The 144,179-nt window shown below is 34.9% G+C and overlaps 5 protein-coding genes, 6 long non-coding RNA genes and 1 pseudogene across 19 annotated transcripts in view; 4 read left to right on the top strand and 8 right to left on the bottom strand.

Annotated features, from left to right (window-relative positions):
- Positions 1-5,096, top strand: part of LOC132280179 (uncharacterized) — a 12,480-nt gene extending 7,384 nt beyond the window's left edge. For 2 of the 3 annotated variants that reach the window (XM_059782316.1, XM_059782315.1), the window contains exons 6-10: positions 352-437; positions 606-677; positions 752-1,323; positions 1,408-1,686; positions 4,779-5,096. In XM_059782316.1, coding sequence (XP_059638299.1) covers positions 352-437; positions 606-677; positions 752-1,323; positions 1,408-1,669 — 992 coding nt within the window. In that variant the 3' untranslated portion in view covers positions 1,670-1,686; positions 4,779-5,096. The remainder of the gene's footprint in view (positions 1-351; positions 438-605; positions 678-751; positions 1,324-1,407; positions 1,687-4,778) is intronic. The other variant, XM_059782317.1, reaches the window with a different exon arrangement.
- A 12,361-nt stretch (positions 5,097-17,457) lies between these two features.
- On the bottom strand, positions 17,458-19,514 carry LOC132278960 (transcription factor MYB36-like). Its single transcript, XM_059780869.1, has 3 exons — positions 19,161-19,514; positions 18,628-18,757; positions 17,458-18,405 (listed from the first exon to the last, which is right to left on the bottom strand). Exons 1-3 carry the CDS (start codon positions 19,294-19,296, stop codon positions 17,832-17,834), a joined length of 840 nt encoding a protein of 279 aa, XP_059636852.1. The 5' UTR covers positions 19,297-19,514; the 3' UTR covers positions 17,458-17,831.
- A 4,700-nt stretch (positions 19,515-24,214) lies between these two features.
- Positions 24,215-26,512, bottom strand: LOC132278984 (inositol oxygenase 4-like). Its single transcript, XM_059780899.1, has 11 exons — positions 26,402-26,512; positions 26,124-26,256; positions 25,936-26,017; positions 25,590-25,794; positions 25,432-25,491; positions 25,291-25,343; positions 25,069-25,191; positions 24,871-24,940; positions 24,704-24,782; positions 24,492-24,573; positions 24,215-24,415 (listed from the first exon to the last, which is right to left on the bottom strand). Exons 1-11 carry the CDS (start codon positions 26,430-26,432, stop codon positions 24,389-24,391), a joined length of 945 nt encoding a protein of 314 aa, XP_059636882.1. The 5' UTR covers positions 26,433-26,512; the 3' UTR covers positions 24,215-24,388.
- Positions 26,513-52,971: 26,459 nt separating this feature from the next.
- LOC132280176 (uncharacterized) lies at positions 52,972-73,188 on the top strand. 2 transcript variants are annotated; one of them, XM_059782310.1, is made up of 6 exons: positions 52,972-53,510; positions 62,917-63,046; positions 71,614-71,741; positions 71,831-72,420; positions 72,509-72,772; positions 72,917-73,188. In XM_059782310.1, the coding sequence occupies exons 1-6, from the start codon at positions 53,019-53,021 to the stop codon at positions 72,921-72,923; spliced, it is 1,611 nt and encodes a 536-aa protein (XP_059638293.1). In that variant the 5' UTR covers positions 52,972-53,018; the 3' UTR covers positions 72,924-73,188. The 2 variants fall into 2 exon arrangements, with proteins under 2 accessions (XP_059638293.1, XP_059638292.1); XM_059782309.1 differs by having other exon boundaries at positions 62,917-63,058.
- Positions 73,189-83,048: 9,860 nt separating this feature from the next.
- On the top strand, positions 83,049-94,734 carry LOC132280175 (origin of replication complex subunit 6-like). 6 transcript variants are annotated; one of them, XR_009471488.1, is made up of 12 exons: positions 83,049-84,769; positions 84,887-84,982; positions 85,075-85,107; positions 85,668-85,718; positions 85,833-85,956; positions 86,067-86,160; positions 92,611-92,670; positions 92,776-92,838; positions 92,938-93,025; positions 93,186-93,251; positions 94,217-94,316; positions 94,406-94,734. XR_009471488.1 is itself a non-coding variant. In XM_059782308.1 (5 exons), the coding sequence occupies exons 2-5, from the start codon at positions 92,638-92,640 to the stop codon at positions 93,275-93,277; spliced, it is 276 nt and encodes a 91-aa protein (XP_059638291.1). In that variant the 5' UTR covers positions 90,893-92,335; positions 92,611-92,637; the 3' UTR covers positions 93,278-94,210. The 6 variants fall into 6 exon arrangements, 1 of the variants encoding a protein (XP_059638291.1); XR_009471489.1 differs by lacking the exon at positions 93,186-93,251; XR_009471486.1 differs by lacking the exons at positions 94,217-94,316; positions 94,406-94,734 and having other exon boundaries at positions 83,050-84,760; positions 93,186-94,210.
- A 1,965-nt stretch (positions 94,735-96,699) lies between these two features.
- Positions 96,700-98,667, bottom strand: LOC132278124 (vacuolar protein sorting-associated protein 32 homolog 2-like; annotated as a pseudogene).
- Positions 98,668-100,499: 1,832 nt separating this feature from the next.
- Positions 100,500-101,865, top strand: LOC132279218 (uncharacterized). Its single transcript, XR_009471250.1, has 2 exons — positions 100,500-100,732; positions 101,655-101,865. It is a non-coding gene; the product is annotated as an uncharacterized LOC132279218 (long non-coding RNA).
- Positions 101,866-117,094: 15,229 nt separating this feature from the next.
- Positions 117,095-119,741, bottom strand: LOC132280173 (uncharacterized). Its single transcript, XR_009471484.1, has 3 exons — positions 119,523-119,741; positions 118,681-118,721; positions 117,095-117,158 (listed from the first exon to the last, which is right to left on the bottom strand). It is a non-coding gene; the product is annotated as an uncharacterized LOC132280173 (long non-coding RNA).
- Positions 119,742-119,762: 21 nt separating this feature from the next.
- On the bottom strand, positions 119,763-122,414 carry LOC132280172 (uncharacterized). The gene is made up of 3 exons (XR_009471483.1): positions 122,191-122,414; positions 121,349-121,389; positions 119,763-119,826 (listed from the first exon to the last, which is right to left on the bottom strand). It is a non-coding gene; the product is annotated as an uncharacterized LOC132280172 (long non-coding RNA).
- Positions 122,415-122,430: 16 nt separating this feature from the next.
- Positions 122,431-125,151, bottom strand: LOC132280171 (uncharacterized). The gene is made up of 3 exons (XR_009471482.1): positions 124,859-125,151; positions 124,017-124,057; positions 122,431-122,494 (listed from the first exon to the last, which is right to left on the bottom strand). It is a non-coding gene; the product is annotated as an uncharacterized LOC132280171 (long non-coding RNA).
- Positions 125,152-127,767: 2,616 nt separating this feature from the next.
- On the bottom strand, positions 127,768-133,076 carry LOC132280170 (uncharacterized). The gene is made up of 5 exons (XR_009471481.1): positions 132,858-133,076; positions 132,019-132,059; positions 130,194-130,497; positions 129,353-129,393; positions 127,768-127,831 (listed from the first exon to the last, which is right to left on the bottom strand). It is a non-coding gene; the product is annotated as an uncharacterized LOC132280170 (long non-coding RNA).
- Positions 133,077-133,091: 15 nt separating this feature from the next.
- On the bottom strand, positions 133,092-140,184 carry LOC132280169 (uncharacterized). The gene is made up of 6 exons (XR_009471480.1): positions 140,010-140,184; positions 138,187-138,490; positions 137,346-137,386; positions 135,523-135,826; positions 134,681-134,721; positions 133,092-133,161 (listed from the first exon to the last, which is right to left on the bottom strand). It is a non-coding gene; the product is annotated as an uncharacterized LOC132280169 (long non-coding RNA).
- Between the last annotated feature and the right edge of the window lie 3,995 nt (positions 140,185-144,179).

Below are 144,179 nucleotides of genomic sequence, written 5' to 3'. Positions count from 1 at the left end.
TCATAAAGCAGTTGAAGTATATGCTAATAATCTACCACAACTCATGGACTCTATACTAAACTAGACTAATTTGCAATGTGTTTCAGTACAGGGGGAGAGAGTTGAAATGCTATTAGTTTTTTGCAAAAAAAAATTTCCAATAAATTTTCTGGAGGGCTTTGAACCCGCCAAAGATCTCGTACTGGAAAACATCTATGAATTCTTTATTTTAATAGATTATATTGTGTCCTTTATTATTTGAGCTTCTGATGAAGGAAGGTCACTTGTAACTCTGATTTTTGTATATATCTAGTATTTTAACTTAATTTGTTGACATTCGATCCTGGGTTTTATGTGAATTCGTTTTCGCAGGATCTCAACCCCTGGGGCGTCGATTGAAAATTTTCAGTTGCTCCATTGCTGGAACTGAATGCGAGAACAAGGAATGGAAATTCAAGGTTAATTTGCAAAAGTCTTTTAGTATTTTATATTTTGCTTGTCATGTTTACTTCTTGTATCTTTTCATGTCAAACGTTTTTTGTGACATTACTATGTCCATCTTAATGTAGAAGTAGAACATATGTGATATTATACCGTTTGATATCGATCTGATTTTAAATATTTAGGTAAGTGGAGGATATTCTGTGAGCTCTCATTTCAATGGGCTAAGAGCATATTCAACTCTCCCTCCTCCTCGGGTATAAATCTTTTTTATTTTATAATTTTCAGGCCTTTTTTATATTGTTTTTGTGCTAATAAATTAATGTTACAGCTCGTAGACAATGATTTTGACTTGAATGATAACCATTCATTTCTCGTACGTTCGGGCACATTGATTTCAGCGGGTGAATTTGTGTCTAAGCTTGAGGGTTCTCCTAGAGTCGTCTACATGTCTCTTGCTGAATATGAAAATTGGTTGTCCAGTGGTTTCGATATGTTATATTTTAAAAGGAGGTTGATGGAGAATTCGATGTGTGTTGTTGAGACTGGTGTGGAATTAGTGGAGTCGGTTAGGTATTGTAAGAGAGAATTGAGGGATAGTTCATTTGTTTGTGCATATGTGGATGGTTCTTTTGATCCAAAAAGCCATGAAGCTAGCATAGGGGTGGTGTTTGTAGATGTTTCAGGAAAGTATCTATATCATATATCTGAACGAATAGGTCGTGTGACTCATGCTGAAGAAGCCGAGTTAAATGCTCTCACAGAAGCTGTTAGTTTTGCGAAGTGGATGAGGTGGAGCAACTTAGTTGTCTATTCAGACTGTCTGAATATGGTTAATGGTCTAAGGGAGCCGCCCAACGAACAGTATTCTAAAGCACGAAAGAAATTTCCCGAGACCTACGCGTGAGTACATTTTGTTTTATTCTTCAGTCCATTTATTTTTTTTTAATTTGTTTTTAATATATTGAATTTTTTTTTTATTATCAGAAAATTGTATGGTGCGGTGTATGGTGAAGACTGTGGTTTCACTAATTTCGTGATATCATTCGTTTTTAGAGAGAGGAATAAAGCTGCGGACTACTGTTCGTATGCTGCATTGAGGAACCACTCTTGTGACCAAAAGCGTATTGAGAAACTTGTCTTTCAGGATCACACTATGATGAGTTTAAGGTTTGTGCAGAAGAAACTCTCTATCAAAGAGTTTGCTGGAAAAAAAGTTGTGACTGCAGATGGAGTGGTTGTTTCTTGACCTTCCAGATGAACAAGGTATAATTCTTAATTTCCTACAATGTTTCTGTTTTTTATTATTCTGAGTTTATGATCTCGGGCCTCCCCCTTTCTGTTATGACTGTTCTAGCCCCGATCTTAATGCTTGAAAAGCAAATTGGATTCATATGCAAACATAAAAATGAAAACTTTCTGAAAAATTCCCTTTTTGTTTTTAGGACATTTGTTAAATCCTATCTTCCCACAGCCTCTAACAAAACCTGTCTTTTGCCTCTTGGTCTTAGTAGTATAAGAACTATGAGTGCTAATCTTGAGGATTGTTGGAATGTGGAGGTTTTTCAGTGTTTATTAGTTTTGTTAATTTTTTTAGTAGTTGCTGTATATTTCAAATTTAGGGAGTTTTCTTTCTGGTTTCAGAGAAGGACTGTGAACGTTTACATATTATTATAATAGAATAAATTATGAGAATTTGTTAATTTTGTTTTAGGGTTATAGAATGCTTATAGACAGGCTTAATTGGCTAAAAATAAGGGCAGCCTCCAAAAAATGATAAAATTCAGAATTAATTAGAGAATTTTTTTTCCCTAGTTGATACCCAAACCCATCCCCCTGGCTCCCCTTCTCTCTCTCAAGGAATTGTTTGCACTCGAGGAGTCGAACATTAGAGAAATTTAAATTCTGAAAAGATGTTAATGTATTTTTAGGGTTTATAATAAATTTTGAGAAGTTTTTGCTCTCGTCCTATGTTTTCGGTTACGTAAAATATGTTGTTCCCCCCGTGCCTTTGAAGAGAGATGAAGAGAGTCTGATTACATTGCTTGGGTTATACATTGGAATGCTAACTTCGTAAAATGCGTTGGTTATACATGGTCATTTAAGAGATGCTTATTAATTGTTTTAAGCATGTGCCTTGGTGCATCTTTTGGTAACCAATTGTATGTGTCTGTTTGGTGATTTGAGTATAAAATTTATCAAAACTTAGTTGTGCAGGATATTATGGGAAAAAATATATTTTGTTATAATCAAGAAATTCACATTGGTATTTCTTATGAACAATAAATAACAGGCCTTCAACAAACCTTTGTGAAGACTTTACAGCGGCATCTCTCTCTTTCTCTCTCTATGTTTGTATGTCATTTATGATGTTTTTAATTGACTCTGCAGCCGCTACCTTAATGAAAATTTGGCCTTACACACAAATTGTTTGTGGCTAGTATATATTATGTTTATATTAGCAAATGGAGATTTTAGAGGATTGCTTTTATTGTGGCATTTCATTTGACTACATTAGAGGTTTTGTTTACTTCCAAGTACTTGGTGGTTTAGAGCTCTTTTAGACAAGAATTTATCCCTTTCTTGGGTGTTACTAAATGGATATGCTTTATTCATTAAACATGAAAAAAAAAAGTACTTGGAAGGAAACCCAAAAAAAAAAAAAAAAAATTGGTTATGATTTTTTTGTTTTGTTTTCCATTACCTTGTGCACTCGTGGTATAAAACTATAGATTTTTATTATTCTTCAAATTTCATTTTATCGACTTCTAGTTTTCACTTTTCATTTGTAGTTCGATTATTACAAAGCTTCGCAACATCATCTCACAGATGCCTTGGAACCTTATTTATTCTGTTCTTTCTTTGTTGGAGTCATTGCCTTTTAAAATTAAATTTTTCTTATGTGTTTCTCCTTCAATTATTTATACCACCGTCCAACCACGGTGATCAGAGGCCTGTTACTGATCCTTCTACAGTGCCATTCAGCTCGCATAAAGTATGCAACAGCTATCCCTTATTGAGTGTTCTTTCTCGATCTCCATCTAGCCGCTTTCATATGATGCCCCTTCTTTTTGACTTCACATCCTAGTACTTAGAGATGCTTGATTTCATTCTTCAAGACCGGCCTTCTTTCACGGCTAAAAAGAAAAAGGGACTCAAGACATCACTATATACGATGGCTTTGTATGGTCAAAACTGATGTTCTGTGCTTGTTGGAAGGTTCTCATTAGGGTTCCTTACTGTGGGTGTACTGTGTTCCACAGACCTAAACTTAGTCAACCGAAACCTGTGAGCGTGATCCTAAAAGTGGAACTCAGATCCATAATTGTGTGAGTATTAAGTCCTCCTAATAACTTCTATGGATAAAAACCTTGCTTCAAATTCCTTTCTTTGGGCATATTCAAATATAGCTCCCCCCTAGTTTCTTAATGAAAGAAATAAAACTAGCAGAGCAGGCCAGGTGTAGGACAGCCTTACCTGTTATGTGAGCTAATCAGAAGTTTTTGTGTCTATTATTGGTTATCACCCCTAATGGAAGAAATCCCTTCTTGGCTGCAATCTCTCAAGAAAGAAATTGTTACTTGGAGATTGTCGAATTAGTGTTGGGATCTGCTGCCATCCTCTCTAGCAAAGGATTCACAACCTTGGCAGAAATGGACTGACATCTTGTCATTCAGGGCAGAATTCCTTAAACAGTTGCATGTAGTAGGCTGCTCTTTCTGTTCTATTGATCTTGGCGGGGAGGCTTCTTCCTCACCACCTTCGAGCTTTAGATTCATTGAGATTTGGTTAAGGGCATAGTTAAGAAGATCAATTTGTAGAATATGGCGGGCTGTAGCGGGCTTGACTATGAATACAGGGCTGGATACGATCAGTTTGACTTTAAGATGGTCCATACATTTCATAAAAGCCCCAATACCTTGCTATGTATCCTTAAACGTTTTGTTGTCTTCTAGTGACTTATTTTTCTATAATACCCCTAATCTATAAGGGGTCAACCAATTTTATGTTTTAATCTTGTTTGGCTGATCTTGGGTTGAAGGCTGTTGATATTTCCTTCCCAGCACCTTCTATATTCTTTATTTCTTGATTTCCTTCTTAGTTGGTTTTTGAACTTTTTATATTTTGCATGACTGATCATAATTTTAACCACGGCTGATCATAATTTTGTCTTCCCAGCACCTTCTATATTCTTTATTTCTTGATTTCCTTCTTAGTTGGTTTTTGAACTTTTTATATTTTGCATAACTGATCATAATTTTAACCACGGCTGATCATAATTTTGTCAAGTTTTATTTCAAAACTGAATTTGTGACCATTTGATTGTAATTGGATGCTTGTCCTCTTGTTTGCTGCAGGATGAGTTTTGGTGGTGCTCGAAATTTTGGTGTTGCTCGAAATTTTGGTGTTGCATATTCGTCTTCTGATACTGACTCTACTTTAGAATTTTCTAATGAGCCCATTTGAGTCTTGTGCAGCTCGGTGGTTAAATATTGTGGTTATAATAATCTTGAACATGGGTATATATCGGTTGTTTATTATATAGTTGAATATTTCTCTGATTGGGAAATTGTGGATGTCATATGGATGAATATGTCGTGGGAATATCATGGCGGTTTATTATATTTCTGGTGTCGGTTTATTATATAGTTGAATATATCTCTCTGATTGCGAAATTGTGGATGTCATATGTATGAATATGTCATGGGAATATCATGGTGGTTGTATTATATTTCTGGTGTCGGTTTATTATATGGTTGAATCTCTCTGTGATTGCGAAATTGTGGATGTCATATATATGAATATGTGAACGGTATATCTCGGTGTTTTATTATGTTTCGGGTGTCATACTCTTTATTCTTGAAATATTGATGAAATAATAATTATAATATCCTAAAACCCGCACTGTTTTATCTCTGGATGTCAGTATGTCTGTCACTTTAATTAAATAATTACTTGTGTCATTAGTTATAAACTTTAGCATTTCCTCATGACACCCAATGAGTAGAAAAAGAGCAGGCCAAATTAAACACTTCTCGCTGATCAAATGTTCTTCTCGGCATAATCTGAAATGCGATTTTCCAAATATCCTCCCACAATCTTTTTACGTTAAACCTGACAGTAATTGCAAGTTGGAGCCGTCAAGTAGAAATTTGGTCCATGTTAGTTTGTAACTAGTTTTGTGTTTGAGAGTATGGAATGCAATTTGATGTAAATTTGGTCCTGTTAGCAAAGCCCCAAATAAGTGTTTGGCCATGTCAAAACATGGTACTTCCTCTTTCTCATAAACAAGAAACTAAAAATTCTCCAAAAAAAAATTAGTGAGAGCAAGAGTGAGCAAACAAAAAAATAAATAAATAAAATTACAGAGCAGGGAAATTACTTGTTCCTGTAAATCTTTTTTAACTTTGACGTGGCTTAACAAAATCAGATTCGGGGAGTTTTGGTGTTGCCTATCATTACTCCATTGCATATAATCCCTTGTGTGAATACGGGCTGATTGTTAGTCGAGCGATTAAAAGACTAAAGTGGCCTTATGTATTTAGAAAAGAAAAAAAGTGGTGAAAAACAAAATAAATGTAAAATGTCCAAAATACCCTAACCAAAAGAGAGGAAAATGATATTTATATGTAAAATGGTGTAAGGGCTTTTTGGGAATACCAAAATGGTAGTTTAGGTAATTTTTTTGACTTAATATAGGTATGTGCAACGCATGTAACTACTTAAATATGATTTTTTGATCTATTATACGAATTAATCCCTTACTTGTCCTTTTTTTAAAACTGAACTAACTTATATACCAAAAATAAATGTTAGGGGGGTTATTTGACCAAATTTTAAACATTAAAAATGTTTTTCTCACTTAACCCTAAAAATATTCACTTAGTCGATCTGAGGACCAAGTACCTTGATCACATCAAAGGACATCTGATGGAAGGACCTAGAACCTTGATCCGACTCCACACCTGGACATTGAGCGACCTAGAGTCTCGATCGTATCAAGACTATTAAGTCGGTCGAAGGATCTAAAACCTAACTGTAATGACCCGAACCTAGGGGTCCGAATCACTATCCGGCAGGTTCAGGTAAGGACCCGGATAGCGATTCGAACCCCTGGGTTCGGGTCGTTACACCCACTAAGTTGATCGAAAGATCTAAAGACCCAATCCGACTCCCACACCTGGACATCGAGCGACCTAGAGCCTCAATCATACCAAGGCCGCTTAGTCGATTAAAGGGCCCAGAGGCTCGACTCGATTCCCACACTTGGACGTCGAGCGACCAAGAGCCTTGATTGTACCAAAATTGCTTAATCGATCGAAGGACCTCGAGCCTTGATTCGATTTCCATACTTGGACATCGAGCGACTCGGAGCCTCGATCATATCAAGGCCACTTTGTCTATTGATAGACCCAGAGCCTCGATCGGACTCCTACACCAAAACATTTATCTAACATCGATCAAACTCTGTCGAATATCTATGAGGTGCTTAAGGGATCTTGGACTGGAGGATGAGAGATCAGTTTAAAGTCATAGAAGGTGGACCCAATTAGGGAAGAGTGTAAGAAAAATACAAGACAAAAATGGTGACCCTTACAATCACTGTTAATTAAGATGAACTTTATTTAATGAGAACCAAACTTGCTTGTGGTAATCTTGACACACAAGTGAAAGAAATTATGATGACCTTGCATTATAAAAGTCTGCAATGGTTGTGGATAAGTGTAACAAGGGTCATTGTCCCACATTGGATCTGGATGGAAAAGTGATTGGGTATAAATGATTGGGTATGTAACACTACTCAACAGTTTGAATTTTTGAATAAATAGACAAGCGCCCAATTGTCACAATAAGTCATCATGTCCTATGAATAGGTATGAACTTTTATCCAACTACCCTTTTTTTTTTTTAAGTCTTTAACCATTGGATAACAAATTTGATACTAAAGGCTTTAAAACGTGGACGGAGGGAAGCATTGAAGGCAGAATTGGGAAGTTTTTATTTTTATTTTTATTTTTATTTTTATTTATTTTATAAATTGGTCTCTCCATTAAGGTCCTAGTTCGATTTTTCCCTACCCTCATTCACATTCCTTAAGTTGGATTATTCTCCTCTCCTTTATTTCACTCTTTTGTTTACTCGTCACATTTGTTTAGTGTCATACCTCATATTTTATCTAACGTTGACCTGACCGACTACCTTGGACTACAAATTCCTAAAATAATAAGGATTTGGTCTCTAGTTTAAAAAATAATATATTTCTCATAAAATCTTTGATGTCATGTCTTGAAAAATTTGGAAAATAATTTTTCTTTGAAAAACTAAAAAAGACATGAATGTATATATGTTGTAGGATATAATTGACATTTCACATCGTCAGTAAACCTACTGACAACACTATTGCGTCAGAGGTCATGCAAACCAACCATCGGAATTTAATTTGGTAAATAATGCCCAAGTAAAGAGGTAAGGATATCCTCCCATTAGGACTAGATAAATATTGTACAGCCGTACTGAAAAGTGCAATGACATTTTAATATATTCAAATTGTCCAAATGTTTTCTATTCAATCTATTCCCTTTTTCATTGAATCGCAAGAATTTCCTCAGAAGTTCCTATAGGCGGCGTATATAAAAAAGGATACTCATTAAATATCTGTGTAACAATTTCTATTATGGGGTTTACATATACCCATAATTATTGTTATAATTGAAATTGAGAAGGATTTTTTTTTTTTTTTCTTATTGAAAAAATTCAATACCGATTAGTTATGTATCATCTTCATCAATTGTTTTTCTGGATCAAAGCAACAAACATCTCCTTTTCATTATTCATATTCCCCTTTGCTCTTTATCTGGATTAGAGCAAACCCCATCATTCTTCACACCCTTGCCCTATTTTGAGAACTATCACCTTCTGTGACTTATCCCCAAAACTTATTCCTCACGAGCTTCATCTCTATCACCTTTGCCCATCTTGAAAACAAGCATCCTCTAACTTGTTCCAAGACTTGTTCCTCATGGGCTTCACACTATCACCTTCTTCATACCTTTGAGTTATCATCAACTCTGATTGAATCTCCATAGCACCTCACGATCATCTTCTGCTCTTACAAGCTTTACGCCAATTTTCTACACTGATCTTCAGGACCAATCACAGGCTCTGACCAACCATTGGCTCTGATACCAGTTGTTGGGGATAATTAACTCATTCCAACCCATTCAATGGTCGGCTGTAGTTGAGAGTTAAATCCCTCCTTCATCACACACAGCGGAAATATCATCACATCACATCAATACAAACATATATGGAGATAACAATTACACATATTCACGCACAACACAATATTTTACATGGTTCACCCAACTCAAGGGTTACATCAATGGGAGAGAGAGATTTCACTATTAAGAATCAAGGAAGAGAATATACAATCACATGTCAAAACCCCACTCACTCATTTATCATCTCTTTTGAGGCAACATGTATACACTCAGAAATTATAACACTCACCTTTAAATCTCTCACATCCATCTTTATTTATAGAATTTTCAAACCCAGTTTTTTGTTGGACAAGTATTCCCCAACTTGTCTACAAAGAGTTACCATAATGATCAAAACTCTAAAATAGAAACATAATGAGATATAATTTTCTCTACAAATTTCAACCTTCCAAAATCAAAAAAGAAAATTAATTTTCTGCGTATAAATTTTGAGTCACAGACCCAACAACTCATGCATCATCAATCAGGAAATCATTTTGCTTCTAGCCTTAACATGCCTTTGATTCTCAAACCCATTAACCAAATTGAAGGAATTAACACAATTTCTAATCAATTTCTTGCCATTTAAACAGTTTATATTCTTGCAACCAAGACCAGTCAAACTAAAAATCTTATCACTCGCATTTTTCCACAGTGAAATGGGAAAAGTATAAAGATCCACCTTAGGAATTGACTTTGCAAAACACCTTCTTCTCGGCAATGGCTCGCAAAATTAGCTTCTGGGCAAGGCCCCAGTCGTTTGGGCATGGTTCATTGACCTTGTAATTCATGCCCTGGGACAGTAAATCCATAGATTTCTCACAAGAATGACCCACAGAGGCCACAATTTCAGTGATCCCAGTTCTTGAATCCTTGCCCAGAGGAAGCTGGTGGTGGTGGAGGAAGAGTTTGAGCTCATTCGCGATGTTGGAGGATGGAAAAGACTCTGGCGATCGAGTCGTGGAGGTAGATGGCGTCGAGGGTCATGGCTATGTGGATGGTCGACGATAATTGGTTCAGGTTGAGGCGTGGACGAAAAAGAGGTAGAGAGAGAATGATTAAATGAAGAGGGAGCAGATATGGTTATTTTGGTCCTTCAAAATTGTTAGAGTAGCGGGTCAAATCTAAATAAATTGGATCATACCCAACATAATTTAAATTTTATTTTTGACACGTGTCTAATCCAGATTCATCCACATCACCAGATTGGATGAAATGTGTCCAATCCTTTTCTTTATTACAGAGCATCTCACATACCTTTATATACGCACAAGTATTATCCTTTTCTTTATTACATAGCATCTCACATACGTTTATATACATATGCATATATCTATGTATACGCACAACAAATAATCTCAGACGATTCTTTCCTTATTTGTTTTTTTGTTCTTCTTTTTTCAATTTCCTTTATTACTTAGCCCCTCACTATTCATATGCATTTATACACATGCATAACGACTCACAATGGATTCTTTCCTTTTTTTTTTTCTTTTTTTTTTTTTTATCAATTTCCACAAAAAAAAAAAAAACAAGAGGCTCGTTGTATATGATTGGGAAAAAAAAGAAATAATTATCTAAAACAAGGTTAGTTGTGTTGTGTGTGTGTGTATGTGTGTGTGTGTATATATATATATGAATAGTGGAGTGAGGGGGGAGAAGAAACGTCAATAAAATAGAAGGATAGTTTACTCTTAAAACATATGTGACAGCTGTTGTAAATGATTCACAGAGTGTTGATTGACTAGCAACCGTACTTGGTATTTCTCTTCCGCATAATAGTTTCATAATTTTTTTTTTTTTTAAATGTTTAAGAGTATTAACTTGACGATTTAAATTTGGAGTTGATAAAGTTTGAATTAAAATTTTCACAATTTTAACTGTAATTTAAGAAATCTAAATTTGTAGGAGATTCTTAAAATTTGCTCTGAAAACGACAAACCTTCTCGCTTACATTCACGCTTCATGTTTCAAATCATTAAAATCACGTGGAAGCGAATTTTTTTTTTTTTTTTTTTTCCATAATTCAGAAAATTATTATTAAAAATTAAGGAATTATTACATATAAATAGTGCTAATGACTCATATTTATCATTTGATGAAGTCAAAGTTCTATAGTTTCAAAAAATTAACACATGAAAAAATACTGTTTATCTTCATAAAGGTATCACATTTAAGTACATAAATACCAATTTTTGTGCATACAGGTACCATTTTTTGTCATCAGTACTCCTTTTTGTGTTGCACAAAAAAGTGGTTCCTCTATGCTAAAAACAAAAGTGGTACCTAATGCAAAAAAAATGGTACACGTGCGTACAAAAAGTGGTACTAATGAGCCTAAAAGTGATACGTGAATAGTATTAATTTCATGTCCACGTCAACATTTTGGTCAACTTCATTTTTTCGAAACTATGAGATTTTAACTTCATCAAATAATAATATGGGCCATTAACACAATTTATATGTAATAATCCCAAAATAATGCACCAAGTGTTGGCATCAAAATTATTAGGCTAATTTTAACTTTGTAACACCTATTTGAATGTGCTTTGAATTTCAATAATACCATGCCCCTTTACAAAGAATTCATATGTAAAAATTAATTATCTTTAATGGTTCATTAGGGAAGATAGTAGCTATATTTTGTCATTTTACTATCTTCACCCTGTTAATTAAATTTTTGCCAATTCTTATCTCAAGATATTAATTCTATGCAACTGAATATATTATAATTCTTTCTTAATTTTTTTTTCTTCTTAGTATTCAAATTGAAGGGCCATTCAAAAAAAAAAAAAAATTTAGTGAGTTCACAATCTATTGTGGCTCCTTTAAAAAATTGTGGTCGGATTGATATTTCCTATAATATATATATATACATATATATTGAAAATGGTAGCCTTAAATTTGTAAAGTGGCACAAATACATATTTATATAACAGAAGGAAGGTGGAGTTTATGATCACACAATTATATTGTGAATGCAGTTAATTTGTTTCAATGGTTGTACTCATTAGTGGTACCATTGATTAAATGGTACGTGATTTTGTTTTCTTTATACTTTTGTGATTAAATAAATGAAAATATGACTCACAGTTTAATAAAAGCTCAAAGAGCTTAATTAGAAGCATTGAAATTAAATACTCTCCACAAAGAGGAAATATATATATTATTTTATTAGAAAAATATTCTTACCTATTGGTGATCAAGATGCACCATGCCTTTCATCTCAACCTTAAATACCAAGACACTTTTGTACCCTTGTATTAAACTCAAAAGTGTTGCCAAAAGGAAAACCAGGAAACAAAAGAAGAAAAAGAAAAAAAAGTGGGATCACACCTTTAGGGGGACCATTTGACATGTCTGCAAACAAAGGATGAATTGTTAAAAAAAAAAAAAAAAAAAAAAAAAAAAAAAAAAAAAAATGGCCCAAAATCTAAGTTGGGGCCGAACAAAAGAAGCCCAGCCCAAAAGGCAAACAATTCAATGTGTGAACCCTGACATGGGAACTGAGATTGAGTTCAAGAGCAGGAGTGTGAGACTGACAAAATATAAATTACATATAATTGGGTTTGATTTTAAAGACAAAATTTTAAAAATGATCAACTTATCATTTTTTTGTGTTAAAATGCCTCAATAACTTTATATTTTGACATACAAACGCCATTGAAATAATGCAAAATATCAATTTTCAATCAAATTTATTATTATTATATTTTACAAAAATATATAAAACCTATATATCTTTATGTATTTGACATTTAATTAGGTTTCTTTCTAGAGTTTAATTAGTTTTATTTTTAAATAAAAAAAATTAGTAAGTTAATATAACGTTTACAATAAGGGGAAAAAAAGAATAATAGTGTTTTTGTTTTGACAAATTTTTTTTTTTATTAAATTAGATAAAGATATAAAATATATTTTATACTTTTAAACAGGTCAAAGTAATAAAAATTAAACAATTTATCCATACATAATTTGCTCGAATTTCAAAAAAAAAAATATAATAGTGTATTTTCATCCTTAAAAAAAAAAAAAAAAAAATGTTATGTAACTGTAATGACAATATGCTGCTTTAGTAAATACTCTGTATTATTAATTTGATGGATAAGTATTGATTATTGGGATCGAGGTTCAACCTTTGTCCCTTGGTGTGTATAAAACAATAATGGTTATACTCACACTGTTTGAGAGTTATCCCATTGACAGTCAGATGAAGATCTATTTTTAAACAATAACACTCCTCAAGTTTGGTAAAGTTAATAATGACATCCCTACTACATCTGACATAATGTAAATTGACGTTAATGGCCTTGGACTGGTCAATTGACCTATTTAAATCACAAATTTACTATTTTAACCTTTAGCAATCATCTTTACATATCAAACCCACCCAACACACTTCAATGACAGAGAGCAATCCATTTCCCAATTGTAAAAAATGCTCAAGTCCAATTTGAAGATGAACTCAAGCTGAAAGAACCAATTGATTACTTACAAGCTCTCACCAATAAACAACATCAACCACCCACCGTCTCAATATTTAGCCACAAAATTGATAAGTTTATATATGTGTGTGTGTGTTTGTGTTTTTATTCTGGTTTTGATTATGTGATATGTGTTGTAAGTGTATCAGTCACTGTGCAATGTGTATGGGATTAGAGGTAGGATGAAGAGGATGGCACTTTTGGGTCTAAACAGAGGAGGTAAGAGGAGAAGAAACCGAAGAAAGCCTCCATTAAGAACCACCACCGCCACAAGAATGGCAATGGCTATAACCGTAATTTAATGATGTAGGTATATGGGAGATATATATATATATATATATATATATATCATGAAAGGGATTGAAGCAAAAGAAACTTCCAACATCTAACCCTCTAAAACCCTCATCTCCTTCGACAATGAAGACCTCAAAATTGAAACATCCAGACCCAAAAAGGCCAACACCCTGCAGCAGTGGAAGAAGAAGCGGCGATTCAAATTCACCCAAATTACTTTCCCGTAACCCAATCTCCTCCGCCGACGAGTTGTTCATCGACAGTGTCCTCCTCCCCCTCCACCTTCTTCACCGCCCGAGCCACCTAGTCACCGCTTTTGCAAAAACTTTTCAAGTAATTTGATTACCAGTGATGTGTCTTTGGGCTCGTTGCCGTCGTTGAAGAAGAAGAGGGGTGGGTCTTCAGGCTCGTTGCCGTATGATCACAGCAATCATCGTTGTCATTCAAAAGGCTCCGAGAAATGGTTATAACAGTGGTCGGAATGGTGCGTTCGTTGTCACAGACGTTGAACTCTGTGATTTTCCCCAAAATACATTATATATATATATATATATATATATGCGTGTGTGTTAAGGTGTGAAAATTAGGGCTTGTGATTTGTCGAAATAGAGAGATAATATGGGCTCACTGGCCATTGTGGTGGAGAATAGAGAGAAATGGTGATTCTTGTGGAGATTGCAGTGGTGGTGTGGAGGATGAAGAAAGAGAATAGGAGATCGGGCATAAAGAAACTGGTGGTAATGGAGCTGGGGTCGTTGTGTAATATACCCTATTTTACACGGATGTTTTGGTCTTTTTAAAATGTATGATATTTTACAATTAAAATGAATTAAATATTGAAGGGCATTTTTGTTTTTTCTCATCCTTTTAAGGGCATGTTTGGATCAAATTTTTGACAAGGGTGTCTTTGTTAATATATGGACTAACTTTCATCTACCTGTCAATAAGACAAATCTTATGAATTATGAGTGTAATTAACCCAAACAATAATATTTCACTTCATTGCTTTTGTATTATTGGAAATTTTGTGAGGGATGCCCACATTAAACTATGAAGTTAATTGGACGTATGATTGATGGAATTGTAATAAACAAGGCTTTCATATGTTGACTTCAACTAGCATAATTGGAGTCACGAGAATATAAAAAGAGTGCTGGGTACTAACATTAACACGTGTACATGACCATAGCTCTAGCCTTATAGTTTATTCAAATAAAACTCTAAATCTAAATCATTGAATAATCTTTAATTAAGTAACAAGCCTCAACCACAAGACCGAACTGTATAATAGGATTGTATAACCATATCAGATAATAACTAGCTAATTAACCCACATTAAGTGGTCAACTTTTCATTTCGAAGCCTCACTCAAGGCCAAATTATAGAGCCAACAACACTTGATTAAATTAAGCACCTTTTAGCCATCAGTTCAATTATTCGCTCACACATGATATGCTTGAAATTAAAATAGAAAGCAATCCGTCTTTTTCCATACATATATAACAAACGTTCACAGACTAATTAAGCTAAACCTTAACGCAATTCAAAGCACGTGAATTCAAACCGTAGCTTCTATATTGGAGTATTCAATTTAAATAACCAAGTTTTGACTATGAATTTGTTAAGGGTAGCAATTTGTGTTCTTGGATCGTATTCGTATCGTGTCAATGTGAGGGTATTATATTAAATAGGTAAATTCAAACCTAATTCATTTAATAATCGTGCCAAGATCCTCAACATTAATCCAACCCGTTTATTAAACAGATAAACGTGTTAACCCGTTGAATGACCTCTTTATCAAAACGAGACATTTAATATTTAATTAAATATTAAATAATAATAAAAAAATTATCATAATTAATCCAAATATTCAAAATAAAAAGAAAAATTAGGTTGAAATGACTTAATTATTTATTATAATTGTGTTTAAACAGGTAACATATTACATAGGTTATATTCATGATTATAACATGTTGGATTGAATGGGTCATAAACGGGTTATACGGATTGAACCCCTCAATCCTAACCCAACACGGTTAAGTAAACGGGTTAATTATGTCAACCCTTTTATGACCAAACCCGTTTATGTCCAACCCAAACCCTTTTAACTCATGTCGTGTTGTAATTTGCCACCCCTATAATTTGCTACCACTGCAGCTTGGAAAAATGAAAATACAGAAGAAAAATACTTCAATGCTCTTAATACGGCGATAATATATATAAAATATTACAAAATTAAATATAATTTGTACGTAGGTTCCGTTTGTTTTGAAGTAAAATATTCTTTTTAGAATTTTTTTTTTTTTTTTATAGATAAAATATATTTTTATTTTTATTTTGTCGGTATTTGGCAAAGATCTACGTTAAAATTGAGGTTGAGTCCATAGCACAGGGTATGTAAAATAACTTGTTAAAAATTTATAAATAAATTATTTTTATTAAATTTTAATATTTTTTTCTTCTTAAATATTTTACAAGAAGCAGAACCGTAATGTGAAAAAATAGAACAAGGATATTCTGATAATTCAAACATACGTCACTTTATTTTTATTTTTTTAAATATGTTTTAAGCTATGTACACAAGTCATTTAAAAAGAAAGAAAAGATATATATCTCATTTAAAACATATTTAAATCTAGATAAATGTTGGACTAGTATTTTAGGTGCAACTTCGTGTGTGTGTTTTTTTTTTTTTTTTGGTCATTCAAAGGTACAGAGACCAAAAATCAAGATATATTTTAGGTGTAACCTACTGATCTAAATATTAATATCTTTTTCAAAAGATATATTAGTTGATGAATGCAGTGACAAGCGATGTAATTAATTTTTATTTATTTATTTATTTATTTATTTGAAAGGTAGATGTAATTTAGTTGAACAACAGCCGTGACAGGCTATCCACTAAAGTCTTTTTCGCCCACGAGGACTCTTCCATTCCACTAAAGAAATAGGTTTGAGAAAGAAAAAAAAAAAAATTAAAAAAAAAAGGTCTTAATCATAAATATCAGACCAACGAATAATATACAGTAGGTAGTCATGGATAGTAAATGTACTGGTACCAGTTTAACAGAGTAAATGACCCGGCACTACCTCCACACAAAGGGTCAATACAATGGATAAGCATGGGACCATAAACATTTTAATTTACACTAATTATATATATATAATATTTATATATTGGTCAATGATCACAACTCCATAATTCATGGTCCAATATATAAATACTATAAGACTTCAATTTCAAGGACGAGCGTTGATTTTCTTCTTACTTTGGTGAAAGTTTTTGACTAAATGCTTGTCTTTTGTATTATGGATCTACCCAAATTCTCCTCCCTTTAGCATATTTCATTAGGAAATTAATTTGCCATATATGAATAGGCAAAAAGGTGATTATATGGATTTTTTAACATATTAATAATATTTATCATCAAGACCACTATGACAAATCCTCCAATTAATCAAAAAGTTGTGTGGTACCCAAAAAAAAAAAAATTAAAAAAAAGAAAAGAAAAGAAGTTAATATATCATTGTCCCATTTTATTTATTTGTTTGTTGGTTTAGAGAACTGGATCAACATATTCTATGCAAGGGCTCGAGCCCATTTTCCTTTTTTTTTTATTTTTTTGAAATTTGAGAGGTTATACCGCTGAGCTAAAGTCCCTTTAATAAGCTAAGCTTCATATTGTAATAATGAAATAAATGAAAAAACATGTGTGTGTGTGTGTGTGTGAAATAAGCCATGCTTGCATCGAGGGGATAATAGAAGATATTCTAATGCTTATTCAAAGTGTAGTGGAGGGAAGTTTCTCAGAAGAAACGCACACATACGTGTATGTGTATGTGTGTGAAAGAGAGAGAGTCATGAGTCGTTATTGTCAGATGGGGACGTTTTAATTTCTTGAGCTTTGAATTGGCTGCCCCATGCAACTTTCGTGACCACTGACTAGTCATAAAGTAAGTAAACAAACTTTGCTGACTACACTACACTACTCACGTTCATGAACATTGCACCCAAAATATTTACACACAACTGAATGAACACGTATTGCGTTGAAAATTAAGGTATTCAAAACGTTGGATCAGGAAAAGTACATATCAAAAAAATAAAAAATAAAAAAACTTAATCTATATATATATATTAATAAACTCTCATAGATGCAGCTTCATTTCATACAACATAACATAAATCACTAGAATTTTAAAGCATAACTTTAATCACAATCACCTACTAAAATTAAGAACCATCTATCGACATAAGCTAGTCTTTTATTCGTCATTTTTTCGATATCTTTCAATTGATTTGCACCACCACCTTGATGGCAATGGCAAACTGGATTAGAGAAAGTTAATTAGCTAATTAAGTTAATATGGATTAGACTTCACCCATCTTCGCTTCAAAATTATCAATGCCCTTCAGAACATCAAAAGGGAATCCAGACCCCAAATCCATGAAGAACGACCCACCATCTTCACCACCTCCATGATCACCCGACCACAGGGTGCCGTGATGATCACTGTTTTCGAAAGAAAATGAAGTTGGAAGGCTTGAAACATCACGAGACATCGACGAAACAATATTGAAATTGTCATTTCCACTTGTGCCAACAAAATCCGAAGCATCCATGAGACCTGGAAGAGGGAACTGAATTGGGTGTGAAACCAAGTTTTGTTGTTGATCACAGTTGAGGTTCATCGGATCATAGTATGCCAGCTGCAAACTTGAATTGGTATTCGAAGAATCCGAATAATTCCCATAACAAGAGGTCTGGGATGCTGTTGAAGTGAAATTCATGGAATTGTTAATAGTGATCACATCACAATTAGTATTGTTAATATTGTTGTGAGTAGTCTTTTTTGCCGATAGCTTCTTCTTCAACTTGGTGTTCCAATAGTTCTTCACATCATTGTCAGTTCTTCCTTGCAGATGGGAAGCTATCACAGACCACCTAATTATTAATTAAACCATTAATAAGATACATAATTATTTTCCGTACAAATTAAGATAATATATAATTAAATGCATGCACAAACGAACAAAGTTAGAAACATTATAATTAAATTAAAATAAAGTTAGAAATATATAATTAAATGCGTGCACAAACGAACAAAGTTAGAAACATTATAATTAAATTAAAATAAAGTTAATTAGTATTTAAAGTAGTAATAACCTGCTTCCTATGTTACTGTAGAGAGTTAATATGATGTTATCTTCTTCTTCAGTAAAACCTCCATGCTTGATGTCTGGCCTAAGATAATTAAGCCATCTCAGCCGGCAACTCTTGCCGCATCGCTTCAAGCCTGACATGCATATATGTAAAACCTATCAATATATATTATTGAAGTAGAATATATATTAATTGTGAAATTAGTAAGATGAGATAGCTAGAACTAGAGCTAGAGCTCGATTTATCACGAAATTTAGTACTGGCATAATATTCTTGAATAATACGAACTTCCTTCACACACATATATAATCTTGAATAATTCCGTGTGCATGATAATATTGAGAATCTCCCATCTGATGTTATGTGGAGATTCTCTTAGATATGATATATATATATATATATATCTTGAATAATTTTTCGGACAAATTAAGTTGAGACTGAAGATGGGTTTCACAGATCTTCATTTAAAAAAAGAAAAAAGAAAAAGTATGAAGTGGGAATTTAACAAGTTATATGAAGAAGAGAGAGAGAGACACCTGCTTTATGAGGTAGAGCAATCCAATTGCCACCAGTGCCATATCTTTCAACATAGTTCTTGAGAGTGCTGTCCTCTTCAGGAGACCATGGTCCTCTCTTAACTTTGGCTTTGTCACAACAAGGAGCTCTTCCCATGGACACAAACGTACTGATCACTAAAAGTTTTAACTTTGGATTGCAAATTTTTGATGCAATGAACACTCCCTACCTACTCTTTTCTCTTTTTTTTTTTTTTTCTAAGAGAAAATCAGTGGGCTTGGCCTATGAGTTTTAAAGACACATATATATAGAGAATAGAGCGCTAGAGAGAGAGAGAGAGAGAGCGCTTGACTTTCATCATACTCTTTCTAATGTTTTCTTACTTTCCAATATTACTCTTTTTTCTTGTTGGAGTATAGAGAGAACTCAGTCAATGTGGGTTCATGAGGAGGCAGTCAAATGTGGATATGTCAGGTTTTGCTTTTCAATATCCGACTTAGGCCGACAACTTTGCTCTGGTCAAGGGCTATGCGCTAGTATTGTTACATGACCCTTGAATCTTTTAAATTTGGTCAAATATTAGATTAAAATATTTTTAAAAAATTACTATCAATTAAGTTTAATTTTACTTGTCTATTACTTACATCGTTAAAAATATACGAAAAAAAAAATAATTTTATCACTAATTTTTTTAATTCATTTTAATCCAAAATATCAATAAATTTAAAAAACAAAATTACCCCAATTATTTCTTTCTCTAAAATTCACACTCTCATCTTCTTTCATCTCCAAACCTTCTGCACACCCCTTTCCCTTCCAAGGTCTCAGTCCAACAGACCCACTAATCACTCACCTCTCTCCTCCACAAACCATTTATATATATATATATATATATACACAAACTTATACACACAATAAGAGATTGGTGATTTTGTGAATGTCCAGTGTTCACTCCCGCATGTGACCCACTGACCCAATATTGGAGAAGGCAAAAATAAATTTTGAATCGTGAAATGATGCTATGGATCTCCTCAGTTTTTTTTTTATTTTTTTATTTTATTAGTATGAAATTATATTTTGTGCAAATTCAATTTTTATGTTGTCAAAAATTCTACATATCCATTTAGCTCCTCTAAGTTCTACATGTTATATATATAGTATATTTAAATTCTACATACTCATTCAATTTTTATATTATATATTTAAATTTGTATTCTTCCGTGGTCCCGTGGTCTGGTGATATACGCGTGAGATTGTGTGTGTGTGACTGGCAGGGGCGAGCTAAGGGGGGACTGGGGGGTGGCCTTGGGCCCCTCCTAATTTTTTAGAATTTTTTTTTAGTATAGGTAAAAATAAAAACAATATAGCATGTATAGTATAAAATTAATACTTGGCTTCTTAAGAATGAATAATAAAAAAAAAAAATTTGCAAGAATTACATGAATTTCTTATTTTTTTTAAAATTAAATTCTTATTTTTTAATTAAATTTTTTTATAATTTTGGCATAAATCTTATTGGTGTTTGTTTAAAAAGTTTGATAAAAAGCTTGTTTAAATAACCAATTTTTTTTTTTTTTTTTTGTAAAATATTTTTGCATACGCAATATATATTTTTTTCCTAAAAGTTCTAGCTAAGTAACATTACTTATAATTTCTCCTCCCCCAACCTCAAAATCCTGGCTACTCCCTGGTGACTAATGTGGGTGTGGTGGTGATGGTGTGCAAAAGGACAATATGAGAATAATATAAAATTTTATTTTTTTATTTTTTATTTCAAGCTTCAGTGACATAAAAATGGAATTTGGTGATCTGGTGGGCGGAGACAGAGTGGTGAGAAGAGAAGATTGGATAGTTTTGATAGAGTAATGAGTATTTTGGTCACTTAACATGGGTATTATGGGGTAGTTAAGTCATTTTATACATAAGTCAATTCTTTTGTAAGTCAAAACAAAAGTAAAAAGGGTAATAATGTCATTTTACTTAAAAAAAAAAAGTGTTTTGACAACATTGAAAAGTAATTTTTGGAGTGTGAGTGAAAAAGGGATAAAAATTTTGTAACGTGAATGATAGTAATTTTCGAAAGGTGTTTTAATATAATATTTGGCTAAATTTGAGGGGGTGTGAGTGAAATTAATCTTTTTTTTTTAGCCAGAAACATTTTGTTCACATACCGCCTTAAACTCTTCTTATCCTTTTCGAGAATGAAGAGGTTCTACCATTGGACTAGATGTCTATTGATCTCACATCCATCTTATGGTTGTTGTAATTTTGATATTTATAGTTTGAGTTTAATACATGTTTAATTTTAGATTTATTATTTATAAGTTTAATTTTGAAGCAATTGGTAATCGGAATTCATACTTTGATTTTACTTATAAATTTACCTCTCAACATGCCAAATGAAATTGCACCAGAAGAACACCGATTCATTAACAATTTAAACATTTTATAAAAATTGTAATTATAACATTTTCAACGTCGAGCTTGAGACATAAAATAAATTCTAAATCATTAGCTACCCTTTTAGTTATTTATTTATTTTATTTAAACCATAATTTTTTCAGGTCAATCACCATGCAACTTTTCATGGATGAGAATTTTGAAAATTCATCCCATTGTCATACTTTTTTTTTTTTTTTTCAAGCAAATTATATTAACAATAAGGTGATCAATAGATTATAGGATGAATTTTCAAGCAAAAATTCATCCCATTGTGATACTTGTGTGATGGATGATAGGGATAGTGTAGTTTTACCATTCGGAATCTTGCAATAGATCCACAATAAGGTGATCACTAGGGTATCATCATGGCCCAAACCTAGCCTGTCCAAGTTTGCTGTTGTTGGCCCAATTCTTTGGGTTGTCATATCAAAATTATGGCAAATATTTGAAGGGTCATCTTACATCGAATATGAACAAAGAGTGTCTTGGGTTTATAAAAACGGATACGTAGTGTTACTTAACAACTTAAATTTTTAAATCAAATGATAATCATTACAAATCATAGCAGACTTAGTTACTTATTTGGCTATCAAACACACTCAATGTGAAGAAAAAAAAAACCAAAAAAAAAAAGAGACTAAAATCTTTGATTTCAGCAAAAGGAATAATGTTTAATACTCCATTCGTCCCAAAATATGTGTCCGTTTTGGGAACTATAACTCACATTTTATTAATAGCTATACTATTAGGTGATGAAAATTCCATGTGCATATTTTAGAGTGTGGACTATTCATTCTTATTTGTTGAATTGAACTTGTCTTCTAATTGAAATTTATCTTATATGGGCTAATAGAACTGGCAGAAAGTGATCATCAAATTTTATTTTTAATTATTTCGTCGAACAAAGAAAATATTAAAATAAAAAAAATGAAATGTCTTGAATAGTTTTGGCCATTGTTTGTTTGATTTCATTTCTTTGATAAATATATCTAAAAAATTCCATGCAGTTTCCTTTTGATTCGAGATATCACACGGAATATAAAAAATGTCAAAAAAATTATATGTAAGATAAAGGCTATGGGTGATAAAGAGTGGAATTACATATTAAAATAAATAAAATTTATATATCATGGGTACATAGGGGGCATGGGTGGACTTCATATTAAGTTACCTCTTTATGTATTGATGCGTTATTTTATATGTATGTATATATATATATATATATATATACATACATACATGTAAATTTTAAATTTCTTGTTGGGAGGTGGATTATGAAACAAGAAATTTAAGATTTTGGACAGTACTTTTCTAGTATTCATCACTCTTTTATCACACTTTTTCCCCCTAAGATTTCATTTTAAAAATAAATTAGCCTCTCATGTAATTTTATATTGTAGTTCAATCTTGATTCATATTTGTCTTATATACCATATGTGTTCATATAATTTTTTATACATATTTATTTACTTTGTTTAATTCAATCCAAATCGATGATGCTATCCAAACCATTAAATTATAATTGGAATTCAATTACACTTGAATGCCAAAGTTCATCCAAGCAATGGATCTGAAATTGAATTGGTGAGATTATAATATCATGAAATTGCAATCACAATACAATTTCAATCCAATCCCAGCCTAATGGAACCAAATAGCCTAATTGTAAATCAGATAAAGCATAATATGTAAAAAATCATTGACTTTTAAAAATTACTAGAAAGAAATAATTTCATAAATAGAACTTTTTTTTTTCTTTTTTTTTAATGTTGAGAGCATTAAATTGGCGCTTGACATTGGGCGTTAGAAAAAAAATTTAGATAAAATTTTGAAATCAATTTCTCACGATTCAACAATAATTTAAGAAATTTAAAATTTTATTTGAAAATGACAGACCTTGTCGCGTACATTCATTAATCATGTTTTAAATCATTAAAATCATCAGTCAGCAAGCAACCAAGCATGGAAGGGAATTTTGTTTTTATCCATAATCAAGAAAATTATTATTAAAAAATAATGCAGTAAGCGTTAGCATCAAAATTATTAGTCTAATTTTATTTTTATAGGACCTATTTGGATGTGCCTTGAATTGCAATTATACCATTCACCTTTACAAATAATTCAGACAAATTAATTGTCGTAAATGGTTTATTGAGGAAGATGGTAGCCATCTACGACGAATACATTTTGTCATTTCAACATGGCCTAAAGATAGTCACATAGGAAGAATTTTCTCCAATTCTTATTTCAAGACGCAACTGAACATATTATAATTCTTTCTTTCATATTTTTTTCTTCTGTGCTATCCAAATTCAAGGGTCATTAAAAAAAAAATTTGTGATTTCAGAGTCTATTGTAAATTCATGGTTATAAGGGCTCCTTTCAGAAATTGTGGTTGGATTGATATTTCCTATGATATATATCTGAAAATAAAATGGTAGCCTTAAATTTGTAAAATGGCACAAGTACATATTTATATTGTCAATGCAGTTAATTTGTTTCAATTCTTGTACTTATTAGTGGTATACCGGTTTTGTTTTCATTATACTTTTGTGATTAAGTAAATGAAAATATGACTCACAGTGCTCAAAGAGCTTAATTAGAAGCATTGAAATTAAATACTCTCCACAAATTACTCTAATTAAATCATTAACAGATAACAAATTTCCACAACAAATAATTAAAAATTGGCAGAACCCTTTCAATTTCTGTTGCGTGGTTTTATTACATGAAAACAGTGTATCTAAGCCAAGCATCACAAGAGTGCCTTTTCTTGACCCAAATTTCCTTCAATGTGTGATGTTAATTACCACCTGAGATTTGCCGGGAAATACTGCAATAAATAATTTCCAATTAAGAAAGATGGAAATCAAAATGTAACATGTACCCAATTCAGGAATAATTGTCACCTTTTCAATGAGAGAAATATAGTATGGCTTGACCTTTTCGACATCAACCCGAACTTTGCTCTTACTGTAAAGATCATATTTGCTGCACACAATATTTTTTTTATTTTTATTTTTTGAAAAGAAGTAACAAATGTTAAATTAATTTTGCTAATTCTATTACCACCTCTATATATATATATATGAATTTTGTTGATAAAAGAAGAGAAGCTTACTTAAATATTTTAAGCCACTTCAAATTCTCAACGTCCTCCTCATTCATCAGGTGTTTATATGCTTCTGATCTATGTAAAGCTGAAGAATAATTAAATACAAATTTAAGTAAATTTTAAGTTAGGATAGTTATTCTCGGGTTAAGACAACGTGGACTTGATCTTTTTACCATAAAAAGAGTGGTAACGAATGATGAACAATCCTGAAGAAGGTAGAGTTGTTCCATTTTCTTTAGCCACCTAAGAGTGAATCCGAGAAAAAAGTATTGATGGTTCAATTATAGTAATTGTAAAGATTTAAATTTTTAAGCTTAATATGGGTTTTGTGTGAAAACTGATCGAAAAGGCATATATATAAATATATATACCAAGTACATGTAGTCATCATGCCCCCATGATATCATTACATTGTTGAGACCACATCCTTGAGAGTAAATTCCATTCTCAGTGATGTAAGCCGGGTTAATTGAATCTGGATTGTCCTTGAAATACTGCCAAATATATATTTATATTTATAAAGTTTTATCAAACTTAGATGACTAAAAAATAAGTTGCATGCAGATAATTAAGTTTGGTTGAAGAAGAAATACCTTGTGGTGAACAATTGATTCATCGAAAGCGCAACCAAGAGGGAATGTGTCACCTATATAATCTCAACATTGGTTAGAAACTGAAATTTAATATATATATATATATATATATTGGTCATAACTGAATAGATATATACTAACCAACAACAGCCCATTGAGGAAGGCCTCCAAAACTAGGATGAAGAAGAACCTTTCCAAGATCTGAAACCCATACATTCATAAGAATTACAAAAACATGTAAACAAAAAATAAAAAAATTAGTATATATATATATGTATAATTATCAATTATGTATATACCATGAATGAGGCCAGTTAGGTGCAACCAATCTTCATTAGGATAGTCTTTTCTGATAGCTTCAGCTGTCTGCAACAAGTGCTCAATCTGAGGTACATCCAAGTCCGGATCACTTTCATCCACAACATCATTGAGGAGTTCACAACATTCCCATATGCTCATCTCTACTTTATCCAATTTTCCGTACTCTTCCCTCATCCTCTTCACCTACATTTTGCATTGAAGCTATCAAATGCCTGCTTTACATTTTATCACTTTTTAGATAAAGTTTATATATATATATACACACACACGTACACATATATTTGGATTGCTTAATTAAGACAAATATATTAATGGTGAACTTACAAAGTCATATGTTTGGTTAATGTGTTGCAACCGATAGAACTCTTCGACGGTTTTTTGCCTTTCAGATTCAACGTCGTAGTCCCTGTTGAGCATTTTCATGTTACAATATTTTCCATGAAATTAAAACCAACCAATATGCTTGAACCAACTTGGTACTTAAGCAATTAAATTAATATATATATATATACCTAAATGAGTTGCCAAATGAATTGGTTTTCGGCATTTCAAAGCCATCGTCGTTTGGTATGGTTTTTGGCATCACAAATCCTCCATCCAATTCCAATGTATCAGAAGCTACCTTCTTGTCCTCTATTTGTGAACCTGTTTGAAAGTATATATATATATATATATATATATATATATATATATATATATATTGATTTTGCTAATTAAAATGAATGAACATCTACATATATAAGTAATAATTCGAATATATATATGTGTGTAAAGAAATTAGAAATAGTACCAAACTCAGGTTGCTCGATGAGTATAGTCATTGTTGAAGAAAATGGAAAGAGAAGCAAAAAGCTATACCAGAGAAATGGGTGCGACAGAGGCAGTGTGTGTGAAGGGTATTTGTAGTAACATTAAGGAAGTCCTTCCCTGATATTTGGAAGCTTTGGAGTCCTTAACTGAAAATCTAACTTTGTATTTAACTAATTTAATCCAAAAGACACGTTCCAAAGATAGTATCACATTAACGATAGAGTTCCATAGCCCTCTTAGCGCGTGTATTACACGCTACATTTCATTTGTTTAGATCTTCCGGTACTCAACACGCGCCTCAAAGAGAATGATGAAAATTGTTGTGGTTGCATAATGAGTCAGCTTCACGTGGATAACACAGCAATTTAAGTAATTCTTAGAGTGGTATGCAGAGAATGTGGGACCTACTGACGAGGCACTGAGTCAGCGGCCGACGAACCTTTGACTTTTGTTACTTGGAGGCGAAATCTACGGTTGAGCTGTGATCTGCAAATTGATTGGCCTAATCACAAGGATTATAAGTAACTAACGTTCAACATTTCGCCACGTCATTATTTAACAGGTTAATTACTAAAATAGGCATAAAAATATAAAATTACTAACACAGTCCAGCAGATGTATGTTAGTACAGCCGGCAATAGTAAAAATAACAATCTAAACATGTTATCTTTTTTTCCCTTTCTTCAATTTTTTTTTTATCCTTCTAAAGAAACTCTCACATTCATTTCTACATCGAATCATAATTCTGGATCGGATGTGTATGTGATTTGTACTGAATACTACGTGCATTTAAATGACATTATTTTAATACACAAAAAGATCACGAATTCCCTTCACGCAAGAAATGATTTGACTTTTTATTTTTAAAAATAACTTAAATTTTCACATTTTACTTTTAAAATATACGAAGTTGTTACATGATTGGGTGAACGTAAAATATTGCCAAGTGGGTTACTATATATAAACTGCTTGTGGTGTAGGACAAAGTTTTTGGTAGCTTGGTAGGTCATTTGGACAATTATAACATATTAAAATGTTGTTGCACTTTTCATTGCTAACTGTACAACATTATATATTTAAATCAAATCTTGATGGACAGTATACGAGTAATTCACAGCAAATGCTAGTGACGGCTACAACTTGCAATTAATATGTGAAATCTTTTTGGGTTTTGTGCCTTTAATATATATGATTAATGGGGGATATTCTAAGTAAATCCCTTTTTGATCCATATATATTATTTCACAAACTATTATGCTAGAAATTACTTGGGTTCATACAAGACTTCAATATGGGCCTTACAAGCATGTATCTGCTAATTGAGTAAAGTTTAATAGTGAGTTTCAATCCCTAAGATGTTTACCATGTTACTGTATTCACTAATTTTATTATTATACTTATAAAGGTAAACTTTCTCAAACTTACAACTAAGAGTACATAATTGTGCTTGGTAGGAGCAAATGATCAAGAGAGATTTTGACAGGGTGAGATTTGGTTGCTTGGTAATTTGGTGATGAGAAAAAATTGAACTCCAATCTCCATATATAGGCTATGAATTTGCAATGAATAGTCTAGATGAGTACAAGTGTAAATGATGCAATGACTGAGAAATAAGAGTATTCTAGAATAAGATTTTAAAACAATTTAAAGAATGGTTTCTATACTACCAGACTACTACTAAGTGAGTGAGGCTTGGTTGCTTGGTGATGAGAAAAAATTGAACTCCAATATACATATATAGGCTATGGATTTGCTATGAATAGTCTACATGTGTACAAGTGTTAACGATGCAATGACTAAGAAATAAGAGTATTCTAGAATAAGATTCTAAAACACTTTTAATGAATGGTTTCTATACCACTAGACTACTATCATTCTATATAATTTTAGACTACTATATACAATTCCATACAAGACTACATAAATTTTAGATGAAAGAAGCTGAATTATGGCTGTGGAAAGAGTTGTTTGTGTTGCAAATTTAAAATTGAATTAGATTATGGCGATTTTGAAGTAGCATCCATTGTGTCCCTTAAAAAAAGTCATTTATGCATCATAAAAACGAAAGCCATTTAACATTTGATCAGTTGAACTGTTTGAATAAAATTTGTAGTTTTGTCCATTGCCATGGGACCAACTCTGGTTCACAAGTTTGAGAAAATTCGCTCCTTTGATGGAATAGAACAAGTATGTTTTGAGGTCGAGACATTTGATGGAATAAAATTATAATTAAATATAAATGTTAAATGTTTTGAGGTCGAGACGTTTGATGGAATAAAATTATAATTAAATATAAATGTTAAATGTTTTGAGGTCGAGACGTTTGTGTTGGGAAACGTGCTAGTTTTAAAAACTTTTTGAGGGATTTAAATTCATAGATCTTGATTCATCACATAGAGACAAGTTTTATGCAAAAAATAAAATAAAATATGATGTATTATTCAACTAAAAGATTGAATACTTATATCAAGGTTTGAGTAAACCTCAGATCTCTCCTCTAAAGTGAATGTTCTCACTTATTGTAGATCCCTTTTGCTAGACATCTTTTCCATGGATCTCCATCTTCTTGGTAATGGTCTTGCCTTTAGGAATCACTCATAAGCCTCCTTGAATGACCTTGGAAAACTAGGCTTGTGGGAGCCTCCATTAGATGAGAACATAAACCCTAATTTTCTAGAGAGAGAAAATTTATTCCTTTTTCCTTCTCATAAAAATCACCCCTTAAAATATACATAGACCATGTATATTTATAGGCAACACAAAAATAAAGAAAAGGAAACAACAAATCCTTCTCCATCTCTAATTCATATGTCTCAAATCTAATATGATTCCAATATCAAGTTGGGCTATGAGTGAGAATCCATTGGACCTATTATTTTATTGGCTACAATGAATTAATAATTGGCCCGGTCCATGGACCCTATTCAATTAATTCATAAATTAATTTCTACTCCACTAAAAGAAATTAATTGAACTCCAATTAAATAATAAATAACCTCTAAGTCAATATTGCACTTTGACCCCTCTATGCATAATTAGTTATCGGATAAATATAGCCATCAATCCGACTACTTAATTAATATATTTATTTTGGTACCTTTGATTATTTCTGGCTCGATCACAATAAAACATTTATTTGACAAAAATAATAATTTAAATAAATAAATATATAATAAATCATTTTGTCTAAAAACACACGAAGGCCTTCGAATTTACTTTGTGATCAACCATAATCAATACAAAATAAATACAAGTAGCAATGATGCAAATATTGAAAATATAACCCTCTAACTATTAATTACATAACTACCCAAAGTGTCGGTCTAAGGATCCCGAAGAATCCGCCGAACAAATCAAAGTAATTATTAATTAATAAAAGAGTCTATACTTTTCTCATGCTTAAGAGTCAAATGCCATGACGGTAATAGGGAGTAATTGCATACGACGGCTCTCGCAATATATCTCAACCTAACGCGGATCCAGTTCAAGTCTTAATTAATTATGAGTCCATCCATAATTACCGACTATAAACAATTTATAATTACTATTTATATATCATGCATTAATTGTCATCACATACATATATATAAATATTTCTTGTAATTAACTGGACACTATCAATTTCATAGTGAATTGAAATATAATACATTGAATTCACCAATTATATAAATCATAAATATTTCAGATATGTCAGGAACATATGTCAATACAATCCAGATAGGAATTTGCTATGCCAGGGCATATAAATCCCAACAGCTCCCACTTGCCCTCATAGCCAATTCAAATTGCACCTAACTCCAATGTTATCCAGATGATGATCAAAATTATTGATCAATAACACCTTTGATAATGGATCAACAAAGTTGTGTTCCAATGCAATGTTTTAACTACAAGTGCATTTTCTTGCCGGACAATATCATGTCGAACATGATACTTCCTCTCAGTGTATCTTGTTCCTCTATGGAACCTTGGGTCATTGGTTTGGACTACTTCTGCACTATTGTCACAATATAGCTCGATAGGCAGGCTAGTATGCTCCACAACCTCTAAATCAGTGAGATCAAACCAATAGGCTTATATTGCCACCTTTAAGGCTGCAATATGTTCCACCTGCAGGTTTGAGTCAACAGTTGAAATCTGCTTGACAATCTACCAACTGATTTCCCTTCCATTAAGTGAACATACACTAAGTCATGAACCTCATAGTATCTACTTCTGATTGAAAATCAGAACTAGCATACCTGACTAGGACCATATCATCACATCCATAAATGAGTATGATATCATTGATTCTCCTTAGGTACTTAATGATATTTTTCACAATAGACCAGTTGTCAAGTCCAGTATTGGACTGATCTCTACTGACTATCCCTACCATGTAGCGGATGTCCTGTTTGGTATAGACCATGGCATATATAAGACTCTCATATGCCGAAACATATTGTTCCAGTCTCATTTGCTCAATCTCCTCTGCTAGTCTTGAAAAACTACTTACTAGAGAGAGCGATCCATATCAATAAAGCAAGAACTCATTCTTTGAGTTATGCATACCAAACCTGGTCAAAACTTTATCAATGTAGGATTATTAAGATAAGCCTATTTTCCTTTTAACCTGATCTTGCAAAAGCTTGATCCTAGGAATATAGCTTACATCTTGAAAATCCTTCATTTAAAAGTAATTGAACAACTACCTTATAATTGATGACAAAACTTCCACGTCATTATAAATGAGTAGGATGTCATCAATATATAGAATTAAGAAAAATAATGACATTCCCTTGTACACTCATGATTTATTCACTAAGAAATCTTCTGGTATCTTTTTGTAGATTAACTTGCCTTCCATAGGAATCACCCTACTAGAAAGTTCTACAAGATCCCAAAATTTATTAGAATACATAGATTCCAACTCTGATTTCATAGTAACTCACCAAAACGATCTGTATCCACATCGGTTCACGCTTCCGTGTAGCTTACTGGGTCCAACTCATGTTTAACAGGGATGTCCATAATGGTCTCACCTAAAAACATGATTCTGTCGAATTGGATGATAATCCTCCCACTACATCAATGTACCGATGCAAGAATCTGTGTAGTAGATGATGCTAACGCATCAATAGGGAATTCATATATTATTCTCAATCTCTATAATAAGTGTGTTCACATGTGGTACATATGGTACTCATACCAAATTCTCTAACATTATGCTACTAGGTATGTGATTCATAATATGATTCTCCTATAGATAAACAGTGAGTGAAAACAATCAACTTTTAACTTTGAGATCATAAAATAATCCATCCTAGTGACATTTAGAGTAGCTATCAAATCTAGCATGCCTATGACCTGATTCCAACTTACTTGTCCATATCAAACGCACGTGTGCAAGACTACCCCATATGTACATATGATTCAAACTAATATTTAGTCAAAAACACAGCTCAACGGTATCCTTGAGACAGACTAAGATGGAATGCAGTTCATAATGCGCATCAATGTCATTAACGCTAAACTCTTAAATGAAAGAGATAATGTGGCATTACTGATCATAGATCTAACCATGTTAAGTGGAATTCTGTTATTCCTATTTGACACCTAAATTAATTTAGCGTCAATTGCGGAAAACTGGTACACAACACCCTCATTGACCATATAGTCTTTGCACTATCCCAAGAAATACTCAAATACTCGATCAGATCGAAGTGTCTTGATAAGTTTACCTAATCTGAGCTCCACATCAGTCTTGACCCTCTCGGAATATACCAAAAGTATAAGACTTGTGTCGCAACAGGTAAATTTATCCAAAACGTGAGTAATCTTGATTGGATGTTCATAAGACTACACGTGTACGTGTGTACCGACTCTAATTGTTCTTTATGTCTATTTCATTTGGCTGATTAAGCCCTTAGAGTTATCTATCCTTCAAAATAAGATTCACAAGTTTGGTTTAGGCTCCTCTGCCTCACTAGGTAATAAACCTTCTTTAACCAATCTTTAAATCTCATTTTGATTGATTACAACCCAAAAATAGACACCAAAAATACAATGAGTCAGGAATAACAAATTTTCTCTTAACATTCAATCTAGAAGATGCAACATTAGTTTCTACATCCTGCAAATCTTAAGAGCTTGTGATTATAGTATATTAACCATCTTTCAATACACCAGAAGCAATCACATATCTATTCAATTTTATAAAACCAGTTTTACAAAATAACGATCTAGTTTTTTATAAGCCAAAAGTGAAATAAGAATGAGATTGCGTTTCACTTCTGTGCATAAAGTTAGTTCTCTAATACTAATATCCTCATACTCTCTAATTTCAGATGTAATACTCCCACTGACTTAGTTACAACCTTGGCATCAGGTCAAAAGATAAATATATACCCATATCATCAAGGCTTCTGGATTCCTGAAATCCTTACAATAAATTGCAAACATGTTTAGTGGCTCCAGAATCTATCCATCAGGAATCAATAGATACAACCACATAACATGGCTCAATGATTAAATATATATTTTCCTATGCCACGTCATTGCTTAGACAGTTTGTCCTTTAGTGTCTTAGTTAACGGCAAAAGAAACAGTTTCATTCGCCCTCAACATACACTGCCTTATTCCCTTTAACCTTTTAGATACCTGTGTTTTGTGCTAGCCTAGTCCTATTATCATCCTTCTTCTTTGCTTTGCCCATCCACTTGGGCCTAGAAGAAGATGGTATAGACTAGGTTAGATTGATAGGAACGCCCATACTCTTGATTATCCCTTCTTCTGTTACCAATTCTATAAGAATATCAGCGAGTGTGAACTCAAACTGATTCCTTATTTAGTTCACTCTAACAGAGTCGAATGAGTTTGGTAACAAGGCAATAATCATGTCAACTTGAAACTTACCACCCAAGTCAGCCTTATTGATCTCCAGCTAATTTTTAAATAATAAACAATCATTTTTCAAAATTCGATTTCATACTGGAGTTCCTTAGGCTATCTTGATGCTATTCAAGTCTGACATTGTACTTTGGCATACTCTCTATTTAATCTCACCAAAACATCTTATTAAATTTTAACATGATGCTTGAAGAAAATAAAATAATGTAAATGTTAGCTTTGGAGCGTATTCGAGGTAAACTCTAGAATATTGCACCAAGTCATCTCATTTACCTTATTTCACTTATTCAAAGCATTAATGTTCTCTTAGGTATCTTAAAATAAAAGGATTAGGTTTAGAAGTAGTAAATACATTTGTACCCTTACATTGTGAATAAAATATCTAAGTTCATTTCTCAGTCAATATTAATGAGATCCAGTTACATTGAATATGTAAGCAAGCAGATAAACTGGATTAGACATAATTAATCTGAATATAAATGCATTCATACAATATGCAAGGTGAATTATTAATAATGTCATGCATATTTAAAATTAAAATGAGCTTGTTAACCACATAATACAATAAATCTCAATCGAACAAGAGATCATTATCATTATTAGTGAACAATCCCTTTTAATTAATGCGGGTCCCTCAACTCTGTAGCATAATAAATCAACCAATCAATATGTCAATAACTTATCCTGTTGGAGGAGTTCATTATTACTATTGTTGAGATTCATTTACTATTAGGTGAGCACTTCCATTAAAATAGTATGTGGGTCCCTTAACCACTGCATGAAAAATCGGATAACCAATACACCAATAACTTATTCGGTTGGCGAAGTTCATTATTGCTATTGGCGGGCAAATCCCATCATCTCCATATCTCTTAAGACAATGCCTTGTCTATCTATATGAAATGACTCCCGATTATGTTTAGCATTTCTAAAATCACCTAGTGTAGACCACTCCGTTGGGTAGCTAACACTATTGATTTTAGATTGAGTGTATAACATTATTAATGCTCTAATGAAAAATAAAACATTAAATATGTTGTCATTATAATCTAGACTCTTTAAATCATGCGTAGGGCCTTATTTTTAAAGATCTAATTACAATGAACATTTAATATTTTTATTTTCATGAGACAACCATTCTTGTAATATTAAGACTCTTCAAATCATGCGTGGGGCCTTATTTTTGAAGATCTAATTACAATGGTTTTAATAACGAAGGCCATGGGGCAATGTATAAAAATCCCCGTTCCCACTCAATTTTTAATCATTCATAATCAGGGTTTTTATTTTATTCATTTACATGATATAATGCATGCAAAACGTCTTGATTTTAATCCAATTAAATTTAGAAAATATTTGGACTTTAAACGATTCACTAATATTTAACTTGAGGCACACTTCAAAAATAATTTATAAAAATAATTTTTCGTTTCCCAATAAGTGCCCTCTAATTAATTAGTAATCAAATCCAATTAATTTTCATAATTTAACTAATATAAATCAAGCCATTTAAATAAATATCATGGATCCAATGCATGAACAATAATAATTAGCAATTAATTATTTCATGCATCACATACAACAATAAATGACAGATAAAGCAAATTAAATGGCCAATGGATTCAGCTTTTAATATTTAATTACTCTAAGTATTGCGCGAGGATCTTCCATCAGCTTGCAAACACCCGCAGGAGGTTGATACGCGCTAGGAGAAGCAAAACACTGCTTGGAACGCGACTGGAGGGTCCCACACGCGCTCACACGCGCCTGTGGCATGCTGCAGGTGAAGCCACGCGCCCCCACGCGCTGGCACGCGCCTGGGGCGCGTGGGACGCGCCCCCACGCGCTGGCACGCGCGTGGGACGCGTGGGACGCGCCTGCACGCGCGTGGAGGCCATACACACTTGGCTGGCGCGTGCATATGTCACCTCCTGGCGCGTGTTCCTCACGCGCCAGGCTCACCCCACCGCTGCCACACCTGATTCTAGCCTCCTCCGACGTCTCTTCTCGCCGCCGGTGATGCTCCGGCCACTGGAAAAACGCCGAAAAATCCAGAAAAAGTAATAAAAATTTCCAGAAATTAAATTAGGCCTTAAAAAATTCCAGAAAAATTCCGAAAAATTGCTAAAAAATCCCAGAAAATTTCTGAAGCCTAATTTAACCCTCTTGGACCTTCTTGAAGCTTCATAGCATCCTTTGATGAATATTACATGGCTTTAAAAATATTTACAACTTGAAATACAATGGGAAAAATAAATTACATCATTGAACTTTCAAACGGCTAAATCAAAGCCTTAATTACATTCATCCAAAGATAAAATTACATGTAATATTCCTATAAGCTTCATCCATGGCCCAACCATACATCATCATTCATTCACAATTATTCATACATCATCATGTATCAATATATATCAACATATTAAATCATACATCAACATACATCAATAAAAATATATATGAATATAATTTTGGATCCATGAATGATGATTTTCATAAAATCATGATCTCTAATAATGAATCAAACCATGCTCTGATACCACTGTTGGGAAACGTGCTAGTTTTAAAAACTTTTCGAGGGATTTAAATTCATAGATCTTGATTCATCACATAGAGACAAGTTTTATGCAAAAAATAAAATAAAATATGATGTATTATTCAACTAAAAGATTGAATACTTACATCAAGGTTTGAGTAAACCTCAGATCTCTCCTCTAAAGTGAATGTTCTCACTTATTGTAGATCCCTTTTGCTAGACATCTTTTCCATGGATCTCCATCTTCTTGGTAATGGTCTTGCCTTTAGGAATCACTCATAAGCCTCCTTGAATGACCTTGGAAAACTAGGCTTGTGGGAGCCTCCATTAGATGAGAACATAAACCCTAATTTTCTAGAGAGAGAAAATTTATTCCTTTTTCCTTCTCATAAAAATCACCCCTTAAAATATACATAGACCATGTATATTTATAGGCAACACAAAAATAAAGAAAAGGAAACAACAAATCCTTCTCCATCTCTAATTCATATGTCTCAAATCTAATATGATTCCAATATCAAGTTGGGCTATGAGTGAGAATCCATTGGACCTATTATTTTATTGGCTACAATGAATTAATAATTGGCCCGGTCCATGGACCCAATTCAATTAATTCATAAATTAATTTCTACTCCACTAAAAGAAATTAATTGAACTCCAATTAAATAATAAATAACCTCTAAGTCAATATTGCACTTTGACCCCTCTATGCATAATTAGTTATCGGATAAATATAGCCATCAATCCGACTACTTAATTAATATATTTATTTTGGTACCTTTGATTATTTCTGGCTCGATCACAATAAAACATTTGTTTGACAAAAATAATAATTTAAATAAATAAATATATAATAAATCATTTTGTCTAAAAACACACGAAGGCCTTCGAATTTACTTTGTGATCAACCATAATCAATACAAAATAAATACAAGTAGCAATGATGCAAATATTGAAAATATAACCCTCTAACTATTAATTACATAACTACCCAAAGTGTCGGTCTAAGGATCCCGAAGAATCCGCCGAACAAATCAAAGTAATTATTAATTAATAAAATAGTCTATACTTTTCTCATGCTTAAGAGTCAAATGCCATGACGGTAATAGGGAGTAATTGCATACGACGGCTCTCGCAATATATCTCAACCTAACGCGGATCCAGTTCAAGTCTTAATTAATTATGAGTCCATCCATAATTACCGACTATGAACAATTTATAATTACTATTTATATATCATGCATTGATTGTCATCACATACATATATATAAATATTTCTTGTAATTAACTGGACACTATCAATTTCATAGTGAATTGAAACATAATACATTGAATTCACCAATTATATAAATCATAAATATTTCAGATATGTCAGGAACATATGTCAATACAATCCAGATAGGAATTTGCTATGCCAGGGCATATAAATCCCAACAGTTTGATGGAATAAAATTATAATTAAATATAAATGTTAAATTAAATGTTTAGAGATCGAGGAAAAAAAGAAAGAATATAGCTTACACATCTCAAACAAAAACAATACATCTTATCAGAATTTATATTTGTACATACAAATTACTCAAATTATAAATCTGTGTTTCTTACAATCTCCTATCTGCCCAGCATGAGCCACGACCCTCTTTTTTATTGCGAGTCATAAGCAATAATTATCATTTGCTTAAGTTAGTGGCACATAAACAAATTATATAATCAAAGTGATATTGTAATTATACTAACACATATTAAAAGTTTTGTGGTTGGTCCAAACCTAGCTTTGAACAACGTACATTTATAATGAGGCCATTTTAGTGGCAAGAAACATTAGCTTACTTTATGATTATAGGGTTGAGACAATATATATATATATATATATATCACCGCCGGAGCCGGCTGACCACCCATTTTAGGGCTTTGCCCTAATCATTCTCTAACGGATGTTTGTAGGGCTTAGACATGATTGGTCTAATTTAACACAATTTGCATTCGTTTTACTGCTGGGCCTTGGCCTGTGTTCTCTATAGTTTTTTTCTGCTGGGTCTCGACCTGTTGTTTCTATGGTTCTTGTAAGATTGGGCTGTTCATGTTTCGTGGGCTTTGGAGTTCAGACTTGGAAAAATAATGGAAACTTTCTTGAGGCCTTAGAAGTTTACTTGTGAAGATGAAATTTAATTTGGAGGTCGGGAAGTATTTACTTTACCATTATAACCCTCATAAATAAGTAATATTTGTTCCCGTCACAGCTATGGATTCAAATATGCATATATTGGGGGTATGAAGTAAAAGGTCCTCCCTAGCACCAATGCCATTCAGCAGGCCATGACAGACCTTGCATGGAATATGCATTGAGAGTTTGGCTAACATGCTTAGGCAGAGCTTGCATTATCCCGGGTGGCACAAGATGGCGGCATCTGGTGGTACGCCGAACACCAGGGCAAGTAGCGTGCGAGCCAAGTGAGCGCAAGCGTGGTGTGCACATGCGCGCGAGTAGTTGTGATCAATGGAGATACCTTATTGTCATCAATTTTGATAGTAGATCCGTTATACGGCTTGTGGTCAGTGGGTGTTGTGGCTGATTTGTATTGTTTGCCTTTCCTAACAGTTGGGGGATATCAATTGCATATATACTCCCAGTGTACCCCTAATTATTCGGTTGGTGCTCATTGGCCAATCACTCCCAGTACTTAGGAATATTTTCTTAATATATGTGTCTCATTCAAAGACAAAATGGGAGTTAAAGCACAAGACAGAGTCAGAATTTTAATTTAGGCTAGTATAAAATAATAATAATAATAATAATAAGAAGAAGAACTATTTTAAATAGTAGAACAATAAGAAAAAAAAAAAAATTTACTTTTTTTTAAGGAATTTAAAGAGAGAAAAAAGAAAATAAATAAAAATTAAAGAGAATTTTAAAAATTAAAATAATTTTAAGAAACATTATATACAATTTTCTATATATAAGTAAAAATATTAAAAAAATAATTATAATAATATAGCGGGGCCAAGCCAGCGGCAGAACTGGCTCTGCCCCTGAGCACATGGGAATCAATGCTCTCACTGGAGGAAGTTATGATTTATAGAACTAAGACTAATGTTACAAGTGAAACTTGTCCCACATCGGATTTGGATGGGGGTTGAAGTGTGTATGAATGGGTGGGTATGCAGCACTACCCAATAGTTCGAGCTTTTGAGTAAATGGGCAAGTGCCCACCCGTTACAGTTGGTATCAGAGCCAGACCAGTCTTTAATCCGGTGTCACGCCAAGCGCCCAGCCCGGAAGGCGTCCGGGTCTGCCTCCGGGTAGGCAGGGTGGTCCGACCGCAACGAGGGCGTTGCGTGGGTTCGGGTGGGGGAGAATGTTACAAGTGAAACTTGTTCCACATCAGATTTGGATGGAGGTTGAAGTGTGTATAAATTGGTGGGTATGCAGCACTACCCAATAGTTCGAGCTTTTGGGTAAATGGGCAAGCGCCCACCCGTTACAACTAGACACAACAATGATGGCAACCGCATGAGAAGAAAATCTTTGATCTGGGGTACAAGTAGAAATGGGAAATGACGCAAGCTGCAATGCTGCACGTCAATCGAAGTAATAATGACAACTCAAAATCCGAAACGTGGAAACGTGGGTCACCCCGTTCAACTTCGCCCATCATTACACTAAGCGGTCATTTTTTATATTCCCAATTAAAGCAGTTAATTTCACCTCAATTAATAAGAGCGAAATTAGGGGGCAAGGTGGAAGGGCATATTTACCCCCAAAAACCTTTCCATTCCCATGTCATCCGAAAGTGACACGTGACACATGCCACCGAACTGAGACAGGCTAGGCCCATACATTGGCCCATCCCAAGGCTCGTGTGCACGAAGCCAGATCAAATTCAAGATGGCCAATTAAGAATAGAAAGTCCAGACCGGTTCAACTTGGAGATCAAGTAATAGATTTGATGTATAAAGGAGTAAAGAAGGAACGAAGAAGCAAAGTGTTTGGTGTAAGACAAAAAACAAGTCATCAATAGAAAGGGAATTTTCTTGTATCTACATGGAGAAAACTTCCGGAATTAGTTGTAGGCATTGGTTCAAGTGGCTATTTGGTTGGGCTTGTCAACCAATGTTGTTGTATCTGGTGGCAGACACATGTACAACAATTTGGACAATTTTGTTACGTACCTGTAAAACTGTTTATTGGGGGCTGATTGGGCACAGAGGGTGCATTATATGAGTGCTTTTTATTGCTAATACGAATTTGGAAGTCCTATGTTTTGGTCAATAAAATTAAAGGTTGGGACTGTTGTCTTATAAATCTACGTGCCTTTAATTTTGTGTACATTGTATGTGTTTATTTGCTACTTAGGTGGCCCCAAGTGTCATTATAGGCGAAAAATTCATAGTAAACTATGCCCATATAACAATAAGTATAATAAGAAATATAATAAAGGCCAAGGATTGGTAAAAATATTTCTAATAGAGCATATTTTAAATTTAACATTGTTATAATATTTTAATTACTATGGTAAATTGCGTTAGGCAAACTTATTGTTTTGTTTAACTCTAGGTCTTGTGTAATCGAATTGAAAAAACCAGTCCTACCACCATTTATAGTATAATTGTTCAGTCTCTCCTACGGGTGCACAAAAGAACCGTGGAACCAAAACCGAAACCAAAACCGTAAGAATCGGAACTTTTTTTCCGGTTCTGAATTTAGAAACCATGGACATACGGTTCCGGTTCCGGTTCCAGCCCGTGGGAATCGGTAAGAACTGGAACCATATATATATATATACTAACTTAATAGGCTAAAAACGTAACCAAATAGCACTCTAAGTCTCTAAACACAGTAAACACCCATCAGGCAACCACGTGGTCCTAAGCTAACCACAGAAGAAAAAGTGAAAAACTTAAATAAAACATACTTTTTCAGTTTTTTGCCCTAAGCTTCAGACTTCAGTCGTAGCCTCCAGTCTCCTCTCATCTAAACCTAAACCCTTGCCTTATCCGAGTCCTCTCATCAGCCATTGTGCTCGCCTCCTCTTATCGGCCATCGTCATCGCCCTTGCCTTTGCTCTCACCTCTTCTTCAGATCTTCAGATCAAGTCTCATCTCAAGCTTCAGACTTCAGATCAAGTCTCATCTTAAGCTTGATATAATCTCATCTCAAGCTTCAGACTTCAGTCCTCCCCTACATCTTCAGATCTTCATCCTCACTAGTCACTCCTCATCTTCTTTTTAGATCTTCATTAACAGTCAGTTCCATAGAACCGAACCAGTATTCACGATTCGGTTCCTGTTAGGTTCCACCCTATACGGTTCTGGTTTCCTTTTTAAGGAACCGTTGTGAATGGTTCCGGTTCTCGTTTCGACCGGAACCGAACCGTGTGCACCCCTAGTCTCTCCCTAATAATAAAGAGCATTTATGTTACATGGTCACCCTCACCTCACAAATAATATAGGTATCGTCGGTGCTCAACAAGGAGAACAAACGTTAACATATTGCATCAAGTAGATGATCATCTAACCATCTATGAGAAAAATTGTTCCTACCAAATTAAGAAAACTGAGGGTAATGTAGGAGTAAAAGGTTGAAGTGATTAGTAAATGTATTACATATCGATTGATGTATAATAATATAGGAACTATGAAATTTTAATTGGCTATCAGGATTTCAACTCTGTTATTGGAAGGAGACTGTTGCCCAAGTATTGACTCTAGAGGGGGTGAATAGAGTCTATGACAAACAATGGCCAATTTTTCATTTTGCAAATTTTACTAAAACCTTCTAACAATTATGCAATAATCAATATATAGGCATAAGCAATTAATAGCATAAATGTAAATGAGATAAGGGAAGAGAAATTTGCAAACATTCACACGGCGATTTTAGCGAGGTTCGGAAACTCCTACTCCTCGGCTCAAGACCCCTTTTGAGACTTCCTAATCCAATATGGCACCTCCTTACGGGTGGAGAGCAAACATTTACATTAAGCAACTCCTTGTTTCACCTTGCTAAGAGACAACCTCTCTTAGTCTTTGTGATACCCCTCGTTTCTAGAGCCACGGATGATCAAATCCAAGCACAGATCCGAGAGATACCAAACAATCAATATGTAAACAAGCAGGAATAAAACTGAAATAAGATTTATTAATAATATGCTGAAAGAAAACTAAAATAAGAATCCTCAAACTTGAAATAATAAATCAATAGCCGTCTATGTTTTCTTTTTCACCTTCCTTGCCTCTGGCTATACCCAGGCCTCTGTAATTCTTTTAAACACTTGTTCTAATGTTTAATCAATGTCCCAGAATAGATATAAAGCATTGACATGCATCAACGACATCAATTAAAGTAAGCTTAAACTAAAACAAAACATGCATCAGTTAACAGAACGGTAAGAACTTGTAATCCAGTTTATTTCAACAAAATTACATATAGTTAAAACATGCATAAACAACTTGTTTTACCATTAATTAAACCCTTGGAGTCTACCTAGACATGCACAGAACACAGGTTTAAGGGAAAAAGTTAGAACAGAGACTTGCCTCTGATTTCAGTTTAGAAATCTTAAACCTCCGTTTCTGAGTTTTCCGGCCACCCTCTAGACTACCGTTCCACTTCTCTGTTACTCTTGGTTCAACCCAAAAGCACTTCGTCCCGTCCTCCTTGAACCTCTCTGTCTATCTCTCAAATTCCCCCTCTGCCTCTCAATACCCTCTGTTCGTGGTTTTAGTGGTAAACCCTAGACAGAACCTTATATGATAGTATATATATAAAGACATCTCTAACAACCCTAGTCCACTTATAATTAGAGATTTAAAACCTTAATTAAACTCTAGTCGGCCACCACGTGAAAGAAATAAAACAAAACCCTAATTTACTAATAATACAATTAATGTAATTACAGAAAATAAAATACAATTAAACACCATTAAATAATTAATCACAATTAATGTAATTATAGAAAAATAAAATAATTTATTTAAATCACATATTTCACAATTAATTCAAATAATAATCAAACAAACAATTAAATTAATTAAAAATGCAACAAAAATACTTAATTAAAATACCAGGACTATCCTTTTAAAATTAGGGGTATTACAACTGGCGAATACCTGAAAAATAGAGTGGGTCAGGCCCACGAACAAGTTTTATCCTACTACAATCCAAGCAGAGACTCGATACGCATATACATTCTAACCAACTCAACAATAGCTATATAATCCGTATATAATTATATATCCACATTACAGGACTCTCACTGGACTATGCAGGGGGTCTCAACCTGAATAGAAGGTAACATGCAAAGTACACCTGAGTGGGCATGAGTACCTAAGCCTAACAGGGTATACCTCAACCTAGCATATCCAGCTACGCATCCTACTGCATATACACTCCCTAACCGACGACTCTGAGACTCAAGCTCATATCGCGGTGCCATAAAAATATATTTAAAGTCTGATTTCCCGAGTTGTATTAGAAATGGAGAAGTTTGATGTATCAGAATAATTTCTTATTTATAAAATTTTATTATGAGGATTAAGTTTTGGTTTATCATTTTAGTTCTTTTCAGCATTTTACTTATTCTTGTTATTCTTATTATATTATGTGTTCGATTATTGCCATTTATTTTTGATATCCTCGGGTATTCGGGCGTGGGCCTGGCCAACCCGCATTCAGAAATCTGAGGGTATCACAAGAAAGTTGTAAAATCAACCTTTTTGATCTTAACCGGGCCCAATTGCCTCCAAAAGTTATAAAGCCATTCCAAGAAGGGTTATGACTCAATTTCTCATATAAAAGAATATTAAAGGACATAAAAGAATCTATCTGTTATCTCTTGCTTCTCCTACCTTGTGGCGGCTTTTAGGGTTCTGAAGATTGAAGATTCTACTTGGATGTCCATGAAGATGGCTTTTACACCAATAATGATGACATCATTCCTCTCCATGAGTAACTAAAGCATTCCTTATGGTATTGATGTGACCCTAGTTTGAGTAGCATGGTTTTATTGTACTTAACTTTGGGGATTTTTATATGTATATTGATTGTATGGTTGTGAGCAATTGACTTAGTATTCCTAAGCAACTGGGTTTTTAATGAAAATAATTATTTTTTGATGAAATTAATCTCTTGTCTTAGAATTAATTTTGCTTTAATCAAACTCAAACTATTTTTGTTGTGAGAAATGGGCGGCTAAGGGTTTCTGTTAAGGGTTTAAGTAGTAATCATGTAATGATGTTTAACTGAATATGCATGAATAAATATTTTGATAATTTATGCGTAAGGAAGACGAGTTGTACTGCACCCTAAATTAGAGTAGTTAGGTAGACAATTCGTGTCAACCGAAGATGAGTTACGGCTTTCTTAATTGAATTAAAGTATGCTTGTGGCCACTTGATTCCTGAATATACATAAGTTTGAATTTTCGCATAGTTGAAGTAATTGACCATGTTACGAGGCTAGCGGTGAAGTCAATCCCTAAGTTCTTCTCACTTTGATATCATCCCTTGATAATTTAATTTATTTTCAGTTTTATTGCAATTTAGAAGTTGAAAACTACAAAATCATCTTCTCTTGAATTAAATTAGGATAAATTGCATACTTAACAATCTACCACAGTCCTTAAGATTCGACATTCTCAGCATAGCCATATCCTATAAGGATTCATTTTATTGCCAGTAGTTTTATCATTGATAATACACACATCAATTTTTGGCAACGTTGTCGAGGACTGTGTAACGATAATTGTTAGGTTAAAGATTAGTTCTAGTTTGATTATTAGTTTCGTCTTGTATATAATTTTCTATTGATTTATTCTTGTTTTCGAGTGTAGGAAGTTAGGTGCACGAAAGGAAGGAGATAGTCGAATTGTTAGATAAGGGCTAAAGAGTGACATTCCGTCTTTCTAGAGACGTTAACCTTAGCACCAATCGGACACATTGTCTCTTGTTTGTAATTGTAGATTTCATAGGTTTTCAATATATATATATATATATTGTAGTTTTTAGTTATTTTCTAATCTTTATACTGACTCTTTACTCTATATGTATGTGATAATGTGAGAGTGTTTATTATTTCATACCCTTTGGGAACTTGTCCACTCTCACGCAGTGGTGTCTAGTTGTTTTTATTGACAGGTTTTTGCATTCAAGTTTAGGGGTACCACCTTACTTGATAATTGCCTGTGCTTTGGACGGTTTGATTTTGACATTCATCACTTTTGCGGTAATATTATTCTAACCCTTTTTCTATTTTTGTTCTCATTGCATATCGCAATGTACAATTCAAGTTTGGGGGTAAGGTATATCTAAATAACATGAAAAGTAAAAATAAGCAATTAGAACAAATATTGAGATCAAGAGAAGAAATACTTAGGACTTGATTTCACCACGAACCTCATAATGTGATCAATTGATTCAACATTAGGGATTTAATATTTATGCATGATCAGAAATTAATGAATTAACATCCAATTTAATTCAATTTCAAGAAAATAAATCATGAATTTATGTTAAGTAATAACCTATCTTCGGTTGGCATGAACTGTCTACCTAACTACTCTAATATAAGGTACAATACAACTCGCCTTCCCTAAACATAAATTATTAAAATATTTATTCACAATATAATTTAGGCACTATTGCATGATCACTATTCATATCATTATAAGAAGCCCTTAGTTGTCAATCTCAAACAATAAGAATAGTTTAGATTTGATTAAAGTAAAATCAATTCTAAGACAAGATATTAATTTCATCAAAAATCAATTTTATTCATTAAAATTCCATTTGCTTAGAAATCCTAAGTCAATTGCTCATAATCATGCAATTAAAATACGTAAATAATGAAAATCCCCAAAATTAAAGAACAATCAAATCATATTATTCGGATTCAGGTTACATCAATACCCTAAGATGGAGTTTATTTACTCATGGAAAGAGATGATATCTTTATTGATGTTGTAGAAGCCATCTCCATGGACCACCAAAAACTCATTTGGATCTTCTTCTTCAATCTTCAAAACCCTAAAACCCGCCACTATATCTAAAAGTTACAAGAGTGAGATATAGTTTTTCTTTGTGACCTTTTCATCTTCTTTTATAGGAGAAATTGAGTCATACTCCTTCTTAGATGGGTTTTAGGACTTTTGGAGACATCTGGGCTCGTCTAAGCCAAAAAGGCCTAATTATACACTTATTCCACACAAATTTCAACTCTAAGGCAAAATAGCGCTCGAGCCCTAATCCCATACCTAGCCGAAATTTTTCAAAACATCTTTTTCCAAACACTTAGCCAATTTTTTATAATGGCGCTCAAGCCTTAATTTTAGCGCTCGAGCCCTGTTTTCAACACTTAGTTTTTTTTTTTTTTTTTTTTTTTCAGCAAATTGTTTCGATGTTATACTGTTATCTTGACCTGTTTGAGTATGAATATTGAAATTGATATTAGACACAAAAACGTCGAGCTTCGAGTCTTCTTTACATAGCCTCTGAGTTTGCCCAACTCGGAGTTCGGAGTAAAAGGTTATACCTAAAATACTGAAGTAGGTCCAAAATTTTCATCAGTCCTCAAGCTCTGAGGGGTTGTGCTCGAGCTCTGGGAGTTGAATTTTATCAAATCTTCTCGGTTGATATGATAACCCAGTTTTTTTTTAGATTTTAATTTATAATATTATTTTTGAGTTTGTTTTAGTGGAGGTGTGGTTGTTGTTATTTTATATTTTATATATATATATATATATATATATATATATATATATATAAACTATATACAACCAAACCCATTAAATGGGACCCGCCAAAAACAAAACCCATTTCTATTTCATTTTCCTTCAGTCATGGCTGGCAGCTCCATCAGACCAACAACATACTATATATATAGCCGTGATTGAAGGAAAATGAAATGGAAATGGGTTTTGTTTTTGGCGGGTCCCATTTAATGGGTTTGGTTTAGTTTGGTTGTATGTGTATATATATATATATATATATATATATATATATATATATATATATATATATATATATGTTTTGTGGTTAAATGGTAAAGGAAAGTGGTCTACCAAAAAGAAAAGAAAAAGGACAATTGCAATGTTGTTCTGCGGGTCCCACTAGGAGGTTTGTGGTCAAAATTCATTTGGGTTGGCTTGCTGTTCATGTGGGTTTGGTCTAATAGAAGTATGAGAAAAGAAAGAAAATGCAGGTTGGTGAAATGATGAGAAAAAAAGAAGAAGAAAAATGTAGTGATTTAATGGGGTCCACTAGAAGACTTTTTGGGCCAAAATTATTTGTGCTTTATGCACGCGAGTTTGTTAGCTAATAATTGAGGTCGGTAGATTTGCCTTATATATTGAGTGATTGTGTGCATTTAGTGGTACTCAGGAGAAAGAGAAAAATTAGAGGAAAGATAGAGTGAGCCGAGAGAAGACTTAGAAAGGTCCGAGAGTTGCAGAGGAGGCCGGAGGCTTGAGGCTTTGATGATCCAGTGAGGAAAAATCTTTTTCAGTGTAAGGTTCTCTGTACCTTGAATGGCTTAGAGTAGTTTTGCTTCAATGGTTTTTTATTAAATGTTTTAATTAAATGCATATGTATTTTGTTTATATACTCACATGAATATGTATATTTTGTGAAGCTGTTATATTAAATCTCCATAAAATTTTTGTTATAGTTTTTCCTACTTAGACTTTTCATCTCACCACCCTTCAATTTTAGGTACCGAAAATGAACGGGGATTGCTAGATTCGGGCTTAGGTGGAATAGTCGGCGTTGTATGATTTATTTTTATTTATTTGGAGAATTTTTGTGTATATTTGAAGGAATTGATTTTGTATAAAAGAAGGCATTTTTTTTTTTTTTTTTGGTGATAATGAGTGTATTTTGATATATTTGGATTTGAATAAATCAAGGATTTTCTTAGAATTTTCGGGGCGTGACAGTTGAGTCCCAAATTGACCGAAAGGCCTAAACATGCCTTTAAGCATTCGGATCATTGCAATAAGCTATAAATACATGGAATTGATCGTCTTTTTGGGTAAAAACCTATGAAAAGCAAATGAACAAAAATAAACATAAGAACTGGATAAAAGTATCACTAAGGCATTAACATATGTACGTTTAAGGGCTCGAATATGCAATATTCATCACTTATCACACCACCCGAGGATACTAAGGGTCAAATAGTCATTATAGATCTTACTATGTGTTAAGAGTCATATTGAAGTCATGCTAGTCATTTATAAATACTAGATCAATAAAGAATGGTAACCCCGACTTTGGGTTCATGCCGGAACCCTAGGCTTACGAAGGGTAAAATAGTCATTTAAAGTCAAAATTATAAAATTAGGTTGATGTCAATGAAAAGTTGGCTAAAAATGCATCAATCTAGACTCCCTTTATCTAATCATGGGAGCAAGGTCCATTTCCCCTTTATTGTGGATCGTTACGGAGAAGTAGCGAACGTCGCCTGTAAGGCTCTAGTCATCCCCCCTCGAATCTTTTAGTATTTTCTTAAATAGATTAATGACTTAATTTTGGTTTAAAATAGCCAAGTTATGATTGTTTGAACTTTGGTCAACTCGGGCAGTTTAGACAACCTCAAAATTTTCTAAATCTAGGAAAATCCGATTGATCGAACTTCAATCTGATCGATCGGACTGAGAACATAAAATGTTGTAATTACCTCATTTTGGAGTGTTTTATGCTCTAAATCATAAATTGGTCATTTAGACCAAGCCAAATCTATTACAAAACATTCATTTGCATTAAACATCAATATAAAAGTCATATGAATAATTTAACAACCAAATAGTCCCAAGGTAACAACATAGCTAATGCTTACATTTAAATGTCATTACATGCCTTATTTTACATCAAAATAGTCCCTAAAAGAATATGGTTACAAGTTTGAGACCCTTAGGGTCATAATTACAATGCTTTACAATTGAATTTACATAGACTGCGCCTTAGCTACAAAATTAATGAAAATTGCTTTCGTCCACCCTAACTATGCATGTGAGGGCCCGTCATCAACTGCATTATCGTCATAACCTAAAAAGTGTTAAAGAAATGAGTAAGCACAGAGGCTCGGTAGGAAATGCCTAAGGCACCAATTTTGGACTCCCTTGAGCCACATATCATATATGCGCGCAAGTCCTTCCTCGCACTTGGTCTTAAACTGACCCTGATCCCCACCTACACTAACCGACTTTGCTGAGTTGGGATTGACACTATCACTGACCTCTTGGCTATTTGGGGCCTAGTATCAATTTTTGCACGTCCTACACCGGACTGCGCCTCCTCTAGGTTGAGTCAGTACCGGGCTTACGATACCCGGCCCATTTCTAAAATTTCTCTTTTTCTTGCCCATCCGAATATGGCTAACTTATTAACCTCCTCCAACTTTTCCACCATTCTAAAATGGCTCAAATATCTTTCTCATTTAAAGCACGTGAATGCAATTTCATCATTTTAACTTCAACTTCACCAATGTGGCACTAATGGCATGAACATAACATTATCAAGACAATGGTTATAAGCATGACATTTTCTCATCAAAATCAAGTATAACCATAACATCACCTTCCACAATGTAATCACAACAAAGCATTTGCTATACATATCCATAAACATGCTCTTCATAAAAATTCACATATTTTCATCCATGTTAACACTTAACACTTAGCATATAAAGGCATCATATGATTCGCTTCTAAGTATGCTTAGCTCACATTCAACTCATCATCATCATTTAGCTAGCAATGAAATTATAATATCACATTTTGTTAGAAAACAATTGAAGAATAAAATAATTTCTCAAAGAAAGGCAAAGAATGAGGACTTAGAAAACCCCTACCTTAATTGTGTGCAACCAAATAAGGCCTTAGGCAAGCCAAACAAGCCCTAAGGCTAACCCCAAATTCAAAATCCCTCAAAGCCCTAACAAGATTGGTGTAAAATGAAAGCTCTTGCTGTGTAAATCAAAACTCCCTTATTGGGCGTCTCATAAATCTTACTCTAAACATCTCAAAAATGAACTTTGAAACTTGGAATACATAATTACATATGACTTAAAGATATATATAAAGAAATATGAAGAAGTAACCCCGGTTCGAACAGGAAGAATACGCCATGCTAATGTGCCTTGGATGATCCACATCTCAGGGTCAGGCGCTGATGAGCACATTGAACTATCCATGTGGCTTGTCTAAATAGTGATAATTCGATAAAGAGAGAAAGAGAGAAATGCACGAAATAGGGAAGAAATGAGGGATGGCTTTGTCTTGCAAACGAAGACTTAGTCCTTGAGGTGCCACTTGTCAATCCATGGTTGGTTATAATTTCAGTCAAAGTTACTCAAATGCCCATACCCTTCCATTGCAATACCTATCAAGTCTCCAAAATATCTACTTCAACGTATAAATATAGGTGTATATGTATATGTGTACACAATGCCCATCACTTAAAATGGCAAAACTGGGAGAAGTTCCCGAGCCCAAAAATTGTATGGATTTCCGAAAAATTCTAAAAATGGTTCCGTCAACTCTAATTGACTTAAAATAAATAAAAAAATGCATTGCTAAAACTCTCAACTCTAAAAATGACCGAAACGACCCTCAGGGCCTGCGTGATACACAAAACGATGCACAAAAAATAATTAAAATAAAAATTCAAAAAATCCGAGACATTACAATTTATTTTTATTTTATACCCCTTCTCATTCATCCCTCCCCAATCTTTCCATCCAATCAAACATACTATTAATCCAGAGGGATCTAGACATCATATTTAGTTAAAATGCATTGTAACAATTTTTAGAAAAATAAAATAAAATTGTTTACAACTGTGGGTGATTAGTTAAAATTTTAAAACAAATCAATAAATTTTTGTGAATGATTTTTAACCAATAAAAAACACATGTAATTGATTTTTTTACTTTTTAACCATTGCAATTTGTTTATGATCGTTCTTAGTAGGATGAAGACGTTATTCCACGTAAGCCAGGAGAACTGAGATCAGCGTCCGAGTGGGGATCCAAGCAACACAAGGGATTCTCTGAGATCAGAAATTAAGAGAGGGAAGGCTAACTTTGAAACCTTATTAACTCGAGCTTGGCATTAATGAATGTCTAAGTGTAGTCGTCGCTGTCTTTAAAGAGTGATTAATGCTTCTATTTATATGACTCACCCCTCGATAATTGCATGTTGGTCTCCAGAACGAGTCCCTTCTTACCCATAGGTTCGAGAGTCTTCTTTTGTGACAGATGGGATATTGACAGATGGACCATGGCGCTTCTCGGTCATTGCCTGTTGGTCTCCATAACGAGTCCCCTCTTACTTATAGGTTCGAGAGTTTCCTTTTCTGACAGATGGGATATTGACAGATGGATCGCGGCGCTTTGTCCTTTGGTCCAAAGAGGTAATGGCGCTTCTCAATTAATGCAAATCTTGTCAGGTGTCTCTTCGTAATTAATATTTCCCTTGCTATACCCAGAGCTCAAGTTAGGGCTGCAAACGTCCCCTCCCCCTCGCATTGGCCTCAAGTCGAGGCGGTCCCTTGGATCCCAGACACCTGTCCACGTGCCCTTAGATTCCTAAGACTAAAGATAGGGGAAATAGCCCCTCTCTTTGAAGTACTGCCTTCTCGACTTCGTGGAGTTCTTACCCTTGCCTCGAGGTTCTTTCAGTTTAAGAGAGCTCGATAAAGGAATGCTTGATGTTACGCTTGTAGGAGGTAACCTTGGAAAAGTAGAGAGGGGCCCATCCGACTGGAATGGGGCGCGTCCACATAAGAGAAAGGGTAGCGACCCCTTCTTCAACCAGTAATTTCAAATTTTAGGGCCAGTAATTTGAGCCTACTTGATCCCTTCAGAAGTATGCCAGATCAGCCTCAATCAGATGTGCTCATTTCCAAAAAAGATGCCACTTCAACAGATATCATGGCACGTGCATCAACACAATTGATTATCAATCAACAATACTAAGGACATATCCTAAGTCACATAGAGCGGGAACGAGAGCGAGAGCGGCATATCTCAAAAAATCTTAGAGCGGGAGCGCCGCATTATAAATATATAAAATATTAATTTATAATAATAAATATATGTTTTAAATAAATTTCATGCAAATAAAAAAACAGAATAGTAAATCAAATATGTACAACCAATATAACCTATTTTATAAAAATGCATAAATTAACAAACATGACAATCAAACAAGCTGCTTTATAAACATAACAGCGAATAGGGCATAACAGAAAAATAAATGTTCAAAAGTATTGTCTTTTATACATTTAACCTACTTTAAGCTCTTAAGATGACAATCATTGTCTTTGAAATAGCAATGTTCAAAAGCAACCAAAGGGCTTTGGCCCAATCGTATAACGTCCTCATCTTTAAAGAAGAGGGGAGGGGTTCGAGCTCCGGCGTGGGCAAAAAAGTATGTGTGTGTTTGCTTTACCAAAATAAATAAATAAATAAATAAATGTTTAAAAGTAAAAGAATCTACTGCTAAACTTTAAAACAAACAATATCCAAATTTCCAAACCTAAAAGTTAATGAAAGTAAGTTACTTAAGTATTATTAAATTTTTAGTATATTGTTATATAACTTATATTATTTGATTTTTATCTATAAATGACAGAGTTTACTTAATTAAATTAAATTAATTACTTTTTAACATAATTAACCTTATTTGGTCTATTTAAGTTGGGGTAAAATCAAAATTTCTCAAGATTCACACTAAATTCGTAAATTTATTGTTAAAAGTAGTCGAATTCTTGAACAAAATACACGATTTTACCTTACACAATTCGTCGAATTGAACTTTAAAAATCGGTGAATTCTTAAATTGAATTCGCGAATTCAAAAGCACGAAAGCGTCTCAAACCGCCAATTCACATGCGGAGCAATGGAGTACCAGTGATGAGCGAATTATGTAACATATGTATTTTTCTGTCAACTAAAAAAAAAAAAAAAAAAAAGATTTTCAACTGGTCATCATGATCGTTGTCGGACAGTCCAACGTGGCCAGCACTTTTATTTTTCCTTTGTTTTTATTTAAAAACAAAAAACCCCGTTTGCACACGGGGGAGTTACATACATACCCCCACTTGCTCTTAAAAAAAAAAAAAAAAACTATATTTACCTCCTCCTCTTTCTCACCCAAAAACCCTAAATGCATCAATGGCGTCAAGATCTCTATATCCCTCCTCTCTCTCACATCCAAAACCCCTAGATTCAACAATTGCCTCAAGAGCTCTCACCACAATCTACTGGAAGCTCCGCACCTTCGCTTCGTCCGACTGTAATACCGAATCAGCTATTCCAACTAACAATTCGGATTCGGACTCGCACTCCAAACAGCTTCCTCACGCCGAAGATAAGAAAAACAGAGCATTCAATCGTATTCTGAAAGAAGGGCCAGTATTCCCGTGCAAGGTGATGGAAGACGAGAAATATGAGAGGTTGGAAATAACGGGGACGCGTAAGCAGGGGCTGAAGCTGTGGGTTTCAGACAAATCTATCCACACCAAGGTAGTGGAAGAGGTGGATGATGATCCTCCGTCTGCGGAACAGTACCGGAGGACTTACTACAGCAACATCGATCTCCCTCAGAGACGCTACAAGATGGGAAAGATCGTGATGGAGCTCAAGAACGTTGTGTTCAACATGAAGGTAAGAATTATTCCGCTAGAATTAGCGATTTAGATATTTTGCTGTATTAAGCTGTGTTTGTAATCGAGGGATTTGATGGGATTTGGATTTGGAAAATGTTTGGGACACGATTGATTGATGGGATTTCAAATACCGTTTTTTACCAATTTGAAATTGGAAAAAATTAATTTAAACTTTCAACTAAATTTTCTCCAATTCTGGTTCAAAATCATCAATCCCATGCACATAACACAGTACTTTCTGTACTCATGTCTTAGGTCGTCTAACTCTCTACTGACTATATCTCTATATTCTTCTCTATTCTTCCATCTTATTTGAGTATTTTGCTTTCCATATCCTGCATATCGAGTTTAGTCACTAACTTCCAACTGCATATCCAACTGCATATCCACGTTAGTAAACTAAATAACATAACTTAATTTTATACTCAATGGATTTGTTATATGACTATTTGAATAGCTTATATTACAGAGGGATTACAAGCCATTGTTGTTGTGGAGCAAAAGCTAATACTCTTATTTATATTATAAAATTGGTTCTAGAATAATTCAAAAAAAATATAAAAATGATATTTACAAGCAATATATTAAAGTTTGTTTATTGCTATAAAGGAAAAGGATTAAATGAAAAAAAACATTCTTGTGGTATCCAAATTGCGCATACAGCACCCCTTCTGTTCTAAAAAAACCCCTCACCTAATGATTTGGTTCAAATCGGTCCCTTCTGTGAGCTGTAAAATTACTTAAATACCAGTGTAATGAAATAAAAAAAAAAAAAAAAAGGTTATATCTAAAATGACCCAAAGGAAACGGCACTTTACAAGTGTGTATCTCTTCCGCATGTTCATCTCATCCATCCCTCAATTTCATTGAATAGGGTTTCAATTTCACTCTTTGCTTTCTTTTTATATGAAGGAAAATATTTCTAGGTCTTGGGGCTCAAGTCCTAACTCTTACCCTTGTTTGTTCTTCTATCTTTCGATCTCTCTTATATACATATACGAATGTGTATACACATGCGCGCGCGCACACACACACACACACGTATATATTCATCTGAGATTATCATTGATTTGGATATTGTGGTGTGATTAGTGTGACAATGGCAAGTTTAATTGGAAAACAAAGTGTTGGAGGCATGAATCTGAATTCAAATTCGGGGATGGACTGGGTGGCATGTGGGTTTCGGTTCCGATTTTGGATTTAAAGTTATTGGCTTCTTTGTCGTTTTTTTTTCTTTCTCTTGGATTGAAGTATATCTGTTGCTGCATTAGGAAACACGCTTGCCGCTATATATATATATATATATATATATATATATATTAGTGTTGTTAAGGGTGCACCTAGGCTCCAGGCTCATACAGGCGCAACACTTGCACTTGTTGTGTGCCCTGGTACGCCTTTGACAACATTTGCGCCTTTAATATGGAATGTGAATATGCTTTAATAGTACTTTAAACTTCCAATTGTGTGCCTCACTCCACTCATGCGTGCGCCTCGTCTCACTCATGCGTGCACCTTGCCTTGTGCCTAGGCTCCAAAGGACCTCTAGTGCCCTTGGGCCTTTGATAACTCTGATATATATATATATATATATATATATATATATATAAGTATAAAGAGAGAGAGAAATATGCTTGATGCTAGAGAGAGAGAGAGAGAGAGAGAGAAGTAGGCTAGACAGAGAAGGGGGGAAGGGGGGTGGGGGGGGGCTAAGAAATTAGAATGACAGACTTTATACACGTTATATTTATACGTGCGTGTGTATGCCTAACATTTTGACAGTGTTTATGCATATAGGTTCAAAAGTTAGGAAATTGTTTTGGTTTGTAGAGAGAGATTCAAATGCAACAAATTGAGATACTTCAAGAGAGAGATTCAAATGAATATATATATATAGAGAGAGAGAGAGAGAGAAATAGAGAGAGGAGTCTAAGTGAGTTGCAGAGGGCAACGAAGAGAGAGAGATTTGGAGAGGTAAAAGCTAGTGATATAAGAGAGAAAATTGTGCTTGCTGTCTGAGAGAGAAAGAAAGGATCACTTTTGTCTTTAATCATAAATATCATGTCACGTGTTGGTCACATGTTGGTCACATGATTAATTTAACTGCTCTTCCTGGCGAATATTTTACGGAAGGTAGTAAGATGCAAGAATTAACCAAATGTGTTGGAGTTATATATCAAATTGAAACATTAGGGTGTAATATGCACAATATCTATAATACAAGGGTGTTTTCTAGCATTTAATCCTAAAAAAAAAAAAACCATTATTTTCATAAAATGGGCAACATGTATTTAAAAATGTAAATAATCTAAGAGGGGATACAAATACAAATTTGAACAGTGAGCTCTAAATATAATCCATGCTAAAAGGTTATGTCTCAATGTCAAAGGTTATTCAGTCACATGTGGTACTTATGAAGTATCGATCACAGTTCCAAATTCAGTAATATTAATTTTAAATTATGAAGACATTCAATTAACATTTGTTATACATGTACAAGAAGTATCATCTTTCTTTTTTTTGATAAGTAAATATGTATTAGAAAACGTTCAAAAAAGGAACGCATCCCCAAACTACACAGAGGCAAGAGCCAACAAGAAAGGTCCTATGGAACCCAAAAAAATCAATAATCTCCTCTATAGATTTACAATATCTCCCCATTTCCCAACAAAAAAGTGAACTAATGATAAGAAATTTCAAAAGTCCCAATGGAAAATTCCTCCCTCAAAAGATCTTCTATTCTGCTCCTTCCAAATGCACCACCAAATGCAAAAGGTTGCCACCCTCCAAAAATCACGGGTGTGGGCTCCCACAAAACATCCTCTCCAAGCGTCTACCAATCCCCTTAAAGACCGAGGCATGACTCAATGGATGCTAAACAAGCCAAAAATAAGACTCCAACAATCATGAGCCACTGTACAATGCAAAAGAAGATGATGCACTGACTCTCCATCCCTTTTTGACATGCAACACCAATTCACCGTAACTTGTCTTTTCCTTCTCAGGTTATCAAGGATCAAGATCTTACCCCAAACTACAGTCCAACCAAAGAAGGCCACTTTGAGAGGAGTCTTCGAACGCCAAACTGTCTTCCAAGGATAATCAGCACCTGAGAAGCCAGAAAGGCAATAGAAAAAGGAACGAACCTAAATTCCCAGTCTTAAAAATGCTGCCAAAACAGCATATCCCAAATAATCCTTCCGCCATGAAGTCAATAACAGTCGGCAACCAAGGCGTGCCTATCAATGGCAATCTTGAAAAGCCTGGGGAAAGAAAAGGCCAGTGGACGATCTCCACACCATTAGTCCTTCCAAAACCGAATGCCCCTACCGTCCCTAGCTCTGAATCTGATGTTTTTAGAAACTTCATCCCAACCCTTCCGAATGAACTTCCAACCACCAACACATCCAGGCTCCAACTGATCTAACCGCGTGAGAGGACCAACCACCTCTCTCCTCCCCAAAGCGGCACAAAATAACCCTCCTCCCCTACAGATGCCGCTTGCCTCCAAATCTGCACAACCACTTCCCTAGGAAATCCCTTTAAAATGAATCAATCTCCCCAAGAGGCCGAGCGAAAGAGGTCTACACACTTGTTCCTAACGAACAAGATGAAACTTAAACTCCTCCCCCAAACCTACCCTAAAGGAAATTTTGCTGAAGTCTTTTAATCCTTCTAGTCACGAAGGATGGGATTTGAAAAAGAGAGGGAAAGTATGTAGGGAGACTCGATAGCGTGCTCTTCATGAGAGTGACCTTCCATCCCTTTGAAAGATACTGTTTCTTCCACCTGGCAAATTTTCTCTCAAACTGTTCAATCACGGGGTCCCAAACCCCCACCCTCCTCAAAGGAAATTTCGCTGAAGTCTTTCAATCCTTCTAGCCACGAAGGATGGGATCTAAAAAAGAGAGAGAAAGTATGTAGGGAGACTCGATAGCGTGCTCTTCATAAGAGTGACCTTCCCTTCCTTTGAAAGATACTGCTTCTTTCACCCAGCAAATCTTCTCTCAAACCGCTTAATCATGGGATCCCAACCCCCCACCCTCCTCGACGAAGAGCCTAAATGCAATCCTAGATAAGAAATAGGAAAGAGCTGACCATGCACCCAAGAACCGCAACAAGTGAAGCAATATCTTGAACCTCCCCCACAAGGACAAGGGTCCTCTTGCCCACATTTACTTTCAAACCAGATACTGCCTGAAAGCTAACCAAAACACACCTCAAGTATGTGAGCTGGGACACATCAGCATCACCACAAAAAACCAAAGTATCATCCACAAACAGCAAATGAGAAATCTCCATTTGATGGGCCCCACATCTCTACCCATCCTGAAGCCCCTAATGAGGCCCAGATCCACAACCTTCCTCATCAATCTGCTAAGAGCCTCCATAACAATGATAAATAAAAACGGAGATAGAGGATCCCGTCTCAAGCCCCGAGAATTTCCAAAGAAACTAGTCGGAGATCCGTTCACCAGAATTAAATATCTCACAAATGAAATCAGGTCTCAATCCACTTCCTCCATCTCTCCACAAAACCCAACCTCTCCAACGGATACAACAAGAAGCTGTAGTTGACGTGATCATAAGCTTTCTCAATGCCAAGCTTACAAAGGACTCCTGGAATTCCACTACTAAACCTAGAATCCACGCACTCACTAGCAGTGAGAGTTGAATCCAGAATCTGTTGACCACTTATAAAAGCATTCTAGGATTATGAAATGCCATCATCCAGAGATACCTTAATCTTAGAATAAGAACCTTAGTTATTAAATTATACATACATCCCACCAACTAAAAGGTCTAAAGTCCCTGAAATCAGACACCCTTCTTAGGGATGAGGGCAATAAAGATGCATTCAATGACTTCTCGAACTGCCCATGAGAATGGAAGTCATGAAATGTTCCCATCTCCTCACCCCTAACCACATCCTAGCTCTCCTACAAGAGTCTCATAGTGAATCCATCAGGACACGGGTCTTTGTCGCTGTTGCAACTCTTCAATGCATTCAACACTTCCTCTTCCGAAAAAGGAACCTCTAACCTATCCCTATCCATCATTGAAATCAAATCAAAATCAAGACTGCCAAGCCGAAGTCTCTAACTTTAGGCTTCAGTGTAGAGTCTTTGGTAGTAAGAGATGATGCCCATGCAAACCTCCGCCCATGAGAATGGAAATCATGAAATGTGCCCATCACCTCACCCCTAACCACATCCCATCTCTCCAACAAGAACCTAATAGTGAATCCATTTGGACCCGGGTCTCGTCGTTGCAACTCTTCAATGCATTCAACACTTCCTCTTCTGAAAAAGGATCCTCTAACCCATCCCTATCCATCGCTGAAATTGAATTAAAATCAAGACCGCCAAGCTGAGGTCTCCAACTGTAGGTTTCAGTGTAGTCTCTGATAGTAAGAGACAATGCCCATGCGCACCTCCTCCTTTCTACACAACTCCACCCCATTGATGCAGATTTGCCTAATATAATTGCCCTCCTCGGAGCATTGGCAAGCCTATGGAAGAACCTTGTATTACAATCACCCTCTTTAAGCCATAAACCCCGAGATTTATGACATCATGGGCGTAGGTCGGTTTTGGCTGAACCATGTATATCTTGTGTTTGTGTGTGATTGCTTTGTTGGCTTTCATTCGATCTTTGTGTTCGAGCGCTTCCGCTGTGCCCCAACATGAACCATACGGTCTAGTTCGGTTCATATATATTCACCTGTTCTACCGATTTTTTGTGCACCCCTAATTATAATGAGTGAGTGGGTGTATAATCAGATCAGTTGGGGTCCAATCACATCAAAGATGAAGTTGCTAACTAAGGGAGCAGGCTTGTCAGGTAATAAAAGAGAAGTATGAAATGCATTTGTGTAGCTGAAATAAGAATGCTTAGCTAGATGAGAAGTATGAAACACATTTTTGTAGTTGAAATAAGAATGCTTTGGTGGATGATACAAGTAATTAGAAGTAATATGGTTAATAATTAATGCGTGACATAAATCAAGAGCGACACTTGTTGCAAATACGATAAAAGGAAGGCCGACTTAGGTGGTCTAGACATGTTTAATTTAGACCCGTTGATGCAACCTTTTTTTTTTTTTTTTTTTTGATAAGCACCGTTAAGACTTCAGAAATAGAAGATTAGTTTCAAGTCAGATAATACGAAAATTTTCCACTGGCTTGCTAATGCCCATAGAAAGAGTAATCATATAGGGCGAATTCGGGTGGATGGTTCGGAGTTGTGTGTAATGGGATCGCCGCCTTTTACCAGAAGCTATACACTGAGCCGTTAGGATGGAGACCCAAGCTGGACGGGCTTCATTTTGAGGCTATTTCTGAGGTGGATAGAGATGGTCTTGAGATGCCTTTTTTCGAAGAGGAAGTGCTTAAGGCTTTGTCGAGCTGCAATGGCGACAAAGCCCCGAGGCCATATGGGTTTACTATGCGATTTTTGTTGGAATGTTGGGAGGTGGTGAGAAATGAGGTGATGGGGGTACCTTTCAGGAGTTTCATTCTAACGGAGTCTTCGAGAAGTCGTTAAATGCCTCTTTTATTGCCTCATCCCTAAGAAGGGTGGTGCTTCCGATATTAAGGATTTTAGACCAATTAGCCTTGTGCGTTGCATTTACAAGCTTATTGCTAAGGTTCTTGCTTTTAGGAAGAGGGATGTCATGGATGGAATTATTTCGGATTCTCAGAATGCTTTTGTAGGAGGACGACAGATTCTTAACTCAGTTCTTATTGCAGGCAGATGTGTGGATTCTAGATTGTGAAATGGAGTCCTTGAAGTTTTATGCAAACTTGACACTGAAAAAGCTTATGATCATGTTAACTGAAATTTCCTATTGTACTTACTTCTGAGAATGGGGTTTGGTAGTAGATGGAGGAAATGGATAGAGGCATGTTTTTCGGCAGTAAAGTTCTTTGTTTTCGTGAATGGATCTCGGTTTCTTCAGGTGCTCTAGAGGTTTGAGACAAGGTGATCCCTTGTCGTCTTTTCTCTTTCTTGTCGTAATGGAGGGTTTGAGTAGACTTATGAGGAAGGCAGAGGATCTCAGTCTTATCAAGGGCTTTAGGGTGGGCAGAGACTTAGCTTTTCAAATGGAGATTTCTCATCTCCTGTTTGCAGATGATACTTTGGTCTTTTGTGATGCTGATGTGTCTCAACTTAGATATTTGAGGTGCATTCTGGTTTGTTTTCAGGCGGTTTCTGGACTGAAGGTCAATGTGGCTAAGAAGTGTGCTTGTTCCGGTTGGGGATGTTCAGGACATTTCCTCCTTATCTGCAGTTCTAAGGTGTAGGGTGAGTTCTTTCCCTATTCCTTATTTGGGTCTGCCTTTGGGGGTCTCCTCTAGGAGGGTGGGGATTTGGGACTTGTGATAAGAGTGTGCTTGTTCCGGTTGGGGATGTCCAGGACATTTCCTCCTTATCTGCAGTTCTAGGGTGTAGGGTGAGTTCTTTTCCTATTCCTTATTTGGGTCTGCCTTTGGGGGTCTCCTCTAGGAGGGTGGGGAGTTGGGACTTGTGATAGATATATACGTTAAGAGGTTGGCAGGATGGAAGAAGCAATATCTGTCGAAGGGGGGAAAGTTATTCTCATAAAGAGTACTCTCTTGAGCTGCCTACTTATTTTTTATCTGTGTTCCCAATCCCATGCTCTGTTGCTGAAAGGATTGAAAAGATCCAAAGGGATTTCCTTTGGGGTGGAAGGGGCGAAGAGTTTAAGTATCATTTCGTCTGGTGGGAGTAAGTTTGCAAGCCCATCAAGTTGGGTAGTCTCGGTATTCGGAGGTTGGTTCCTTTTAATCGAGCTCTCTTGGGTAAATGGTTATGGAGATTCGGCAGGGAAAGGCATCGCCCTTGGAGAAGGCTCGTTTCATGTCGCTTTGGGGAGGAGAGCGGCGGGTGGTCTACTCGTTCAGTCTCTATTGCGGGAGGAGTTAGTGTGTGGAAATCCATTCGGAAGGGTTGGGATGTTTTCTCTTCCCATATTAGATTTAAGGTGCATGACAGTAGATATGCTCGTTTTTGGGAGGATTTATGGTGCGGTGATTAGCCGTTATCTTGCACCTTTCCAAGTTTGTACAGCATCGCCACCGATAGACATGCTTGTGTAGTTGACTGTTATCAGCTTGATAATAGTGGGATTACGTGGGATGTGAGCTTTCTGCGTTTTTTTCAGGATTGGGAGATGGACGAGGTATGTGTTTTTCTGGATATGTTGTATAAACAGGAGGCAGTTGGCAGAGGTAGTGATGATATTAGGTGGATCCCCTCGTCCCATGGTTGATTTGAAGTACGATCTCTGTTTCGATGCTTAACCAACTTCGTTGGCATTGATTTTCCATGGAAGACCATATGGCGTTCTACTGCTCCTACTAGAGTGACATTTTTTGTTTGGACAGCTGTATGTGGCAAGATTTTGATGATTGACAATTTGAGGAAGAGAGGCAATTGTATTGTTAATTGGTGTTGCCTTTGCAAATGAGATGGTGAGTTAGTGGATCATATCCTCTTGCATTGTCCAGTGGCGTACGACTGTTGGAAACTTATATTTGGTTTATTCGGTATGTTTTGGGTAATGCCGTCATCTTCCAGGGGATTGATTAACGCATGGAAGGGAGCCCGTATGAGAAGCAGTGTTCGCGACTATTGGAGGATAGTTCCGCATTGCGTTTGGTGGTTCATTTAGAAGGAGAGGAATAGTAGAATGTTCGAAGGGAATGAGTCGTTCATGGCGACGCTGAAACTTCATATTATTCGTTCTATTTTTTAGTTACGTGAAGAGGAGTTCTTGCTCCTCTTCCGATGACTTAGTTAATTTTTTGGATTCTTTGGGTCCTTAGAACCCGGTTCCACTCTTGTTATGGGACGCGTTCCTCTTTTGAGCGCTTTTTAATCGATTATTATTAATCAAAAAAAAAAAAAAAGTTAGATAAAAGAAAAATAGGCAAACCAATATGGGATAGAATAATTAGACTTGATTGGAAAATTAAATATAATGGGAGAAACAGATTTCAATAGTAAAGAATGAAATAAGAGAGATACTTACCAAAAAATAGAACGAAATAAGAGAGAGATGGCCTATTCCATGTATATGGGATAAAGGGTAGGATAATGATCATGATTCCAAACTTATAAGAAAGGGGAAAAAAAAGAGATGATGATCCCGACTTGATCAATGTAATTATTCGACTTGAATAAGATTGCCCTTTGCTGCTACATTCTTCATATAGCATATATATATATATATATATATATATATATATATATATTTCATATTGTTGTGGAAGACAGAAGATTATTGGTTTACCTTTAAATTTGGATCTTCATTCAAATGGAAATTACATCTTCATCTGTCATATCATATTTGGCTGACTGAATTTTTGTATTGTTAGCCGCAAATGATGATGAGGAACACTTATGACAGCCGGCGATGGTTTATGAGTCGTACTGATGCAGTTAGCGATGCAACCAATGTTGAGAGCAATGCATTTTCTACTAATGAAGCTGGTGATGCAATAAATGGTGAGGGCCCAGGTAAGTGTGTTTATAATATGCATGTGCCCTCATTTTTCATTACTTTTCATTCGAATGATAATTTTAGTAAAAGTTATGTGATCCAAAAGCTCTATTTATAGCTTACGAGCTTAGAGCCTGATGCAATTGTATATTTTCATTGTTTTAACCTGTAAAGTTCATTTGCATTATCCTCATAATATGTTGCACAATATATATTTTACCATTTGGAAAAAAAAAATCCAATTTCAATTTGGGTGGGAGCATCCTTTAGATTGATACCCCGTATTAAAAAGAAAAATTATGGAGGGGGGAAATTTGTAAATCTTATCTCTACGTATCCTAGTGGGAGTCAAATGAATACATAAAACATAGATACTTTTTGTTCGGAGATTTGGTATGTTCAATCTATAGTTGTTGCATAATATTACTTATTCCTTTTTCATAAAATTCATTTTTACTTCGATTCTTAATTATTTAAGACCAAACCTGGACCGAGAACAGAACTCAAGTCATGGTCATGATAAGAGCATGAATTTGAGGTTGCAGTTTACAATTATTAATTCATTCAAAAAGTTGACCAGAAGGCAGTGCAAATAGTAGTTGAAGTTACATTTCGTCATTTCTTATCCATTATTGAAGTGCTAATGCTTCTTCTTCTTCCCTTTTTTTTTTTTTTTGGGTGGAAGGAACATATCATAGAATAGCTCTCGAATGCATCCCAAATACAAAGCTCAGCCAAAACAATATGCTGTATCCTCAAATTATCCTTAAAAATCATCACTTCCTTAACAAATTTACAATTTCAACCATTTACCGTAACAACTAACAAAATAAGAATAGAGAACTTGAGTGCCCAAATAGGAGTCTCCTCCCCATCAAAAGATCCCCTATTACTCTCTCTACCAAATACCCGACCACGAGCAAAGAGGAGCAACCATCCAAGCATCTCGTGTACATCCTCTCCAAGCTGTAAGCATGCTCTATGTAGAATGAGGCATGACCAAAGAAACACCAAAGCAGACAAGAATAAAGTCCCATCCCAGTCACCAGGAAATGCAAGAGTAGATGGTTCACCGACTCTTATCCATCTTATGCATACAACACCAATTGACCATCAGATACGCGGCCTACGCCTTCTCTTGTGGTTATCTATTGTCAAAATCCTCCATAAAGTTCTCCACCCAAAGAAAGCTACCTTTAAAGGGGTGGTTTTGGTGCGCCAAATTGCCTTCCAAGGAAAAAAGGCAACCCCTCCACGTTCAAAGCCCCAGGTCCGGATGGTTTCACTATGAGGTTCCTTCTGGAGAGTTGGGAGGTGGTTCGTCAGGAGGTTATGGGCACTTTTCATGAGTTTCATTCTACTGGGAGGTTCAAATAGTCGTTGAATACTTCTTTTATTGCTCTCATTCCCAAGAAGGGAGGGGCAACTGATTTTAAGGACTTTTGACCCATTAGTCTGATTGGGTGCAAATATAAGCTGATCGCTGAAGTCCTTGCGCTTCGTTGGGGGGGGGGGGGGGGGGGTTTTGGATGGCGTCATTTCTGATTCTCAGAATGCGTTTGTTGGGGGGTAGACAGATTTTGGATTCCGACCTTATTGCCGGTATTTCAGGCTCAGTAGCGGGATTCCGGGTGTTTTGTACAAACTGGATATTAAGAAAGTTTATGATCATGTTTGCTGAAATTTTCTGTTTTATCTGTTAGAGAGGAATGGAGGCGATGGATTGTTACTTGCGTCTCGTCTGTCAGATTCTCGGTGTTGGTCAATGGGTCCCCATCCGGGTTTTTTGGCAGCTCCCGTGGTTTGAGGCAAGGAGACCCTCTTTCTTCTTTCTTGTTCATTATTGTCATGGAGGCTCTTAGTAGGTTAATGAGGAGAGTTGTGGACTTGGGGTTTATTCGGGGCTTCAAGATTGGTTCTGACGCAGCTCATCAGTTTGGAAATTTCTCATTTGCTTTTCGCGGATGACACTCTGGTTTTCTGTGAGGTTGAGGAGTCCCAGTTGAGATACTTGCGCCGTGTCCTTGTTTGTTTTCAGGCAGTCTCTGGGCTGAAAGTCAACTTGGGAAAGAGTGTTCTTGTCCTTGTGGGAGATATTCAGGAGGTGGAGTTTCTCGCAGCTGTCTAAGGGTGTAGGACGAGCTCCTTCCCTATTTCTTATTTAGTCTTGCCTTTGGGTGTCTCGACGAGAAGGGTGGGAAGCTGGGACCCGATGATTGAGCGTTTCCAGAGAAGGCTGGCAGGGTGGAAAAAGCAATACCTTTCAAAGGGGGGAAAAGTTACTTTGGTGAAGAGTACTTTATCTAGTCTCCCAACTTATTCCTTGTCGCTCTTCCAGATCCCCTCTGTTGTTGTTGGAAGACTTGAGATGCTCCAACGGAATTTCTTGTGGGGTGGTAGAGGTGAGGAATTTAAGTATCATCTCGTTCGATGGGAGCAGGTTTGTAGGCCCCTCAGGTTGGGAGGCCTAGGGATTAGGAGATTGGCCCCTTTCAATAGGGCCCTCCTAGGCAAGTGGCTTTGGAGATTCGGCAGTGAATGACATAGGCTACGGAGGAAAGTTGTTTCTTGTCGGTTTGGAGAGAGGAGGGGGGGGGGGGGGGGGGGGGGTTGGCTAGACTGGTTAGGTTGCCTGTCGGTGTGGGGTTTGGAAATCCATTGGGAGAGGTTGGGATGATTTTTCAAAACATATTAGATTCAGAGTCCGGGAAGGAAGGGATATCCGGTTTTGAGAGGATGCTTGGTGCGAGGACTGTCCTTTGTCTCTTCTGTACCCGAGGTTGTTCAGGATTGCTGTTGATAGACATGCTATGGTTGCTAACTGTTATCGCCTTGATAGCGGTAGGTTGTCTTGGGATGTTTGGTTCCGGCACTCCTTTCAGGATTGGGAGGTGGATGATGTCATTGGTTTGTTGGACCTTCTGTATAGACAGGAGATGGATGGCACCTGGTCGGACTCACTGACTTGGGTGCTTTCTCCTCAGGGGAAGCTCCAATTCCGGTCCTATTTTCACCAGCTTTCAGATTTTCGTGGATCCATCTTCCCGTGGAAAGCGGTCTGACACTCGATGGCTCCTCTTAGGGTGGCTTTCTTTGTGTGGACTGCTATTTGGGTCAAGATCTTGACTTTTGACAATTTGAGGAAGAGACGACATGTTATTGTTAACTGGTGTTGTATGTGCATGAATGATGGAGAGTTTGTGGATCATCTTCTCTTGTACTGTCCGGTTGCTCACACGATTGCTGGAGCCTTTTGTTGGGTCTTTTTGGAGTTCACTGGGTTATGCCCCGGACCTCAAGGGATTTGATTGATGGTTGGAGGGGCCAAAGGGTGGGAGCGCGCGTTCGTCATTTCTGGATGGTGATTCCCTTTTGTATTTGGTGGAGTTTGTGGAAAGAATGCAATCGAAGATCTTTTGATGGGTAGGGGACTTCCATTGGGGCTTTGAAGTTCGCTATTCTTTGCTCTCTTTTTTGTTTGGGCATGGGGAGAGATTGTATTTCTTTGGATGAGATCATGGACTTTTTGGGGTCATTGGGTCCATAGATCTCATCTTCTTCTCTTTTTTCCTGTCTTGTATAGTCCTTGGGACGCGTTCCCCTTTTGAACGCCTTCTATTGCAATTTACTTTTCAAAAAAAAAAAAAAAAATCATTTATAAAGGGCGAACCTCAAAAGTCAAATCTCCAATGAGAAGCCACTCCCATGCCCACTCATCCTCCTCTCCCCTACCGATCTACTGATTGTACAACATCCCCCGGAGCTCAACAGAGTCCTCCACCTTCCAATCTTGAGATGGTCTTATGAATTGTGTTATACAAAATCGGTCTCCTGTTATGAAGGCGATAGCAATCGGCTATTGTAGGAAGTTTATGTGCTGCAATCCGAAAGAGTCTCAGAAAAACCACCGGTAATAGTATCTCTCCACACCAGTCATCCGCCCAAAATCATATACCCCTGCCGGAGCACGCACCTCCACGGAGCACCAACCATATCTCCCTTCCCCGAATTACAGCTAATGACCCTCCATCATAAACTGTCCCTCTTGATCTCAAATCTCCAAAGCAACTTCCCCAACAAGGTTTTGTCGATCAAGTCCAACCTTTGAATCCCCAGACTGCCTACTTGAATGGGCCTACTCCCAATTGAAAAGGTGATACTTGAACTCATACCCCTTATTGCCCCACAAGAAGTTCCTTTGTAGTCTCTCCATCCACTGAACCACGATGGCTGGAGTTTGAAAGAGAGAGAAAGTCGGTTTCAAGACTCAAAACCATTCTAATGAGTGGATCCCACGAACTTTCCTCTTGAATCATTCTAATGATTGGATCCCATGAAGTCACCCTCCTCGGTGGAGATCCCCCCAGGGTAAGCCCAAATACGTCGCTAGGAAAGCTCCCACTGCACACGCCAGAATATCAGCCAAACTTTCCCCCCCCACCTTCCCACTGGCACAATGACACTTTGTTGGGGATGTTTCAAATTCTTATTGGGTTGGGTTTTGGGTCATAGTTGTCAAAAAAGCACTGGGCATGCGCCTGAGGTGCATCAAGGCGTTGATTCAGCGTTTTAACAGATAGCCCGGGCTAAGTGAATTGAAAGAGTCACGCGCCTTTGATATGATGTGCTGGGCCTGTCGCAAATATGTGTGCCTGATTAATGCTCTGCCTTATATAATGTTTTTGCTTTCCATGTGAGCCACTAATGTGTAAAAAATAAAAAAATAAATCAGAAGGTAAAGAAGACGTATTTGGGACAGAAAAATTTAGGGCTTGCAAAGGAGAAAAAGAAGGCTGGAAGAGCGAATGATTGGGTCGTCTCTCTATTCTTAAGGTTGACAATTGGACCTCAGGTATGCAGTAAGCTGCTTCTTCTTCTTCTTCTTCTCTCTCTCTCTCTCTCTCTCTCTCTCTCTCTCTCTCTCTCCTTCAGCTGAAACCCTGAAAGTAACAGCTCTTCTTCGGCTGAAATATCTGGGTTTTTTATTTTTTATTTTTTGTTGCTGCTCTTCTTCTTCTTTCACTTGGAAGCTCGTGTTTTTTTTTTTTTTTTTTTGCTGTTTGTGCTGCTCTCTTCTTCTTAAGATGGAAGCTCTGGTGTTTTTATTTCTTTTTCTTTCTCAACTGAAAACTCTTTTTGTTTTAAAATCTGTTTTCCTGATCTTGTTTTTCTGAAAGCCCTCTGTGTTTTTTTTTTTGAAAGCTCTGTTTTGAACAGAATAATTATTGTGTTATAATAGTTTTGAGATACAGATAGTGAACTAAGATCCGTATTAATTATGAAAAAAATGATGCAAGTGAATGATCATTAAATTTATTTTGCCCGAATTCTGCCACTTTTTTTCATTCTTTTGAAGTTTTTTAATGCTGAAATGAAGTTTGAAGACCATCATGGGCTTGAAGTACTTGAAGTTGATTATTTTCTATCAGAATCTCAATCCAGATTCTGTTTCTCAGTTCTCAGTTTTCAATTGAATTACAAACATGAAATATCTTCCAACTCCAGAGTTCAGAATCTGATTTTCTGTATTTTAATTTGCTGATTGTTTTTTTCTATTCTCTCGAATTGACATGCTAATATTGCTGTGAAATTGACATGCTGTTGCTTTTACATTGCATGCTTGCTGTGATTTTCTGAAGTTATTTTGTTGTCTTGATTGTAGATTGTACTATGAAAGATGCTAAGTGAAGGAGGTGCAAGAAAGGATCCCTCGTGGAATTACGCACATTTGGCGGATCCAAAAGATATAAATGCATTCACTTGTAACTTTTGTGCAGAAGTTACAAAAGGAGGTGTTTTTCGGGCTAAGCAGCACTTAGCTGGTGGATATAGGAATGTGAGTGCATGCACAAGATGCCCAGTGAGTGTTAAAGAAGAAATAAAAGAGTACATTAGAAAGAAAAAGGAAGAAAAAGAGCAAATGAATTTGTTCCGAATGATGATATTAATATCATTCATGGAGAGGATGAGGAAAGTTTAATTTGCAATCTTTTATTGCTATCATTCCAGAACATCTATTCCATGCTTGTCGTTGCTAGTTTTAAAAAATGAAGAAAAAAGTCCGCAATGAAAGCGTATTGCCCAGAGTTTGAAATGGTTTCAAAGATCTAATTCAGTGAGCCACTATCGTGTAAAAAATAAAAAAAAATCAGAAGGTAAAGACGTATTTGGGACAGAAAAAATTAGGGCTTGCAAAGGAGAAAAAGAAGGCAGAAAGGGCGGAACGATTGGGTCGTCTGTCTCTTCTTAAGGTTGACAATTGGACCTCAGGTACACAGTAAGCTGCTGCTTCTTCTTCTCCTTTCTCTCTCTCTTTCTCCCCTTCTTCTTCTTCTTCTTTGGCTGAAACTCTGAAAGTAAAAGCTCTTCTTCGGCTGAAATATCTGGGTTTTTTATTTTTTGTTGCTGCTTTTCTTCTTCACTCGGAAGCTCTTTTTTCTGATTTGATTTTTTTTTTTTCTTTTGTTGTTGTTATTGCTGCTGTTTGTGCTGCTCTCTTCTTCTTAAGCTGGAAGCTATGGTGATTTTATTTCTTTTTCTTTTTCGACTGAAAACTCTGTTTTTTTTAAATCTGTTTTCCTGATCTTGTTTTTCTGAAAGCTGAAACCTCTCTGTTTTTTTTTTTCTATTTCTTTTTCTGAAAGCTCTGTTTTGAACAGAATAATTATTGTGTTATAATAGTTCTGAGATACAGATAGTGAACTAAGATCAGTATTAGTTATGAAAAAAATGATGCAAATAAATGATCATTAAATTTTTTTTTCCCGAATTCTGCCACTTTTTTTATTCTTTCGAAGCTTTTTTAATGCTGAAATGAAGTTTGAAGACCATCATGGGCTTGAAGTACTTGAAGTTGATTATATTCTACCAGAATCTCACTCCAGAATCCAGATTCTGTTTCAAAGTTCTCAGTTTTCAATTGAATTACAAACATGAAACATCTTCCAACTCCAGAGTTCAGAATCTGATTTTCTGTATTTTAATTTGCTGATTGTTTTTTTCTATGCTCTCAGAATTGACATGCTAATATTGCTGTGAAATTGACATGCTGTTGCCTTTACATTGCATGCTTGCTGTGATTTTCTGAAGTTATTTTATTGTCTTGATCTAAGTCACACAATCCTTCTCAACAGGTGTCGCTCTTATGCACTGACCGCACTCTCGCTTAAATTCTCACTATTTATGACATAATTTTCCCGCTCCCGCTCCCGCTCCCGCTTTATGTGACTTAGGTCTTGATCGTAGGTTGTACTATAAAAGATGCCAAGTGAAGGAGGTGCAAGAAAGGATCCCTTGTGGAATTACGCACATTTGGCGGGTCCAAAAGATATAAACACACTCACTTGTTACTTCGCAAAAGTTACAAAAGGAGGTGTTTTTCGGGCTAAGCAACATTTAGCTGGTGGATGTAGGAATGTGAGTGCATTCACAAGATGCCAAGTAAGTGTTAAAGAAGAAATAAAAGAGTACATTAGAAAGAAAAAGGAAGAAAAAGAGCAAATGAATTTGTTCCAAATGATGATATTAATATCATTCATGGAGAGGATGAGGAAAGGTCAAATTGCAATCTTTTATTGCTATCATTCCAGAACATGAATTCCATGCTTGTCATTGCTAGTTTTAAAAAATGAAGAAAAAAGTCCGTAATGAAAGCATATTGCCCAGAGTTTGAAATGGTTTCGAATATCTAATTCAGTTTGAATTTTTGCATTGTGTTTAGCTATACACACCCTGCCTAATTGTACAGCGTGGCTAAGCCACACAGGCGACACCCGAGCGCTGAGGAGGACTTTACATGATGATGACTGCATGGCATGAGGAGAGTGGAGTGCTAGTGTCTTCCAACTTAGTGTAGAGAAATATATAGTTTTGTAGAGAGAGTCGGGAAGATTTTAGAATATGTAGAGAATTAGAGAATAGAAGAATCTAGATGAGTAGGGAATTTTGTTGAGTTTGTAAATATCTAAAATATGTAGAAAGTTAAAGAGTAGTGAGGAGGCCTATAAATAGATGACTAGTGTCATATGTAACCAACAAGTCCTAGAGTGTGAGTTGAGAGCCAAGTGTCATTTGTAACCAAGTCCTAGAGTGTGAGTTGAGAGCTAAATAAAGAACTTGAGAGCTAGCCTTGTACAACGCATTTTTTGAGAGCCAAGTGTCATTTGTAACCAAGTCCTAGAGTGCGAGTTGAGAGCTAAATAAAGAACTTGAGAGCTAGCCTTGTACAATGCATTTTTTTGTAGTAATAGAAGTGTTCTTTCCTCTTGCTGACCCAAGTGTGTTAAGTGTGTTAGTCTGCAAGCCCAGTGAGAGGGCAAGGGCTACTACAACATTAGTGAGCGCACGAGTGGGAGCGCGCGGGCTCGAGTGACCATGGGAAGTCGGCTGACTGTTGCAAGGAGATACAACATCTTGCCACACGGGTTTGGCTGGAGTAGTGGAGAAAAGTCCTTGACATATAGAAACAATCAAGAAAGATTTTGGCGTCATATGATTAAAATGTTTATTTATTTGTTGTTATTTGCTACTATATTTCTGCCTTTAATGATATTTTTATATTATGCCTCTTTAGGAATCCTTCATCGTATGGTGCGTGCCGTTTATATGAAGGAAGGAACGTTTCCAAACATTGATACTTTCATCATAAGTTTAGTATCTTTGATCAAGAAGGGAGAGGTTGTTAACTACTACCAATTTATGGTAAGTTCAACATGTATATATAATTTTTAATCTTTATATGATTAAAATTATTTTTTTAACAAATATATTGTTTGATCATTAAACAACAGGCTATTTGTAGAGCCCAACATCAGTTTTTTGTAAAGAAGCACGACATAGGATTAGAAAAGTATGGGTTGTACAAAAAAGACCACACTGATTGGCATGCGGCTGGGGTTTCCAAGTCAAGATATGTCTTGATACAAGACTTCATGTTTTGGTTATCCTTTATTCCTAGACAATATGATGAAATGATTTATAATTACATGTTTAAGCAGCAAATTTATGTTTTGGAGAGTTGTCCGATTGTTTTTCTAACAGACGGTACATGTCCATGTTTTTGGCATCCGCCACCTGTTGGTTGGTACAAGTTAAGCGTTTCTGGGTTTTTTAAGGTAAATCTTGATGGGACGAAAGAAGCTTCTTGTGGAGAAGTATTCCGAGATTGTAAGGGAAGGATTTTGGAAATTTTCCATAAGCCACTTCCTGATGCAACGTCTAGAGATGAAGTATTCTTACTTGGAGTGCATCATGGGATTGATGAAATTCTCCGAAGTAAATCGGAAGTAAAGGAAATAATATTTGAGATTGACCATAAAACAATTGTCAAGGTGCTAAATGAAGAGAAGCGTATACCAGTGGAATATTTAGAACTTTATAAGTAAGCTTTTTGTATAAAGTTTGGGTTTATTCTTTAAATTTAGATTCCTGTTTTCAATTATACTGATATAAAAACTATTGTTTTGCAGAAAAATTATTGATATGTTGTCAAAATTTGATGTTTGTCGCATAGAATTTCCACATTCTCAAGGAAACGCTGTGGCTAATAGAGTTGCGTATATAGCTTCACATTTGACTGTGGGACAGAGTTTTCCGAAAGGCGATAGAGGTTTTGAGACACAAGTTATGTGTGATCAATTGAAGATTCCACGACATGAGATCTTTCCGAAAAAAGGAATTGAAGCTGAAGAATCATCGGATGACGAATTTTCTTCAGAAGAATCTGAAGTCGGGTACTTTTACTTTGCTTTTGAAAATGTATTTTAAATTATTGAAAAGAAAAAGTTATTGTGTAATCCTAGTAAGTTTTTGTTTGCTATATATTCTAAACTCTACATAATGACAATCATACTTTTTTCTGCTCCTATTTTTTCTAGGTTTTAGGGGCAACATGGTATTAAGCTGGCAGTTGACGTGCTGGAAATCATACTGCAGGAGGGATTGCAAAAAAGATTCTGGCCCTACAAAATGCCGCCTTAATTATTTGGAATGTGATGCTCTTGACCATGAGGATTGCAATAATTGGGCAAATTGTAGAAATTTTATGAAGGGTTGGATCCTGAGAATGTTATCAAGTACGTAATATTTAAAAATGCTGTGACAAAAAGTGTGTTCTCCAAGTTTCTTGAAAAATAAATTTTTTATTGTTTGTGGTTGGGTTTCAAAAAATTTAGGAATGTTTTCTCCAATTGGTATCACTTGCTTCCACAAACACTTTGTTGTTTTTATTTCATTACTATTACTAAAAATTGGCGTCAGTTCTCCATGGATTTTTAAAGTTACAATTCTCGTTCTGAAAAACTTAAATGTGGAACGTCCCAATGTAAATTTGCATAGCAATTGGTGTCATTTCTAGCACGATTAATATGCTAATTATTTAACTGTACTTTTATCATCTATTCGAATGAAACATTTTATATGTTTGGATACATTAAACATTTTATTCTAATGGAGCTGCTCAACCCAGAATTGAAATCTTGGTGCTTAGAGATAAAAATAAAAGAATATTAACAAACAAGTTGGTGAGATTGATTTTTCAATCTTGGAAGCTGGTCTAATAATCTCTCTCATTACCTGTTGTTCCAAAACCTATATAAATTTGTTATACACGTAAGCACAATGAGTTGCATAGACCATTTGTTCCGGTGAGAAGACTGAGCATCAACGACCCAATGGTAGTGACCAAACCAGACGGTGAAGATGAAGAACTTCGAATTCTGACAAGAAAAAGATGATGAACTTCAGTGACCCATCATCTCCGGCGGGTTGCAGACCCTTGCCCAGTTCAAGTGTCCATTATTACACAATGGTCAATTCGATATTAATGGGTGGTCATGGTTTGTTACTTCTATAGCTCTTATGAAAAAAATAAAATAAAATATATTCAATGTCCAAATTTAGAATTAATGAATTATAAGTTTTTAAGGTGATATGTAATTAATGCATTATTTTCTTTTAAAATTATTAATTTGTTCTTTATAATTTAAGGGCTAGTTTGGTACAGAAAAATAAAATAAGGTAGGAATGAAATGAACCAAAGAATAAAATGACCATTCCCAAATCGTTTGATTAAGAATAGCTTAAAAAAGAAAACTAATCTATATATTTGTAAACTAACTAAATGTATCTATGGGAAAAAATCACCTAACCCTCCTGTATCAACGTTTTTGTCCAAAATACCCTCACTAAAATTAAACTCCCCTAAGCTATAAACCGTTATCGCATTCCCCATTTCCGTTTAAATCCGTTAAGTGTAGGTGAAATGACAAATATACCCCTATAATATAGTATGAAATATAAATACAAAATAAATGTTATTTTGCCAATTACATAGTAAAGAAAATGTTAAAAAAAAAAAATAATAAAATAAAATAAAATAAAATTAGTAGTAAAAAGTCCAAAATTGGGGCAAGCCAACCGGCGGTCCCTCGACGCTAGCGCAGCCACATAGTATTTAATGGTTGACAGATGTCATGGTAATGTAAGAGGCTGAGAAATCAATCCTCCTCTCTTTGCAAACCTTTTTCCTTTGTGTTTTTTTAGTTATAAAGGATGAGGAAGTGATGATGAACCAAAAACTTTTCTTTTTTGGCTTAATATGATTGTGCAAAAACAGTTTGATTCTATGTACATCTTTGCTTGTGATTTTTGATGGAGACAATGTGGCATGTTGTTAGAAGCACGGGCAATTACGGCATTATTATTATTATTTTTTTCTTAGATTATGTGCATCCGCAGCACAACATTCAAGTCAGAATCCAAAAGAAATATAAATATTGAATTAACTCAAACATATGCCATTGGAGAATTCAGAGGAGTTTTTTTTTTTGCATCCAAGTAGAATAAATAGTGTAATAAATAAATAAATAAATGTCAAAGCAATTACTGCTGCCATCTCCGCGGTGGGAAACGTCCCCAGCCATATTCTCGACTTCTTGTTCGGCTCCCGGACCTCACACACCCATTTCCCGCCGTTTCTTCGCCTCACTCCCCGGTACACCGGGTGCCAAGTCTCCCGGAACTTCTTCCGCCCGGCTCTCTTCTTGGGATGACTCGAAGCCAAGTTAGCCAACATAACCTCCTCGTCGGAGCAATTGGCAAGGACGGTGCAGCAGCCATCAGACACCAGTCACACCACAGATGATGATTCCGGTGACCAGAAAAATGACCCACATGGAAATGGGTCTGAAAAATTAGAAAGGATTTCCATTAGGAAGCAGTAGTAGTAGAAGTGTTTGTTGAAATTTAGAAGTGTGTCTGATTTGAATAGTGTGTCCTCCTCATCAGAACATATCTACACTGGTGGTGTTGAAGATGAGTCTCTGTATTTCCTTTTTTTTTTTTCCAACAGTATTTATATGACTATAAAAAAAAACTCAGATTTTATGAGTTTATATATATACAGTACACAAGCTTATATATACACGGAGCCATGTAAGGTTGAGAGGAAATATCCTAGAAATTTCTATATATTTATTTATTGTTTAAGAGAAATGTCTCAGAATTTTCAATCTAGAAAAATGGTGGGATTGTTTTAAATAGTCTCATACAAGTTGTCACTCTCTGAAGATCGATGGTGGAACTGTTTCTAAATCAAAAGATATATGGCTTTGTGTTTCCAACTGAGAACAGCTTGGGTACCTGTTTCTTTATTATTCCAAGCTTCATTCATTCTCTCTCATTCTCTCCGGAACGTCCATACCAGAAGCTAAGAACATAGCAGCAACCGTGAGTGCTATCAAAGATGTTAAAGCTCAAGGATGCGCAAAACATACTGTTGAATATATATATATATATATATATAACACAAGGGGTATTTTAGGGCAAATTTTTTTTTGATAAGAGCATGTTCAAGGGGAGTTTAATTTTAATGGGAGTATTTTGGACGAAAATGTTAGTAGAGGGGGTTATGTAATTTTTTCCCTATATATATATATATATATATATATATATATGCCTAAATATATATTTTTGATGGATATTCCACTTTTCTTGTTATTTGAGAAAAGTGTATTAGCAATCGCTAAATATATATTTTTGATGTATATTCCACTTTTCTTGTTATTTGAGAAAAGTGTATTAGCAATCATAAAAGCGATTTTTAATATTATTTTTACTTTGTATTTTTTTAAGTGGGGAATGGAATGCCTATTCCTTTTGTTGGAAAGTGTAATGATTTTGATGGAAACAAAGCAAATCGAAAGTCGAGGGTTTCACAAATTTGAAATTGGAACCAAAACTGAATTAATGAGGGACTAGAATCGAAGCAACTGTTCGGTTTTGTTCCGATTGGTTCTCCGGTTTCATCAATTCTCTCCTTAGATAACCCCAAAAACCCTAAATGTAACAATGGCATCAAGAGCTCTCACCACAATCCACTCGAAGCTATCCTCTGAAATGGCTGTTCGTTCCCTCCACACCTTCGCTCCTTTCTTCTCCACTTCCAAATCATATATTCCAACTAACAATTTGGATTCGGACTCGCGCTCCAAACAATTTTGTCACGCCGAAGGTAAAAAAAAAAAATTTTGTCACGCCGAATATAAAAAAAATAAAAATAGAGCATTCAATTGATTTATGAAAGAAGAGCCAGCGTGCCCCTGCAAAGATGATGATCCCCGACTTGATCAATGTAATTATTTTACTTGAATAAGATTGCCCTTTGCTCCGTTCTTCATATGGCATACTTAACACACACACACACACACACACATATATAGTCCCGATCTCTTGCTTCCCGAGGATATAGACCATTAGATCATTTTTCAAACTCACCTATTTTCTTTCTTTTTAACACAAAACCACTATTACCCTATTTTTAGTTTTTATATTTAATTTTACCATTACCACCTATTGTAATGATAAAATGTAATTATCAAAATAAAAATAGAAACTTTGAAAAAAAAAATTAATACTTGTATATTTTACTAAATATTTGTTTTTATTTGGATTTTTCTTTGAAAGAAAAATAATACCCGTATTTTTTAATTTTGCAATAACAATATGATATTATAGCATTTTTCTAAGAAACATCTTGTTATTCTCAGTATAAGTAAATTAATATACTTATCTAATATAAGTAAATTTACCAACAAATATATTGTAATATTGCATTAATTTCATTTAAAGTTTGAACAATGAAATTTTTTGTTACAGTAGGTGGTAATGGTAAAATTAAATATAGAAATTAAAAAAATAAGGTGAGAGTTATTTTGTGTTAAAAGGAAAGGTCATAGGTGGGTTTGAAAAATGACAATTTAACTGTCAGTACAAAAGTATAGATTAATTTTCTTGTTTTATGGGGAGCAAGAGATCAAACTCTCTTTCTCTCTCTCTCTCTTTATATATATATATATATATAGTTGTGGAAGACTTTTGGTTTACCTCTTTAAATGTGGTTTGAGCTTGAATTTGGATATTCTCAAATTTAGATGGAAGTTACATCTTCATTCATGATATCATATTTGGCTGACTAAATTTTTGTATTGGTTAGCATGATCTTGTGTTGTTCACCGGCATTGAAAACAAAAAGAAATAATAGGGGGAATTTAAATGGCCTCAATTTTATTAGTATCAAAGTAATCTTAAGCTTGTGTTTTCTATATATTCTAAACTATACATAATGGCAATGACACTTATTTGCTGTGTGTTAGACGTGTCACGTGTGCTGGAAATCATACTGCAAGAAGAATTGCAAAAACAGATTCTGGCCCTACAAAATGCGGCCTTAATTATTTGGAATGTGAGGCACATGACCATGAGAATTGCAAGAATTGGGCAAACTTTGTTAAGAGTTGGATCCTGACAATCATGACCACTCTCAAGTATGTAATATTTAAAAGTACAGTGACAAAAAGTGTGGCCGCCTCCAAGTTTCTGGAAAAGTACATTTTTTATTGGTTGCGGTTGGGTTTTTCATAAATTTAGGAATATTTTTTTGTATCATAATTCATTTATTATTATTATTATTATTATTATTTTACTAAATCCGGCGTCTTTATCACTTCACTGATACTTGGATATATATTTCTTGATCACTGATGGATAATAAGAAATTCAGTCACACTAATCCCCTAACATTCCTACTTACAAATATATATATATATATATGTATATGTATATATAGCTTTAAGTGTTTTTTTTTTTTTTTAATAATTATTTAACCGAATTTTCCTTAAGTTGATTATTTTTGTCAGATAAATTTTGCTAGCACGGTGAAAGAGGCAAAAAGAGGCTCCTTAATGTTGGTTATTGTATGCGGCAAATAACCACCATTAACGGTAGTTAATTATATTTATTTGTTTTTGCTTAATAGGATAGACAGGACATGGGCGTGGGCCGTATTATTTGGTCCTTGTTTTGGTCCAAATTTGGGCTTGTTCTCCCCCAAAGGGCCTGTTTGGCCAATTGGCCCACAATTGTAATTATTTCTTATATTTAGGATAAAGTGTAATAAATCCCTCTGAACTTTATTCTTTCCCTTTAAAAATCTCTCCCCTAAACTATTATTTTTACAATTTACCCCTGAACTATCAATTTTTTTGCAAAAATTACTCACCGGTAGCATTTCGGCCATTTCTTACCGTTATGTAGGCCTCTGTTGATCACGTGCCATTGATAAATTTGAAAATGGCGAAGTTGCCCTTATGACTGTTATAATATATTATGCTATAAAACATAAATCCCCAATTCAAGACTTGCTGCCCGTTGGAACCCTAACCCTTTCTATTGCAAATCGTCCTCTTTCGCTCTGCGTATAGACAGGTCTGATTCTATGCAAGTCACTAAAGATTCACTAACCGAAGAAGTGTAAGTGATCAACAAACCCTAATTTTTGTTCTATAGGTGAAATTTCTTCGATTTACAGTGATAGAAACCAAGGTGGTGTTGAGCATTGTTCAAGCTTTCTTGATCTCTCCTCTTTCTCAAATTTCTTCAATTCATCTCCCATAAATATACAGTCTAATTTAACAATCGAAAAAAAAATAAAAAACAGAATCAAACTACTAGAATTGGAACAATTTTTAATGTGGAGAAGAGTCGAATGGTTGCGCAAGAAGTAGAATTTTTGCTTCCGGCACGAGCTAGCAACAAAAAAAAAAAAAAAAAAGGTTCGGATATGACCGGAGTTAGATGCGGATCAGGGAGAGAGAAAAAAAGAGGGAGGTGGATCGGAGACGGGGGTGGTGGCCGTGAACAGTGGAGGTGGTTGGGAGAAGAAGAATCTTTGTGGGAGAGAAAGGGTTGGTGGCGGACATGGACGAACGATGAAGAAGCGGTCGAGGAAGATGAATCAGAGTTGGTGAGGTTGTCATTGACAGTGGTGTTGAGGAGGAGGTGTTGTCGTCCTCATCACTGTTTCGTCACTGGTGTTACGTGATTGTTCCAGGTCGCGTGTTTGGTGTCGTCGTCCTCATCGTTGCTTTGCCGTTGGTGCTTTGTGACCTTTCCAGGTCTGTTGCTGAGGTGGTCTTTAGTGGTGCTAGAATGAGGTGGGATTGTGGGAACGGGTGCTAAAATGAGGTGGGGTAGGTGGTGTGCTGTCCAATTTTGATTGGTTATTGAAATTTTATATGACACATCAGCAACATGAGTTTATAAAGCATCAAAACGGTGCAGTTTCATTATGGGTAATTTTGTAATATTCTCTTTCTGGTACCAAACACCTCACATGTTGTCCTCAACTACAACTTTTTAATAGTTTAGGAGATTATTTTTAATTCAAGAGATTTTGTGCAAATACCTTAGTTCAGATAGGTTTAATGAACTTTACCCTTATATTTAAAATAATGGCTTAAAATTTTGAGAGAGAGAGAGACTCTTGTTATTATTTTTTTAACCCACGACTTTTTGTCCACAGCGAAACGACATATTGGTGTACTTTCAAATTTTGTAACATTATGATGAAAAATAAAATATTATTACAAAATTTTGAAACTATTTAAAAAATTTTACTATTATACCTATTTATATTTTAAAATATAAACATATAAATTTAACTATTAAATTTATAGGCCTATGGATGATGGGCCACCAGAAAAACAAATAATATTTTTAGGGCAAATCATTTCAGCTTTCCCAATCGCCTCCATCCATATTCTCGTTCTCACTGAACTTGCCCCGCCTCTCTCTCTCTCTCTCTCTCTCTCTCTATACCACTGCAAACTACAAAATCTACAAGAATCAGAAGTTCAAAGCCAGGTTCGACCTACTCATTTCTCATTTCTAATCTCTGCTCCTCGATTCCAATTCGATGGCTTTTTCATCTGGATTTCGTCGCTTACTTATTTCGTCTCAGTTCAGGTTAGATTATTCATCTCTGTATAATATTCATGTAATTCGTGTTTCTCTATTCTTATTATATTTCATCTTTGTTTATGCATTTGATTCTATTATGAGTAGAGAAATTTCCTCCTCGCGAGGGTTTACAGGGCTCATGTAAATAGTTCAAGTTTTCTGATATGTAAAATCAGCAACGTAGTTCACTCTTTGAAAGACTTTGCTTGAGGTAATAGTATAACCTGTAAAAAGTAGCGAGTATTTTTGAAGGATGAAAAATTGTGGGTTAGGCCTTCTCTTTAGAATATGTGAAGGTCGAACCTGGCTTTTTTGGCATATCAATTTGTTTGCATCAACCTGGCTTTTTTTATGGGTCATTAGAGATGGAATTAGGGTAAATTACAGTGGCCTAATTATGAGGTTTAAACAAATTACGTGTTAAATATTCCTAGCGTTTTCTTTTCGACTGAACTGTTAACCAATCTTTATAAAATGATAATTTTACTTTTCGATCCCTTGTATAAAATTTATTATTATTAAATTCATATAATAAGTCCAGAATTTCGGCCAAACAACTCGTAGACTATCTTTTATCTTTATTGTCAACCTTATCATATACACCATGGCATGTGCTAGTGATTCGAAAATTAGTAAAGATATAAGCATGCTGCTCTTTTTTATAGCCATTTAATTCGATTCACAAACATATTTTTACTTGATTTGTATTTAGCCAAAGTTGACACTATTGAAAATTTTACTCCATAATTTAATTTCTCCATTTACACTATTCTTTTATTGTAGTACCAATTTTGGAATTCACTCAAAGAAAATTCCAAACTAAATACAGTAGTACTTCTCAATTTTCAGTACATGTCCATATATATATATATATAAAGAGTATATCTCCATATCGAATCAATTTCTCGGTATCATGTCATTATCATCTATAGTTTTTTTTCGAAAGATCATTATCATCTATAGTTGTGGTTAGTGATAAGAAAAATTGTGGGTTAGGCGTTCTCTTTAGAATATATATATAAAGAGTATATGTCCATATCAAATCAATTTCTCAGTATCTTGTCTTGTCTTAACTTGTGTGAGAAGTGTGAAGGTCACTGTAAATAATAGGATGATGGACATTTATCATGATTGTAGATACTATGTCATGTTCCCTGGAGTTCCCACTTTACTTCTGATTTGATCTTTTGAATCTTTCATGGTAAGGGTTTTATTTTCTCCTTTTGAAGGATCATTGACACCCATTTTTTTGTGAATGTTGATCTAGGTTTCTCTAGGTCAATAACCGACAAAAAGCTTAGAAATGCTTTTGAAAAATATGGCGAAGTTCTTAAAGGTTTGCATAATGACTTATATAGCTATCATTATTATTATTATCATTGTTATGTCACGCTTAATTGTTTTAGAACTCTGCTTTCATCCTGATATGTCAGAAACACTGTGAGTAATTTGGTGCTTAAATGATTTTGCAGCTGAAGTTGTTATAGATCCAGAATTAAAAATTTCCATGGGGTGTGGTTTTGTGGAGTATGCATCCATTGAAGCAGCAGAAAAGGGCAGAGAAGCAATGAATTCTAAGTTATTAGATGGGTGGGTGGTCTTTGTTGAACCTTACAAGGATAAAATCTAAAGATGCACTCAAATTGTACTAGAAGTCTAGAACTCTATTATGTAGGAACTAAGAACTATATTAATTATTAGGAATTGCTGTGTATGGATTACTTCTAAACAGCAAAAATGATAGAAGGAACAAGTGTAACCCGTTGTTCTTGTTTGTGACACTACAACAAAAATGACATATATATGTAGTTGTTGTTAATGCAGATTGTTTGGCCTTTTTCATCTCATTTCGGCTCATATCCCTTTTTCTCTCTGTATGTGTGTGTATGTATATGCTTTTATTTTTTGGAGCTTCAAATTGGGTGGTTGAGTTTTATTTTTCTGGCGTTTCAATTTTATTTTCCTTTGGTATTTGTGACTTGTATGTTATAAGGTTTATGAAGGCAGTCACAAGTTTCATCTTGGTATGTTGACCTCGATATTGGTATTTTTCTAGTTTTTGATCGATCTAACAAGAAACTTGTCAGAATACAATAATATTTGTATGAATTAAAAAGTACTTGTTCAGATTTTTGGGGTTTGACTTGATCAGATATTGATATGGAGTAAATTTGAAAAATCAGAGAATGAATAGGTGGTTCTAGTCACCAAATTGGTACTTTTCTTGTCTAGTGCTTGTTTGTAAACTAGAAATTCACTTCTAACTCATAGCCTTTATCAAGGATTTGGAAGCGTTGCTGGAAACGGGGAGTTGCTGGAAACGGGGAATAGCGGGACTCGTTTAGAATTTCCTTTTTTTATTTTTTCACAAAAAAAAAAAAAAAAATACCTGTAGGGTTTGACACATTGTAATTACATTGAAGTAGAAACTCTTCTGAGGTTCAGAAATCAGAATTTAGGTACTATACCTTGTTCTAAATTTGATTCCTTCAGGATATTTTTTTAACAGAATGGATTAGGATTTTGATTGTAAAGTCACCTTGTACCATGGCACTCTTGGTCAGGATGTTCAAAGTGTAGCAATATCACTGTCAATTGGGAAATATAAAATTAGATGACAAAGATTTGTATTGTTCACTAAAGCTTTGATGCTACATCTTCTTGTGGTCAATTTATTGATATATTTGGTGGCGAATGTTTCTGTTTTACACATGGTCATTGATGCAGGTTTCCCCGAGTGCGCTGTTGGAAATTAATCTCAGTAATCTCTACCGTAGTCAGCTTCAACAAATGGGTTTGGCTCATTTGTTATTTTTCAGTCCAAAACAATGTTAAGATGTTGCTTTCTTTCTCCACTCCCGTTTTAGGAGCGTAGCATTACTAATACTATGCATGAAATTGCGCAAATTTAGGTTCTCTCTGTTTTGAACAAATTTCAGTAAGAATTTAAATTGTATTTGAATTTTTTTTGCATCAATATTGTTATCCATTATGCAGAAAAGTTACGGGAGTCATCCAACTTCTGAGATTTGTTGTAGAATGAGTTTATTATTATTTTTTCCCATCATTTTACGGTCTATTAAACTCCATTGATCTTGTGAAATGCAGTTTTATCAACAAATGCTTATTGATTGTTCATATGAGATTCTGAATTTTTTAGGTGCAAGTGTTCCATTCTTGATATTGTTACCTAAATTTTAGCCCATTTTATTAATTTTTTGAATTAGCTTTGACTGTTAGATGCGTAGATGAACAGTTTCTAGAAAATAGATCTATTTCCTCTATTTTATTTCATCACATATGTAACTGTATCATGTATGAATCAGTTTAAGAATCTCACTCTCAACATACCTAATCTCTAGTTGACATTGCACATATTAGCATCCAAAAACTTGACAAAAATCTTTATACCTAATCTCTAGTTGACATTGCACATATTAGCATCCAGAAACTTGACAAAAATCTTTAGTTGGAAACGTTAGATTGATGGATACCCCACTTCAGATTACGTGCGTCCAATTCATTCATGTTGCATTGCTTTGAATTGTGGACCTTTATTACCATTGTTATATTGTTATTATTATTTTTTTAGCTTGATGAATTATACTTAGTTACTAATGTACCCTTAATTTTGTCTTTTGTCCTACTGAATTAGATGTGACAAACTGGAAAGGTAGCTTTTTCTATCTTCCTTTTTTTATTCTTTAATTCATATCATTTTCTTTGCATGATCAGAACAACATTAATATTTTTAGGGGAACTCGTAAATTTTGTACTCCCTAGTAACCTTGTTAGTATGAAATTAGTTTAATAAATTTTCTTAATGTTGTTTCGAAGAAGTTGTTAATTTAGTTAAAAACCCTTCTCTTCTGAACTTTGAGACTTGAGATTTTAATTCGTTATTTTGCAAACATGGTGTTACCACATTACGATAGGATTATCAAGAACATTGAAAGAGGGGAGGTGCTTTCAGCTTTTTATTAGTAACTTTATTATTCTTATTAGTCTCCACTGTTACGCTAGTTGATTAAATACAAGCTTGATTTCAAATTCCCTAGTGAAAGGGTAGAGAAGAGGAATTGGTTGAGCTTGCTGGGGGTCGCTTTCCTCTTTGCTGGGGCTTCTGTATGGCCCAGCAAGAAAGAATACGGGCTAACTCATTGGATCAGTTGGAACAGCTTGAGATCCTCCTTCTGAGGGAAGGTCGCCTGTTAGTCTGAGGTTTGCTCCTAGTCTTTGCTTCCTCCTCTTTTCAACTGAGGAAAAAAAGGCTCACTTGCTATATCTCATCTCCGAGATCCCCTCATCACAGTGGTTCGGCAAGGGTGGGGCGGGGCGGGGATTTCAAACTGCTGCTTCTTTTCCCGGCTTCTTTTAGAGCAAGATGCCTACTAAATTTCCATCGGATTTCAACCCTCAATCCGGTCAGTATGGTATGGGTTTCGAAGGCTCTGGTTTAGAGTGGCTAATTATTTGGACTTAAAGCCAATGTCCCCATGCCTTCGAACCTCATAAATCTCACCATTTTTTTTTTTTTTTTTTTTTTTCAGAACAATACACCATCAAAGCATGCTCTGGCAAGGCAGGCAGCTGAGAGCCCCCCTCCAACTCAAAAGAAGAGGAAGCAATTATTAATGGATGACCACGTGAGCTCAGTAATTATTTGTTATTGATTCTCTAATGCGGTTATTTTCCAAGCAGCTAAGAAGTCCCAAAGCTGACTGTTGTTTTTATGCAGGGAAAGAGGAAAAAATGACATCAATTTATGACGGTACCTTCATTTACTGTTGTGCTCTAGTCTCCTTTGTAGAGAGTGATGTTGCTCTGGTTTTTATATCAGAATTTTTCAACAATTTGGCCGATTTCTATCGAAACCTAGCAGAAGCCATTTAACACATTGCCATCTAAATGAACATTTTTTAGACCATATGGTTGTAATGAAAGCAGTATAAATTTTCAATTATTATAATATTTAAAAATAGTTGATTGTCTATGTATATGGCATCAAATGGATCGATTCTATAGAGCTGGATCATCTATTGTAAAGTAGTTGACGGTTCTAATCAAATCACAATGTATGTGACACGTGATTTAATCTGTTCAATGCTATTCTTTTTTAAAACAAGTTCAATGTTATTCAATGTGTGTGTTTTATTTTTTGCTTCCAATTCTTTTTTAAAACAAGTTCAATGTTAAAACATTGATATTCACTAAAATCAGCAAAGATTGCCTACCTCAGAAACAGAAATTTCAACGGTGTATTCACTTGTTGGCTTGTATTCATTCAATAATAATTGTTGGTTTCTAATACGTTAAATATTTTATTTTCAGGTTATATGTAGAGAAGGATGATACTTGGTGGATAACAAAGATGATAAATGGGTGAAACTCATTTTTAGTTGACTTGATCTTTATTTTTCTTGAAAAATGGTACAGTTGGGTGGTCCATGTTGTACTTGTTGATTGATAATGCCAATTTTGTTTTCTGGTTTTCAGTTTGAGCGGATGCCAACACATGGTTTGAACGGCAGCAACAAGAGGAAGTAACGCAATGTCTTCAGCTAGAGAATGGGCCTGCAATGCATCCAGAAACTTGACAAAAATCTTTAGTGAACTGCGGGTACTAAACTCACAAATTCAGTTAATATTTATGCCGTAATTTATTGGAGTATTTGATTTAAAAGTAGGATGGATGCTGATTTCTCTACTTCTTATTGATGTGGTGTATAGAGTTGTGGGAAGTCTTCGGTGCTGGAGAGCATTGTTGGGCATGATTTTCAACCTCCTGCTTCTGCAATGTTACCCAGTGCTGTTGATGCAACAGGTACATATTCCATTTTATGTGATTACAGTTGTTATATTTTCATGACTGCTACATTTTTTTACTTACTTTTCGTGCTCAATTAGCAAAACCCTTTCAAGGTCACATATCTCTCAGGTCTAATCTAGTCAGATATATGTTAGTAATTGGTATAATTTAAAACCAACAGTAATGTGCAGAGAAGAATCAACTCCTAACCTTTAGGTGGTCTAACACTATGATTATCATCAGTTCAAACCTTAAAAAAGAATCAACAATTTTGTTTTCTATTTTTTCATCCTTTTCCCCACCGTGTAGTCAAAGAGTATCTTTTTAGTATTCTGTTTTGTTACTAATTTGTTTAGTTTGGTAGATAGGCAGCTGGTTTTCTGTTTATCTCGTCTTGGACTCTTATTTTTAATGTAGGGAATTCAAAATAGCATTGCTTGCTTGTACTCTATAACCTGTTTGTCTTAAAATTACCATTACTAAACACATTCAATGTGTGTATGTAAATCAGTTCCAATCCAGCACTCTTCTGTTTAAAATCAATAGAATCATGGTTGTTGAATCATCTAAGTTCTTAACCTCATTCCCCCCCTCCCACTTCAAATATAGCATATATTTTTATTAAATAGGCAGCTGGTTTTCTATTTATCTTGTCTTGGACTCGTATTTTTAATGTAGGGCATTATACATTTCGAGGGAATGACTATTACCTTTTGTAAAAATCTTTTTTCTTTCTCAAGAGTCTGTCTTCTCATAAAGCCCTGTTTAAAATGGTCAATTGACAAATCACGTGCATCTCCTCATGTGAACATTGAAAAGGTTAGTTACGGACATTCCTTCAGCAGTCATACTGATCTTCCTTGAGATTTTTGGAAACTGAAAGCATGATCCCTCAAGCAACATATAGAGATTTGTGGCACAGATTTAGTGTTTGTCTCCCACAGAATGCCCCTTTTCATTTGGCAATGCAAGAATTTTATATCATTGAAAGAACAATATTGCAATAATTAATTTAATATGATGAATAATGGTACTTACAAATGAGAAAATGAGTTGCAAACACAATTGTAGTAAAATGAGTGATAGTCTAAACTTTTTAGAGGAGTGATTGAGCTTAAATTAAATACTTAGTAAAGGCACGCATGGTTGACTATGGATTTCATAGGCCCTTCATGTTGTATTAATTGACTCTAGCAGAAATGGGTATAAATGGTCATGGTTCATTTCCATAAGCCAATCAAATGGGGATAACCAATGGAGAAGATTTATCGACTATATAATGCATCAACATTAAGGAGGGATTTGATTCAATTCTGAGGCACCAGAAGTTTGAAAAGGTGTAAGAAGAGATGTGGTACAATTACTTTCTTGAAATCTAGTTAGGCCTCCATCACTAAAGCTTTTAGGAGAGTTCCTTTGAGTAAATGTTTTTTTATTTTTTTTTATTTTTTTTTATTTTTATTAAGTAAAATGGCATAAAAAGGCGTTCAAAAGGGGAACGCGTCCCTTATACAAAAATGGAACCGGGACTAAGGCCCCAAAGAATCCAAAAAAATAATTAAATCATCAGAAGAAGAGCAAGAACTCCTCTTCACATAATTGAATAGAGAAAGAAGAATGTGATGTTTCACCATTGCCGTAGACGACTCTTTATCTTCAAACATTCTACTATCTCCTTCCAAATACACCACCAAACACAATGTGGGATAACTCTCCAGAAATTGCGTACATCTCTTCTCACGCGACATCTTCTCCATACATGAATCAATTCCTTAGTAGATCATGGCATTACCCAACACATGCCAAACAACCCGAAAATAAGATTCCAACAGTCATTCGCCACAGGGCAATGCATAAGGAGGTGATCAACAGACTCCCCATCTTTCTTGTATAGACAACACCGATTAACAATACAATTGCATCTTTTCCTTAAATTATCAATTGTCAAAATCTTTCCCCAAACAACAGTCCAAACAAAGAAAGCCACCCTAGTTGGAGCCATGGATCGCAAAATAGTTTTCCACGGGAAGACAAAATTAACAAAATGAGACAGACATAAGAACAGGGATCTTACTTTGAAATGACCTTGGGAAGAAGGGACCCAAATCAAATCATCATTTCCTTCCAATACCCTCCTGCCGATATGGAAGATCCAAAAAAACACATACGTCATCTATCTCCCAATCTTGAAAAGAGCGCCGAAAGTGCACATCCCACGTAATCCTATTGCTATCATACGATAACAATCAACTACAAAGGCGTGTTTATCAACTGCAATACTAAATAATCTAGGAAATGAACGAGATAGTGGCTAATCACCACACCAAAGATCGTCCCAAAACCGAATGCGACGTCCATCAAGAACTTTGAATCTGATATGAACAGATAAGGCGTCCCAACCCTTCTGAATAGACGTCCACATTGCTACTCCTCCCACAAGAGTAACCGGACGTGTAGACCAGCCTCCATCTTCTTCCCTAAACCGATAGGAAACTAACCTGCGCCAAGGACGGTGTCTTTCCCTTCCATATCTCCATAACCATTTACCTAGGAAGGCTTGATTGAAAGGAACAATTCGCCTTATGCAAAGTCCACCCAATTTCACAGGCAACTTGCTCTCATCTGACAAGGTGATAGTTGAACTCATCTCCCCTTCCTCCCCATAGGATATCCCTTTGAATTTTTTCAATCCTATCCGCAACGGAACAAGGGATTTGGAACATAGAAAGAAAATAAGTGGGAAGGCTCGATAACGTACTCTTAATAAGAGTATCTTTATCCCCCTTGGACAAATATTGTTTTTTTCCATCTTGTTAATCTCTTCGCATACCTGTCAATCACTGAATCCCAACTCCCCACTATCCTTGAAGAGACTCCAAAGGGCAACCCCAAATAAGGAATAGGAAAAGAACCCACCCTGCATCTAAGAACTGCAGCTAAGGAGGAGATATCCTGAACATTCCCTATTGGGATAAGCACACTCTTAGCCCACATTGACCTTTAGCCCGGATACCGCTTGAAAAAAAGTTAGGATACACCTCAAATAACAAAGTTGAGACACATCAGCATCACAGAAAACCAGGGTATCGTTTGCGGAAAGTAAATGAGAAATCTCCATTTGATGGGCTAAATCTCTACCCACTCTGAAATCCTTAATAAAGCCAAGGTCCTCTGCCCTGTGCATAAGTCTGCTTAATCCCTCCATAACAACGACAAGAGGAAAGATGACAAAGGATCACCTTGTCTTATGCCCCGGGTACAACCAAAGAAGCCAGCAGGAGAGCCATTCACAAGAATAGAAAACTTGACAGATGAAAGACAAGTCTCGATCCACTTCCTCCATTTATTTCCAAACCCCATTCTTTGTAACAAATAGAGTAGGAAATTCCAATTCACATAATCGTATGCTTTCTCAATATCAAGTTTGCATAATACTCCAGGAATACCACTTCGCAATCTAGAATCCACACATTCGTCAGCAATAAGAACTGAATCAAGAATTTGTCGTCCTCCAACAAAGGCATTCTGGGAGTCCGAAATAATCCCATCCATTACTTCCTTCATCCTTAGAGCAAGCACCTTAGCAATAAGTTTGTAAATACAACCCACCAGACTAATTGGACGGAAATCCTTTATGTCAGAAGCGCCTCCCTACCTTAAAAGTTGCCTCTATGCCTTGTAAATTTTATGGGGGTGGATAATTTTGGTGAGATGGGAATTGGAGGAAATATTAAAGATCATTTAGAAATATTATTCTAGCCTCGAAAAGCCAACTGATAATGATCATGTTATTAAGGCTAGAAGTCTTACCCTCTTAGAGGGCATTAAGGAGGCATCTCCAATGGAGTTGCATCATTGCATGGTTGAGGAGATTCTTATGTATTTTTTGGTTGAGTGGCTACTGAAAATCCTTGGCTAATTGTGTTATAGACTTTTGCTCAGATGAACTTTGCCAAGACCTGGTTGTTAATTGTCAATGACTAACGCCTAATTTCCTACAATAATCCTTACGGGCTCAGTGTAGACTTTAGACTCACACCCACGATCTTGCAAAACGAGCCGTTAATAGTCGAACACGACTGCTCCACAAACAAACTATCTGCCCTCTTCTCAATTGATTTAGTGCTTTCTGTCTTCAGTTCCATGAAAAATGGTTCAGATGATGAATTTCCAGTTGATATTGATCAAACATAATGAAACTCCTTGCTCTCAACTCTATCACAAGTATTCATAAAGAAGATCTTGTGAAACTCCTACTTATGAATGAAGAAAGCCCTCGCAGTAGTGTCCAACATGGAATCAAGTCCTTGAGGGATTAGGATTACCGACAAGTTGGACCGGTGCAAGTAGATGTTCGACTGGTGCAATTGGTAACTGGTCAAAGTTGATGTTCGACTGGTGCAATTGGTAACTGGTCAAAGTTGGATCGGTCCAACTGCATTTTGATCTTCAATATATTCCCACATGATACACTTAAGCAGGTGCAAAGCAAAGCTCAACCGGTGTAAGTGTCTACTGATCCAGCAGTAAATTGGATCAGTGCAAGAATAACATGGACCAGTGCAACTGTGTACTGTTTCCAAATTCATCCTAAAGTCAAATTTAACATTTTGAAATATTTATGCAATCTAAATACACTTTGACAATTACCAATTAAGCACCAAACCTAGGTATAGGGTGGTTCAAACTATCTTAACCTTTACCAACCTATTTCCTAAGTTCTCTAAGGTCTCTCTTAGCTTTGCCTAACATGATTGAGCATCACTGGGAATTTTGATGAAATGTTCTGATGTAGCCTTCCCTATCTGTATCTTAGTCTTCAGTGACGACCCTTTGGCAAACCATTGGTTATAAACACCATTTTGTTCGCACTCTAGCTAACAGAGTTAGGAATGGAATTTGCCAACCATACAAGAATTACACTAACGGACAGATTTTAGTTTATTCCCTCTCCCCTAAATCAGTTAGAATCTTTTACTATCCTGAATTATCTTGTTGATTGATATCCCTAATTGAAGCTTTTATCTTCTTGCTCATCTTGGAGACTAACACTTGACTTCATTTTACTAATTTTTTTCAGAAACATGAGGTGTGATTTCATTAGATTTTTTTCATGTCTTATGGCTGATACCATTTGTGCTCCTGTAATGTATTTAATATGTAATGTATCACTGCAATTTTATATAGGTTTCGACTCATTTTGTCAATAGATTAGGTTCTGACTAGATATTTCTAATCTACAATAAAATGAGAACATAAAAGAAAGTAATAAACCTGCAAGCTACTGGATAATATTAGTTTACAATTCCAATATTCTTGATTTTCCTCTACTCAGAATGACAGCTATAAATTTTTAAAGTCGGATTGCATCCGCAGTTGAATTTATTTTTAATTTTTATTATTTTATTAAGGTTGCATGGTGGTGGTTGAATTTCTTTATTATAATTGTTAGTTATTTTATTTATTTTTTTGTTAAAAAACTAAAGGGATGTTGTCATTGCCTGGCGGAATGGCATAACTCAAACTAACAAATGTGTTAGGATGTGGAGTTAGAGTCTTAGAGCAGCCACTTTGTGTAAAATATTGACAAATCTTCCTCTTCTGTACATCCTTCCATGGATGGAATGTAAGTTGTGCACTTTTTTGGTTATGAAATTAAAAGGTTTCTTAGTGACTGTTGTTCAGATGTGGTGGGTTCAGGTAAACTGTGGATCCTGGTTTCAATTCTATGGCTATTGTCGCACAAAATGAGAAGGCTTTGGAATTTCTACCTGAGGAATTATTTCTTATGTTAGTTTACGTGAAGCTACTTCAATCTTGTAGTTGTAGGGAAGACAAACCAGTTTAATCTGAGTCGGCTTAGCTGCTCAAATTAAACTGTAGAAGTGGCCCATGGACCCATTCTATCTGATCAGATTACTTGTGTCATAACTGATGACTTGGTGTTGTCAAACACAAGGACGATTAACGTGGATGGAGTCCCATGTTTCAATTTTATATTTTTGCTAAAGCCTAGAACTGTTATGTTGAATGAAAAAGAGGCATTGTTGTTTTTATTTTAGGGTGATATACAACAGCCGGAATCGAAGTCACTGAGAATTTTGGCTTTTGAACTCCATAGCAACTGCCGCTTCATCACCACCTTTTCAGAAGAGTTGAGACTAAGAAATAAGGATTTTCAAAGTTAGAAGTGAGCTTTGCAATTGAGCTTATTCATTAATTTTTTCATAGGGTTGATAGGATACGTAGACAAAAAAAAAATTCCATTGCTTCTTTACCCTGCTTTTTTCCATATCTCAACTATCAGGTTGTAATTCTTTGTTCCTACAATTCAATTGGATCTTTCCAGTTTCAGTGGAAACTGGAATGAAACATACTACTTATTGACACCTTGTATATACATATATATAGATATATAGATGTTTGTATTATTTGTGTAAAATGAGGCTTGGTGGTGTTTTGTAGGAATCAGCTTGATATAAGAGAATTGGCATGGCGTTCTACTTGTGGGCAAAAAGACACAAGGTTAGCTAATAGTATCTGCTTCTCTGGTTTAGTATGCGTCTGTGGAGGAAAGAACAGTTGAAAGACCTTTCAGTATTTTTTGCTTGTTTGTTTCTTAATACACAGCTCAAGGTAGACAAAATTAAGTTAATCGAACTCTGTGGCACATCAAAATCTGAATTTTCCAGTGTAAGAAGCACCCTAAGTTTCATTTTTGTCATCTATTGTTCTGCACTATATTTTTCTTGGATCTCTTTTCATGTTTTATTGTCAAATTTGATCTTGCAGGTCTCTACATCCATGAAGGACCTGTGTCATGATGTTTTTGGGATATCAAAGGAAAAGGAAGATCCAAGAGATGTGAAAGGGAACCGAGGTATGACTTGCTTTGGTTTTCTTTAAGCTTACAACCTTCATATTCATATTCCAGTGCTCATTCATGTGATTTAGTAATGATTATTGCCTCTTTATAGTGTTTTTGGAAACTTAAACCTCTTTTTCATCAATTCCTTCTGAAACTTGGCACCTGTACACAGAATTGATAGATGCATTGCCTGAGAAAAGAACATTTGAAGATGGTGGTTATTTGTCTGATGATCGTGGTACTTCACAAGCACAGCATCTTTAATCTTGATTCTTATTATTTATTTGCTAAAGCACTTTTTTCATTTTTTTTTTCTTTTGGCCATTTATTTTATAAAGCATGTTCTTTTTAGTGTTAGTAGATGGTATCAGTGTAGGAAGATGCATGGTGGTTTAAAATTTTTGCTAGCTTCTGTAACATCGTTAATATGTATCCACTCACAAGATCCACAAGTGATCGGTTGAATAACTCGTTTAAAGCTACACCTATTTCCTTATTGTCAACTTGGTACTTTATCCGAATTAGCTGAGAAAGTAACTTCAAAATTATAAGTAGTCTCTTACACGTCAAGCTTTATGAAGCCTTGACAAATGATAACTATATAATCTTGTTTAATCTGACACAATTTGATCTATTCAGTTCAGATTGCGCACCTGCAAAACAAATGATTGAAATAGGACACATGACAAAATATGTGACCAAAGTGGTTATGTATGAAATGATTTTTGATTAACTCCGTTTGTTTGTTTGGACGTAAAATATTTTTCAGAAAATATATATTTTTATTTTTTTGGTGTTCGGTAAACAGCCGTAAAATATTTTTCAGAAAATATATTTTTTATTTTTTTGGTGTTTGGTTGTCGTAAAATATTTACGAAAAAAAAAAATATTAAAATTTAAGAAAAATAACCTATCCATCAATTTTGTAAGTTATTTTACATGTCCCGCCCGATGGACTCGATCTCAATTTTAATTTTAACGTAGACTTTTGAAAACACCGACAAAATAAAAATAAAAGAATATTTTATCTGAAAAAAAAAAAAAAAAAATTTCTAAAGGAATATTTTAGGTCGAAATAAAGCTAAGTTGCAATATTTAGCACAACATGAAGTATGCGTTTGGCGAAAAACAAACAACTCACAATGAACAAGTTTGTGTATCTTTTATTTCATCTACTCGAGGTCGACGTGATTCCATTTGCAGCTTTCGTGTTACAAGAAGCGTAAACGAGTGGAGAAAGTTGCTTATGAGGATTGGAAATCCACTATACTTTCATCTAATAACAAAAGCAAAGCAAAAGATGGTGAAGCTCTTTCCTTCTTTCTTACCTACGCATTACCATTGCCACAATGACACTATAATTGATTCTTATTTCTCATTTGTTTTCTCCAGATCCTAGCAAGCGCACTAAGCAAGCTCGACTCAACTTCGTGAAGGAGGCTGCTGAAACCCACGAAGTGGGTGCTTTGTGAGGGGCATTGTTCTTCTCCTGCCATCGAGTTTTTGTTCCTTTTTTTGGTGCAAGTGCTCACAAGGAGAAGAGAGATGATGGAAGTATACCAGTTTTTCTATACTTCAAAAAACACACAACTTTTTGAGGGTTGATTAATTTGTTGTAATGGAGTTTTTATCAATTTCTATATATTGCACGGATTATGGAGGTGTCTTGATTATAGAAATTTGAGCCTTGCGTTGAGCAACATCGTACAAAATGCAAATTATTGTCCATACATTACATTATCTTTCATTTAAATATACAAAATGCAAATTATTGTCCATACATTACATTATCTTTCATTTAAATATATTGTTATAGCCTTCAAAAATGAGTGTCATTATTATGGATTGGGTTTATTTGGTTAGTAAATTTGGTTTATGAATGAATTGATATTGATTATAAAATTTAATTTTTTTTTCTTTCTAAAATTGCTTAAAACCTTTAAAAATAAGCGTCATTTTTTACAGTATATACAATTGCTGCCGTATGCTTTTCATATATGGCAGCAGATACAATTGCTGCCATGCCTATCGGACACAGGTTATGACAACAAATACAAATGTCGTCATAAATGCTGCCAGGTAGTTGTGGCAGATTTTTTTTTTAATACTTTTGACAGCAAATAAAAGTGCTGGTAGAGACCATAATTGTTGTAGTGATTCTCCCCATCTGAACTTGCTGGGCCACCTTGCCCAGTGACAGACCTAGAAAATTTTGTGAGGAGGGGCAACCTTTTAATTTGTGGAGCAAACTTATATAGTGGGTTCATTTTTGTAATTTCAATGGGGTTTTCTTCATAATTTTTTAAAAATTTAAAGTATAAAATGAAAAAAAAAAATATTAATTTAGTAAGGTAAATTGTAATTTTAGTAGGGGCATCTTTATAAATTCTCAAAAATTTAAAGTATAATATATATATATATATATTAAAAAAATAGAATTTAGTGAGGGCGAATCGTAATTTTAGTGGGGGTATCTTCATAAATTCAAAAAAAAAAAATGAGGTCTAAAATGGAAATATAAAAAATTCAGTGGGAGCCAGTCCGTGCCCGACCTTGCCTACCTGGTCTTGACCCGGACACCTTACGGGTGTTGCACGTCATGAAGGGCACTTGACGTGATACCGGATCAACGATTGGATTTGGCTCTCACACCAACGGATCATACGTTTGCCCTCTTAACCCTCTTAACTTGAATACTTAAGGTATTGGGTAGAGTTGAGCACCTCCCAGTTCAGACGCCACCTTGCAAGTTGAGATGACTTAGATAGAGGGTGTTGTAGCTCAGCTTCAGGGGACAGTGACCCGACTGCAGACAGAGTTCGCAGACTTCCGAGGTGAGAGCTGCGAGAGATGACTGGCTTCCGCGAAGAGGTGCGACACAACATCGCTAATTTTCGTGAGGAGGTCCGCGCTATGATGCAGGATATTACTCTTTCTGATACAGCTTCAATTAAAAATTGATTTGAGTTCATTATTCGGTCCACTTATATTTTTATGATACAGCTTCGGCCGGGCTAAGTTATTAACTCTTTAATAAAATAAGTTTTGTTTTTTTTTTAATTAACCAAAAATGCGTGCGCACTACTCACTCACTTTTATCTCTTTGGATACTCCAACTTTACCATCATTCACTTTAAATGGTGAAAGAAATACAGCTAAGCTTTGGTAAAAGATACAAAGGGCCATTCTAATCGGATTTGCATTTAAATATTTTCAGGCCTCTTATTTTTTTTAGGAGGAAGAAAGAAAAAACTCGATCTTTCACTTGTAGAGAACCAACTAAGAAATGGGATTCAGACAACTCTCATAACAAATCTATAGAGACCGATCCATGGAAGTCCCTGAGATCTAAGATCTAGAAATCCACTCCTTTTTTGATACTGCCTTTTCTCCTCAAGACAACAGATGAATGATACAATATGTATCGGTGTATGAACCTATTGTCTCGTCATTAAAATACCTGTGAACAACTGAGATATATGTCATAATAAATTTAACTCTGAATATTGCTACAAAACATTTATTAGCTAAATAGAAGTTTTTCCAGTTGAAAATATATTAAGCAAATTGCCTCATAATATACACAAAATAGTGTTGGAGTAGAACAGTTTTGAGTGGAGAATGGAGATCAAAGAAACTATGGTGTTTCCCTTATACCAATAAGTCCTCTGATATATAAACTGCTGTTACAACAGCCACTTATAGAACTTGAAAGCCACATTGACAAATAAACAGGGATCAATTACAGATAACATGGAAAAAGCACCTGCCCACAGTGCCATTTCTGCCTGTAATGCAGCAAGTTCATCTTCCTCAACTGTGCACCTCTGAGGAGCAGGTCGAGCTGGTTGCCTGCCTGCTGGGACTTGCACTGGAGCCGCAGGGGCTGTCGATGCGGGCTGAAGAAGCTGTTCCTCCGATTCAACACCTTCTAATTCTTCAAGCTCAGCTTCCAGTTCATCCTGCAGTAACAAGTTTTACTCAATATCAGACATATCACTGCATATATATACAGTTACGAGAACATAAAGGACCAAATTAGAACGAGTCCTCTATGAATCCATCCAATTGGAGCTACAAGGGAACCAAAAGATTGTAAATAGATGGCAAACCTCATCAAAATCAGCTGCTGCACCAATAGGTGTAGCCAATGCTTCCTCTATCTGTTTCATGTTCTCAGTTTGCTCGTTTATTTCATCCATCGTCTTATCCACATCATCAATGTTACTGTAAATAAGATGCCATTTCAAAAAATATATATCAGTTAGAACAACTACAAAGACAACGAAACAGTGATGTGGTGATCCACATTGAAGTAATACTATGGGAAAGGGCTATGATACAAAGAAGGTAAAAAAAATTAGCACAAGGTTAACTAAGGTTTATGGCCTAATAAAACAGAATAGTCGAACGATGATCCAATGGCCGAACCAGAATAATAAGGAAAAGTCTTTGTTCAGATGATCAATGAGGAAAAGGTTTTATTTAGGTGAGTTGTTAGCTTAAACCTTAAAGATCAAATATAAGAATTTCAGAGATGCTAAATAAAGAGGACTACTTACGTTGCTGTCTGCATTGCCTTCATCGCAGTTGTTCCTGTTCTTAACGCATCAACCGTCTATGTTGTAGCTTTTGCACCTTCTAACATTATCATCTGCAACACCAAAATTTATGACGCATTAATTTCTGAATCATCAAATGCAGCAGAAATTCAACTACCATTCTTTAATCACTATATGAATTAGTAACATGATTTTGAAGGAAGAAGGGGGTGGAATTGTTTGAAAAAAAATTTGCGCATACCTGATCATGGATATGTAATTGGAAATTTCCAAGCTGGTCAATTTGTTGTTGATAGAGCCTTTTCCTCTCCAAACATTGTATAGCCGCTGCATGATTAGCAATTGAGATTTACAATTAATAATTTAAAGAACTATATATACCTAGCTTGCGTAAAGTATTCAACTAATACATCAAGAACAAAAAAATATATCCACGCAGAAACAGTCCAAAAGCTAAAAGACACTGCATAATTACTAAATGCCAACGCAGTCCATCACCAATACCCTTGAGATAAAATTCCCTTTCTTTTTTTTTCTTTTTTTTTTTTTCTTTTTTTTTTTTTTTTTTACCAATAATGATCAATGTTCACCACCTTAATTTTCTTAGGTAAATTTGGTTTATTGTCATAATAGGGTGTACAATAGAAAAGCAATAGTAATTTATTACATCAAAGCAAGCGAGGAGTACATTAAGACTTGAATGCAAAACCAAATTCTTGGAAATGAAAGTAGAGTTCTAATAACAGAGATGCAAACTTATAGCAATACAAATGAGGATCTGACGTTAAAGTTAATAGCCTATGGACTAAAAAGACATCAAAGAAATAAAAGTTGCAGACAATAGCAAATCATGAACTATCTAACCACCATTGTTTTAAAATAATCAACTAGACCTAAAAGCATGAAATCCAGAACCATACCCCCCTTGTTCTTTGCTTTGGTAATTCCTTGGCCTTTTCAACCTCTGCAGCAGCTTTCTTTTGAAGTACTCTCTCTTTTCTCAAGCATTTCAAGTGTCTATACATCATGAAAAGTATAAGGCTCAGAATAATCCAAACAGCAATTGGTGAGAAAGCAATAGCAAGAAGCATTGCAGTGTGACACTATGGATGTTAAGGCTTCCGATGAGAAGAGAGAGAAAGGGTGTGAATTGAGGAGGGGGGGGGGGGGGGGGGGGGGGAGAGAGAGAGAGAGAGAGAGAGAGAGAGAGAGAGAGGGCGTAAGCACTAACTTAGCAATTGCTTTGCCCATACCATACGTTTTGATAGTTCTTGAATATTTCATGCACTAATCTCCATTGTTACATATAAAGATCAATATTAAACCCTAATTAAAGAGAGGCATATAAATAATTGAGAGAGGTAACTAGGCAAGTGACCCAAAAAGTTGAATTGGGAAAAGAGATTGAGAGAAAGATATATTTCAATAATGAAAAGGTAATTATGGTATTTGAAAAAAAAAAATTTAAATTAAATTAAAATAAAAGTATCATTTCTTTTAAGAGTGGAATATAATTGTAGAAAAGTTGGTGCAAATATAGCTTCCCTTTTATTTATGACATCAAAAATTTTCTATGATCTGCAAATTACCAACAAAAACGACATCATCCGCATCGTCACCGATTATTTAAATGTGGGATCATTGATGCTAATGATGATGGTAATTTTTTCTTTTATTTTTCTTTTGTTTGGAATTTAATTTCAATTTTTTCCCTTGATGTGATTTTTAAGAATTAATTTGGAATGTATTTAAATCTTTAAGTTTTTCTTGTTGATGAAAAAAGCCCTAACTGTTTTGACAATAAAATTCCAAGAAAAGGAATTTTATGAAGAAAAAAGAGAGAGAGAAAGAGAGATGAATATTATGTCAAAATATACATCCATAGAATTCACCTTCCAAATAATCAAATATTTTCTTCTTTTTTTTTTTTCGTTGGGATATAAATTTTTTTTTCAAAGATTAACAATATATAATATTAAATGAAGACAACATAAAAAAAAAAAATATATCATTCACTGCAACATAGTTCTTCAAGAAAAATATTTTATCAAAGGAAGAATTTTCAGCAAAAACAATACTGCATAGAGGAATTACTAATATAACAAGAAAAATGGTGAAGAAGATGACAGTGAAATGGTAATTTTATCTCAAATTAGTTAGTGCATTTAATATGCTAAGTAAGCCTAAGGAGGGACAATTGGTTTATCGTCCTTTTCGAAAGAAGTAAAGAGGTAAAAAAATATAAAGTTTATAATGCAGATGATAGTTATGGTATTATAAAATAAAGACCGATGCATTAATTTGCTTACGAATATTTTGTCATTCACATTAAAGGAAAAAGAAAAGTGGGATGCAAATTTATAAAAGTAGAGTCCGAATATAGTCTTGAAAATCAAAGCCCAATCTTGGACACATTGCAAATAAAGTCAGTTGATGCAAGATTGTGCAATCTGGAGGACATTCGAAAATTCTCAAATAAAATATTTGTCTCTATCTTACTAGCTGTGTTTCAAAATATTTGATCTGTTTGGGAATCCAATTTTTTATGGTAATGAAGTTTTAATAATTTTTTATTATCTTAATAAGAATGAATTTTTAAATATACCCTTATTAAAAGATAAACATTCAAAAATTCTCAAATGCAATTTTTGTCTCTATCTTACTGGCTCTGTTCCAAAATATTTGATTTGTTTGGGAATTCAATTTTTTATGGTAAAGAAGTTTTAATAATTTTTTATTATCTTAATAAGGGTGAATTTTTAAATATACTCTTATTAAAAGATAAAATTGTAATAGTTATGCTTATATATATGTGCATGTATATATATTAAAGTTAAGATTTTTTTTTTAAAAGTAGGTGGGCCCACCAATAACTTAAAAACATGAGTAAAGGCCATAAGGCCATTATGCAGACATATATTTCTCTCTCTCTCTGCTTCCGGCCTTCTCTCGGCATCTCTTTTCTTTTTCTCTTTTTGTAATTTTAAGCTTTGATCTCATCTTCACCAATTGGATTTTGGTAGAACATTGTGAAGCAAAGTTGTTGAGCTCGTCGAGCCCGTTAATTTGATAGGAGCCAATCATCATTTGGTGCACTCTAGGGAGTTCAAAATTCTAGGGTTCTTGGGCTCAAATTGGGGGTTTTCATCAATTTGAGGTAGGGGTGTTCTAATCTACAACTTCTTAGCTCTTTTTGTGAATTTTGCCCCTTAAATTTGATCCTAAGCATGCTAATTTTGATTATCTAGTTTGTGGTTGAAGCATGTTTAACTAAAATGCTAAATGTGTTCTATGTATTATTTGAATTCATATATATGACTAGATTTATTACGGTGATTGAGCATGTTTGGTGTTGACATGTTGTATGTCCTAAGATTATGTATTTATTTATTAATTTATTGCTTTGAAAGAAAATGATGCTATGGTCAATAAATAAATAAAAGAAATGAATGCTTATAAATTTTTATTAAATTGTGATGATGATGTAAATGGAATGTATGAAAGCCTATGGTTGAATTGGTAAATTGAAGCATGCGCATTCATGCATTCATTGGGAAAGAGAAAGGGGGAAAAAACAAATGTTTTTTTTGAACAAACGAAATTATTTTGGGGAAAATATTTTTTTTAAAGGAGTTTGCAAAAACCGGACGCCTAGGAGGCGCCTAGTGGTCCGTGGTGTTAGTGTAGTCTAGAAGGGATCATGGTTGAGCTAACTAGGCCGGATGTGACGCCTTGGAGGTGCCTTGTGGTCGTGGATAGTTAGTCAACCCTCCATTCGTGACGTCTTGGAGGTGCCTTGGGTCGGATTACACTAACGGCTTTGGAAGTTGAAACGGAAATGTTTCGGAAAATGGGGAGTAACATTTGCATATTGCACTTCATGACATTGTGGTAAACTTGTGATTGGGTGGTATTTGTTACATAATTGTTATTGTATTTGAGAGTGTGTGTTTCCTTATAGCATGATTCCTTTCACTTTTTTATCTATTCATTGTATGGATTCACGGGGATATAAGAAGTGTGTCTTAGACACTTCCTACTGAGTTTATGCTCACCTCATTATTTCTAACATTTTTCAGGACATGGAAAAGAGGTGGCGGACGACGATCCACCCCGATTTTAGACGAGCACGGAGACCTATTTTATTTTATTTTTTTTGCTATCTTTTGTATTAAAACTCTCTAATATTTTGTAAATGTAATATTAACTAACTCGTAAAACTTTAGTTTAATTAGTATAATGTTGTAAGCCATGGACTTTTAAATTATAATTACGCTTTTTGGACTGTAACTTGATGTAACCAAAGTATGTTCCTTGTTGGATGAGATGGAGGAATGGGATTTTGTATGTATGTAGTCACTTTGGAGATGTGATATAATATATGTATGTTGCGTTGGGACAGGATATGTTAGATTTAAGACCCAGTGAGGCCATTGTATTTATTTTTTGTATTTCAATAGGTTGTTTAGAGACATTTTCTGCGAAGGTTATGCCGAAATTTTTATAGATTTTTATTATTATTTTGGTATCCATTTGGGTCGTTACAAAAATAGTGCTCCAAGAATTAGTGCACTTAAAAAGATAATTTGAGAATTTTATAAAATAAAATAAAATAAAATAAAAACCTTTTTTGAAATTAGAATTACCTTTCGAGGAAGATTTTTTGGAACCAAATGTCCGCAGAATTCCTCCTTTGAATTCGAACTCTAGTTATACATAATTGATCCATATCTTTGTTTAAAGTTGAATTGGTTGATTGATATCTCTTCTTTGGTATATTGTTGTCAAGTATCGAAAATGACAGTTGACACATATATTTCAATTTTTTTTCTTCTAATTGATACTTATACTCTCTGCAAAAAAATTTATTTGCACCTAAAAGGATTAAAATTTTATCATTTTCTTTTTTCTTTTTTCGAGCAACATACGCTGCTAGGGAGTTTTGGAGATTTTTTTGTTATTATTATTATTATTGTTTTCTAATTCTACTCTTTTATTCTTCCCTGGATTATTCTATTTATAATTCTATTATTTATTATTTTCCAAAACAGGACATCAAAAAGGAGAAGACAACACTCAGTGGAGAAGGTACTGGTTTCGTGGATCCTCACGCCTCTTTCTATTCCTACTATGCCAATGATATTGTATCTTTCCCAATTATTATTTTTTTTTTCTCATTCAAGTATTAATTAATAATTAACTCTAAACTTCTATACTATTTATACACATTTAGTTTTCTATCACAATTCTAATTGTAAAGACTATATTAGATACAAACGCTATCATACAATTTCTAACTTTCAATACATTTTTTTTAACAAATTCAACTGATAGTCTTCTATTCCTAGATGTCTTTTCTAATTCTATTTCTATCACAATTCCATTCACAATCTATTTCTCCTTCCTCTCTCTTATATATAAGAAAAAATACTCATGCAATATTGATTCTCACTATTTATATTCATGCTTGATCTCGTTGCATTATGTCCACTTAATGGTAATATATGTTGAATTTTTTATTATTTTCTTTCAATACGACATTTCATTTGGCTGTTACTAGTATGGCTTTAGACTCAGCTGTCTCCACACTGCAAACTTCCAATTTTAAGCTCCTTTTGTTTGAACATAAAATATATATATTTTTGTATTTTTTAGTATTTGATTGTGCCAAAAATTAAAAACAAAGGAAAATGTTTTACCTGAAAAACGAAAAAAAATATCGCCTTAATTTAAACTCATTTTCAATACCACAATTGCATTTTATTTTCCACGTACTAGCTATGTTATTCCCTTCCAGATTGATCTCTCTGTGTTATTGATGTCCAATGTGTGTTTGAATCTCTCTCTATGTTTGTGTGTACAATTTTTTTTACATTTATTTTTCTCATTTTTGAAGTGACAATGTTTTGACCTTTACATTGATTATTAGATTGATTGATAATTTTTTAACATTATTTAAAATCATTAATATCTTATAGATAAATAGTGCGATTTATCTTCTAAAGATCTAAAAAATAATTCAATCTTTTGGGTGCATCACATGTGCTCTTTTATATATATATACGAATGTATAATATATGGAGTATTAATTATAGGAATAAATATTTGTATGAAAGTAAGGGGAAAAATAAGATCTGAATACATAGGAGTATATTTTCCTGTTAATTTTGTGGTGTTTCAAAGTCTCGCTTCTTTAAATGTTTATTTAAAGAAAAATAATATTTAAAGAAAAGGATTTAATTAAAGTCTTCTCAAATCGGATGCATGTGGTGAGACCCATATCCATTTTTCGAAGAATTTTGAAATTTTGATTCCGCAAAAGTCTTGCACTTATATAGTATAATTTTTTAAATGATTGTCACAATAATAAATAACAAAAGTCAAGCCAAACTTTTTTATAATTTTTTAAATGATTGTCACATACATGCTGCTACCCCTGGTTTTACTTTACTATCCTTATATAAATAGCCTCTTCTTTATAGTTTTTTTATATTTTATTTTTTTTCTGAATTATAGCTTTTTGTTTTCCAATTTTCTTGGTTAACCTTTAATTTGGGGTCTAGTGCAATTGATACATTTGAATCTTTGGAAAAATAAATAACAAAAACGTTCAAAGTGGTATTAATTTAAAAATACTAATACTTTGTGTGACATTTCAAAGAGTATATTAAACTCTTAACACTTTATGCACTTTCATTTTGCTTTCATTAATTTTTTTTTTTTTTTTTTTTTTTCATGCATTTTTCTTATCCATACAGAAAATATTTTATATATTTTTTGGTGTTTGGTTGTCTTAAATTTAGGAAGAAAAAACATACTAAAATTTAACAAAAATAACTTATTTATCAATTTTTTGCCAAGTTATTTTACACGTCCCGCCTAACGGACACGACCTCAATCTTGACATAGACCTTTACCAAGCACCGAAAAATAAAAATATTTTACCTAAAAAGAAATATATATTTTAAGTGGTGAGCATTATTAATGTTTTTATTTTTTATTTTTGTATTTTATTTTATTATTATTATTATTATTATTTCTTTTTATGGAAAAGATACCATGTATCTATTTGCATACTTCTTGTGAAATTAGTAGTATAAATATATATTTTAAGTGTTACTAGATAAATCTACGGAGAGTAGTTTATTTAGATCATTATATGTAGTGGCACACATTGATGATCTACTTTTATAGTACAATTAGGATTGAAAAATAGAGGGGGGTTATGGAGCCAAGATTTAAGAGAGATTGGAAGAGCAAAAAAATGATATATAAAGTTCTAAACCAAAATCTCTTATATTCATGGGATCAAAGTGGGTCCAATAAGGATGTGTTTAAAATTTGTACCTAATCCTTCAAGATCAAGCGATCACAAGATCACTTAACATCCTCTCTTTAGATACTTGTAAGTATTATTCATGAAGAATCCTATATATACACAAGCCTGCACCTCTTATGCCCACCAAAAAAATTCCTCTTCAGAGAATAAAACTCTGGGTTTCACACAGCCTGTTACAAAACTCTAATTTTTATGAAACCAAAAACCGCAAATAAGAGTGAAAGCCAAAATAACAGAACATATTAGATGGCACTAAACTAAAGAGTAGCCAAACACAAAATCTAGTTGCCAAGGGGAAACAAACCATCATTTAAACCATTAATTGGTTCTCAGAGTTGCATAAAGATACCAGAGGAATATCAGAGTATAAGTCAAAACTATGACAACAGTGTAGGAAGATTATAGCCCAAAGATACCTAAATCCAAAGAAATTGAACCTCTTTTTTCACTCTTCTTCCAAACTACAAGAAAACACAAACCAAAAATCTTCCAAGAGGTAATCAATTAGCTGGAACAAAAATCTCTTTCTCATTCTCTGTAGTCTTGATCAACTTCTTTTGATTAAAAAGGTAGTGACGTTTTTGATTTCCTGTAACATGAGTTCCTCCACAGTTTCTTTGTGGCATGAGGCTCCCCTAAAAGCAGCTCTTGCACAGTAGTCTGCTGCTAAATTACACTCTCTATAAGTGTGGACAATGCGCCAAGGAATGTGTTTTTCTCTCTAGTCTGCCTGTTGAAACGATATTTATGAGTATAGCTTATAAGAATAAACAAGTAAAAAAGAGGAGACCATATTGAATAAAAAATAACACAAGCATACTCATATCGGCTAAATAACTTCTTCTAGCTCTTTTTGCCAAGTTCACTAGGGTCCATGCTGTATAATACACTCCTGCTATCACACACAATCACCAGATTGGTGCGGCCCTCTTGAATTGCAACACGAACAGCTTCCTCTAATGCACAAAGTTCTGCTTCCTCGGACGAAGTTATCTCACCTATAATAGTTTGGCTCAAAAAAATTAAGCAGTCCACCACTGCTATCCTCATAAACCACACCCAAACTACCCTTATGAGTCGTAGGGTTGTAACATGCATCAATTTTTACTTTTGTACAACCCACGTCGACTTTAATCACTGGCATGGGCCTATATTTCGTGCGACCATTCTCAACTTGCTTAGGCCAATCATGATGAGACTTAACAACAAAAACCCAGTTGTTTTGAAATATATCGAGGAGGGATTGTTTTTCACATTAGTCATTGCCCCATTGTAAAATTTCATGTATTCCAATAACGATAGATATCTATTTTTTCCAAGCAAAGCATGTTTAGCATCGACATATGGAAAGAATACAGAATAAGTCATCAACTCATCCTTTCGACCCCCCTTCTTGTAGAACTCATCTACCAAAGCCAGCAGGAAAAAGAATTCATTAGAAAAATGAAAGCATCAATCTAAGATGTGTAAATAAATATAGACTTAAAAAACTTGGTCATATTTAGTAAGGGTTGAGAAAAACTTGCAATGCTTCGGCTGACTCCAACTAGGGTAGTTTAAAGGCTGAGAAAGGGCACTATTTCCCTGACAAACACAAAGAACAATGTCGACCAAGATAATGATAGTAGCTTACTTAATCCACAAAAAGCTACAGAATTGCTCTTATGGCAAAATAATCACAATTAGGCTGAACCAACGTAAAAGCATTGACATGCTCAACTCAAAATCACACATAAAGCTGAAAATTAATATCGACATGCAATAATTCAAGTAGGATCAGCTCTATAACAATAACTCTACATATTTGTCAGATTTAGTGAGGCTGAGAAAATTTTGCAATGCTTCGACTGACTCCAACTAGAGTAGTTTAAAACCTTAGAAAGACCACTCTTTCCCTGACAAACACAAAGAACAATGACTCATGAACCAACATAACGATAATAGCCCGTTACATAATCCACAAAAAATAAAGGAATAATTCCAAAAAAATGGCGTGTTGGTGGTTAAATGCCAAAAAGATGGAGTCACACCCAAATTTCCAAATTAATGAAGTTTTATCGATTGCTAACTTGGACATGGAAATTTACTGTTGATTTTATTTTAATTCCTAAACTGCCCTATTACGAAATGACCTAACTACCAATTTAATAAGAAATTTCCATGGAGCCCATGGCTGAAATCTCAAACACATACCTAAGACCATCCAATCATCATCACAAATCCTAATATCACATTTGCAACAACAACAACAATTTGCATCATTTCTTGAAAGCCCACACGTGTCCCTAAAAACTAGAGTCCTTTGTGAAATTTTCAGCAGAGTTGCATTTCAACCCCTACCTGAAATTGTCAAAGAGGATATCACGCTCTCATATGGTTCTCCGATGGCTGCAGCAAGAGAGGAGGTGGTGCCAGCAAGGTGATGGCAAATGATTTAGCATTGGTGTTGGGTAGGTGGTGGTTTTGTTGGGCCGGCAAATCAGTGGTGGTGAAGTTCTTTTGATCATTTTTTTTTTCTTTAAATTTTGATCATTTTTTAGTGTTTTTTTCAATTCGACCCTAGGGTTAAGATTTTTGTGGTATACACTAGATGGTGGTGATGATGGGAAGAGAGAGAGAGAATGGGGACTGGTGGTGATAAGATAGATAGAGATAGAGTAGAGAGTGGCAGCGGCAGTGGTGGAGTGACTATGTTTCGGGTTTCTTGTGATAATAAATCATTTGAGAACAGTGTGTTTTTGAGAAAGAGGGAGGGGGTAGTCTAGTACTTCAAGGTCAAACCCAGATTCGCCTCAGGGCAGCTAGGAATTAATAGAAAATCTACTGTAAACTTCCATGTCCAAGTCAGCATTCGATAAAATTTCATGAATTTGGAAAACTTGAGTTTGACTCCACATTTTTGGCATTTGACCACCAAAACCCAAAAAATAAAGCAACGAAAATGCTCTTATGGCAAAATAATTACAATTCTAGAGGATGAACCAACATAAAAAGCTAATAATACGAGTTTAAGAAAAAATTGACATGCTTAACAAAAAATCACACATAAAACCGAAAATTAATATTGATATGCAAAAATTCAAATAAGATCAGCTCTATAACAGTACCTTTACATGAGTCGTAGCATTCGAACCATATCAAAGCCAACCTGTAAGATGAGCATTATTAACAGAAAATCTATGGTGATTTATCAGTGAGCATTATTGCTAGTTGAAATCACATGAATAGATATCTTAAATACAAAAGAGTGGGATTCAAAAAGGTTGTACGCTATGTAACAAATAGGGGCCAGGATCGAAGAATTCCAAATGTTTTTCAGTCACCGCAGTAAGAATATTGTAATAAATACTTACTTACAGTAGACATAAATTGCAAATTCAATTCGGACTATGAAGGAATTGAAAATGAACAAAACAACAAATTCAATTTGGATAGTTTATTTCTCAAAACATGAATTCAGAAGGGAAAAAAACACAAAACCAGATACAAAAGGTGGAAAATTCAAAGGAGCAAAATATGATTTCACAAACAAGGGACTAATCAAGCATGAATTCAGAAACTATTAAAATATAATTTCAAAAACAGTAAAGTTTAAACCCAGCTTCACAAGAAATCTATCCATGAAGAAATTAGAGACCCAACAAATTTAAAGAGCAGATACACAAGGAGGAAAATACAAAGGAGCAAAACATGATTTCACAAACAATGGACTATAAATCAAGTATCAATTCAGAAACTATCAAAATATAATTTCAAAAACCCTAAAGTCTAAACCCAACTTCACAAGAAATCTATTCCTGAAGAAATTGTAGAAACTTAAATAACAGAATAGAGACCCAACAAATCATAAATGGTTTATGATTCTTAAAACCCTGAATGACTTCACCTAAATACAGATCTGAATCAAAAGTAAGATAAACAAAACACGATAACAAGAATACTTACCAAAAACAGTTCTCTCACTCCGTCTAGAGAACAAAAGTGCAAAGGGGACCATTTCTTTGGCAAATGAAAGACTTCCCAAAACCTACTATAATGCCTATAAAAGATATTTATACTAATATAGCCACTCTATTCTGGGATCATGTTTCTGCCCACCCTCTAGGCCCAAATAAATATTTGTCTTTAAATAAAAGAAACATCACTTAAAAAGATAATCGGTATAATTACTTGCATTGTAGACCATATTGCAATGTTTCGGCTGACTCCAACTAGGGTAGTTGAAAGGCTGAGAAATGGCACTCTTTCCCTGACAAACACAAAGAACAATGCCGACCAACATAATGATAGCAGCCTGTTACTTAATCCACAAAAGCTACAGAATTGCTCTTATGGCAAAATAATCAAAATTAGGCTGAACCAACATAAAAAGCATTGACATGCTCAACTCAAAATCACACATAAAGCCCAAAATTAATATCGATATGCAACAATTCAAGTAGGATCAGCTCTATAATAGTAACTCTACATATTTGTCAGATTTAGTGGGGGCTAAGAAAATTTTGCAATGTTTCGATCGACTCCAACTAGAGTAGTTTAAAACCATAGAAAGACCACTCTTTCCCTGACAAACACAGAGAACAATGACTCATGAACCAACATAACGATAATACCCGTTACATAATCCACAAAAAATAAAGGAATAATTCCAAAAAAATGGCATGTTGGTGGTCAAATGCTAAAAAGATGGAGTCACACACAAATTTCCAAATTAATGAAGTTTTATCAATTGCTGACTTGGACATGGAAATTTACTGTTGATTTTCTTTTAATTCCTAAACTGCCCTATTACGAAATGACCTAACTACCAAATTAATAAGAAATTTCCATGGAGCCCAAAGTTGAAAATCTCAAACACATACCTAAGACCATCCAATCATCATCACAAATCCCAATATCACATTTGCAACAACAACAACAATTTGCATCATTTCTTAAAAGCCCACACGTGTCCCTAAAAGCTAGAGTCCTTTGTGAAATTTTTAGCAGAGTTGCATTTCAACCCCTACCTGAAATTGTCAAAGAGGATATCACGCTCTCATATGGTTCTCCGATGGCGGCAGCAAGAGAGGAGGTGGTGCCAGCAAGGTGATGGCAAATGATTTAGCATTGGTGTTGGGTAAGTGGTGGTTTCGTTGTGCCGGCAAATCAGTGGGAATTTTGATCATTTTTTTGTTTCTTTAAATTTTGATCATTTTTTAGTGTTTTTTTCAATTCGACCCTAGGGTTAAGATTTTTGTGGTATACACTAGATGGTGGTGATGATGGGAAGAGAGAGAGAGAGAGAATGGGGACAGGTGGTGATAAGATAGATGGAGATAGAGTGGACAGTGGCAGCGATAGTGGTGGAGCGACTATGTTTTGGGTTTCTCATGATAATAAATCCTTTGAGAACAGTGTGTTTCTGAGAAAGAGGGAGGGGGTAGTCTAGTACTTCAAGGTCAAACCCAGATACGCCTCAAGGCAGTTTAGGAATTAGTAGAAAATCTACTGTAAACTTCCATGTCCAAGTCAGCATTTGATAAAATTCCATTAATTTGGAAAACTTGAGTTTGACTCCACATTTTTGGCATTTGACCACCAAAACCCAAAAAGCTACAGAATTGCTCTTATGGCAAAATAATTATAATTCTGGAGGATGAACCAACATAAAAAGCTAATAATACGAGTTAAAGAAAAAATTGGCATGCTCAACAAAAGATCACACATAAAACCAAAAATTAATATTGATATGCAAAAATTCAAATAAGATCAGCTCTACAACAGTACCTCTACATGAGTCGTAGCATTCGAACTATATCGAAGCCAACCTGCAAGATGAGCATTATTAACAGAAAATCTATGCTGATTCATCAGTGAGCATTACTGCTAGTTGAAATCACATGAATAGATATCTCAAATACAAAAGAGTGGGATTCAAAAAGGTTGTAAGCTCTGCAACAAATTGGGGCCAGGATCGAAGAATTCCAAATGTTTTTCAGTCACCGCAGTTAGAATATTGTAATAAATACTTACTTACAGTAGACATAAATTGCAAATTCAATTCGGACTATGAAGGAATTGAAAATGAACAAAACAGCAAATTCAATTTGGATAGTTTTTTTTTTCTCAAAACGTGAATTCAGAAGGAAAAAAACACAAAACCAGATACAAAAGGTGAAAAAAACAAAGGAGCAAAATATGATTTCACAAACAAGGGACTAATCAAGCATGAATTCAGAAACTATCAAAATATAATTTCAAAAACAGTAAAGTCTAAACCCAGCTTCACAAGAAATCTATCCATGAAGAAATTAGAGACCCAACAAATTTAAAGAGCAGATACACAAGGTGGAAAATACGAAGGAGCAAAACATGATTTCACAAACAATGGACTATAAATCAAGTATCAATTCAGAAACTATCAAAATATAATTTCAAAAACCCTAAAGTTTAAACCCAACTTCACATGAAATCTATTCCTGAAGAAATTGTAGAAACTTAAATAACAGAATAGAGACCCAACAAATCATAAATGGTTTATGATTCTTAAAACCCTGAATGACTTCACCTAAATACAGATCTAAATCAAAAGTAAGATATACAAAACACGATAACAAGAATACTTACCAAAAACAGTTCTCTCACTCCGTCTAGAAAACAAAAGTGCAAAGGAGACCATTTCTTTGGTAAATAAAAGACTTCCCAAAACCTACTGTAATGCCTATAAAAGATATTTATACTAATATAGCCACTCTATTCTGGGATCATGTTTCTGCCCACCCTCTAGGCCCAAATAAATATTTGTCTTTAAATAAAAGATACATCACTTAAAAAGATAATCGGTATAATTACTTGCATTGTAGACCATATTGCAATGCTTCGGCTGACTCCAACTAGGGTAGTTTAAAGGCTGAGAAATGGCACTCTTTCCCTGACAAACACAAAGAACAATGCCGACCAACATAGTGATAGCAGCCTGTTACTTAATCCACAAAAGCTACAGAATTGCTCTTATGGCAAAATAATCAAAATTAGGTTGAACCAACATAAAAAGCATTGACATGCTCAACTCAAAATCACACATAAAGCCCAAAATTAATATCGATATGCAACAATTCAAGTAGGATCAGCTCTATAACAGTAACTCTACATATTTGTCAGATTTAGTGAGGGCTGAGAAAATTTTGCAATGTTTCGACCGACTCCAACTAGAGTAGTTTAAAACCTTAGAAAGACCACTCTTTCCCTGACAAACACAGAGAACAATGACTCATGAGCCAACATAACAATAATAGCCCGTTACATAATCCACAAAAAATAAAGGAATAATTCCAAAAAAATGGCATGTTGGTGGTCAAATGCTAAAAAGATGGAGTCACACCCAAATTTCCAAATTAATGAAGTTTTATCAATTGCTGACTTGGACATGGAAATTTACTGTTGATTTTATTTTAATTCCTAAACAGCCCTATTACGAAATGACCTAACTACCAATTTAATAAGAAATTTCCATGGAGCCCATAGCTGAAAATCTCAAACACATACCTAAGACCATCCGATCATCATCACAAATCCCAATATCACATTTGCAACAACAACAACAATTTGCATCATTTCTTAAAAGCCCACACGTGTCCCTAAAAGCTAGAGTCCTTTCTGAAATTTTCAACAGAGTTGCATTTCAACCCCTACCTGAAATTGTCAAAGAGGATATCACGCTCTCATATGGTTCTCCGATGGCTGCAGCAAGAGAGGAGGTGGTGCCAGCAAGGTGATGGCAAATGATTTAGCATTGGTGTTGGGTAAGTGGTGGTTTTGTTGGGCCGGCAAATCAGTGGTAATGTTGATCATTTTTTTTTTCTTTAAATTTTGATCACTTTTTAGTGTTTTTTTCAATTCGACCCTAGGGTTAAGATTTTTGTTGTATACACTAGATGGTGGTGATGATGGAAAGAGAGAGAGAGAGAGAATGGGGACAGGTGGTGATAAGATAGATGGAGAAAGAGTGGACAGTGGCAGCGATAGTGGTGGAGCGACTATGTTTTGGTTTTCTCGTGATAATAAATCCTTTGAGAACAGTGTGTTTCTGAGAAAGAGGGAGGGGGTAGTCTAGTACTTCAAGGTCAAACCCAGATACGCCTCAAGGCAGTTTAGGAATTAGTAGAAAATCTACTGTAAACTTCCATGTCCAAGTCAGCATTTGATAAAATTCCATTAATTTGGAAAACTTGAGTTTGACTCCACATTTTTGGCATTTGACCACCAAAACCCAAAAAGCTACAGAATTGTTCTTATGGCAAAATAATTATAATTCTGGAGGATGAACCAACATAAAAAGCTAATAGTACGAGTTAAAGAAAAAATTGGCATGCTCAACAAAAGATCACACATAAAACCAAAAATTAATATTGATATGCAAAAATTCAAATAAGATCAGCTCTACAACAGTACCTCTACATGAGTCGTAGCATTCGAACTATATCGAAGCCAACCTGCAAGATGAGCATGATTAACAGAAAATCTATGGTGATTCATCAGTGAGCATTACTGCTAGTTGAAATCACATGAATAGATATCTCAAATACAAAAGAGTGGGATTCAAAAAGGTTGTAAGCTCTGCAACAAATTGGGGCCAGGATCGAAGAATTCCAAATGTTTTTCGGTCACCGCAGTCAGAATATTCTAATAAATACTTACTTACAGTAGACATAAATTGCAAATTCAATTCGGACTATGAAGGAATTGAAAATGAACAAAACAGCAAATTCAATTTGGATAGTTTTTTTTTTCTCAAAACGTGAATTCAGAAGGAAAAAAAACACAAAACCAGATACAAAAGGTGAAAAATACAAAGGAGCAAAATATGATTTCACAAACAAGGGACTAATCAAGCATGAACTCGGAAACTATCAAAATATAATTTCAAAAACAGTAAAGTCTAAACCCAGCTTCACAAGAAATCTATCCATGAAGAAATTAGAGACCCAACAAATTTAAAGAGCAGATACACAAGGTGGAAAATACAAAGGAGCAAAACATGATTTCACAAACAATGGACTATAAATCAAGTATCAATTCAGAAACTACCAAAATATAATTTCAAAAACCCTAAAATCTAAACCCAACTTCACAAGAAATCTATTCCTGAAGAAATTGTAGAAACTTGAATAACAGAATAGAGACCCAACAAATCATAAATGGTTTATGATTCTTAAAACCCTGAATGACTTCACCTAAATACAGATCTAAATCAAAAGTAAGATAAACAAAACACGATAACAAGAATACTTACCAAAAACAATTCTCTCACTCCGTCTAGAGAACAAAAGTGCAAAGGGGACCATTTCTTTGGCAAATGAAAGACTTCCCAAAACCTACTATAATGCCTATAAATGATATTTATACTAATATAGCCACTCTATTCTGGGATCATGTTTCTGCCCACCCTCTAGGCCCAAATAAATATTTGTCTTTAAATAAAAGATACATCACTTAAAAAGATAATCGGTATAATTACTCGCATTGTAGACCATATTGCAATGCTTCGGCTGACTCCAACTAGGGTAGTTTAAAGGCTGAGAAATGGCACTCTTTCCCTGACAAACACAAAGAACAATGCCGACCAACATAATGATAGCAGCCTGTTACTTAATCCACAAAAGCTACAGAATTGCTCTTATGGCAAAATAATCAAAATTAGGCTGAACCAACAAAAAAAGCATTGACATGCTCAACTCAAAATCACACATAAAGCCCAAAATTAAAATCGATATGCAACTATTCAAGTAGGATCAGCTCTATAACAGTAACTCTACATATTTGTCAGATTTAGTGAGGACTGAGAAAATTTTGCAATGTTTCGACCGACTCCAACTAGAGTAGTTTAAAACCTTAGAAAGACCACTTTTTCCCTGACAAACACAGAGAACAATGACTCGTGAACCAACATAACGATAATAGCCCGTTACATAATCCACAAAAAATAAAGGAATAATTCCAAAAAAATGGCATGTTGGTGGTCAAATGCTAAGAAGATGGAGTCACACCCAAATTTCCAAATTAATGAAGTTTTATCAATTGCTGACTTGGACATGGAAATTTACTGTTGATTTTCTTTTAATTCCTAAACAGCCCTATTACGAAATGACCTAACTACCAATTTAACAAGAAATTTCCATGGACCCCATAGCTGAAAATCTCAAACACATACCTAAGACCATCCGATCATCATCACAAATCCCAATATCACATTTGCAACAACAACAACAATTTGCATCATTTCTTAAAAGCCCACACGTGTCCCTAAAAGCTAGAGTCCTTTGTGAAATTTTCAGCAGAGTTGCATTTCAACCCCTACCTGAAATTGTCAAAGAGGATATCACGCTCTCATATGGTTCTCCGATGGCTGCAGCAAGAGAGGAGGTGGTGCCAGCAAGGTGATGGCAAATGATTTGGCATTGGTGTTGGGTAAGTGGTGGTTTTGTTGGGCCAGAAAATCAGTGGTAATGTTGATCATTTTTTTTTTCTTTAAATTTTGATCATTTTTTAGTGTTTTTTTCAATTCGACCCTAGGGTTAAGATTTTTGTGGTATTCACTAGATGGTGGTGATAATGGGAAGAGAGAGAGAGAGAGAATGGGGACAGGTGGTGATAAGATAGATGGAGATAGAGTGGACAGTGGCAGCGATAGTGGTGGAGCGACTATGTTTTGGTTTTCTCGTGATAATAAATCTTTTGTGAACAGTGTGTTTCTGAGAAAGAGGGAGGGGGTAGTCTAATACTTCAAGGTCAAACCCAGATTCGCCTCAAGGCAGTTTAGGAATTAATAGAAAATCTACTGTAAACTTCCATGTCCAAGTCAGCATTTGATAAAATTCCATTAATTTGGAAAACTTGAGTTTGACTCCACATTTTTGGCATTTGACAACCAAAACCCAAAAAGCTACAGAATTGCTCTTATGGCAAAATAATTACAATTCTAGAGGATGAACCAACATAAAAAGCTAATAATACGAGTTAAAGAAAAAATTGGCATGCTCAACAAAAGATCACACATAAAACCAAAAATTAATATTGATATGCAAAAATTCAAATAAGATCAGCTCTATAACAGTACCTCTACATGAGTCGTAGCATTTGAACTATATCGAAGCCAACCTGCAAGATGAGCATTATTAACAGAAAATCTATGGTGATTCATCAGTGAGCATTACTGCTAGTTGAAATCACATGAATAGATATCTCAAATACAAAAGAGTGGGATTCAAAAAGGTTGTAAGCTCTGCAACAAATTGGGGCCAGGATCGAAGAATTCCAAATGTTTTTCAGTCACCGCAGTCAGAATATTGTAATAAATACTTACTTACAGTAGACATAAATTGCAAATTCAATTTGGACTATGAAGGAATTGAAAATGAACAAAACAGCAAATTCAATTTGGATAGTTTTTTTTTTCTCAAAACGTGAATTCAGAAGGAAAAAAAAACACAAAACCAGATACAAAAGGTGAAAAATACAAAGGAGCAAAATATGATTTCACAAACAAGGGACTAATCAAGCATGAACTCAGAAACTATCAAAATATAATTTCAAAAACAGTAAAGTCTAAACCCAGCTTCACAAGAAATCTATCCATGAAGAAATTAGAGACCCAACAAATTTAAAGAGCAGATACACAAGGTGGAAAATACAAAGGAGCAAAACATGATTTCACAAACAATGGACTATAAATCAAGTATCAATTCAGAAACTACCAAAATATAATTTCAAAAACCCTAAAATCTAAACCCAACTTCACAAGAAATCTATTCCTGAAGAAATTGTAGAAACTTGAATAACAGAATAGAGACCCAACAAATCATAAATGGTTTATGATTCTTAAAACCCTGAATGACTTCACCTAAATACAGATCTAAATCAAAAGTAAGATAAACAAAACACGATAACAAGAATACTTACCAAAAACAGTTCTCTCACTCCGTCTAGAGAACAAAAGTGCAAAGGGGACCATTTCTTTGGCAAATGAAAGACTTCCCAAAACCTACTATAATGCCTATAAATGATATTTATACTAATATAGCCACTCTATTCTGGGATCATGTTTCTGCCCACCCTCTAGGCCCAAATAAATATTTGTCTTTAAATAAAAGATACATCACTTAAAAAGATAATCGGTATAATTACTCGCATTATAGACCATATTGCAATGCTTCGGCTGACTCCAACTAGGGTAGTTTAAAGGCTGAGAAATGGCACTCTTTCCCTGACAAACACAAAGAACAATGCCGACCAACATAATGATAGCAGCCTGTTACTTAATCCACAAAAGCTACAGAATTGCTCTTATGGCAAAATAATCAAAATTAGGCTGAACCAACATAAAAAGCATTGACATGCTCAACTCAAAATCACACATAAAGCCCAAAATTAATATCGATATGCGACAATTCAAGTAGGATCAGCTCTATAACAGTAACTCTACATATTTGTCAGATTTAGTGAGGGCTGAGAAAATTTTGCAATGTTTCGACCGACTCCAACTAGAGTAGTTTAAAACCTCAGAAAGACCACTCTTTCCCTGACAAACACAGAGAACAATGACTCGTGAACCAACATAACGATAATAGCCCGTTACATAATCCACAAAAAATAAAGGAATAATTCGAAAAAAATGGCATGTTGGTGGTCAAATGCTAAAAAGATGGAGTCACACCCAAATTTCCAAATTAATGAAGTTTTATCAATTGCTGACTTGGACATGGAAATTTACTGTTGATTTTCTTTTAATTCCTAAACAGCCCTATTACGAAATGACCTAACTACCAATTTAATAAGAAATTTCCTTGGAGCCCATAGCTGAAAATCTCAAACACATACCTAAGACCATCAGATCATCATCACAAATCCCAATATCACATTTACAACAACAACAAGAATTTGCATCATTTCTTAAAAGCCCACACGTGTCCCTAAAAGCTAGAGTCCTTTGTGAAATTTTCAGCAGAGTTGCATTTCAACCCCTACCTGAAATTGTCAAAGAGGATATCACGCTCTCATATGGTTCTCCGATGGCTGCAGCAAGAGAGGAGGTGGTGCCAGCAAGGTGAAGGCAAATGATTTGGCATTGGTGTTGGGTAAGTGGTGGTTTTGTTGGGCCGGCAAATCAGTGGTAATGTTGATCATTTTTTTTTTTCTTTTAAATTTTGATCATTTTTTAGTGTTTTTTTCAATTCGACCCTAGGGTTAAGATTTTTGTGGTATTCACTAGATGGTGGTGATAATGGGAAGAGAGAGAGAGAGAGAATGGGGACAGGTGGTGATAAGATAGATGGAGATAGAGTGGACAGTGGCAGCGATAGTGGTGGAGCGACTATGTTTTGGTTTTCTCGTGATAATAAATCCTTTGAGAACAGTGTGTTTCTGAGAAAGAGGGAGGGGGTAGTCTAGTACTTCAAGGTCAAACCCAGATTCGCCTCAAGGCAGTTGAGGAATTAATAGAAAATCTACTGTAAACTTCCATGTCCAAGTCAGCATTTGATAAAATTCCATTAATTTGGAAAACTTGAGTTTGACTCCACATTTTTGGCATTTGACCACCAAAACCCAAAAAGCTACAGAATTGCTCTTATGGCAAAATAATTACAATTCTAGAGGATGAACCAACATAAAAAGCTAATAATACGAGTTAAAGAAAAAATTGGCATGCTCAACAAAAGATCACACATAAAACCAAAAAGTAATTTTGATATGCAAAAATTCATATAAGATCAGCTCTATAACAGTACCTCTACATGAGTCGTAGCATTCGAACTATATCGAAGCCAACCTGCAAGATGAGCATTATTAACAGAAAATCTATGCTGATTCATCAGTGAGCATTACTGCTAGTTGAAATCACATGAATAGATATCTCAAATACAAAAGAGTGGGATTCAAAAAGGTTGTAAGCTCTGCAACAAATTGGGGCCAGGATCGAAGAATTCCAAATGTTTTTCAGTCACCGCAGTCAGAATATTGTAATAAATACTTACTTACAGTAGACATAAATTGCAAATTCAATTTGGACTATGAAGGAATTGAAAATGAACAAAACAGCAAATTCAATTTGGATAGTTTTTTTTTTTCTCAAAACGTGAATTCAGAAGGAAAAAACACACAAAACCAGATACAAAAGGTGAAAAATACAAAGGAGCAAAATATGATTTCACAAACAAGGGACTAATCAAGCATGAACTCAGAAACTATCAAAATATAATTTCAAAAACAGTAAAGTCTAAACCCAGCTTCACAAGAAATCTATCCATGAAGAAATTAGAGACCCAACAAATTTAAAGAGCAGATACACAAGGTGGAAAATACAAAGGAGCAAAACATGATTTCACAAACAATGGACTATAAATCAAGTATCAATTCAGAAACTACCAAAATATAATTTCAAAAACCCTAAAATCTAAACCCAACTTCACAAGAAATCTATTCCTGAAGAAATTGTAGAAACTTGAATAACAGAATAGAGACCCAACAAATCATAAATGGTTTATGATTCTTAAAACCCTGAATGACTTCACCTAAATACAGATCTAAATCAAAAGTAAGATAAACAAAACACGATAACAAGAATACTTACCAAAAACAGTTCTCTCACTCCGTCTAGAGAACAAAAGTGCAAAGGGGACCATTTCTTTGGCAAATGAAAGACTTCCCAAAACCTACTATAATGCCTATAAATGATATTTATACTAATATAGCCACTCTATTCTGGGATCATGTTTCTGCCCACCCTCTAGGCCCAAATAAATATTTGTCTTTAAATAAAAGATACATCACTTAAAAAGATAATCGGTATAATTACTCGCATTATAGACCATATTGCAATGCTTCGGCTGACTCCAACTAGGGTAGTTTAAAGGCTGAGAAATGGCACTCTTTCCCTGACAAACACAAAGAACAATGCCGACCAACATAATGATAGCAGCCTGTTACTTAATCCACAAAAGCTACAGAATTGCTCTTATGGCAAAATAATCAAAATTAGGCTGAACCAACATAAAAAGCATTGACATGCTCAACTCAAAATCACACATAAAGCCCAAAATTAATATCGATATGCGACAATTCAAGTAGGATCAGCTCTATAACAGTAACTCTACATATTTGTCAGATTTAGTGAGGGCTGAGAAAATTTTGCAATGTTTCGACCGACTCCAACTAGAGTAGTTTAAAACCTCAGAAAGACCACTCTTTCCCTGACAAACACAGAGAACAATGACTCGTGAACCAACATAACGATAATAGCCCGTTACATAATCCACAAAAAATAAAGGAATAATTCGAAAAAAATGGCATGTTGGTGGTCAAATGCTAAAAAGATGGAGTCACACCCAAATTTCCAAATTAATGAAGTTTTATCAATTGCTGACTTGGACATGGAAATTTACTGTTGATTTTCTTTTAATTCCTAAACAGCCCTATTACGAAATGACCTAACTACCAATTTAATAAGAAATTTCCTTGGAGCCCATAGCTGAAAATCTCAAACACATACCTAAGACCATCAGATCATCATCACAAATCCCAATATCACATTTACAACAACAACAAGAATTTGCATCATTTCTTAAAAGCCCACACGTGTCCCAAAAAGCTAGAGTCCTTTGTGAAATTTTCAGCAGAGTTGCATTTCAACCCCTACCTGAAATTGTCAAAGAGGATATCACGCTCTCATATGGTTCTCCGATGGCTGCAGCAAGAGAGGAGGTGGTGCCAGCAAGGTGAAGGCAAATGATTTGGCATTGGTGTTGGGTAAGTGGTGGTTTTGTTGGGCCGGCAAATCAGTGGTAATGTTGATCATTTTTTTTTTTCTTTTAAATTTTGATCATTTTTTAGTGTTTTTTTCAATTCGACCCTAGGGTTAAGATTTTTGTGGTATTCACTAGATGGTGGTGATAATGGGAAGAGAGAGAGAGAGAGAATGGGGACAGGTGGTGATAAGATAGATGGAGATAGAGTGGACAGTGGCAGCGATAGTGGTGGAGCGACTATGTTTTGGTTTTCTCGTGATAATAAATCCTTTGAGAACAGTGTGTTTCTGAGAAAGAGGGAGGGGGTAGTCTAGTACTTCAAGGTCAAACCCAGATTCGCCTCAAGGCAGTTGAGGAATTAATAGAAAATCTACTGTAAACTTCCATGTCCAAGTCAGCATTTGATAAAATTCCATTAATTTGGAAAACTTGAGTTTGACTCCACATTTTTGGCATTTGACCACCAAAACCCAAAAAGCTACAGAATTGCTCTTATGGCAAAATAATTACAATTCTAGAGGATGAACCAACATAAAAAGCTAATAATACGAGTTAAAGAAAAAATTGGCATGCTCAACAAAAGATCACACATAAAACCAAAAAGTAATTTTGATATGCAAAAATTCATATAAGATCAGCTCTATAACAGTACCTCTACATGAGTCGTAGCATTCGAACTATATCGAAGCCAACCTGCAAGATGAGCATTATTAACAGAAAATCTATGCTGATTCATCAGTGAGCATTACTGCTAGTTGAAATCACATGAATAGATATCTCAAATACAAAAGAGTGGGATTCAAAAAGGTTGTAAGCTCTGCAACAAATTGGGGCCAGGATCGAAGAATTCCAAATGTTTTTCAGTCACCGCAGTCAGAATATTGTAATAAATACTTACTTACAGTAGACATAAATTGCAAATTCAATTTGGACTATGAAGGAATTGAAAATGAACAAAACAGCAAATTCAATTTGGATAGTTTTTTTTTTTCTCAAAACGTGAATTCAGAAGGAAAAAACACACAAAACCAGATACAAAAGGTGAAAAATACAAAGGAGCAAAATATGATTTCACAAACAAGGGACTAATCAAGCATGAACTCAGAAACTATCAAAATATAATTTCAAAAACAGTAAAGTCTAAACCCAGCTTCACAAGAAATCTATCCATGAAGAAATTAGAGACCCAACAAATTTAAAGAGCAGATACACAAGGTGGAAAATACAAAGGAGCAAAACATGATTTCACAAACAATGGACTATAAATCAAGTATCAATTCAGAAACTACCAAAATATAATTTCAAAAACCCTAAAATCTAAACCCAACTTCACAAGAAATCTATTCCTGAAGAAATTGTAGAAACTTGAATAACAGAATAGAGACCCAACAAATCATAAATGGTTTATGATTCTTAAAACCCTGAATGACTTCACCTAAATACAGATCTAAATCAAAAGTAAGATAAACAAAACACGATAACAAGAACACTTACCAAAAACAGTTCTCTCACTCCGTCTAGAGAACAAAAGTGCAAAGGGGACCATTTCTTTGGCAAATGAAAGACTTCCCAAAACCTACTATAATGCCTATAAATGATATTTATACTAATATAGCCACTCTATTCTGGGATCATGTTTCTGCCCACCCTCTAGGCCCAAATAAATATTTGTCTTTAAATAAAAGATACATCACTTAAAAAGATAATCGGTATAATTACTCGCATTATAGACCATATTGCAATGCTTCGGCTGACTCCAACTAGGGTAGTTTAAAGGCTGAGAAATGGCACTCTTTCCCTGACAAACACAAAGAACAATGCCGACCAACATAATGATAGTAGCCTGTTACTTAATCCACAAAAGCTACAGAATTGCTCTTATGGCAAAATAATCAAAATTAGGCTGAACCAACATAAAAAGCATTGACATGCTCAACTCAAAATCACACATAAAGCCCAAAATTAATATCGATATGCGACAATTCAAGTAGGATCAGCTCTATAACAGTAACTCTACATATTTGTCAGATTTAGTGAGGGCTGAGAAAATTTTGCAATGTTTCGACCGACTCCAACTAGAGTAGTTTAAAACCTCAGAAAGACCACTCTTTCCCTGACAAACACAGAGAACAATGACTCGTGAACCAACATAACGATAATAGCCCGTTACATAATCCACAAAAAATAAAGGAATAATTCGAAAAAAATGGCATGTTGGTGGTCAAATGCTAAAAAGATGGAGTCACACCCAAATTTCCAAATTAATGAAGTTTTATCAATTGCTGACTTGGACATGGAAATTTACTGTTGATTTTCTTTTAATTCCTAAACAGCCCTATTACGAAATGACCTAACTACCAATTTAATAAGAAATTTCCTTGGAGCCCATAGCTGAAAATCTCAAACACATACCTAAGACCATCAGATCATCATCACAAATCCCAATATCACATTTACAACAACAACAAGAATTTGCATCATTTCTTAAAAGCCCACACGTGTCCCTAAAAGCTAGAGTCCTTTGTGAAATTTTCAGCAGAGTTGCATTTCAACCCCTACCTGAAATTGTCAAAGAGGATATCACGCTCTCATATGGTTCTCCGATGGCTGCAGCAAGAGAGGAGGTGGTGCCAGCAAGGTGAAGGCAAATGATTTGGCATTGGTGTTGGGTAAGTGGTGGTTTTGTTGGGCCGGCAAATCAGTGGTAATGTTGATCATTTTTTTTTTTCTTTTAAATTTTGATCATTTTTTAGTGTTTTTTTCAATTCGACCCTAGGGTTAAGATTTTTGTGGTATTCACTAGATGGTGGTGATAATGGGAAGAGAGAGAGAGAGAGAATGGGGACAGGTGGTGATAAGATAGATGGAGATAGAGTGGACAGTGGCAGCGATAGTGGTGGAGCGACTATGTTTTGGTTTTCTCGTGATAATAAATCCTTTGAGAACAGTGTGTTTCTGAGAAAGAGGGAGGGGGTAGTCTAGTACTTCAAGGTCAAACCCAGATTCGCCTCAAGGCAGTTGAGGAATTAATTGAAAATCTACTGTAAACTTCCATGTCCAAGTCAGCATTTGATAAAATTCCATTAATTTGGAAAACTTGAGTTTGACTCCACATTTTTGGCATTTGACCACCAAAACCCAAAAAGCTACAGAATTGCTCTTATGGCAAAATAATTACAATTCTAGAGGATGAACCAACATAAAAAGCTAATAATACGAGTTAAAGAAAAAATTGGCATGCTCAACAAAAGATCACACATAAAACCAAAAAGTAATTTTGATATGCAAAAATTCAAATAAGATCAGCTCTATAACAGTACCTCTACATGAGTCGTAGCATTCGAACTATATCGAAGCCAACCTGCAAGATGAGCATTATTAACAGAAAATCTATGCTGATTCATCAGTGAGCATTACTGCTAGTTGAAATCACATGAATAGATATCTCAAATACAAAAGAGTGGGATTCAAAAAGGTTGTAAGCTCTGCAACAAATTGGGGCCAGGATCGAAGAATTCCAAATGTTTTTCAGTCACCGCAGTCAGAATATTGTAATAAATACTTACTTACAGTAGACATAAATTGCAAATTCAATTTGGACTATGAAGGAATTGAAAATGAACAAAACAGCAAATTCAATTTGGATAGTTTTTTTTTTTCTCAAAACGTGAATTCAGAAGGAAAAAACACACAAAACCAGATACAAAAGGTGAAAAATACAAAGGAGCAAAATATGATTTCACAAACAAGGGACTAATCAAGCATGAACTCAGAAACTATCAAAATATAATTTCAAAAACAGTAAAGTCTAAACCCAGCTTCACAAGAAATCTATCCATGAAGAAATTAGAGACCCAACAAATTTAAAGAGCAGATACACAAGGTGGAAAATACAAAGGAGCAAAACATGATTTCACAAACAATGGACTATAAATCAAGTATCAATTCAGAAACTACCAAAATATAATTTCAAAAACCCTAAAATCTAAACCCAACTTCACAAGAAATCTATTCCTGAAGAAATTGTAGAAACTTGAATAACAGAATAGAGACCCAACAAATCATAAATGGTTTATGATTCTTAAAACCCTGAATGACTTCACCTAAATATAGATCTAAATCAAAAGTAAGATAAACAAAACACGATAACAAGAATACTTACCAAAAACAGTTCTCTCACTCCGTCTAGAGAACAAAAGTGCAAAGGGGACCATTTCTTTGGCAAATGAAAGACTTCCCAAAACCTACTATAATGCCTATAAATGATATTTATACTAATATAGCCACTCTATTCTGGGATCATGTTTCTGCCCACCCTCTAGGCCCAAATAAATATTTGTCTTTAAATAAAAGATACATCACTTAAAAAGATAATCGGTATAATTACTCGCATTGTAGACCATATTGCAATGCTTCAGCTGACTCCAACTAGGGTAGTTTAAAGGCTGAGAAATGGCACTCTTTCCCTGACAAACACAAAGAACAAGGCCAACCAACATAATGATAGCAGCCTGTTACTTAATCCACAAATGCTACAGAATTGCTCTTATGGCAAAATAATCAAAATTAGGCTGAACCAACATAAAAAGCATTGACATGCTCAACTCAAAATCACAAATAAAGCCCAAAATTAATATCGATATGCGACAATTCAAGTAGGATTAGCTCTATAACAGTAACTCTACATATTTGTCAGATTTAGTGAGGGCTGAGAAAATTTTGCAATGTTTCGACCGACTCCAACTAGAGTAGTTTAAAACCTCAGAAAGACCACTCTTTCCCTGACAAACACAGAGAACAATGACTCGTGAACCAACATGACGATAATAGCCCGTTACATAATCCACAAAAAATAAAGGAATAATTCGAAAAAAAATGGCATGTTGGTGGTCAAATGCTAAAAAGATGGAGTCACACCCAAATTTCCAAATTAATGAAGTTTTATCAATTGCTGACTTGGACATGGAAATTTACTGCTGATTTTCTTTTAATTCCTAAACAGCCCTATTACGAAATGACCTAACTACCAATTTAATAAGAAATTTCCATGGAGCCCATAGCTGAAAATCTCAAACACATACCTAAGACCATCCGATCATCATCACAAATCCCAATATCACATTTGCAACAACAACAACAATTTGCATCATTTCTTAAAAGCCCACACGTGTCCCTAAAAGCTAGAGTCCTTTGTGAAATTTTCAGCAGAGTTGCATTTTAACCCCAACCTGAAATTGTCAAAGAGGATATCACGCTCTCATATGGTTCTCCGATGGCTGCAGCAAGAGAGGAGGTGGTGCCAGCAAGGTGATGGCAAATGATTTGGCATTGGTGTTGGGTAAGTGGTGGTTTTGTTGGGCCGGCAAATCAGTGGTAATGTTGATCATTTTTTTTTTCTTTTAAATTTTGATCATTTTTTAGTGTTTTTTTCAATTCGACCCTAGGGTTAAGATTTTTGTGGTATTCACTAGATGGTGGTGATAATGGGAAGAGAGAGAGAGAGAGAGAATGGGGACAGGTGGTGATAAGATAGATGGAGATAGAGTGGACAGTGGCAGCGATAGTGGTGGAGCGACTATGTTTTAGTTTTCTCGTGATAATAAATCCTTTGAGAACAGTGTGTTTCTGAGAAAGAGGGAGGGGGTTGTCTAGTACTTCAAGGTTAAACCCAGATTCGCCTCAAGGCAGTTTAGGAATTAATAGAAAATCTACTGTAAACTTCCATGTCCAAGTCAGCATTTGATAAAATTCCATTAATTTGGAAAACTTGAGTTTGACTCCACATTTTTGGCATTTGACCACCAAAACCCAAAAAGCTACAGAATTGCTCTTATGGCAAAATAATTACAATTCTAGAGGATGAACCAACATAAAAAGCTAATAATACGAGTTAAAGAAAAAATTGGCATGCTCAACAAAAGATCACACATAAAACCAAAAATTAATATTGATATGCAAAAATTCAAATAAGATCAGCTCTATAACAGTACCTCTACATGAGTCGTAGCATTCGAACTATATCGAAGCCAACCTGCGAGATGAGCATTATTAACAGAAAATCTATGGTGATTCATCAGTGAGCATTACTGCTAGTTGAAATCACATGAATAGATATCTCAAATACAAAAGAGTGGGATTCAAAAAGGTTGTAAGCTCTGCAACAAATTGGGGCCAGGATCGAAGAATTCCAAATGTTTTTCAGTCACCGCAGTCAGAATATTGTAATAAATACTTACTTACAGTAGACATAAATTGCAAATTCAATTTGGACTATGAAGGAATTGAAAATGAACAAAACAGCAAATTCAATTTGGATAGTTTTTTTTTTCTCAAAACGTGAATTCAGAAGGAAAAAAAACACAAAACCAGATACAAAAGGTGAAAAATACAAAGGAGCAAAATATGATTTCACAAACAAGGGACTAATCAAGCATGAACTCGAAAACTATCAAAATATAATTTCAAAAACAGTAAAGTCTAAACCCAGCTTCACAAGAAATCTACCCATGAAGAAATTAGAGACCCAACAAATTTAAAGAGCAGATACACAAGGTGGAAAATACAAAGGAGCAAAACATGATTTCACAAACAATGGACTATAAATCAAGTATCAATTCAGAAACTACCAAAATATAATTTCAAAAACCCTAAAATCTAAACCCAACTTCACAAGAAATCTATTCCTGAAGAAATTGTAGAAACTTGAATAACAGAATAGAGACCCAACAAATCATAAATGGTTTATGATTCTTAAAACCCTGAATGACTTCACCTAAATACAGATCTAAATCAAAAGTAAGATAAACAAAACACGATAACAAGAATACTTACCAAAAACAGTTCTCTCACTCCGTCTAGAGAACAAAAGTGCAAAGGGGACCATTTCTTTGGCAAATGAAAGACTTCCCAAAACCTACTATAATGCCTATAAATGATATTTATACTAATATAGCCACTCTATTCTGGGATCATGTTTCTGCCCACCCTCTAGGCCCAAATAAATATTTGTCTTTAAATAAAAGATACATCACTTAAAAAGATAATCGGTATAATTACTCGCATTATAGACCATATTGCAATGCTTCGGCTGACTCCAACTAGGGTAGTTTAAAGGCTGAGAAATGGCACTCTTTCCCTGACAAACACAAAGAACAATGCCGACCAACATAATGATAGCAGCCTGTTACTTAATCCACAAAAGCTACAGAATTGCTCTTATGGCAAAATAATCAAAATTAGGCTGAACCAACATAAAAAGCATTGACATGCTCAACTCAAAATCACACATAAAGCCCAAAATTAATATCGATATGCGACAATTCAAGTAGGATCAGCTCTATAACAGTAACTCTACATATTTGTCAGATTTAGTGAGGGCTGAGAAAATTTTGCAATGTTTCGACCGACTCCAACTAGAGTAGTTTAAAACCTCAGAAAGACCACTCTTTCCCTGACAAACACAGAGAACAATGACTCGTGAACCAACATAACGATAATAGCCCGTTACATAATCCACAAAAAATAAAGGAATAATTCGAAAAAAATGGCATGTTGGTGGTCAAATGCTAAAAAGATGGAGTCACACCCAAATTTCCAAATTAATGAAGTTTTATCAATTGCTGACTTGGACATGGAAATTTACTGTTGATTTTCTTTTAATTCCTAAACAGCCCTATTACGAAATGACCTAACTACCAATTTAATAAGAAATTTCCATGGAGCCCATAGCTGAAAATCTCAAACACATACCTAAGACCATCCGATCATCATCACAAATCCCAATATCACATTTACAACAACAACAACAATTTGCATCATTTCTTAAAAGCCCACACGTGTCCCTAAAAGCTAGAGTCCTTTGTGAAATTTTCAGCAGAGTTGCATTTCAACCCCTACCTGAAATTGTCAAAGAGGATATCACGCTCTCATATGGTTCTCCGATGGCTGCAGCAAGAGAGGAGGTGGTGCCAGCAAGGTGATGGCAAATGATTTGGCATTGGTGTTGGGTAAGTGGTGGTTTTGTTGGGCCGGCAAATCAGTGGTAATGTTGATCATTTTTTTTTTCTTTTAAATTTTGATCATTTTTTAGTGTTTTTTTCAATTCGACCCTAGGGTTAAGATTTTTGTGGTATTCACTAGATGGTGGTGATAATGGGAAGAGAGAGAGAGAGAGAATGGGGACAGGTGGTGATAAGATAGATGGAGATAGAGTGGACAGTGGCAGCGATAGTGGTGGAGCGACTATGTTTTGGTTTTCTCGTGATAATAAATCCTTTGAGAACAGTGTGTTTCTGAGAAAGAGGGAGGGGGTAGTCTAGTACTTCAAGGTCAAACCCAGATTCGCCTCAAGGCAGTTTAGGAATTAATAGAAAATCTACTGTAAACTTCCATGTTCAAGTCAGCATTTGATAAAATTCCATTAATTTGGAAAACTTGAGTTTGACTCCACATTTTTGGCATTTGACCACCAAAACCCAAAAAGCTACAGAATTGCTCTTATGGCAAAATAATTACAATTCTAGAGGATGAACCAACATAAAAAGCTAATAATACGAGTTAAAGAAAAAATTGGCATGCTCAACAAAAGATCACACATAAAACCAAAAATTAATATTGATATGCAAAAATTCAAATAAGATCAGCTCTATAACAGTACCTCTACATGAGTCGTAGCATTCGAACTATATCGAAGCCAACCTGCGAGATGAGCATTATTAACAGAAAATCTATGGTGATTCATCAGTGAGCATTACTGCTAGTTGAAATCACATGAATAGATATCTCAAATACAAAAGAGTGGGATTCAAAAAGGTTGTAAGCTCTGCAACAAATTGGGGCCAGGATCGAAGAATTCCAAATGTTTTTCAGTCACCGCAGTCAGAATATTGTAATAAATACTTACTTACAGTAGACATAAATTGCAAATTCAATTTGGACTATGAAGGAATTGAAAATGAACAAAACAGCAAATTCAATTTGGATAGTTTTTTTTTTCTCAAAACGTGAATTCATAAGGAAAAAAAACACAAAACCAGATACAAAAGGTGAAAAATACAAAGGAGCAAAATATGATTTCACAAACAAGGGACTAATCAAGCATGAACTCGGAAACTATCAAAATATAATTTCAAAAACAGTAAAGTCTAAACCCAGCTTCACAAGAAATCTATCCATGAAGAAATTAGAGACCCAACAAATTTAAAGAGCAGATACACAAGGTGGAAAATACAATGGAGCAAAACATGATTTCACAAACAATGGACTATAAATCAAGTATCAATTCAGAAACTACCAAAATATAATTTCAAAAACCCTAAAATCTAAACCCAACTTCACAAGAAATCTATTCCTGAAGAAATTGTAGAAACTTGAATAACAGAATAGAGACCCAACAAATCATAAATGGTTTATGATTCTTAAAACCCTGAATGACTTCACCTAAATACAGATCTAAATCAAAAGTAAGATAAACAAAACACGATAACAAGAATACTTACCAAAAACAGTTCTCTCACTCCGTCTAGAGAACAAAAGTGCAAAGGGGACCATTTCTTTGGCAAATGAAAGACTTCCCAAAACCTACTATAATGCCTATAAATGATATTTATACTAATATAGCCACTCTATTCTGGGATCATGTTTCTGCCCACCCTCTAGGCCCAAATAAATATTTGTCTTTAAATAAAAGATACATCACTTAAAAAGATAATCGGTATAATTACTCGCATTGTAGACCATATTGCAATGCTTCGGCTGACTCCAACTAGGGTAGTTTAAAGGCTGAGAAATGGCACTCTTTCCCTGACAAACACAAAGAACAATGCCGACCAACATAATGATAGCAGCCTGTTACTTAATCCACAAAAGCTACAGAATTGCTCTTATGGCAAAATAATCAAAATTAGGCTGAACCAACATAAAAAGCATTGACATGCTCAACTCAAAACCACACATAAAGCCCAAAATTAATATCGATATGCGACAATTCAAGTAGGATCAGCTCTATAACAGTAACTCTACATATTTGTCAGATTTAGTGAGGGCTGAGAAAATTTTGCAACGTTTCGACCGACTCCAACTAGAGTAGTTTAAAACCTCAGAAAGACCACTCTTTCCCTGACAAACACAGAGAACAATGACTCGTGAACCAACATAACGATAATAGCCCGTTACATAATCCACAAAAAGTAAAGGAATAATTCGAAAAAAATGGCATGTTGGTGGTCAAATGCTAAAAAGATGGACTCACACCCAAATTTCCAAATTAATGAAGTTTTATCAATTGCTGACTTGGACATGGAAATTTACTGTTGATTTTCTTTTAATTCCTAAACAGCCCTATTACGAAATGACCTAACTACCAATTTAATAAGAAATTTCCATAGAGCCCATAGCTGAAAATCTCAAACACATACCTAAGACCATCCGATCATCATCACAAATCCCAATATCACATTTACAACAACAACAACAATTTGCATCATTTCTTAAAAGCCCACACGTGTCCCTAAAAGCTAGAGTCCTTTGTGAAATTTTCAGCAGAGTTGCATTTCAACCCCTACCTGAAATTGTCAAAGAGGATATCACGCTCTCATATGGTTCTCCGATGGCTGCAGCAAGAGAGGAGGTGGTGCCAGCAAAGTGATGGCAAATGATTTGGCATTGGTGTTGGGTAAGTGGTGGTTTTGTTGGGCCGGCAAATCAGTGGTAATGTTGATCATTTTTTTTTTCTTTTAAATTTTGATCATTTTTTAGTGTTTTTTTCAATTCGACCCTAGGGTTAAGATTTTTGTGGTATTCACTAGATGGTGGTGATAATGGGAAGAGAGAGAGAGAGAGAATGGGGACAGGTGGTGATAAGATAGATGGAGATAGAGTGGACAGTGGCAGCGATAGTGGTGGAGCGACTATGTTTTGGTTTTCTCGTGATAATAAATCCTTTGAGAACAGTGTGTTTCTGAGAAAGAGGGAGGGGGTAGTCTAGTACTTCAAGGTCAAACCCAGATTCGCCTCAAGGCAGTTTAGGAATTAATAGAAAATCTACTGTAAACTTCCATGTCCAAGTCAGCATTTGATAAAATTCCATTAATTTGGAAAACTTGAGTTTGACTCCACATTTTTGGCATTTGACCACCAAAACCCAAAAAGCTACAGAATTGCTCTTATGGCAAAATAATTACAATTCTAGAGGATGAACCAACATAAAAAGCTAATAATACGAGTTAAAGAAAAAATTGGCATGCTCAACAAAAGATCACACATAAAACCAAAAATTAATATTGATATGCAAAAATTCAAATAAGATCAGCTCTATAACAGTACCTCTACATGAGTCGTAGCATTCGAACTATATCGAAGCCAACCTGCGAGATGAGCATTATTAACAGAAAATCTATGGTGATTCATCAGTGAGCATTACTGCTAGTTGAAATCACATGAATAGATATCTCAAATACAAAAGAGTGGGATTCAAAAAGGTTGTAAGCTCTGCAACAAATTGGGGCGAGGATCGAAGAATTCCAAATGTTTTTCAGTCACCGCAGTCAGAATATTGTAATAAATACTTACTTACAGTAGACATAAATTGCAAATTCAATTTGGACTATGAAGGAATTGAAAATGAACAAAACAGCAAATTCAATTTGGATAGTTTTTTTTCTCAAAACGTGAATTCAGAAGGAAAAAAAACACAAAACCAGATACAAAAGGTGAAAAATACAAAGGAGCAAAATATGATTTCACAAACAAGGGACTAATCAAGCATGAACTCGGAAACTATCAAAATATAATTTCAAAAACAGTAAAGTCTAAACCCAGCTTCACAAGAAATCTATCCATGAAGAAATTAGAGACCCAACAAATTTAAAGAGCAGATACACAAGGTGGAAAATACAAAGGAGCAAAACATGATTTCACAAACAATGGACTATAAATCAAGTATCAATTCAGAAACTACCAAAATATAATTTCAAAAACCCTAAAATCTAAACCCAACTTCACAAGAAATCTATTCCTGAAGAAATTGTAGAAACTTGAATAACAGAATAGAGACCCAACAAATCATAAATGGTTTATGATTCTTAAAACCCTGAATGACTTCACCTAAATACAGATCTAAATCAAAAGTAAGATAAACAAAACACGATAACAAGAATACTTACCAAAAACAGTTCTCTCACTCCGTCTAGAGAACAAAAGTGCAAAGGGGACCATTTCTTTGGCAAATGAAAGACTTCCCAAAACCTACTATAATGCCTATAAATGATATTTATACTAATATAGCCACTCTATTCTGGGATCATGTTTCTGCCCACCCTCTAGGCCCAAATAAATATTTGTCTTTAAATAAAAGATACATCACTTAAAAAGATAATCGGTATAATTACTCACATTGTAGACCATATTGCAATGCTTCGGCTGACTCCAACTAGGGTAGTTTAAAGGCTGAGAAATGGCACTCTTTCCCTGACAAACACAAAGAACAATGCCGACCAACATAATGATAGCAGCCTGTTACTTAATCCACAAAAGCTACATAATTGCTCTTATGGCAAAATAATCAAAATTAGGCTGAACCAACATAAAAAGCATTGACATGCTCAACTCAAAATCACACATAAAGCCCAAAATTAATATCGATATGCGACAATTCAAGTAGGATCAGCTCTATAACAGTAACTCTACATATTTGTCAGATTTAGTGAGGGCAGAGAAAATTTTGCAATGTTTCGACCGACTCCAACTAGAGTAGTTTAAAACCTCGGAAAGACCACTCTTTCCCTGACAAACACAGAGAACAATGACTCGTGAACCAACATAACGATAATAGCCCGTTACATAATCCACAAAAAATAAAGGAATAGTTCGAAAAAAATGGCATGTTGGTGGTCAAATGCTAAAAAGATGGAGTCACACCCAAATTTCCAAATTAATGAAGTTTTATCAATTGCTGACTTGGACATGGAAATTTACTGTTGATTTTCTTTTAATTCCTAAACAGCCCTATTACGAAATGACCTAACTACCAATTTAATAAGAAATTTCCATGGAGCCCATAGCTGAAAATCTCAAACACATACCTAAGACCATCCGATCATCATCACAAATCCCAATATCACATTTACAACAACAACAACAATTTGCATCATTTCTTAAAAGCCCACACGTGTCCCTAAAAGCTAGAGTCCTTTGTGAAATTTTTAGCAGAGTTGCATTTCAACCCCTACCTGAAATTGTCAAAGAGGATATCACGCTCTCATATGGTTCTCCGATGGCTGCAGCAAGAGAGGAGGTGGTGCCAGCAAGGTGATGGCAAATGATTTGGCATTGGTGTTGGGTAAGTGGTGGTTTTGTTGGGCCGGCAAATCAGTGGTAATGTTGATCATTTTTTTTTTCTTTTAAATTCTGATCATTTTTTAGTGTTTTTTTCAATTCGACCCTAGGGTTAAGATTTTTGTGGTATTCACTAGATGGTGGTGATAATGGGAAGAGAGAGAGAGAGAATGGGGACAGGTGGTGACAAGATAGATGGAGATAGAGTGGACAGTGGCAGCGATAGTGGTGGAGCGACTATGTTTTGGTTTTCTCGTTATAATAAATCCTTTGAGAACAGTGTGTTTCTGAGAAAGAGGGAGGGGGTAGTCTAGTACTTCAAGGTCAAACCCAGATTCGCCTCAAGGCAGTTTAGGAATTAATAGAAAATCTACTGTAAACTTCCATGTCCAAGTCAGCATTTGATAAAATTCCATTAATTTGGAAAACTTGAGTTTGACTCCACATTTTTGGCATTTGACCACCAAAACCCAAAAAGCTACAGAATTGCTCTTATGGCAAAATAATTACAATTCTAGAGGATGAACCAACATAAAAAGCTAATAATACGAGTTAAAGAAAAAATTGGCATGCTCAACAAAAGATCACACATAAAACCAAAAATTAATATTGATATGCAAAAATTCAAATAAGATCAGCTCTATAACAGTACCTCTACATGAGTCGTAGCATTCGAACTATATCGAAGCCAACCTGCGAGATGAGCATTATTAACAGAAAATCTATGGTGATTCATCAGTGAGCATTACTGCTAGTTGAAATCACATGAATAGATATCTCAAATACAAAAGAGTGGGATTCAAAAAGGTTGTAAGCTCTGCAACAAATTGGGGCCAGGATCGAAGAATTCCAAATGTTTTTCAGTCACCGCAGTCAGAATATTGTAATAAATACTTACTTACAGTAGACATAAATTGCAAATTCAATTTGGACTATGAAGGAATTTAAAATGAACAAAACAGCAAATTCAATTTGGATAGTTTTTTTTTTTCTCAAAACGTGAATTCAGAAGGAAAAAAAACACAAAACCAGATACAAAAGGTGAAAAATACAAAGGAGCAAAATATGATTTCACAAACAAGGGACTAATCAAGCATGAACTCAGAAACTATCAAAATATAATTTCAAAAACAGTAAAGTCTAAACCCAGCTTCACAAGAAATCTATCCATGAAGAAATTAGAGACCCAACAAATTTAAAGAGCAGATACACAGGGTGGAAAATACAAAGGAGCAAAACATGATTTCACAAACAATGGACTATAAATCAAGTATCAATTCAGAAACTACAAAAATATAATTTCAAAAACCCTAAAATCTAAACCCAACTTCACAAGAAATCTATTCCTGAAGAAATTGTAGAAACTTGAATAACAGAATAGAGACCCAACAAATCATAAATGGTTTATGATTCTTAAAACCCTGAATGACTTCACCTAAATACAGATCTAAATCAAAAGTAAGATAAACAAAACACGATAACAAGAATACTTACCAAAAACAGTTCTCTCACTCCGTCTAGAGAACAAAAGTGCAAAGGGGACCATTTCTTTGGCAAATGAAAGACTTCCCAAAACCTACTATAATGCCTATAAATGATATTTATACTAATATAGCCACTCTATTCTGGGATCATGTTTCTGCCCACCCTCTAGGCCCAAATAAATATTTGTCTTTAAATAAAAGATACATCACTTAAAAAGATAATCGGTATAATTACTCGCATTGTAGACCATATTGCAATGCTTCGGCTGACTCCAACTAGGGTAGTTTAAAGGCTGAGAAATGGCACTCTTTCCCTGACAAACACAAAGAACAATGCCGACCAACATAATGATAGCAGCCTGTTACTTAATCCACAAAAGCTACAGAATTGCTCTTATGGCAAAATAATCAAAATTAGGCTGAACCAACATAAAAAGCATTGACATGCTCAACTCAAAATCACACATAAAGCCCAAAATTAATATCGATATGCGACAATTCAAGTAGGATCAGCTCTATAACAGTAACTCTACATATTTGTCAGATTTAGTGAGGGCTGAGAAAATTTTGCAATGTTTCGACCGACTCCAACTAGAGTAGTTTAAAACCTCAGAAAGACCACTCTTTCCCTGACAAACACAGAGAACAATGACTCGTGAACCAACATAACGATAATAGCCCGTTACATAATCCACAAAAAATAAAGGAATAATTCGAAAAAAATGGCATGTTGGTGGTCAAATGCTAAAAAGATGGAGTCACACCCAAATTTCCAAATTAATGAAGTTTTATCAATTGCTGACTTGGACATGGAAATTTACTGTTGATTTTCTTTTAATTCCTAAACAGCCCTATTACGAAATGACCTAACTACCAATTTAATAAGAAATTTCCATGGAGCCCATAGCTGAAAATCTCAAACACATACCTAAGACCATCCGATCATCATCACAAATCCCAATATCACATTTACAACAACAACAACAATTTGCATCATTTCTTAAAAGCCCACACGTGTCCCTAAAAGCTAGAGTCCTTTGTGAAATTTTCAGCAGAGTTGCATTTCAACCCCTACCTGAAATTGTCAAAGAGGATATCACGCTCTCATATGGTTCTCCGATGGCTGCAGCAAGAGAGGAGGTGGTGCCAGCAAAGTGATGGCAAATGATTTGGCATTGGTGTTGGGTAAGTGGTGGTTTTGTTGGGCCGGCAAATCAGTGGTAATGTTGATCATTTTTTTTTTCTTTTAAATTTTGATCATTTTTTAGTGTTTTTTTCAATTCGACCCTAGGGTTAAGATTTTTGTGGTATTCACTAGATGGTGGTGATAATGGGAAGAGAGAGAGAGAGAATGGGGACAGGTGGTGATAAGATAGATGGAGATAGAGTGGACAGTGGCAGCGATAGTGGTGGAGCGACTATGTTTTGGTTTTCTCGTGATAATAAATCCTTTGAGAACAGTGTGTTTCTGAGAAAGAGGGAGGGGGTAGTTTAGTACTTCAAGGTCAAACCCAGATTCGCCTCAAGGCAGTTTAGGAATTAATAGAAAATCTACTGTAAACTTCCATGTCCAAGTCAGCATTTGATAAAATTCCATTAATTTGGAAAACTTGAGTTTGACTCCACAATTTTGGCATTTGACCACCAAAACCCAAAAAGCTACAGAATTGCTCTTATGGCAAAATAATTACAATTCTAGAGGATGAACCAACATAAAAAGCTAATAATACGAGTTAAAGAAAAAATTGGCATGCTCAACAAAAGATCACACATAAAACCAAAAATTAATATTGATATGCAAAAATTCAAATAAGATCAGCTCTATAACAGTACCTCTACATGAGTCGTAGCATTCGAACTATATCGAAGCCAACCTGCGAGATGAGCATTATTAACAGAAAATCTATGGTGATTCATCAGTGAGCATTACTGCTAGTTGAAATCACATGAATAGATATCTCAAATACAAAAGAGTGGGATTCAAAAAGGTTGTAAGCTCTGCAACAAATTGGGGCCAGGATCGAAGAATTCCAAATGTTTTTCAGTCACCGCAGTCAGAATATTGTAATAAATACTTACTTACAGTAGACATAAATTGCAAATTCAATTTGGACTATGAAGGAATTGAAAATGAACAAAACAGCAAATTCAATTTGGATAGTTTTTTTTTTCTCAAAACGTGAATTCAGAAGGAAAAAAAACACAAAACCAGATACAAAAGGTGAAAAATACAAAGGAGCAAAATATGATTTCACAAACAAGGGACTAATCAAGCATGAACTCGGAAACTATCAAAATATAATTTCAAAAACAGTAAAGTCTAAACCCAGCTTCACAAGAAATCTATCCATGAAGAAATTAGAGACCCAACAAATTTAAAGAGCAGATACACAGGGTGGAAAATACAAAGGAGCAAAACATGATTTCACAAACAATGGACTATAAATCAAGTATCAATTCAGAAACTACAAAAATATAATTTCAAAAACCCTAAAATCTAAACCCAACTTCACAAGAAATCTATTCCTGAAGAAATTGTAGAAACTTGAATAACAGAATAGAGACCCAACAAATCATAAATGGTTTATGATTCTTAAAACCCTGAATGACTTCACCTAAATACAGATCTAAATCAAAAGTAAGATAAACAAAACACGATAACAAGAATACTTACCAAAAACAGTTCTCTCACTCCGTCTAGAGAACAAAAGTGCAAAGGGGACCATTTCTTTGGCAAATGAAAGACTTCCCAAAACCTACTATAATGCCTATAAATGATATTTATACTAATATAGCCACTCTATTCTGGGATCATGTTTCTGCCCACCCTCTAGGCCCAAATAAATATTTGTCTTTAAATAAAAGATACATCACTTAAAAAGATAATCGGTATAATTACTCGCATTGTAGACCATATTGCAATGCTTCGGCTGACTCCAACTAGGGTAGTTTAAAGGCTGAGAAATGGCACTCTTTCCCTGACAAACACAAAGAACAATGCCGACCAACATAATGATAGCAGCCTGTTACTTAATCCACAAAAGCTACAGAATTGCTCTTATGGCAAAATAATCAAAATTAGGCTGAACCAACATAAAAAGCATTGACATGCTCAACTCAAAATCACACATAAAGCCCAAAATTAATATCGATATGCGACAATTCAAGTAGGATCAGCTCTATAACAGTAACTCTACATATTTGTCAGATTTAGTGAGGGCTGAGAAAATTTTGCAATGTTTCGACCGACTCCAACTAGAGTAGTTTAAAACCTCAGAAAGACCACTCTTTCCCTGACAAACACAGAGAACAATGACTCGTGAACCAACATAACGATAATAGCCCGTTACATAATCCACAAAAAATAAAGGAATAATTCGAAAAAAATGGCATGTTGGTGGTCAAATGCTAAAAAGATGGAGTCACACCCAAATTTCCAAATTAATGAAGTTTTATCAATTGCTGACTTGGACATGGAAATTTACTGTTGATTTTCTTTTAATTCCTAAACAGCCCTATTACGAAATGACCTAACTACCAATTTAATAAGAAATTTCCATGGAGCCCATAGCTGAAAATCTCAAACACATACCTAAGACCATCCGATCATCATCACAAATCCCAATATCACATTTACAACAACAACAACAATTTGCATCATTTCTTAAAAGCCCACACGTGTCCCTAAAAGCTAGAGTCCTTTGTGAAATTTTCAGCAGAGTTGCATTTCAACCCCTACCTGAAATTGTCAAAGAGGATATCACGCTCTCATATGGTTCTCCGATGGCTGCAGCAAGAGAGGAGGTGGTGCCAGCAAAGTGATGGCAAATGATTTGGCATTGGTGTTGGGTAAGTGGTGGTTTTGTTGGGCCGGCAAATCAGTGGTAATGTTGATCATTTTTTTTTTCTTTTAAATTTTGATCATTTTTTAGTGTTTTTTTCAATTCGACCCTAGGGTTAAGATTTTTGTGGTATTCACTAGATGGTGGTGATAATGGGAAGAGAGAGAGAGAGAATGGGGACAGGTGGTGATAAGATAGATGGAGATAGAGTGGACAGTGGTAGCGATAGTGGTGGAGCGACTATGTTTTGTGTTTCTCGTGATAATAAATCCTTTGAGAACAGTGTGTTTCTGAGAAAGAGGGAGGGGGTAGTCTAGTACTTCAAGGTCAAACCCAGATTCGCCTCAAGGCAGTTTAGGAATTAATAGAAAATCTACTGTAAACTTCCATGTCCAAGTCAGCATTTGATAAAATTCCATAAATTTGGAAAACTTGAGTTTGACTCCACATTTTTGGCATTTGACCACCAAAACCCAAAAAGCTACAGAATTGCTCTTATGGCAAAATAATTACAATTCTAGAGGATGAACCAACATAAAAAGCTAATAATACGAGTTAAAGAAAAAATTGGCATGCTCAACAAAAGATCACACATAAAACCAAAAATTAATATTGATATGCAAAAATTCAAATAAGATCAGCTCTATAACAGTACCTCTACATGAGTCGTAGCATTCGAACTATATCGAAGCCAACCTGCAAGATGAGCATTATTAACAGAAAATCTATGGTGATTCATCAGTGAGCATTACTGCTAGTTGAAATCACATGAATAGATATCTCAAATACAAAAGAGTGGGATTCAAAAAGGTTGTAAACTCTGTAACAAATTGGGGCGAGGATCGAAGAATTCCAAATGTTTTTCAGTCACCGCAGTTAGAATATTGTAATAAATACTTACCAAGAGTAGACATAAATTGCAAATTCAATTTGGACTATGAAGGAATTGAAAATGAACAATACAGCAAATTCAATTTGGATAGTTTTTTTTTTTCTCAAAACGTGAATTCAGAAGGAAAAAAACACAAAACCAGATACAAAAGGTGAAAAATACAAAGGAGCAAAATATGATTTCACAAACAAGGGACTAATCAAGCAAGAATTCAGAAACTATCAAAATGTAATTTCAAAAACTGTAAAGTCTAAACCCAGCTTCACAAGAAATCTATCTATGAAGAAATTAGAGACCCAACAAATTTAAAGAGCAGATACACAAGGTGGAAAATACAAAGGAGCAAAACATGATTTCACAAACAATGGACTATAAATCAAGTATCAGTTCAGAAACTACCAAAATATAATTTCAAAAACCCTAAAATCTAAACCCAACTTCACAAGAAATCTATTCCTGAAGAAATTGTAGAAACTTGAATAACAGAATAGAGACCCAACAAATCATAAATGGTTTATGATTCTTAAAACCCTGAATGACTTCACCTAAATACAGATCTAAATCAAAAGTAAGATAAACAAAACACGATAACAAGAATACTTACCAAAAACAGTTCTCTCACTTCGTCTAGAGAACAAAAGTGCAAAGGGGACCATTTCTTTGGCAAATGAAAGACTTCCCAAAACCTACTATAATACCTATAAAAGATATTTATACTAATATAGCCACTCTATTCTGGGATCATGTTTCTGCCCACCCTCTAGTCCCAAATAAATATTTGTCTTTAAATAGAAGATACATCACTTAAAAAGATAATCGGTATAATTACTTGCATTGTAGACCATATTGCAATGCTTCGGCTGACTCCAACTAGGGTAGTTTAAAGGCTGAGAAATGGCACTCTTTCCCAGACAAACACAAAGAACAATGCCGACCAACATAATGATAGCAGCCTGTTACTTAATCCACAAAAGCTACAGAATTGCTCTTATGGCAAAATAATCAAAATTAGGCTGAACCAACATAAAAAGCATTGACATGCTCAACTCAAAATCACACATAAAGCCCAAAATTAATATCGATATGCAACAATTCAAGTATGATCAGCTCTATAACAGTAACTCTACATATTTTGCAATGTTTCGGCCGACTCTAGCTAGAGTAGTTTAAAACCTTAGAAATACCACTCTTTCCCTGACAAACACAGAGAACAATGACTCATGAACCAACATAACGATAATAGCCCGTTACATAATCCACAAAAAATAAAGGAATAATTCCAAAAAAATGGCATGTTGGTGGTCAAATGCTAAAAAGATGGAGTCACGCCCAAATTTCCTAATTAATGAAGTTTTATCAATTGCTGACTTGGACATGGAAATTTACTGTTGATTTTCTTTTAATTCCTAAACAGCCCTATTACGAAATGACCTAACTAACAATTTAATAAGAAATTTCCATGGAGCCCATAGCTGAAAATCTCAAACACGTACCTAAGACCATCCGATCATCATCACAAATCCCAATATCACATTTGCAACAACAACAACAATTTGCATCATTTCTTAAAAGCCCACACGTCTCCCTAAAAGCTAGAGTCCTTTGTGAAATTTTCAGCAGAGTTGCATTTCAACCCCTACCTGAAATTGTCAAAGAGGATATCACGCTCTCATATGGTTCTCCGATGGCTGTAGAAAGAGAGGAGGTGGTGCCAGCAAGGTGATGGCAAATGATTTAGCATTGGTGTTGGGTAAGTGGTGGTTTTGTTGGGCCGGCAAATCAGTGGTAATGTTGATCATTTTTTTTTTCTTTAAATTTTGATCATTTTTTAGTGTTTTTTTCAATTCGACCCTAGGGTTAAGATTTTTGTTGTATACACTAGATGGTGGTGATGATGGGAAGAGAGAGAGAATGGGGACAGGTGGTGATAAGATAGATGGAGATAGAGTGGAGAGTGGCTGCGATAGTGGTGGAGCGACTATGTTTTGGGTTTCTCGTGATAATAAATCCTTTGAGAACAGTGTGTTTCTGAGAAAAAGGGAGGGGGTAGTCTAGTACTTCAAGGTCAAAACCAGATTCGCCTCAAGGCAGTTTAGGAATTAATTGAAAATCTACTGTAAACTTCCATGTCCAAGTCAGCATTTGATAAAATTGCATTAATTTGGAAAACTTGAGTTTGACTCCACATTTTTGGCATTTGACCACCAAAACTCAAAAAGCTACAGAATTGCTCTTATGGCAAAATAATTACAATTCTAGAGGATGAACCAACTTAAAAAGCTAATAATACGAGTTAAAGAAAAAATTGGCACTCTTTCCCTGACAAACACAAAGAACAATGCCGACCAACATAATGATAGCAGCCTGTTACTTAATCCACAAAAGCTACAGAATTGCTCTTATGGCAAAATAATCAAAATTAGGATGAACCAACATAAAAAGCATTGACACGCTCTACTCAAAATCACACATAAAGCCCAAAATTAATATCGATATGCAACAATTCAAGTAGGATCAGCTCTATAACAGTAACTCTACATATTTGTCAGATTTTGTGAGGGCTGAGAAAATTTTGCAATGTTTCGGCCGACTCCAGCTAGAGTAGTTTAAAACCTTAGAAAGACCACTCTTTCCCTGACAAACACAGAGAACAATGACTCATGAACCAACATAACGATAATAGCCCGTTACATAATCCACAAAAAATAAAGGAATAATTCCAAAAAAATGGCATGTTGGTGGTCAAATGCTAAAAAGATGGAGTCACACCCAAATTTCCCAATTAATGAAGTTTTATCAATTGCTAACTTGGACATGGAAATTTACTGTTGATTTTCTTTTAATTCCTAAACTGCCCTATTACGGAATGACCTAACTACCAATTTAATAAGAAATTTCCATGGAGCCCAAAGCTGAAAATCTCAAACACATACCAAAGACCATCCAATCAGCATCACAAATCCCAATATCACATTTGCTACAACAACAACAATTTGCATCATTTCTTAAAAGCCCACACGAGTCCCCAAAAGCTAGAGTCCTTCGTGAAATTTTCAGCAGAGTTGCATTTCAACCCCTACCTGAAATTGTCAAAGAGGATATCACGCTCTCATATGGTTCTCTGATGGCTGCAGCAAGAGAGGAGGTGGTGCCAGCAAGGTGATGGCAAAAGATTTAGCATTGGTGTTGGGTAGGTGGTGGTTTTGTTGGGCTGGCAAATCAGTGGTAATGTAGTTCTGTTGATCATTTTTTTGTTTCTTTAAATTTTAATCATTTTTTAGTGTTTTTTTCAATTCGACCCTAGGGTTAAGATTTTTGTGGTATACACTAGATGGTGGTGATGATGGGAAGAGAGAGAGAGAGAGAATGGGGACAGGTGGTGATAAGATAGATGGAGATAGAGTGGAGAGTGGCAGCGATAGTGGTGGAGTGACTATGTTTTGGGTTTCTCGTGATAATAAATCCTTTGAGAACAGTGTGCTTCTGAGAAAGAGGGAGGGGGTAGTCTAGTACTTCAAGGTCAAACCCAGATTCGCCTCAAGGCAGTTTAGGAATTAATAGAAAATCTACTGTAAACTTCCATGTCCAAGTCAGCATTTCATAAAATTCCATTAATCTGGAAAACTTGAGTTTGACTCCACATTTTTGGCATTTGACCACCAAAACCCAAAAAGCTACAGAATTGCTCTTATGGCAAAATAATTACAATTTTAGAGGATGAACCAACATAAAAAGCAAATAATACGAGTTAAAGAAAAAATTGGCATGCTCAACAAAAGATCACACATAAAACCGAAAATTAATATTGATATGCAAAAATTCAAATAAGATCAGCTCTATAACAGTACCTCTACATGACTTGTAGCATTCGAACTATATCGAAGCCAACCTGCAAGATGAGCATTATTAATAGAAAATCTATGGTGATTCATC

The sequence above is a fragment of the Cornus florida genome, unplaced genomic scaffold, assembly GCF_030987335.1.
Source record: "Cornus florida cultivar Cherokee Brave unplaced genomic scaffold, ASM3098733v1 CherokeeBrave_3.0.0_Hap2_Chr10, whole genome shotgun sequence".
In the NCBI taxonomy this organism is placed as follows: Eukaryota; Viridiplantae; Streptophyta; class Magnoliopsida; order Cornales; family Cornaceae; genus Cornus; species Cornus florida.
The sequence above is the reverse complement of the archived record's forward strand: the minus strand, read 5'-3'. Positions and strand labels throughout refer to the sequence as shown.

Coding starts and splice junctions, on each gene's coding strand:
- LOC132278960 (XM_059780869.1), bottom strand. CDS start 19,296: ATGGGAAGAGCTCCTTGTTGTGACAAAGCCAAAGTTAAGAGAGGACCA. Junction 18,758..19,160: donor TGCTCTACCTCATAAAGCAG/GTGTCTCTCTCT, acceptor TATGCATGTCAG/GCTTGAAGCGATGCGGCAAG. Junction 18,406..18,627: donor TACAGTAACATAGGAAGCAG/GTTATTACTACT, acceptor ATTAATAATTAG/GTGGTCTGTGATAGCTTCCC.
- LOC132278984 (XM_059780899.1), bottom strand. CDS start 26,432: ATGACTATACTCATCGAGCAACCTGAGTTTG. Junction 26,257..26,401: donor CATCGAGCAACCTGAGTTTG/GTACTATTTCTA, acceptor ACTTTCAAACAG/GTTCACAAATAGAGGACAAG. Junction 25,192..25,290: donor AATCAATTGTTCACCACAAG/GTATTTCTTCTT, acceptor TATATTTGGCAG/TATTTCAAGGACAATCCAGA.
- LOC132280176 (XM_059782309.1), top strand. CDS start 53,019: ATGGCGTCAAGATCTCTATATCCCTCCTCTCTCTCACATCCAAAACCC. Junction 71,742..71,830: donor TTAACTACTACCAATTTATG/GTAAGTTCAACA, acceptor ATTAAACAACAG/GCTATTTGTAGAGCCCAACA. Junction 72,421..72,508: donor GAATATTTAGAACTTTATAA/GTAAGCTTTTTG, acceptor ATTGTTTTGCAG/AAAAATTATTGATATGTTGT.
- LOC132280175 (XM_059782308.1), top strand. CDS start 92,638: ATGGCGTTCTACTTGTGGGCAAAAAGACACAAG. Junction 92,671..92,775: donor TGTGGGCAAAAAGACACAAG/GTTAGCTAATAG, acceptor CTTAATACACAG/CTCAAGGTAGACAAAATTAA. Junction 92,839..92,937: donor CAAAATCTGAATTTTCCAGT/GTAAGAAGCACC, acceptor TTGATCTTGCAG/GTCTCTACATCCATGAAGGA.